Source organism: Lucilia sericata, unplaced genomic scaffold (genome assembly GCF_015586225.1).
Source record: "Lucilia sericata isolate MDLA Ls3-8-SP2 unplaced genomic scaffold, ASM1558622v1 Contig000270F_arrow, whole genome shotgun sequence".
Taxonomy (NCBI): domain Eukaryota; kingdom Metazoa; phylum Arthropoda; class Insecta; order Diptera; family Calliphoridae; genus Lucilia; species Lucilia sericata.
The window spans coordinates 13,728-152,500 of record NW_023994295.1 but is presented as its reverse complement, the minus strand read 5'-3'; the positions used below and the strand labels follow the sequence as shown (position 1 = coordinate 152,500).

The 138,773-nt window shown below is 31.9% G+C and overlaps 12 protein-coding genes and 1 long non-coding RNA gene across 17 annotated transcripts in view; 5 read left to right on the top strand and 8 right to left on the bottom strand.

The window, feature by feature from the left end:
- Nucleotides 1-6,785, bottom strand: part of LOC119603029 (alpha-tocopherol transfer protein-like) — a 20,198-nt gene extending 13,413 nt beyond the window's left edge. Inside the window, exon 1 of the mRNA XM_037954885.1 lies at nt 6,471-6,785. The gene's annotated coding sequence lies outside the window, so the exon portion shown is untranslated. The remainder of the gene's footprint in view (nt 1-6,470) is intronic.
- A 10,423-nt stretch (nt 6,786-17,208) lies between these two features.
- Nucleotides 17,209-22,813, top strand: LOC119603030 (retinaldehyde-binding protein 1). Its single transcript, XM_037954886.1, has 4 exons — nt 17,209-17,507; nt 17,754-17,995; nt 21,974-22,435; nt 22,509-22,813. The coding sequence occupies exons 2-4, from the start codon at nt 17,759-17,761 to the stop codon at nt 22,689-22,691; spliced, it is 882 nt and encodes a 293-aa protein (XP_037810814.1). The 5' UTR covers nt 17,209-17,507; nt 17,754-17,758; the 3' UTR covers nt 22,692-22,813.
- On the bottom strand, nt 22,812-30,331 carry LOC119603028 (dihydrolipoyllysine-residue acetyltransferase component of pyruvate dehydrogenase complex, mitochondrial). Of its 3 annotated transcripts, none has more exons than XM_037954883.1 (8): nt 29,935-30,331; nt 28,334-28,515; nt 27,853-28,263; nt 27,561-27,727; nt 27,338-27,486; nt 27,066-27,265; nt 23,587-23,689; nt 22,812-23,525 (listed from the first exon to the last, which is right to left on the bottom strand). In XM_037954883.1, the coding sequence occupies exons 1-8, from the start codon at nt 30,051-30,053 to the stop codon at nt 23,396-23,398; spliced, it is 1,461 nt and encodes a 486-aa protein (XP_037810811.1). In that variant the 5' UTR covers nt 30,054-30,331; the 3' UTR covers nt 22,812-23,395. The 3 variants fall into 3 exon arrangements, with proteins under 3 accessions (XP_037810811.1, XP_037810810.1, XP_037810812.1); XM_037954882.1 differs by having other exon boundaries at nt 27,561-27,775; nt 29,935-30,315; XM_037954884.1 differs by having other exon boundaries at nt 27,949-28,263; nt 29,935-30,315.
- A 16,279-nt stretch (nt 30,332-46,610) lies between these two features.
- Nucleotides 46,611-48,916, bottom strand: LOC119603019. Its single transcript, XR_005231386.1, has 2 exons — nt 48,412-48,916; nt 46,611-48,258 (listed from the first exon to the last, which is right to left on the bottom strand). It is a non-coding gene; the product is annotated as an uncharacterized LOC119603019 (long non-coding RNA).
- Nucleotides 48,917-53,338: 4,422 nt separating this feature from the next.
- Nucleotides 53,339-88,555, bottom strand: LOC119603015 (histone acetyltransferase KAT7). Its single transcript, XM_037954869.1, has 6 exons — nt 86,642-88,555; nt 86,206-86,578; nt 71,756-71,843; nt 54,344-54,501; nt 54,171-54,266; nt 53,339-54,097 (listed from the first exon to the last, which is right to left on the bottom strand). The coding sequence occupies exons 1-6, from the start codon at nt 88,390-88,392 to the stop codon at nt 53,981-53,983; spliced, it is 2,583 nt and encodes an 860-aa protein (XP_037810797.1). The 5' UTR covers nt 88,393-88,555; the 3' UTR covers nt 53,339-53,980.
- Nucleotides 88,556-89,908: 1,353 nt separating this feature from the next.
- On the top strand, nt 89,909-93,133 carry LOC119603008 (coiled-coil domain-containing protein 47). Of its 2 annotated transcripts, none has more exons than XM_037954861.1 (4): nt 89,909-90,608; nt 90,682-91,123; nt 92,306-92,653; nt 92,725-93,133. In XM_037954861.1, exons 1-4 carry the CDS (start codon nt 90,220-90,222, stop codon nt 92,962-92,964), a joined length of 1,419 nt encoding a protein of 472 aa, XP_037810789.1. In that variant the 5' UTR covers nt 89,909-90,219; the 3' UTR covers nt 92,965-93,133. The 2 variants fall into 2 exon arrangements, with proteins under 2 accessions (XP_037810789.1, XP_037810787.1); XM_037954859.1 differs by having other exon boundaries at nt 89,976-90,608; nt 90,682-91,150.
- Nucleotides 93,052-95,385, bottom strand: LOC119603007 (outer dense fiber protein 2). The gene is made up of 2 exons (XM_037954858.1): nt 94,289-95,385; nt 93,052-94,057 (listed from the first exon to the last, which is right to left on the bottom strand). The coding sequence occupies exons 1-2, from the start codon at nt 95,263-95,265 to the stop codon at nt 93,181-93,183; spliced, it is 1,854 nt and encodes a 617-aa protein (XP_037810786.1). The 5' UTR covers nt 95,266-95,385; the 3' UTR covers nt 93,052-93,180.
- Nucleotides 95,386-97,550: 2,165 nt separating this feature from the next.
- LOC119603034 (putative leucine-rich repeat-containing protein DDB_G0290503) lies at nt 97,551-99,362 on the top strand. Its single transcript, XM_037954892.1, has one exon. The coding sequence runs from the start codon at nt 97,666-97,668 to the stop codon at nt 99,262-99,264; it is 1,599 nt and encodes a 532-aa protein (XP_037810820.1). The 5' UTR covers nt 97,551-97,665; the 3' UTR covers nt 99,265-99,362.
- Nucleotides 99,363-105,190: 5,828 nt separating this feature from the next.
- LOC119603025 (toll-like receptor 10) lies at nt 105,191-107,545 on the bottom strand. 2 transcript variants are annotated; one of them, XM_037954878.1, is made up of 2 exons: nt 105,934-107,545; nt 105,191-105,858 (listed from the first exon to the last, which is right to left on the bottom strand). In XM_037954878.1, exons 1-2 carry the CDS (start codon nt 107,405-107,407, stop codon nt 105,566-105,568), a joined length of 1,767 nt encoding a protein of 588 aa, XP_037810806.1. In that variant the 5' UTR covers nt 107,408-107,545; the 3' UTR covers nt 105,191-105,565. The 2 variants fall into 2 exon arrangements, with proteins under 2 accessions (XP_037810806.1, XP_037810805.1); XM_037954877.1 differs by having other exon boundaries at nt 105,191-107,544.
- A 2,912-nt stretch (nt 107,546-110,457) lies between these two features.
- Nucleotides 110,458-113,954, bottom strand: LOC119603021 (protein Spindly). The gene is made up of 6 exons (XM_037954874.1): nt 113,345-113,954; nt 113,121-113,286; nt 112,250-112,465; nt 112,045-112,186; nt 111,560-111,658; nt 110,458-111,502 (listed from the first exon to the last, which is right to left on the bottom strand). Exons 1-6 carry the CDS (start codon nt 113,870-113,872, stop codon nt 110,617-110,619), a joined length of 2,037 nt encoding a protein of 678 aa, XP_037810802.1. The 5' UTR covers nt 113,873-113,954; the 3' UTR covers nt 110,458-110,616.
- A 1,700-nt stretch (nt 113,955-115,654) lies between these two features.
- LOC119603027 (ATP synthase subunit g, mitochondrial) lies at nt 115,655-116,560 on the top strand. The gene is made up of 3 exons (XM_037954881.1): nt 115,655-115,729; nt 115,796-115,860; nt 115,995-116,560. The coding sequence occupies exons 2-3, from the start codon at nt 115,821-115,823 to the stop codon at nt 116,252-116,254; spliced, it is 300 nt and encodes a 99-aa protein (XP_037810809.1). The 5' UTR covers nt 115,655-115,729; nt 115,796-115,820; the 3' UTR covers nt 116,255-116,560.
- An 844-nt stretch (nt 116,561-117,404) lies between these two features.
- LOC119603006 (protein piwi) lies at nt 117,405-124,581 on the bottom strand. Its single transcript, XM_037954857.1, has 8 exons — nt 124,441-124,581; nt 124,087-124,248; nt 120,226-120,972; nt 119,686-120,164; nt 119,420-119,623; nt 119,159-119,347; nt 118,893-119,003; nt 117,405-118,835 (listed from the first exon to the last, which is right to left on the bottom strand). Exons 2-8 carry the CDS (start codon nt 124,195-124,197, stop codon nt 117,947-117,949), a joined length of 2,730 nt encoding a protein of 909 aa, XP_037810785.1. The 5' UTR covers nt 124,198-124,248; nt 124,441-124,581; the 3' UTR covers nt 117,405-117,946.
- A 310-nt stretch (nt 124,582-124,891) lies between these two features.
- Nucleotides 124,892-126,495, top strand: LOC119603031. The gene is made up of 3 exons (XM_037954888.1): nt 124,892-125,379; nt 125,512-126,193; nt 126,257-126,495. Exons 1-3 carry the CDS (start codon nt 125,020-125,022, stop codon nt 126,373-126,375), a joined length of 1,161 nt encoding a protein of 386 aa, XP_037810816.1. The 5' UTR covers nt 124,892-125,019; the 3' UTR covers nt 126,376-126,495.
- The last annotated feature ends 12,278 nt before the right edge of the window (nt 126,496-138,773 follow it).

The following is a 138,773-nucleotide window of genomic DNA, read 5'->3' as shown; positions in this document are numbered from 1 at the left end:
TAGATAGATAAGATAGATAGATAGATAGATAGATAGATAGATAGATAGATAGATAGATAGATAGATAGATAGATAGATAGATAGATAGATAGATAGATAGATAGATAGATAGATAGATAGATAGATAGATAGATAGATAGATAGATAGATAGATAGATAGATAGAGTAGATAGATAGATAGATAGATAGATAGATAGATAGATAGATAGATAGATAGATAGATAGATAGATAGATAGATAGATAGATATAGATAGATAGATAGATAGATAGATAGATAGATAGATAGATAGATAGATAGATAGATAGATAGATAGATAGATAGATAGATAGATAGATAGATAGATAGATAGATAGATAGATAGATAGATAGATAGATAGATAGATAGATAGATAGATAGATAGATAGATAGATAGATAGATAGATAGATAGATAGATAGATAGATAGATAGATAGATAGATAGATAGATAGATAGATAGATAGATAGATAGATAGATAGATAGATAGATAGATAGATAGATAGATAGATAGATAGATAGTAGATAGTAGATAGATAGATAGATAGATAGATAGATAGATAGATAGATAGATAGATAGATAGATAGATAGATAGATAGATAGATAGATAGATAGAGATAGATAGATAGATAGATAGATAGATAGATAGATAGATAGATATAGATAGATAGATAGATAGATAGATAGATAGATAGATAGATAGATAGATGATATACTAATTTGTAAATAATACTAGAATGGTTTAAACTAAGAATGTCGTTTCATAGTATCTAATAACATACAACTGTTATTATCCAAATCGATAATAGTTTTTTTTACACCGGATTTTGCAAATATATCTATTAATGTTGCATAAGTAACTATTGTCGCTATATAACAAACAAGTTTCGATTATTTCTGAAATGTGCTGTTGTTGTTGTTAATTCCATATATATAATTAAATTTTTATATTATCGTTCATAGTACTAACACTCTTACAAAATATCAGTATAATTTATTGTTTTATCAAGAAAATTTAATGAATTATTCTTTAGAATTTATAAACATTTAAAACTGGTTAAACATGATAAATAAATTGTCTTTAGTTTTCATTACAGATAAATTTTCTATAGTATTTTGCATATTTTATTTGTTTATTCATTTATGCCGCAAAAAAATATGGAGTCTTCATACAATTTAAAAACAAAATAGTTTATAACACGATCTTTGATCTGAAGTAGTAAGTGTGTCGAACTGAAAAAAGACTACAGATTATTAGTACGAAGATCAAGGTAAACCATTAATGTAAATAGTTACTTGAAATGTGGTGGTTGGTCCACATAAGTGATAAAACATTTAATGTGTGGCCAAAAAAAAAACACCAGTTGGAAAATTCTAGATATTCGCATACGTGTTATCGAATAAATCTAATGATGCGAATATATTACCAATCTTTAGCAGATGTTCAATCATTAGCAGATCTTTAAAAATTAAGTATTTGGTTTTAACTACGTTATTACAATGAAAATATAAACCTTTGACCCCTAAACTTATTAAAATGTTTATTATTTAGTAATTATTATACTTTCATAATAGAGTCCATGAAATTATTAAGTCGATTACTTAATGGGATGAACTTTAAGCCTAAGACTTTCTGACACATTTAATATATAATATAATACCTATTTAATATTATATCAATTAAAATAATTATAATAAATAAAGCAATCTTAATTACCACTATTAAAAAAAATTATTATTACTCCAGTTTACTAATTAACGGAAAGCTATAAATAAAATAATAGCAAATTGAAAATGATGACCAATAAATTAAAAATATTTATAAGCAATAAGTAGGTTAAAATTACAATATAAATTGGACCATAAGTTTAAAGGTCTTGAAAATATACTAAAGTTATTTTTATCAAGATTATAATAATAAGAATCTTGCAGCTATTAATTTGCGGAAATGTTTTTAAATATTGATTTCTAATGATTGTATTAAAGAATTGTGATCGTATGATCGCGAAATTGTCAAATTCTCCGGCCAGATTTTAATTCAACTTAACTCAAAAACCTCAATTTTGAAAATATATTGTTTTGTGTAATAAAAAGATTTCCAAACACTAAAGTTTCCAGATATTGTGTTGAACCATTTTTTAATTTAAAAGTTTAAGTTAATGTTTTAAGAAATTCACTAATTATAATGTCAAAATATTTTCAAATCCGTATAATTACTCGAATTTTTGTTATTTGTGTATTATTAAAATAAAATTTCAGTTTTTTAAAAAAACTCTGTAATATACAAAGGAAATAATTAATTATTAAATGAGTGTTAAATTACTCAAATCCACTATGTGTTAAAAAGAGCTATAGCTACTCAAAATTACACACATTTCTTTGCTATATGGTATTAGTAATAGATACACTTTTATCCATTAGATAAAATTACTACCATTAGGTAGCGGAAGAAAAAAAGAAGAAAATTATTTACTAACACCAGGGATGGAAAATTTAATACTTAGTATTTCTTTCAGTATATTTTGATAACGAAAAATTGGCACTTTTCCCAACTTATAAACTATTGACAAGTAGTCTACATAATAGCCAATGAAACAGTCTGAAGTCTAGTCTATAGTTTAGTCCATAGTCTAGTCTAGTCTATATTATAATCTATAGTCTAGTCTATAATATAGTCTATAGTATAGTCTATAATATAGTCTACAGTCTACTCTACCGTCTAGTCAACAGTCTAGTCTACAGCCTAGTCTATAGTCTAGTCTATAGTCTAGTCTATAGTCTAGTCTATAGTCTAGTCTATAGTCTAGTCTATAGTCTAGTCTATAGTCTAGTCTAGTCTATAGTCTAGTCTATAGTCTATAGTCTAGTCTATAGTCTAGTCTATAGTCTAGTCTATAGTCTAGTCTATAGTTCCTAGTCTATAGTCTAGTCTAGATCTAGTCTATAGTCTAGTCTATAGTCTAGTCTATAGTCTAGTCTATAGTCTAGTCTATAGTCTAGTCTATATCTAGTCTATAGTCTAGTCTATAGTCTAGTCTATAGTCTAGTCTATAGTCTAGTCTATAGTCTAGTCTATAGTCTAGTCTATAGTCTAGTCTAAGTCTAGTCTATAGTCTAGTCTATAGTCTAGTCTATAGTCTCGTCTATAGTCTAGTCTATGTCTAGTCTATAGTCTAGTCTATAGTCTAGTCTATAGTCTAGTCTATAGTCCTAGTCTATAGTCTAGTCTATAGGTCTAGTCTATAGTCTAGTCTATAGTCCTAGTCTATAGTCTAGTCTATAGTCTAGTCTATAGTCTAGTCTATAGTCTAGTCTATAGTCCAGTCTATAGTCTAGTCTATAGTCCAGTCTATAGTCTAGTCTATAGTCCAGTCTATAGTCTAGTCTATAGTCTAGTCTATAGTCCAGTCTATAGTCTAGTCTATAGTCTAGTCTATAGTCTAGTCTATAGTCTAGTCTATAGTCTAGTCTATAGTCTAGTCTATAGTCTAGTCTATAGTCTAGTCTATAGTCTAGTCTATAGTCTAGTCTATAGTCTAGTCTATAGTCTAGTCTATAGTCTAGTCTATAGTCTAGTCTATAGTCTAGTCTATAGTCTAGTCTATAGTCTAGTCTATAGTCTAGTCTATAGTCTAGTCTATAGTCTAGTCTATAGTCTAGTCTATAGTCTAGTCTATAGTCTAGTCTATAGTCTAGTCTATAGTCTAGTCTATAGTCTAGTCTATAGTCTAGTCTATAGTCTAGTCTATAGTCTAGTCTATAGTCTAGTCTATAGTCTAGTCTATAGTCTAGTCTATAGTCTAGTCTATAGTCTAGTCTATAGTCTAGTCTATAGTCTAGTCTATAGTCTAGTCTATAGTCTAGTCTATAGTCTAGTCTATAGTCTAGTCTATAGTCTAGTCTATAGTCTAGTCTATAGTCTAGTCTATAGTCTAGTCTATAGTCTAGTCTATAGTCTAGTCTATAGTCTAGTCTATAGTCTAGTCTATAGTCTAGTCTATAGTCTAGTCTATAGTCTAGTCTATAGTCTAGTCTATAGTCTAGTCTATAGTCTAGTCTATAGTCTAGTCTATAGTCCAGTCTATAGTCTAGTCTATAGTCCAGTCTATAGTCTAGTCTATAGTCCAGTCTATAGTCTAGTCTATAGTCTAGTCTATAGTCTAGTCTATAGTCTAGTCTATAGTCTAGTCTATAGTCTAGTCTATAGTCTAGTCTATAGTCTAGTCTATAGTCTAGTCTATAGTCTAGTCTATAGTCTAGTCTATAGTCTAGTCTATAGTCTAGTCTATAGTCTAGTCTATAGTCTAGTCTATAGTCTAGTCTATAGTCTATCTATAGTCTAGTCTATAGTCTAGTCTATAGTCTAGTCTATAGTCTAGTCTATAGTCTAGTCTATAGTCTAGTCTATAGTCTAGTCTATAGTCTAGTCTATAGTCTAGTCTATAGTCTAGTCTATAGTCTAGTCTATAGTCTAGTCTATAGTCTAGTCTATAGTCTAGTCTATAGTCTAGTCTATAGTCTAGTCTATAGTCTAGTCTATAGTCTAGTCTATAGTCTAGTCTATAGTCTAGTCTATAGTCTAGTCTATAGTCTAGTCTATAGTCTAGTCTATAGTCTAGTCTATAGTCTAGTCTATAGTCTAGTCTATAGTCTAGTCTATAGTCTAGTCTATAGTCTAGTCTATAGTCTAGTCTATAGTCTAGTCTATAGTCTAGTCATAGTCTAGTCTATAGTCTAGTCTATAGTCTAGTCTATAGTCTAGTCTATAGTCTAGTCTATAGTCTAGTCTATAGTCTAGTCTATAGTCTAGTCTATAGTCTAGTCTATAGTCTAGTCTATAGTCTAGTCTATAGTCTAGTCTATAGTCTAGTCTATAGTCTAGTCTATAGTCTAGTCTATAGTCTAGTCTATCGTCTAGTCTATTTGCTAGTCTATCGTCTAGTCTATCGTCTAGTCTATAGTCTAGTCTATAGTCTAGTCTATAGTCTAGTCTATATTCTAGTCTATAGTCTAGTCTATAGTATAGGCTATAGTCTAGTCTATAGCCTAGTCTATAGCCTAGTCTATAATCTAGTATATTCCAAAGTCCAGCCTATTGTCTACTCTATAGTCTAGTATATAGTCTAATATGTAGTATAGACTATAGACTAGAATATAGACTATACTAGTCTATAGTCTATTCTATAGTCCAATGTATAATCTATTGTATGCTGTAGTATATAGTCGAGTCTATAGTCTAGTATATTCCAAAGTCTAGCCTATTGTCTACTCTATAGTCTGATCTGTAGTATAGACTATAGACTAGTATATAGACTACACTAGTCTATAGACATATCTATAATCTAGTCTATAGTCCAATCTATAATCTATTCTATGCTGTTGTCTATAGTCCAGTCTTATGTCTTGTCTATAGTCCAGTATGACCTAGTCTATAATCTATTTTATAGTCTAGTGTTTGCTCTCGTTTATAGTGTAGTCTATATTCCAATATTTAGACTAGTCTATAATCTTGTCTATAATCCTATTTGTAGTCTAGTCTACAGTCTATAGCAAAATCTGTATATTAGTCTAGTCTATAGTGTGGTCTAGTCTTTAGTTTAATCTATAGACCAGTCTATAGTCTAGTATATAGTTTAGTCTATAGTTTAGTATATAGTTTTGTATAAATACTATTTTATAGTCTTGTTATAGTCAATTCTAGTATGTAGTTTCGTTATTTCAATTATCCATGCCTGACTAACACCAACCAAAAAACGTGTCAGAGCAACAGGGTCAGTGAGATAGACCTGAGTAGATACCTGCTTACAAACATATTTATTTATTTTTTTCATTACAATGGTTCATATACTAATCTTATTCATTAAATGAACGTACATATGTGTTAAAGAAAGTTACTTTTTTTTTTGAAAACATTAACGTATAGTTAAAGTAATAAATATTACATAAAATTGTATTTCATGATTTCAAGCGTCCATAATAGTTTTTTTATTACAAATAACATTCATTCACTAGTTTCTTATAATTTAGCATAAAAAAACATATTTTTGTTACAAAAATCACAATGCCAGTTAAGTGTTTAAAGAAAATATTTAACCAAAGCCCCACTCTGACTATTAGGGGGCCAGTGTTGTGAGAGATTGCTGCAATATGCTCAAAAAACAACACTTTGTTATTTATTAAATTTTATTACATTACACTCTAAATTACACTATAGCTGACTGAGTGCGTGCTCAGTTCATTGGTAGTTTAACACATTTTGTTGCTGCTTTTTTTTTACTAGTATTCACAAACAAAAAACCATTTACAATTTATTTGTTAATAAAAAAAAAAAATTACAAAAGAAAAAAAGTTGTTTTGCGGAAGTTTCGTAAACAAATTTTGGATTTTTTAAAATAAAGCTAGTTTTTCAATTATACGAAATGTATGATCACTGTTGTTGCACTAAAACTTACCACTCTTTTTTGGAAAAGTTGTATTAATTTATTTTAACTACTAGTAGTTGCAGTAAAATTACTTCTAATACGATTAACAATATTAAGTTTTTGTTTAAATTCGAAAATAACTTTAGTTCGTAGTTTAAAAACACTTGATCAAGAAATTATTAAACTATTCAAGTCAAGTTGATCACACGTTGTAACAAAACGAAATCTTCGTTAGATTTTTATATATCTAGCACTATATGAATGAATGACCCGTATGCGAACGAACTAATACCATTTAAGGTGAAGAGGTAACTGACGTTCTACTCCGTTAAGCCGTCACTGATGTAGACTTGGTAAAATAACTAAATTTACAAAAATAATAAAGTCGTATTTTAGAGTCGTCGTTTGATTATTGTTGTTTTCGTGTATTTTCTGTTAAACCAACATTACCACTCAAAATAAGCGTGATTTTGAGTGTTTTAGTTTATTCAACAACTACAACAAATGTTGCTCTCAGAGTTGCCATTATATCTATGAGTTTTATCCTGTCTTGGTTTGAAAGTTTGAAAATTCTTTTGAAATTCTAAGGCATTAAGATCTTGAGGATCTTATTATGATGATATTTTCTACAAGATTCTCGGTTGATAAATAATTTGGTTACTAGTAAAACTTTTTTTAATAATGAGGAATATTATTCACCCCTATTCTTAATTTCAATTCGAGTCGAAATAATCTCCGTTTGTCATTTTTGTTTGTTCTGCATGTCGATTTGACTCTTCGTCACTAAAAAAATAACTTACGTAGCTACGATCGTAATGCTAAATGCATGCAATCGTAAAGCATTAGAAATGGAATTGCATCTTCTTTTTCTTCTGTTCCGTTTTTGTTGGAATATCGTTTTTCGTCAGTTGCATAAATCGGAGTCATAGATCGCTACTTACTTTACTTACTTACTTACTTACTTACTTACTACGTACTTACTTACTTACTTACTTACTTACTTACTTACTTACTTACTTACTTACTTACTTACTTACTTACTTACTTACTTACTTACTTACTTACTTACTTACTTACTACTTACTTACTTACTTACTTACTTACTTACTTACTTACTTACTTACTGACTTACTTACTTACTTACTTACTTACTTACTTACGTACTTACTTACTTACTTACTTACTTACTTACTTACTTACTTACTTACTTACTTACTTACTTACTTACTTACTTACTTACTTACTACTTACTTACTTACTTACTTACTTACTTACTTACTTACTTACTTACTTACTTACTTACTACTTACTTACTTACTTACTTCTTACTTACTACTTACTTACTTACTTACTTATTACTTACTTACTTACTACTTACTTACTTACGTACTTACTTACTTACTACTTACTTACTTACTTACTTACTTACTTACTTACTTACTTACTTACTTACTTACTTACTTACTTACTTACTTACTTACTTACTTACTTACTTACTTTACTTACTACTTACTTACTTACTTACTTACTTACTTACTTACTTACTTACTTACTTACTTACTTACTTACTTACTTACTTACTTACTTACTTACTTACTTACTTACTTACTTACTTACTTACTTACTTACTTACTTACTTACTTACTTACTTTACTTACTTACTATTACTTACTTACTTCTTACTTACTTACTTACTTACTTACTTACTTACTTACTTACTTACTTACTTACTACTTACTTACTTACTTACTTACTTACTTACTTACTTACTTACTTACTTACTTACTTACTTACTTACTTACTTACTTACTTACTTACTTACTTACTTACTTACTTACTTACTTACTACTTACTTACTTACTTACTTACTTACTTACTTACTTACTTACTTACTTACTTACTTACTTACTTCCTTACTTACTTACTTACTTACTTACTTACTTACTTACTTACTTACTTACTTACTTACTTACTGACTTACTTACTTATTACTTACTACTTATCTTACTTTACTTACGTACTTACTTACTTACTTACGTACTTACTTACTTACTTTACTTACTGACTTACTTACTTACTTACTACTTACTGGGAATAATTCCTATACAAATGTGTTCCCCTAAAACGTATTGGAAATGGCAAACTCTTACTTTTTGTTTACACCAACAATTGAGTTTTCACCTCACTTGAAAACCTTGGCTTGGATAAACAAGTCGCTCTTTTATCGTATGTACGACTTGAAGTACTCTTAATTGTAATTAAATTATCTCTTAATATTTTAATTCATAACATTTTAATCAAGTTGTCTATTATTCGTTTACACATTTAAATATGATATTCTTAACTTCAATGATTAAAAATGTGCATATATATTTATTATTTGCCAGAGTCTGCTTAAATAATTGGGTTAAGTTCGTTTCGATCGTTCTTTTATTTATAAAAACAAGAAGCAACAATTTCTTTTTGTCATTGGTTTTCTTTTCATCGAATGTCGAAATGTATTTTTGCGAAGGCCATCAACTACTAGGTAGTAGAATACAACACAACACCTTTGTCTTGTTAAGTTGCATAAATTAATTACTATATACCAAATTTTAATCAGAGTTTAAAAATACGATAAATTTGGTTCAGTGAATTGAAAAACAAGAAAGAACTTTGTCTCTAGCGGGACAGCCAAAGTTTTATTTTGAATTATTTTCATATATTTTTTTATTATTTAAGGTGTCGTAGATTGTATAGGTTAATCATCAAATGTGTATACAAAATTGTACTTGTTTGAAACTTTAGGTTTTTGAGAAAATTTCCAAATTGTAAACCTATTCTTTCGAAACAAGTATTTGAAATTAATTTGAAATGTTACTCAATGTATTAAGTCATTGACCTTTGATCTAAGAATGCTAACAATGTTGAATAACATACCACCTGTCACGAAATTCAATTCCGATCTAAAGTGAGAAATTATTTCCATTTTAGCTTATTCAGAAATAATAAAACGAACATATTTCGGAATGAAACCTCTTACAGTTTTTAAAGTGAAAATGAATTTCTTTTTAGTTTTAATTAAATCATTTACAAAATTGTAATTTTATTTAAATGAGCAATATAAGGTAAATCCAAATCGAAGCTAAATCAAACTGAATAGCCATAATAATTACAGAATTGAAACATTTGCATTCGGAATGTATGGCGGATACGTTCGTTTTGATAATAGAAGAAGTTTAATTAAAATATTATGAAATTTATTAAATTTAAAAAATTAATTTCAATCAGTTTTACATTCTAAGTAAAAAATTAAAGTGATTTCTATTTCAAAATCCTCATTTAACTTTCGAATGAAGAAAATTGATATGTATGTGTCGGGTTCGGAATGGTTTCCAGTTTGTACGATCGATTTTTAATAAATTTTAATGCCTAAGTCACAGAACTTCGATACGATCGAAAGAAATCTTATCTAAACTCTTGAGTTCTAGTTCAGTTTTAGTTCAGTTCTAGTTCAGTTCTAGTTCAGTTCTAGTTCAGTTTAGTTCAGTTCTAGTTCAGTTCTAGTTCAGTTCTAGTTCAGTTCTAGTTCAGTTCTAGTTCAGTTCTAGTTCAGTTCTAGTTCAGTTCTAGTTCAGTTCTAGTTCAGTTCTAGTTCAGTTCTAGTTCAGTTCTAGTTCAGTTCTAGTTCAGTTCTAGTTCAGTTCTAGTTCAGTTCTAGTTCAGTTCTAGTTCAGTTCTAGTTCAGTTCTAGTTCAGTTCTAGTTCGTCTAGTTCAGTTCTAGTTCAGTTTCTAGTTCAGTTTCTAGTTCAGTTCCTAGTTCAGTTTTCTCTAGTTCAGTTCTAGTTCAGTTCTAGTTCAGTTCTAGTTCAGTTCTAGTTCAGTTCTAGTTCAGTTCTAGTTCAGTTCTAGTTCAGTTCTAGTTCAGTTCTAGTTCAGTTCTAGTTCAGTTCTAGTTCAGTTCTAGTTCAGTTCTAGTTCAGTTCTAGTTCAGTTCTAGTTCAGTTCTAGTTCAGTTCTAGTTCAGTTCTAGTTCAGTTCTAGTTCAGTTCTAGTTTAGTTCTAGTTCAGTTCTAGTTCAGTTCTAGTTCAGTTCTAGTTCAGTTCTAGTTCAGTTCTAGTTTAGTTCTAGTTCAGTTCTAGTTCAGTTCTAGTTTAGTTCTAGTTCAGTTCTAGTTCAGTTCTAGTTCAGTTCTAGTTCAGTTCTAGTTCAGTTCTAGTTCAGTTTTAGTTCAGTTTTAGTTCAGTTTTAGTTCAGTTCTAGTTCAGTTCTAGTTCAGTTCTAGTTCAGTTCTAGTTCAGTTCTAGTTCAGTTCTAGTTCAGTTCTAGTTCAGTTCTGGTTCAGTTCTAGTTCAGTTCTAGTTCAGTTCTAGTTCAGTTCTAGTTCAGTTCTAGTTCAGTTCTAGTTCAGTTCTAGTTCAGTTCTAGTTCAGTTCTAGTTCAGTTCTAGTGCAGTTCTAGTTCAGTTCTAGTTCAGTTCTAGTTCAGTTCTAGTTCAGTTCTAGTTCAGTTCTAGTTCAGTTCTAGTTCAGTTCTAGTTCAGTTCTAGTTCAGTTCTAGTTCAGTTCTAGTTCAGTTCAAGTTCAGTTCTAGTTCAGTTCTAGTTCAGTTCTAGTTCAGTTTTAGTACAGTTCTAGTTCAGTTCTAGTTCAGTTCTAGTTCAGTTCTAGTTCAGTTCTAGTTCAGTTCTAGTTCAGTTCTAGTTCAGTTCTAGTTCAGTTCTAGTTCAGTTTCTAGTTCAGTTCTAGTTCAGTTCTAGTTCAGTTCTAGTTCAGTTCTAGTTCAGTTCTAGTTCAGTTCTAGTTCAGTTCTAGTTCAGTTCTAGTTCAGTTCTAGTTCAGTTCTAGTTCAGTTCTAGTTCAGTTCTAGTTCAGTTCTAGTTCAGTTCTAGTTCAGTTCTAGTTCAGTTCTAGTTCAGTTCTAGTTCAGTTTCTAGTTCAGTTCTAGTTCAGTTCTAGTTCAGTTCTAGTTCAGTTCTAGTTCAGTTCTAGTTCAGTTCTAGTTCAGTTCTAGTTCAGTTCTAGTTCAGTTCTAGTTCAGTTCTAGTTCAGTTCTAGTTCAGTTCTAGTTCAGTTCTAGTTCAGTTCTAGTTCAGTTCTAGTTCGGTTCTAGTTCAGTTCAGTTCTAGTCTAGTGAGATATTAGTACATACATACATTTAAAGAAAATATGTGCCCCATACATTTGGAAGTCCGGTTGTATGGACCAAGATAGAACAAAATCAATATCATCGGAATTTTTTACAAACTCTCAGGAATAATGACAATACAAATACAACTCAAAAAACCAAAAAAATAAAAGCAAATATATTCAAAGTAGAGAATTAATATTTTTAATTTTAAAACAGAAAAGTTGAAAATCATTTAAAATTCGATATCAGTTGTATTTCAAGCAAATAAAAATAATAATATTTGTTCTTTAATTTAAATGTATTTTCACTTATTTGCTAGTGGTCTGATGATTAAATTGTCCTTGTTTTTTTTTAGGTATTTTTATAAATATTATAATTTGTTGTTTATTTTTTACCCCCATTGAACACATAAAATACCCGCCTGTCATTATTTTGTAAATATATTTTAAATTATTTTTCAAAAACAACAAAACTGCCACCCTGAACAAATAAAATAAACGACAATATCTTTGTGAATTTTCCATTAAATTTTTGATAATTATTTCTTAAGCTATTTTTACTTACAGTACACACTAATAAAAACATAATTTGAAAACTTATCAACAATTTTAATTTTATTTAATACTACATGTGTGAATGTTTAAAATGTTTATGGTTCAAAGAGGAACTTTGCTTTGTTGTTATTATTTATTGTTTTCATTTCAATTTCTTGATAACTTAGTTGTGTGCTGTTGACAAATGTTAACAAGTTTTCATTCAGTAGGACTTTGCCCTATGAGTCTTTAAAAACCCTCTTCTAGTTTAAATGCCTAGGCGGGGAGCAATCAACTCGTAAATGTACACCACCCCCTTTCGTTGAAAATTTTAAAGGTTTAGTAATAGCGCCTCGATCAAGTGTGCATTAATTTCATTCGTATTTTGTTACGAAGCAATCAATATTTATTGAAACAAAGACATTTCAGAGAGAAACGTTTTTGAAAAAAAAAAAAACTTAAAAACAATAACAAACACTTAAATACGATCATCGGTTATAATTGAATGGAAATTTGAGTACAAAATACGATATGAATTGTATAAATTCTACAGTAGTAAGTATTTGGTAAAATAGTTGGTTTTTGTGGATTTTGAAAGTACCCTACAGGGTAAAAAAAATGAACGATCAAATTTCGAAAGATGTCAAAACAGTCGCTAATATTTTCAAAAATTATTTGAAATGAATCGAACGTCTACCGTAGCGTTCAGTTCTGTTTTATTCTAGTTCTTGACAGTTCTGTGTCAGTTCTAGTTCAGTTCTAGTTCAGTGTCTAGTTCAGTTCTAGTCAGTTCTAGTTCAGTTCTAGTTCAGTTCTACTTCAGTTCTAGTTCAGTTCTAGTTCAGTTCTAGTTCAGTTCTAGTTCTGTTCTAGTTCAGTTCTAGTTCAGTTCTAGTTCAGTTCTAGTTCAGTTCTAGTTCAGTTCTAGTTCAGTTCTAGTTCAGTTCTAGTTCAGTTCTAGTTCAGTTCTAGTCAGTTCTAGTCAGTTCTAGTTCAGTTCTAGTTCAGTTCTAGTCAGTTCTGTTCAGTTCTAGTTCAGTTTCTAGTTCAGTTCTAGTTCAGTTCTAGTTCAGTTCTAGTTCAGGTCTAGTTCAGTTTCTAGTTCAGTTCTAGTTCGTTCTAGTTCAGTTCTAGTTCTAGTCAGTTCTAGTTTCAAGTCTAGTTCAAGTTCTAGTCAGTTATAGTTCCGTAGTTCTAGTTCAGTTCTAGTTCATTCTAGTTCAGTTCTAGTTCAGTTCAGTTCAGTTCTAGTTCAGTTCTAGTTCAGTTCTAGTTCAGTTCTAGTTCAGTTCTAGTTCAGTTCTAGTTCAGTTCTAGTTCAGTTCTAGTTCAGTTCTAGTTCAGTTCTAGTTCAGTTCTACTTCTAGTTCAGTTCTACTTCTAGTTCAGTTCTACTTCTAGTTCAGTTCTACTTCTAGTTCAGTTCTAGTTCTAGTTCAGTTCTAGTTCTAGTTCAGTTCTAGTTCAGTTCTAGTTCAGTTCTAGTTCAGTTCTAGTTCAGTTCTAGTTCAGTTCTAGTTCTAGTTCAGTTCTAGTTCAGTTCTAGTTCAGTTCTAGTTCAGTTCTAGTTCAGTTCTAGTTCAGTTCTAGTTCAGTTCTAGTTCAGTTCTAGTTCAGTTCTAGTTCAGTTCTAGTTCAGTTCTAGTTCAGTTCTAGTTCAGTTCTAGTTCAGTTCTAGTTCAGTTCTAGTTCAGTTTCTAGTTCAGTTCTAGTTCAGTTCTAGTTCAGTTCTAGTTCAGTTCTAGTTCAGTTCTAGTTCAGTTCTAGTTCAGTTCTAGTTCAGTTCTAGTTCAGTTCTAGTTCAGTTCTAGTTCAGTTCTAGTTCAGTTCTAGTTCAGTTCTAGTTCAGTTCTAGTTCAGTTCTAGTTCAGTTCTAGTTCAGTTCTAGTTCAGTTCTAGTTCAGTTCTAGTTCAGTTCTAGTTCAGTTCTAGTTCTGTTCTAGTTCTGTTCTAGTTCAGTTCTAGTTCAGTTCTAGTTCAGATCTAGTTCAGATCTAGTTCAGTTCTAGTTCTGTTCTAGTTCTGTTCTAGTTCAGTTCTAGTTCAGTTCTAGTTCAGTTCTAGTTCAGTTCTAGTTCAGTTCTAGTTCAGTTCTAGTTCTCGTTATAATTCACATTTTTCAGAAATTAAAGCTTTAATGAAAACAATTTAAAAACTAAAACTAATTTCATTCTACAAAAATATGAAAATAATTTCCCTTTATTAATAATGGAATTCAATTAGAGAGAGAGACTGGTATATAGTAAATTTAACTAAATCGTTATCTACTTTTAATAATTCGCGAATACGACTGCTAGATTTTTAAACAGATGTTTAGATTTGAAATGAAGTACCATGACTACTTATCGATAACTAAACAATTAAAGACTTTCACTTAGACAATAGCAAAATAGTTTTAGATTTTCTATTAGTTATTGCAAAATACATACATACATTTTAGAAAAATTATTTACAAATTATGTATACCTCTTACCCATCGATAGGTGTTTTAAATTTCATAAAATTACTTAAAAAAAAACCTATTAAAAACATTTTCAAAGAAAATTGATCGAAGTTGGCAGAGGTAGGTAATCAATTTAATGATATATTATTTATTTATACTCCGATAGCGCGAACAAACAAAAATAATAAACGAATTTGTATTAAAAATGTTCCTGAATATGTTGTTGTTGTCAAATTTAAAAAAAAAAAAAAAAATTAATTACAAAACTGATAAGGACTGTCAAAAAATGTTGAACTCTTAATTACTCGAACACAACGTAAAATGGGAATAAAATTTTTAAAATTTAAAAGTAGTTGGAAAATGGAGAGTAGCAGCGAAACTTGGGTACCTTTTTAAGTTTTCAGAAATCGATGGTTCGAAAATTTTTCATACAAGTTGAGTTCTAGTTAAGTTCTATTTCAGTTCTAGTTAAGTTCTAGTTGAGTTCTAGTTCAGTTCTAGTTTAGTTCTAGTTCAGTTCTAGTTCAGTTCTAGTTCAGTTCTAGTTCAGTTCTAGTTCAGTTCTAGTTAAGTTCTAGTTCAGTTCTAGTTCAGTTCTAGTTCAGTTCTAGTTCAGTTCTACTTCAGTTCTAGTTCAGTTCTAGTTCAGTTCTAGTTCAGTTCTAGTTCAGTTCTAGTTCAGTTCTAGTTCAGTTCTAGTTCAGTTCTAGTTCAGTTCTAGTTCAGTTCTAGTTCAGTTCTAGTTCAGTTCAGTTCTAGTTCAGTTCTAGTTCAGTCTAGTTCAGTTCTAGTTCAGTTCTAGTTCAGTTCTAGTTCAGTTCTAGTTCAGTTCAGTTCAGTTCTAGTTCTCTAGTTCAGTTCTAGTTCAGTTCTAGTTCAGTTCAGTTCTAGTTCAGTTCTAGTTCAGTTCTAGTTCAGTTCAGTTCTAGTTCAGTTCTAGTTCAGTTCTAGTTCAGTTCTAGTTCAGTTCTAGTTCAGTTCTAGTTCAGTTCTAGTTCAGTTCTAGTTCAGTTCTAGTTCAGTTCTAGTTCAGTTCTAGTTCAGTTCTAGTTCAGTTCTAGTTCAGTTCTAGTTCAGTTCTAGTTCAGTTCTAGTTCAGTTCTAGTTCAGTTCTAGTTCAGTTCTAGTTCAGTTCTAGTTTAGTTCTAGTTCAGTTCTAGTTCAGTTCTAGTTCAGTTCTAGTTCAGTTCTAGTTCAGTTCTATTTCAGTTCTAGTTCAGTTCTAGTTCAGTTCTAGTTCAGTTCTAGTTCAGTTCTAGTTCAGTTCTAGTTCAGTTCTAGTTCAGTTCTAGTTCAGTTCTAGTTCAGTTCTAGTTCAGTTCTAGTTCAGTTCTAGTTCAGTTCTAGTTCAGTTCTAGTTCAGTTCTAGTTCTAGTTCAGTTCTAGTTCAGTTCTAGTTCGTTCAGTTCAGTTCTAGTTCAGTTCTAGTTCAGTTCTAGTTCTAATTCAGTTCTAGTTCAGTTCTAGTTCAGTTCTAGTTCAGTTCTAGTTCAGTTCTAGTTCAGTTCTAGTTCAGTTCTAGTTCAGTTCTAATTCAGTTCTAGTTCAGTTCTATTTCAGTTCTATTTCAGTTCTAGTTCACTTCTAGTTCAGTTCTAGTTCTAGTTCAGTTCTAGTTCAGTTCTAGTTCAGTTCTAGTTCAGTTCTAGTTCAGTTCTAGTTCAGTTCTAGTTCAGTTCTAGTTCAGTTCTAGTTCAGTTCTAGTTCAGTTCTAGTTCAGTTCTAGTTCTGTTCTAGTTCAGTTCTAGTTCAGTTCTAATTCAGTTCTAGTTCAGTTCTAGTTCAGTTCTAGTTCAGTTCTAGTTCAGTTCTAGTTCAGTTCTAGTTCAGTTCTAGTTCAGTTCTAGTTCAGTTCTAGTTCAGGTCTAGTTCAGTTCTAGTTCAGTTCTAGTTCAGTTCTAGTTCAGTTCTAGTTCAGTTCTAGTTCAGTTCTAGTTCAGTTCTAGTTCAGTTTTAGTTCAGTTCTAGTTCAAGTTCTAGTTCAGTTCTAGTTCAGTTCTAGTTCAGTTCTATTTCAGTTCTAGTTCAGTTCTAGTTCAGTTCTAGTTCAGTTCTAGTTCAGTTCTAGTTCTAGTTCAGTTCTACTTCAGTTCTAGTTCAGTTCTAGTTCCAGTTCAGTTTTAGTTCAGTTCTACTTCACTAGATCCGTTCTAATTCAGTTCTACTGATAATGCAACCTAAATGCATACGACTAAAATCGAAATTATTCGTGATTATTTTCACATAAATTAGTACATATTATGAAATCTTTTATTTTTATCACCTTCCAAGTTTTAGGTGACCCTTGCTACGTTTAGCCTTTGGACTTTTCGGTATCTTCATATACATATATCGCATATAGTGTACATTGCGATAGTATTCCATTTATTATTATGGTTATTATAAAATTAGTTTTTATTACTTTTAACGGCTCTTTTTAGCTAAAAATTATTTAATAAGTATTAATGATATTAAACGTGCCCTGCAAGTAAAACAAGAAATACTTATGAAAGCGAAAACTTTGACATCATTCTTAATGATAGAACGAACGGAAGCTTTTTTCCAATTCAGTTTTCGGTTAACATTCGCCTACGGAGAAAACTAAGATTGTGTTCTATATACAAAACCTCTGTACATATACGAATGTGTGTTGATAATTGTATTTATTTCCGAATGCAACGATAAGAATCCGTGAAATATACAAGTCGACTTCGTCCAATCTTTAAGACTGACGACGACAACGTCAACAGCTACTGGACAACACAACAACTAAACCATATCAATCACAATATCGAAGGTTTTGGTTTAGTTTCGCTTTTTGTTCTTTTTTTCGGGGTTTACAAGGGACCAGTTGTTATAGAGGAATATCAGTTGTATGGAATACCGTGAATGGTGAACAAGTTAATCGTGCTAAAAAAAATCCGTCCGTTATAATTATTTGAAATTATTTAAATCCTGTGATAAATACTTTATTAAAAAACAAACAAAGCAAACAAATTTTGTAAGTGTTTTCAAAAAAGAAATAAATAAAAAACGCAAATTACTTAAATGAAAACAATCACATTAAGAACGTTTATAATGTTAAACAAATAAAAATTTAATTTTTGTATTTAATCAACAATAATAACGCAACAATAATAGAGTAATTTCGTTATTAGTAAAAGTTTAGTAAATGTTTATGAAATTCTACTTTCATTTGTAACTGTTAATAGTTTTTTATTATTGTTATTTTTTTAAATCCATCTAGACAACATGTCGAACGATAACAGCGTAGAAGCGTTTAATATACGCATTGGTTATTATCGCCCTGAAACTATGGAAATTGCCAAAAATGAATTGCGTGAAACTCCCGAAGTTAAAGAGGCAGCCATTAAAGAATTGCGTGAATTATTACATTCCTGTCCCGATATTCACTACAGAGACGATGATGATTTCTTGGTTATTTTCCTGAGAGCCTGTCACTTCTATCCCCAAAGTGCATTTGAAAAGGTAAATATTGTTTTTATTGCTTTACAAAAGCTTAAAATTTATTTAAATATGTAAATCATTGTCAAGTTAGAATTATTAACTTATTGGGAATTAAGACAAAGAATTTAAAAGGAAATCGATAGGAATAGTAACTGTGAAATTGAAAGCATTGTGATAAGAATTGGGAAAGGAGAGGCTTTTATTCTAGAACTGAACTAGTTCAGTTCTAGTTCAGTTCAGTTCTAGTTCAGTTCTAGTTCAGTTCTAGTTCAGTTCTAGTTCAGTTCTAGTTCAGTTCTAGTTCAGTTCTAGTTCAGTTCTAGTTCAGTTCTAGGTCAGTTCTAGCTCAGTTCTAGTTCAGTTCTAGTTCAGTTCAGTTCTAGTTCAGTTCTAGTTCAGTTCTAGTTCAGTTCTAGTTCAGTTCTAGTTCAGTTCTAGTTCAGTTCTAGTTCAGTTCTAGTTCAGTTCTAGTTCAGTTCTAGTTCAGTTCTAGTTCAGTTCTACTTCAGTTCTACTTCAGTTTTTCTACGTTCAGTTCTAGTTCAGTTCTAGTTCTAGTTCAGTTCTAGTTCAGTTCTAGTTCAGTTCTAGTTCTAGTTCTAGTTCTAGTTCTAGTTCAGTTCTAGTTCAGTTCTAGTTCAGTTCTAGTTCAGTTCTAGTCAGTTCTAGTTCAGTTCTAGTTCAGTTCTAGTTCAGTTCTAGTTCAGTTCTAGTTTCAGTTCTAGTTTCAGTTCTAGTTCAGTTCTACTTTCAGTTCTACTTCAGTTCTACTTCAGTTCTAGTTCAGTTCTAGTTCAGTTCTAGTTCTAGTTCAGTTCTAGTTCAGTTCTAGTTCTAGTTCAGTTCTAGTTCTAGTTCAGTTCTAGTTCAGTTCTAGTTCAGTTCTAGTTCAGTTCTAGTTCAGTTCTAGTCAGTTCTAGTTCAGTTCTAGTTCAGTTCTAGTTCAGTTCTAGTTCAGTTCTAGTTCAGTTCTAGTTCAGTTCTAGTTCAGTTCTAGTTCAGTTCTAGTTCAGTTCTAGTTCAGTTCTAGTTCAGTTCTAGTTCAGTTCTAGTTCAGTTCTAGTTCAGTTCTAGTTCAGTTCTAGTTCAGTTCTAGTTCAGTTCTAGTTCAGTTCTAGTTCAGTTCTAGTTCAGTTCTAGTTCAGTTCTAGTTCAGTTAGTCAGTTCTAGTCAGTTCTAGTTCTAGTTCAGTTCTAGTTCAGTTCTAGTTCAGTTCTAGTTCAGTTCTAGTTCAGTTCTAGTTCAGTTCTAGTCAGTTCTAGTTCAGTTCTAGTTCAGTTCTAGTTCAGTTCTAGTTCAGTTCTAGTTCAGTTCTAGTTCAGTTCTAGTTCAGTTCTAGTTCAGTAGTTCAGTTCTAGTTCAGTTCTAGTTCAGTTCTAGTTCAGTTCTAGTTCAGTTCTAGTTCAGTTCTAGTTCAGTTCTAGTTCAGTTCTAGTTCAGTTCTAGTTCAGTTCTAGTTCAGTTCTAGTTCAGTTCTAGTTCAGTTTAGTTCAGTTCTAGTTCAGTTCTAGTTCAGTTCTAGTTCAGTTCTAGTTCAGTTCTAGTTCAGTTCTAGTTCAGTTCTAGTTCAGTTCTAGTTCAGTTTCTAGTTCAGTTCTAGTTCAGTTCTAGTTCAGTTCTAGTTCAGTTCTAGTTCAGTTCTAGTTCAGTTCTAGTTCAGTTCTAGTTCAGTTCTAGTTCAGTTCTAGTTCAGTTCTAGTTCAGTTCTAGTTCAGTTCTAGTTCAGTTCTAGTTCAGTTCTAGTTCTAGTTCAGTTCTAGTTCAGTTCTAGTTCAGTTCTAGTTCAGTTCTAGTTCAGTTCTAGTTCAGTTCTAGTTCAGTTCTAGTTCAGTTCTAGTTCAGTTCTAGTTCTAGTTCAGTCTAGTTCAGTTTCTAGTAGTTCTAGTTCAGTTCTAGTTCAGTTCTAGTTCAGTTCTAGTTCTAGTTTAGTTCGTTCTATTACAGTCCCCTATAGCAACAAATTGGCTTTCAGTCTTAAATCCTCCTATTCTTACCGACTAACCCCTAGAATCACTTAATCACTTTTAAAAAAAACTCTATCATTAATGTTTAATTTTTTGATTTTCCCCTGTAAATCCAAAAATGTTTTTGTGACATCATTATTTATATTTGTTTTAATTATTATATGCATAAATATAACTTTAATGTCTACAAAAATCTTTTTATTATTTAATAATTCAACTTATTTAATTAAAAAGTAGTGGCACCTTAATGTTTATATAGAATTTCGTACTATTTTAAAAATACAAATAAATTATAGCTGCGCTTTTGAACTTTTGTCTCAAAAAACAAAGTAAAAATGTGATAAGCTTTAAATTGGGTTACCAACCAACTGCTGATACACGTATTAAATACAGACAGAGTATATTCATATCAATGGAATTCAATTTTAAATATGAATTTAAAGACTTATTTAATCGAATTGCAACAAGTCAAAAACCTTATAAGAAATTGTTATGCAATCCTATAAAATAATATAAGAATGGAAAGAACGACTTTAAGGAAGACCCACTCGAAAGCCGGTGTTAAAATGTTTGACTTTTTAATTTTAATAAGAAATTTTGATTTATGTGAATGTATAATATAACCATTTTTGAATTTATCTTATTTCAATAAAGTTTTTAACCGTTTTAGTGTTAAGAATCTCAATGGAAAAGATGAGTGTTTATTGTATAAATCTTGTTCAGTTCTAGTTCCAGTTCAGTTCTAGTTCAGTTCTGGTTCAGTTCTAGTTCAGTTCTATTTCAGTTCTATTTCAGTTCTAGTTCAGTTCTAGTTCAGTTCTAGTTCAGTTCTAGTTCAGTTCTAGTTCAGTTCTAGTTCAGTTCTAGTTTAGTTCTAGTTCAGTTCTAGTTCAGTTCTAGTTCAGTTCTAGTTCTAGTTCTGTTCTAGTTCAGTTCTAGTTCTAGTTCAGTTCTAGTTCAGTTCTAGTTCTAGTTCAGTTCTAGTTCAGTTCTAGTTCAGTTCTAGTTCAGTTCTAGTTCAGTTCTAGTTCAGTTCTAGTTCAGTTCTAGTTCAGTTCTAGTTCAGTTCTAGTTCAGTTCTAGTTCAGTTCTAGTTCAGTTCTAGTTCAGTTCTAGTTCAGTTCTAGTTCAGTTCTAGTTCAGTTCTAGTTCAAGTTCAGTTCTAGTTCAGTTCTAGTTCAGTTCTAGTTCAGTTCTAGTTCAGTTCTAGTTCTGTTCTAGTTCAGTTCTAGTTCAGTTCTAGTTCAGTTCTAGTTCAGTTCTAGTTCAGTTCTAGTTCAGTTCTAGTTCAGTTCTATTTCAGTTCTAGTTCAGTTCTAGTTCAGTTCTAGTTCAGTTCTAGTTCAGTTCTAGTTCAGTTCTAGTTCAGTTCTAGTTCAGTTCTAGTTCAGTTCTAGTTCAGTTCTAGTTCAGTTCTAGTTCAGTTCTAGTTCAGTTCTAGTTCAGTTCTAGTTCAGTTCTAGTTCAGTTCTAGATCAATTCTAGTTCAATTTTAGTTCAGTTCTAGTTAAGTTGTAGTTCAGTTTCAGTACAGTTTTAAATCAGTGCAAAACCTTATCCAGCAGCAATGATAATTTTCATAAAATTTGGTAGCATGAATTCAAGTTTGATTCTAACAATTAAATCATGTTGTTATCTAGACAAAATTCTTCTAAAAAGCATTATAAAAACTAAATGGCATATTTTCCTTAATTGTCCAAAAAAAGCAATTGTAGTTCGATAGAAAAACCATAAAAACAATTACTGATAATTCGCACTTCAATTAAATTATGGAAGCAAACATTAAATGGAACACATTTACAACAATAAAATTAAATTACCAAATTTTTATAAAACATAAAAATATTAAGATAATGAGCAAAAACTATAACAAACACTACTTACCTTATCGTTTAGCATAGGGTCAGTTAAAATGTTGATAAAGTTTTACAATCCTCATTAGGCCAAATAAAGAATAACACCTACCGGCTAGCTTTTATGTTTTTGACTTCAACAAAAATGTAATTTTTATTTGTATGTTTTTCCACAATTTTAGATGAAAACCACCGCTGCTTTCCGTAAAGAGAATGCCGCTCTTTTGCATGGTTTAGTAATCGAACAAGTTAAAGACAAATTCGTTAATTTTGGTGTTATAAACGTTTTGAAAAATTGTGATCAATTGGGACGTCGTGTCTTAATTGTTAACTGTGGCCAATTGTGGGATCCCAATGATGTGCCCTCCGATGATGTTTTCCGTATGTTGTATATGGTACATATTGCTGCTCAATTGGAGGAGGAAACTCAGATCCGTGGTGTTGTTTGTATTATGGACTTTGATGGTCTTGCGATGAAACAAGTTAAAGCCTTGTCACCCAGCTTCTCGAAACGTTTATTGACTTTCATCCAAGATGCCATGCCCCTGCGTATGAAGGAAGTTCATTTTGTTAAGCAACCTTTTATCTTCAAAATGGTTTGGTCTCTCTTCAAACCATTCGTTCGTGAGAAATTGAACAAGAGAGTAAGTTTGTTGCTGTTGTAAAGTGTACTAAATGAAAGTATGTTTAATATACCTTTTTTATTTCCCTTTACAGATGCACTTCCATGGCAGTGATATGAAATCTTTGCACAAATTTTTGTCGCCCGAAGTTTTGCCTGAAAATTACAAGGGTAATTTGCCCAAAATTGATTATGGCGGCAAGGACTGGTTACCAGCTGTTGAAAAACATACAGACTTTGTTAAAGAATGGTCTGAATTTGGTCCCGCCAAGTGGTAAATTCCTTAAAGTAAATTTCTTAGTGTAAATGTAAGAACATTCCTTAGACATGTATAAACAAATTGTAGAATAAAGTTAAAACAAATTTAAAAAAGTAAATAAATACAAAGTGTTTATAAATATTTTATATTACAGAGTGATTTTTCTATGTTTATTCGTACATATTTCATAATTGAATGCAATACGATTAGCAACAACAATTTATAAATGATTTTTGTTTTATTTTTTACAAAATTTGATGTGATGCACGTATATTTCAAGAAATAAAATGTGTTAGTGTTGTTCTTTTCTATTTGGGACTAAAGCTTAAAATAATATTTAATTTTTAATTGAAATATCGTTGAAGCATCTTCTCTTTTATTATTAATATCTTTCCAATAGTAATGATCATTTTGTGTTTCTTTTTTCCTTTGAGGCATTTGTTTTTTTACAACAAAAAGTTTAATAAATACAATTTTTTCTTCAACATAAACAAAAATCCATCCATATTAAATAAATCCAATTAAATTTTCTAATGTTTTTTTAAAAATAACGCACAATTTACTAGAAATGTGTTGTATATATATATATATATATATGTAAGTAGGTATGATTTTATAATATTCCACTCCTTCGTTGAATGCCAACCATATATAGTTGTAAACTTATGGCAGGATATTAAGGTGACATGAAAATTTCAAATGTAATGTAGAGAAAGTAGATTCTTAGAGAATCATAGAAGCAGGATCTTCAATAAATTCTTGGAAGTGTTGCAACCATTTGGCAGCTACGGCACCATCGACAGTTCTATGATCGGCAGATAGGGTTACCTTCATTACATTGACTTCCTTGAAACTGTAATGAAAAGAAAAGTTTTATAAACTGTTTTGTTTTTGTCTGATCTTCAGTTAGTTACCCTTTAAGGCTATCGGGATCGGCAATGAGTTTCTTTTCAGTTGTGCCTACAGCTAAAATGCAAGACTGTGGTGGATTGATGACAGCACAAAATTGTGTAACTCCTGAAAGTATACATTAGAGTTTATGAAAATTAAAATTATGCATATAAAAATAACAAATGATTAATGTTAAAATTTCATATCGAAATTTTGCACAGAAAAAATGTGTAGTTCTAGTTTACTTCTATTTTAGTTCTAGTCTAGTTCTAGTTCAGTTCTAATTCAGTTCTAGTTCAGTTCTAGTTCAGTTCTAGTTCAGTTCTAGTTCAGTTCTAGTTCAGTTCTAGTTCAGTTCTAGTTCAGTTCTAGTTCAGTTCTAGTTCAGTTCTAGTTCAGTTCTAGTTCAGTTCTAGTTCAGTTCTAGTTCAGTTCTAGTTCAGTTCTAGTTCAGTTCTAGTTCAGTTCTAGTTCAGTTCTAGTTCAGTTCTAGTTCAGTTCTAGTTCAGTTCTAGTTCAGTTCTAGTTCAGTTCTAGTTCAGTTCTAGTTCAGTTCTAGTTCAGTTCTAGTTCAGTTCTAGTTCAGTTCTAGTTCAGTTCTAGTTCAGTTCTAGTTCAGTTCTAGTTCAGTTCTAGTTCAGTTCTAGTTCAGTTCTAGTTCAGTTCTAGTTCAGTTCTAGTTCAGTTCTAGTTCAGTTCTAGTTCAGTTCTAGTTCAGTTCTAGTTCAGTTCTAGTTCAGTTCTAGTTCAGTTCTAGTTCAGTTCTAGTTCAGTTCTAGTCAGTTCTAGTTCAGTTCTAGTTCAGTTCTAGTTCAGTTCTAGTTCAGTTCTAGTTCAGTTCTAGTTCAGTTCTAGTTCAGTTCTAGTTCAGTTCTAGTTCAGTTCTAGTTCAGTTCTAGTTCAGTTTCTAGTTCAGTTCTAGTTCAGTTCTAGTTCAGTTCTAGTTCAGTTCTAGTTCAGTTCTAGTTCAGTTCTAGTTCAGTTCTAGTTCAGTTCTAGTTCAGTTCTAGTTCAGTTCTAGTTCAGTTCTAGTTCAGTTCTAGTTCAGTTCTAGTTCAGTTCTAGTTCAGTTCTAGTTCAGTTCTAGTTCAGTTCTAGTTCAGTTCTAGTTCAGTTCTAGTTCAGTTCTAGTTCAGTTCTAGTTCAGTTCTAGTTCAGTTCTAGTTCAGTTCTAGTTCAGTTCTAGTTCAGTTCTAGTTCAGTTCTAGTTCAGTTCTAGTTCAGTTCTAGTTCAGTTAGTTCAGTTCTAGTTCAGTTCTAGTTCAGTTCTAGTTCAGTTCTAGTTCAGTTCTAGTTCAGTTCTAGTTCAGTTCTAGTTCAGTTCTAGTTCAGTTCTAGTTCAGTTCTAGTTCAGTTCTAGTTCAGTTCTAGTTCAGTTCTAGTTCAGTTCTAGTTCAGTTCTAGTTCAGTTCTAGTTCAGTTCTAGTTCAGTTCTAGTTCAGTTCTAGTTCAGTTCTAGTTCAGTTCTAGTTCAGTTCTAGTTCAGTTCTAGTTCAGTTCTAGTTCAGTTCTAGTTCAGTTCTAGTTCAGTTCTAGTTCAGTTCTAGTTCAGTTCTAGTTCAGTTCTAGTTCAGTTCTAGTTCAGTTCTAGTTCAGTTCTAGTTCAGTTCTAGTTCAGTTCTAGTTCAGTTCTAGTTCAGTTCTAGTTCAGTTCTAGTTCAGTTCTAGTTCAGTTCTAGTTCAGTTCTAGTTCAGTTCTAGTTCAGTTCTAGTTCAGTTCTAGTTCTAGTTCAGTTCTAGTTCAGTTCTAGTTCAGTTCTAGTTCAGTTCTAGTTCAGTTCTTTCTAGTTCAGTTCTAGTTCAGTTCTAGTTCAGTTCTAGTTCAGTTCTAGTTCAGTTCTAGTTCAGTTCTAGTTCAGTTTCTAGTTCAGTTCTAGTTCAGTTCTAGTTCAGTTCTAGTTCAGTTCTAGTTCAGTTCTAGTTCAGTTCTAGTTCAGTTCTAGTTCAGTTCTAGTTCAGTTCTAGTTCAGTTCTAGTTCAGTTCTAGTTCAGTTCTAGTTCAGTTCTAGTTCAGTTCTAGTTCAGTTCTAGTTCAGTTCTAGTTCAGTTCTAGTTCAGTTCTAGTTCAGTTCTAGTTCAGTTCTAGTTCAGTTCTAGTTCAGTTCTAGTTCAGTTCTAGTTCAGTTCTAGTTCAGTTCTAGTTCAGTTCTAGTTCAGTTCTAGTTCAGTTCTAGTTCAGTTCTAGTTCAGTTCTAGTTCAGTTCTAGTTCAGTTCTAGTTCAGTTCTAGTTCAGTCTAGTTCAGTTCTAGTTCAGTTCTAGTTCAGTTCTAGTTCAGTTATAGTTCAGTTCTAGTTCAGTTCTAGTTCAGTTCTAGTTCAGTTCTAGTTCAGTTCTAGTTCAGTTCTAGTTCAGTTCTAGTTCAGTTCTAGTTCAGTTCTAGTTCAGTTCTAGTTCAGTTCTAGTTCAGTTTCTAGTTCAGTTCTAGTTCAGTTCTAGTTCAGTTCTAGTTCAGTTCTAGTTCAGTTCTAGTTCAGTTCTAGTTCAGTTCTAGTTCAGTTCTAGTTCAGTTCTAGTTCAGTTCTAGTTCAGTTCTAGTTCAGTTCTAGTTCAGTTCTAGTTCAGTTCTAGTTCAGTTCTAGTTCAGTTCTAGTTCAGTTCTAGTTCAGTTCTAGTTCAGTTCTAGTTCAGTTCTAGTTCAGTTCTAGTTCAGTTCTAGTTTAGTTCTAGTTCAGTTCTAGTTCAGTTCTAGATCAGTTCTAGTTCAGCTCTAGTTCAGTTCTAGTTCAGTTCTAGTTTAGTTCAGTTCTAGTTCAGTTCTAGTTTAGTTCAGTTCGAGTTCAGTTCTAGTTCAGTTCTAGTTCAGTTCTAGTTCAGTTCTAGTTCTGTTCTAGTTCAGTTCTAGTTCAGTTCTAGTTCAGTTCTAGTTCAGTTCTAGTTCAGTTCTAGTTCAGTTCTAGTTCAGTTCTAGTTCAGTTCTAGTTCAGTTCTAGTAAAAAATTCGAATATTCATTAAATTTTGAAATATTCGAATATTCATCGATAATTAAAAATAAAATTCGAACACTCAGAGAATTCATCGAAAATTCTGTTTTTATAAAAATTTGAATTTTCACCAAGAACTCGAATATTCATTAAAAACCAGAATATTAACCGAAAATTCGAAAACTTAAATGTTCAAAAAAAAAAATTCAATATTTATGAAAAACTTGACTGTTTATAAAAAATTCGAGTTTTTATAAAAAATTTAATATTTATAAAAAATTCGAGTTTTTATAAAACATTCGAATATTTATGGAATTTTTTCAGAAAATTCGAGTTATCACACAAATTCGAATATTTGTCGAAAATTCGACTTTTTTCGAAAATGCTGTTTTTATAAAAAATGTAATTTTCAACAAAAACTCGATTTTTCATCAAACAAAATTTTAATATTTATCAAAAATTTGAATTTTTTATGAAAAATTCGAATATTCTTGTTTTCATTAAAAATCAACGAAATTTCTAATATTTACTTAAAAGTCGAATATTTAACACAAATTTTATTTCAATTAGTTACTTACCAAACATTCCCAAATTGGAAACGCTGACAGTGCCTCCTTGGAATTCATGAGGTTGAAGTTTATTGTCACGGGCTTTACCAGCTAATTCCTTAACATTTTTGGAAATTTCAACAACTCCTTTGCGATCAGCGCTGAAAACGATGGGGGTGATTAAACCTTTATCGGTTGAAACAGCAACAGAGACATCAACGTTGTCGAATCTGAAAGAAGAAATAATTAAAAAAATATAAATAAAATTTCATAATGAAATCTACTTATAATCAACCACTTACTGTCTGATAACATTGCCCATCCAATAGGAGTTTGATTCGGGTACTTTACGACAGGCGATGGCAGTAGCTTTGATAATGAAATCATTAACAGATACTTTAACTCCTTGTTTTTCGTATTTCTTATTAACTTTAGCACGCAGTTTCATGAGCTGTGAATAATTTTAATGTTTTCGAAATTAATAACAATTTAAAAATTAATAAATTACTTTAGTATAACACTTACATTATCCACTTGGCACTCTACGGTTACATAGTAATGAGGTATTTGTTGTTTCGATTCCAATAAACGCTTGGCAATAACACCTCTAACATTGCTGACAGGGATGTCAATGTAGCCGCCTTGGGGTGCGGTAACTGTTGCAGCGGCGGCTGGTGCAGCTGCGGACATGCCTGCAAGATCGGAGGATTTAATGGAACCATGAACACCACTGCCACGTCCTGCATGCAAAGGTAGGTAATTAGTGCAAAGCAAATAATGGTTAATAACACAAAAGGGAAATTTTTATTAAATAAACCTTCTAAACGTAATTGTTGGGCTTCAGCCAATTTTTTTGCCATCGGACTGGCGTAAACGCGTGGACCACGTTGTTCCACAGCGGTTAAACCCTTACCGCCAACAGGAGCGGGTGCTGCGGCTACTGGTGGTGGTGGAGCAGCAACAACGACTGGTGTTGGAGGTGGTGGTGGAGCAGCAGCGGCAGCCGGAGCTGGTGCAGGGGCAGCTGCGGGCTTAGCTGGACCGGCTGTGTCTTTGAAGTCCTTAAAAGCAGCAACATCAGATTCTTCCTGTACAATAATACACACCAATTTACCAATTGGCACGTCTTTAGTACCGGCGGGAATAACAATTTTAGCCAAGTAACCCTCTTCAGGTGTTTCGAAACCCATGGTAGCCTTGTCGGTCTCAATTTCAGCCAAAAGATCACCTGTAATATATCATTTATATAAATATTTATTTATGAAACTTAATACGTTTTCTTAGTTAGAGGTTCTTACCTTCATTCAATTTGTCACCTTCCTTCTTTTCCCAACTAACAATGGTACCCTGGTCCATAGTTGGCGATAAAGCTGGCAAAGCAACTTTAATATGATCGGGATAATCGGCATAAGCACGAACAAAATTTGTATTCCATACTCCCAAAGGTTTGGTTTGTTTGGTTAAAATTTTTCCAGAAGATCTTTAAAAAAGCAGATGTCAATTTTTACATTCAAAACAACTTAATAACAATAATTATTTTTGAAAAAAGTTACTAAAGACAAAATCTAATTACATATGTGATGATTCTATCGGACAGAGAACTAAGGGCGGGTTTCTTACTACTCAGTTAAACTAGGCTTAACTTGCTGTTAGATTAAACTCGGAACAAATTTAGGCGGACTTTAACCGATGATTGTGTTTTTCAGTTATGGATTTAAGTTCAGTAAACTTTGTTAGTATTGCCAACTTTTCACTCAAAAACATAAACAATAAACAGCTGTTTTTTGCAAATAATACTTTTGTAAAATGAAAAATTTTGGAAAAATGTTAAATAAACATTTAAAACAATAATAAATAAAACAAAACAAATCGGAAAATTGCAATTTACTTAAAATATTAAGTTTTTGTTCTTCCGAAATCATTGTTTTATTGTTTTTATTAATAGTGTCTTCTCACTTATAACTTAAGTTTAATTGGCCAATAACACTCAGTTAAACTAAGATAATAAGTAACGTTACTGTTTACTGAAAAACACAAAACATATATTAAACTAGGTTTAAACAAAGAATGTAGATTATCTTTATCTGAAAAACCCGCCCTAAGAATAATTAATGATTTTCAAGCCTTCAAATGATATCCACTGAAATCATAGATCCATTTGGTATAGTTATACTATCTGGTTTATTATGGTAAACGGCAAAATCTCTAAAACTCAAAATAAAAAAAATACCACCAGCTTAGAAATAAGTACCACCTTGTGATAATTGAACAATTATTTCGATATGATAATATTTAATTATACATAAATATACAAACTGAACACACACACACATATATAAACTATTGCAATAAACAAAAAATAACAATATGCTTGTAAACAAAAACAAACAAAACTTTTAGCAATAATTTTTTGTTGGTTTTTCCTTTCTTTATATTTTTTTCTACTATAAATCTTATGGTATTGTCTTATCAGTGGCGTCATGAGCTGATAGTGGTGGCATCATTCGACTGATGAATGTTAGTTAATTTTGTAATCATAGACCCCACCAACATTATTTCAAAACACACAAAAACCACCCACCCCTCTGCCTGTCAGGCTGAAATACCAAAAATCATCACAATTAGGGAAACAGTCCCTTTGCATAATTATTTTGTAATTTCTATTCATAACACTGGCGCTCATTTGTTACGTCTTCGTTTTAGTTTTCCATACTAATGTAACAAACCTGAGTTTTTTTTTTTCTATAATTTTTTGCCATAACGAACAACTGACATTGGGTTACACAACAATTTATAACCTTAAAAAACTGCATAAAATTTGCACTTGCATTCACTTTTCTTTATAGTAATTGTTGTTATTAGGGAATTATTAGGTTTTGTTATGTTTGGGTAGGCCCACCTGATTAATGGCAAATTCCTGGCCGCTTGTGAACTAAGAACACGGGCAGCTGAACGCGTTACATTGGTCGCTGTTCTACGGAAAATCCATTCATTACGGCTGGCAATTGTTCTCAACATTTTTCACGACAAGACTTGTTGTAGTTTGTCAAATACGATAGACTACAGTTGATTGCTTTGTTTGTTTAATTGGAGTATTTTGTCGTTACTTTATGATTAAAACAATTTAAAGTTTCGTTCGAATATTATTTGCTAATTATTATTATTAACCGATTTCCACCGACCTTTTTACACCTTCAGTAGGTCAAATCGTATCTCGAATCGAACTACAGATTTTTTCCAACTGTCAAAATCATTTGACAAATCAAATTTGCAAAGTCAATTTGCTGCTTCTTACTGTTACATTCATCTAGTAGTGATAGCTTACTGAAAAACAGTGTTGTAAATAAAGGTAGTAAAATTACCGGCATTGTGTACTTTTTATAGAAAATAAAATTAAATAATTAAAAATATTGAATATATAAATAATTTATTTACATTTTTGTTTCGTAATCTCTTTTTATTACTCTTTTAATTTGCAAATGAAAAAAATGTTTAACTCTCAGTTGTTTTAAAGTTGCCATATTTTTGATTTGTTATTCTTGTTATGTCCGTTATTTTCTTATATATGACTGGGGTTACCATTTTCTAGTGAATGTTACTAAATAATTATTTTGTTTGTGATTTTTGTGGAAATTTGTGCGCTTATTTTGTGTTTTAGTTTTTAGAATAAAAATTAATTAAATACTGTTTAAATAATCTCAGGTAAGTTGTAGAAATGATATTTTTAAGTTTTTACTTATATTCATGTACCAATATTACATAAATAGTATGATTTTTATTAAATTTTTGCTGCTCTTAGCGTCCATCTAAAAAGACCCTTTCCAAGTTTATTTGTGGTCTAAGTAAGTATTAGCCGGGGCGTTTTTCTGCAATTTGTATGTCAGATATTTTCATGTTAATGGTTTTTTTTGGTATGCAGTTAGAAACTTTCTCGTCAGAAATGTACCTTCATTGTTCATCATTTTTGAAACCCACAAAAGTACCTACTTATCCTTCGTGAACCTTACAATAGATATCTAAGTTTATTAACCATTTGCCCATCGGTCTGAGCGACTGCCAAGTTCAGGTAGTGCCTATGTCTCCAATATAATTTGGTAATTATTAAGGTTAGGTTAGATTCAAAGGACCAGAAGAAATGCACCTAGGCCACTATCGGGTCTATTGTGGGAAAAAATTTTAGTGTTTAGCTTTGAAAATCAAGGAGTTTAACTATCCCCATTATATCTGCAACGTCCGTCAGAATCCGCTAATCAAATTATATTTAGAGGTGCTCCCAATTCCTGTGCCCATTCAGAATACATACTATCATACTAAATTTCCAGCAAAAAATAATTGATGTCATACCTACTTTACAAACGACATCTTAATCACATCCAAATATGCGATTACATATTTTTCGCATTTATAAACCAAATATTTCCTTACAAATGAAAACCTAGCTAAAAGTGAGGAAAGAGATGTGGAAAAGACACTACAAATAACATATTCGATGTACATCAAACTTTGGCGAAAACCCAATGAAATTTATATACATAAACATGTCATTAGCTTTAGCTTCGTGCGAATATAATTTCAAAAATTAGTTTTTAGTACCTTGTGTATATTTTAAGTCCTTATTGATAGCGGAGTCGATTAAGCCATGACCGTCTGTCCATGTAGGTAAATTAAAAATTAAACATTCAGACTTCTGTGGAATGGATTTTTGGTCCTTATCCGTTCTTTAATTGGTACTTTGTGGTTTTTCTGTAATATTGAAACTAGAAACACATAATCAGACATATAGGATACTGATGGAATGAAAATCTACTAGTACTTTTTTTAATCTTTTATAATAAGGCAACAATGCTAAGAGCAAGATTATGTAAAATTAAAAAAGTAATAACAAATATTTTTAAAATTGGTCCAGCTCACGAACTCTTATCACGAAAAACTATATACTAAAAAATCTTTATTATTATATCAACACTTTATTATTATAATAGCAACGCTATATTAATTTTTTCAGCAAAAATTCCATCAAAAATATGATTTTAATAAGAAACAAGCAGAAAAGTATAGTCGGACATGGCCGACTACACAAAAATTTGAATTTTACCTAAATTCCGATGTATTTAAGCAATTTATTGATGGAAAACAAAATTTCTAAAATAGCCTTTATATGGGAGCTAGGGTCAAATATGGACCGATCCCGAAAAATTGGGAAGAGGGATGTAATTTTATATAAAGGTTAGTTATGCTGAATTTCATCGCGATACTAATGGTTATAAGTAAATTTTTGGACGTTTAAGATATTATTTAAAGGGGAAATGGACCGATTTCAACCATTTTTAATAGGTGCCGAAAAACTCGTATGGTCCAAATTTTTTCCAAATAGGTATCTTGAAAATTGTGGCGTGTAGCTTGCGGACAAGGTTTACATATCTTGGTCGAATCAGAAAGTGATTCTGAGTCGATCGGTATACTTTGAGGTGGGTGTAGGACCCACCTCCCCCATATATTGTGGTGTATCGTATAAAAACGAAAAGTGTATACTTGTTGTAATAATTACATATTACTCATACGATACGGTAGAATTGAGAATACATACTTTGTTCGAACAATCGACTTTTTGTCGAAAAAAGTCAAAAAGTCAAAGTCGACTATTTTGTTCCAAAAAAGTCGATGACTCGACTATCGTCTGTGAAAAAAGACGAAAAGTCGACTTTGTTAATAAAAGTCGATAAGTCGAAAAGTCGTAAAAAGTCGAAAAGTCGGAAATAGTCGAAAAAAGTCGGAAACTCAAAAATTGTAGAAAAAAGTCAAAAATAGTCGGAAATTTTAAAAAAGTGGAAAAAAGTCAAAAACTCTAAAATAGTCGGAAAAACTCGAAAAAAGTCAAAAAATAAGCGAAAAAAGTCGAAAATAGTCAAAAAGTTGAAAAAAATCGAAAAGTCGAAAAAAGTCGAAAAAAGTCGAAAAAAGTCGAAAAGTCGAAAAATCGGAAAAAGTCGAAAAGTCGACTATTTATAAAATACTTATAGTCGAAAAGTCTAAAAGTCGACTTTTAATTAAATGAAAAAAGTCGAAAAGTCGACTTTTAACTAAATGAAAAAAGTCGAAAAGTCGACTTTTCGTTTCAACTATAGAACCCTAATTGATACCCGTTAATAAAACAACCTTTTGATAAAACAGCAAACCCTAACAGCTGTTTTTGATTGTTGTGTGGTGAGTTTCTGTAAAAACGTAAACAAATGAAAAAAAAACAAATTACTAGACATATTTATTTTGTGCTAAGAAAAATTTATGTATTTTAATAATGTTTTATAGCCAGTGCAAGTGTTCTTGGTGTACACCATCTACCCCAATAATAATCCCGGTTTCATTAGAATCAAGTATTTTTAAAACGGCCATATATAATGTGCAATTCATTCTATATGCCATGACTGGTTGAAAGAGCCACGGAATCCATCGGAGATCAACCTAAAAAATGAAAAAGGGGTGGATTTAACTTCTTGTTCCGTTCATATGGGACAAGATTCGAGCCTCATCGTATCAGTTCGCCAGATACCTCATTTGTGTATATTGCAGGGTCCTGGTACCCAACACAGCCTTATTGTAAACGGTCTCATAATAATACTTCGATCTTTTCTTCATTCTACGACTATGCAAGAATACAGCTATGACATATTAATGCTTTAAATGCAGCATGACTATCAACCTAAAATCTTACCAGAGACCGGCGAACAATGTGATTCCCTACTAGTTCCGTCACTTTCAAGATCGCTAAATCACCACTTGGAAGACACAACCCATCTGGGTGTCAAGGAACATTTTACACCGTTTGTAACACATTGAAATATTGGTCTAATATCCATAAAAGTATATGCTGGGATCTTATTACAGTCTAAGATTGAGTTTGTTATTGAAAATGGACAATATCGGTATACGATAAACTCATCAAGGAGCCAAGGAACTTTTACACCGAAATATTGGTCTAAAATCCATAAAAGTATAGACTAGGATCTTAGCCAATATTTGCCAAAATATTTTTAGTTGATGGAGTTTATTATTGAGCTTCAATATTCCAGTATAGCGAAGAAGAACGACAAAAACAAGTTTTATAGGAACTAAAATCTTTTTGCCAAATTTTATGAGGATCAGGAAATTATTTTACAAGATTTATATGATCCAAAACCTTTCTGGGTTGGTTCAAAATTGACCCTACCCCCATATAAGTTCCCCTTCAGAAAAAGATATTAACTCCAATAATTGTAATAAAAATACCAATATAGCAAAGAAATTCCACATAAACAAGGAGTCAACATCGTTTTGTCAAATTTAAGGGGATCGGTCCATAATTTAACCTATTCCCGATATAAGGTCCACCTCGGGAAATTACTACCACTCATAACTGGCTTAAAAAAATAGCTATAAAATTCGACAACAACTTTTATATGAAACAAAATTTATCTGTTGAATTTTGTAAGGGTCGGTCCACAGTTGACCCTACCTAAAATCTCAAACAGATTATGCCATCCGATTTCTACACTTCCAACTTAAAGTTCTATATATGTTTTTATCGTGCACAAGATCTTCCGATAGCAGTTATGTATAATTTTCTATATACGGATATAGTCACATTTTTGTAAAAAAAGTTTGTTGCTGTAGTACACACCCTAGAACGATGAACTCCACAAAACAAATTATGCCATCCGATTTGTATATTTCCAACTTAAAGTTCTATATAGGTTTTTATCGTGCACAAGATCGTCCGATAGCAGTTATATATAATTTTCTATATACTTCCATAATAAAATTTTTTGTCAAAAAAAGTTTGTTGTTGTAGTACACACCCTAGCACGATGAAATCAGGAAAAAAATATATGCCATCCGATTTCTAAACTTCCAACTTAAAGTTATATATAATTTTCTATATATTTCCATAATAAAACTATGTAAAAAAAAGTTTGTTGTTGTAGTACACACCCTAGAACGATGAAATCCGAAAAAAATGTATGTCATCCGATTTCTACACTTCCAACTTAAAGTTCTATATAGGTTTTTATCGTGCACAAAATCGTCCGATAGCACTTATATATAAATTTATATATACTTCCATAACATTTTTTGTAAAAAAAAAGTTTGTTGTTGTAGTACACACCCTAGAACGATGAAATCCGGAAAAAATGTATGCCATCCGATTTCTACACTTCCAACTTAAAGTTCTATATAGGTTTTTATCGTGCACAAGATCGTCCGATAGCAGTTATATATCAATTTGTATATACTTCCATAATAACATTTTTTGTAAAAAAAAAGTTTGTTGTTGTAGTACATACCCTAGAACGATGAAATCCGGAAAAAAATGTATGTTGTCCGATTTCTACACTTCCAACTTAAAGTTCTATATAGGTTTTTATCGTGCACAAGATCGTCCGATAGCAGTTATATATCATTTAATATATACGGCCATAGTAACATTTTTTGTAAAAAAAAAGTTTGTTGTTGTAATACACACCCTAGAACGATGAAATCCGGAAAAAATGTATGCCATCCGATTTCTACACTTCCAACTTAAAGTTCTATATAGGCCTTTATCGTGCACAAGATCGCCCGATAGTAGTTCTATATCAATTTATATTTATTTCCATAATAACATTTTTTGTAAAAAAAAAGTTTGTTGTTGTAGTACACACCCTAGAACGATGAAATCCGGAAAAAATGTATGCCATCCGATTTCTACACTTCCAACTTAAAGTTCTATATAGGTCTTTATCGTGCACAAGATCGTCCGATAGCAGTTATATATCATTTAATATATACGGTCATAGTAAAATTTTTTGTAAAAAAAAAAGTTTGTTGTTGTAGTACACACCCTAGAACGATGAAATCCGGAAAAAATGTATGCCATCCGATTTCTACACTTCCAACTTAAAGTTCTATATAGGTCTTTATCGTGCACAAGATCGTCCGATAGCAGTTATATAACAATTTATATATACTTCCATAATAAAATTTTTTGTAAAAAAAAAGTTTGTTGTTGTAGTACACACCATAGAACGATGAAATCCGGAAAAAAATGTATGTCATCCGATTTCTACACTTCCAACTTAAAGTTCTATATAGGTTTTTATCGTGCACAAGATCGTCCGATAGCAGTTATATATCAATTTATATATACTTCCATAATAACATTTTTTGTAAAAAAAAAGTTTGTTGTTGTAGTACACACCCTAGAACGATGAAATCCGGAAAAAAATGTATGTCGTCCGATTTCTACACTTCCAACTTAAAGTTCTATATAGGTTTTTATCGTGCACAAGATCGTCCGATAGCAGTTATATATCATTTAATATATACGGTCATAGTAAAATTTTTTGTAAAAAAAAAGTTTGTTGTTGTAGTACACACCCTAGAACGATGAAATCCGGAAAAAAATGTATGCCATCCGATTTCTACACTTCCAACTTAAAGTTCTATATAGGTCTTTATCGTGCACAAGATCGTCCGATAGCAGTTATATAACAATTTATATATACTTCCATAATAACATTTTTTGTAAAAAAAAAGTTTGTTGTTGTAGTACACACCCTAGAACGATGAAATCCGGAAAAAAATGTATGCCATCCGATTTCTACGCTTTCAACTTAAAGTTCTATATAGGTTTTTATCGTGCACAAGATCGTCCGATAGCAGTTATATATCATTTAATATATACGGCCATAGTAACATTTTTTGTAAAAAAAAGTTTGTTGTTGTAATACACACCCTAGAACGATGAAATCCGGAAAAAAATGTATGCCATCCGATTTCTACACTTCCAACTTAAAGTTCTATATAGGTTTTTATCGTGCACAAGATCGTCCGATAGCAGTTATACATCAATTTATATATACTTCCATAATAACATTTTTTGTAAAAAAAAAGTTTGTTGTTGTAGTACACACCCTAGAACGATGAAATCCGGAAAAAAATGTATGTCATCCGATTTCTACACTTCCAACTTAAAGTTCTATATAGGTTTTTATCGTGCACAAGATCGTCCGATAGCAGTTATATATCAATTTATATATACTTCCATAATAACATTTTTTGTAAAAAAAAAGTTTGTTGTTGTAGTACACACCCTAGAACGATGAAATCCGGAAAAAAATGTATGTCGTCCGATTTCTACTCTTCCAACTTAAAGTTCTATATAGGTTTTTATCGTGCACAAGATCGTCCGATAGCAGTTATATATCATTTAATATATACGGCCATAGTAACATTTTTTGTAAAAAAAAAGTTTGTTGTTGTAGTACACACCCTAGAACGATGAAATCCGGAAAAAATGTATGCCATCCGATTTCTACACTTCCAACTTAAAGTTCTATATAGGTTTCTATCGTGCACAAGATCGTCCGATAGCACTTATATATCATTTTATATATACGGCTATAGTAACATTTTTTGTAAAAAAAAAGTTTGTTGTTGTAGTACACACCCTAGAACGATGAAATCCGGAAAAAAATGTATGCCATCCGATTTCTACACTTCCAACTTAAAGTTCTATATAGGTTTCTATCGTGCACAAGATCGTCCGATAGCACTTATATATCATTTTATATATACGGCTATAGTAACATTTTTTGTAAAAAAAAAGTTTGTTGTTGTAGTACACACCCTAGAACGATGAAATCCGGAAAAAAATGTATGCCATCCGATTTCTACACTTCCAACTTAAAGTTCTATATAGGTTTTTATCGTGCACAAGATCGTCCGATAGCACTTATATATCATTTTATATATACGGCCATAGTAACATTTTTTGTAAAAAAAAAAGTTTGTTGTTGTAGTACACACCCTAGAACGATGAAATCTGGAAAAAAATGTATGCCATCCGATTTCTACACTTCCAACTTAAAGTTCTATATAGGTTTTTATCGTGCACAAGATCGTCCGATAGCACTTATATATCATTTTATATATACGGCTATAGTAACATTTTTTGTAAAAAAAAAGTTTGTTGTTGTAGTACACGCCCTAGAACGATGAAATCCGGAAAAAAATGTATGCCATTTGATTTCTACACTTCCAACTTAAAGTTCTATATAGGTTTTTATCGTGCACAAGATCGTCCGATAGCACTTATATATCATTTTATATATACAACTATAATAACATTTTTTGTAAAAAAAAAGTTTGTTGTTGTAGTACACACCCTAGAACGATGAAATCTGGAAAAAAATGTATGTCATCCGATTTCTACACTTCCAACTTAAAGTTCTATATAGGTTTTTATCGTGCACAAGATCGTCCGATAGCACTTATATATCATTTTATATATACGGCTATAGTAAAATTTTTTGAATGTTTTTTTATTAAAAGGCATTCTGTAACGATATAATCCCAAATATATTTATATTTTATCAGATTTGTTCCTTTCCACATTTATATACATATTTTAATTGATCAAAAATATTTTTTTTAAAGTAAATCATGAAAATCAATTTTTTTGAATCTTTTCCACGTGCATAAACACATATTGAAAATGTAAATAATGAAAACGAGTTTTTGCGTCTTTTCCACGTGCAGAAACACATATTTGTAAACAAAAATAACTCACCACACCAAAAAAAATGTTTATTTTGATAAAACAGCTGTTACGGTTTGTTTTATTTTTCATCGGGTTGTTTTCTTTATGTGCGTCCCTAATTGTTATTATTGACATTAAAAAGAATGAGCAATTTTCTCAATTTTTCTTTAATTCAAAATTCCATTACAAATGTTAACGGAATTTTGAATCAGTTCGCGTAGCCTAAATAGACTGAAGTCCTTGAATACTCAGTACGACAATGATCGAAAATGTTCGACAATTTGAATTTATATTCAAAATTTTTACATTAAGTAGTCTCATAATAAAGAAATATCTTAATTTGAAGAACCCATCAAATCCAAAAGTGGATGAGAATAAGCGTAGAGAACAAGTTTGGAAAATTGAATACCTCAGTACTTTTTTTTATAGTCCACTTAGTCATAGACTACTATAATCTAGTCTATAGTCTAGTCTATCATCTATTCTACCTTTTTGTAACATATACAATTTAGACAAATAGTCCACATAGTAGTCAATAGACTACTACAGTCTATATTCTAGTATATAGTCTAGTCTATAGACTAGTCTATAGTCTAGTCTATAGTCTAGTCTATAGTCTAGTCTATAGTCTAGTCTATAGTCTAGTCTATAGTCTAGTCTATAGTCTAGTCTATAGTCTAGTCTATAGTCTAGTCTATAGTATAGTCTAGTCTATAGTCTAGTCTAGTATAGTCTATAGTCTAGTCTATAGTCTAGTCTATAGTCTAGTCTATAGTCTAGTCTATAGTCTAGTCTATAGTCTAGTCTATAGTCTAGTCTATAGTCTAGTCTATAGTATAGTCTAGTCTATAGTCTAGTCTATAGTCTAGTCTATAGTAGTCTATAGTCTAGTCTATAGTCTAGTCTATAGTCTAGTCTATAGTCTAGTCTATAGTCTAGTCTATAGTCTAGTCTATAGTCTAGTCTAGTCTATAGTCTAGTCTATAGTCTAGTCTATAGTCTAGTCTATAGTCTAGTCTATAGTCTAGTCTATAGTCTAGTCTATAGTCTAGTCTATAGTCTAGTCTATAGTCTAGTCTATAGTCTAGTCTATAGTCTAGTCTATAGTCTAGTCTATAGTCTAGTCTATAGTCTAGTCTATAGTCTAGTCTATAGTCTAGTCTATAGTCTAGTCTATAGTCTAGTCTATAGTCTAGTCTATAGTCTAGTGTATAGTCTAGTCTAAAAAGTATTTTAAGGTTAATGATCTGTAATTTATTTGTGCAAAAAAGTGCAGAAAGCCAACCATGACAGTCTAGTCTATAGTCTAGTCTATAGTCTAGTCTATAGTCTAGTCTAGTCTAGTCTATAGTCTAGTCTATAGTCTAGTCTATAGTCTAGTCTATAGTCTAGTCTATAGTCTAGTCTATAGTCTAGTCTATAGTCTAGTCTATAGTCTAGTCTATAGTCTAGTCTATAGTCTAGTCTAGTCTAGTCTATAGTCTAGTCTATAGTCTAGTCTATAGTCTAGTCTATAGTCTAGTCTATAGTCTAGTCTATAGTCTAGTCTATAGTCTAGTCTATAGTCTAGTCTATAGTCTAGTCTAGTCTATAGTCTAGTCTATAGTCTAGTCTATAGTCTAGTCTATAGTCTAGTCTATAGTCTAGTCTATAGTCTAGTCTATAGTCTAGTCTATAGTCTAGTCTATAGTCTAGTCTATAGTCTAGTCTATAGTCTAGTCTATAGTCTAGTCTATAGTCTAGTCTATAGTCTAGTCTATAGTCTAGTCTATAGTCTAGTCTATAGTCTAGTCTATAGTCTAGTCTATAGTCTAGTCTATAGTCTAGTCTATAGTTAGTCTATAGTCTAGTCTATAGTCTAGTCTATAGTCTAGTCTATAGTCTAGTCTATAGTCTAGTCTATAGTCTAGTCTATATAGTCTAGTCTAGTCTAGTCTAGTCTAGTCTAGTCTATAGTCTAGTCTATAGTCTAGTCTATAGTCTAGTCTATAGTCTAGTCTATAGTCTAGTCTATAGTCTAGTCTATAGTCTAGTCTATAGTCTAGTCTATAGTCTAGTCTATAGTCTAGTCTATAGTCTAGTCTATAGTCTAGTCTATAGTCTAGTCTATAGTCTAGTCTATAGTCGAGTCTATAGTCTAGTCTATAGTCTAGTCTATAGTCTAGTCTATAGTCTAGTCTATAGTCTAGTCTATAGTCTAGTCTATAGTCTAGTCTATAGTCTTAGTCTATAGTCTAGTCTATAGTCTAGTCTATAGTCTAGTCTATAGTCTAGTCTATAGTCTAGTCTATAGTCTAGTCTATAGTCTAGTCTATAGTCTAGTCTATAGTCTAGTCTATAGTCTAGTCTATAGTCTAGTCTATAGTCTAGTCTATAGTCTAGTCTATAGTCTAGTCTATAGTCTAGTCTATAGTCTAGTCTATAGTCTAGTCTATAGTCTAGTCTATAGTCTAGTCTATAGTCTAGTCTATAGTCTAGTCTATAGTCTAGTCTATAGTCTAGTCTATAGTCTAGTCTATAGTCTAGTCTATAGTCTAGTCTATAGTCTAGTCTATAGTCTAGTCTATAGTCTAGTCTATAGTCTAGTCTATAGTCTAGTCTATAGTCTAGTCTATAGTCTAGTCTATAGTCTAGTCTATAGTCTATAGTCTAGTCATAGTCTAGTCTATAGTCTAGTCTATAGTCTAGTCTATAGTCTAGTCTATAGTCTAGTCTATAGTCTAGTCTATAGTCTAGTCTATAGTCTAGTCTATAGTCTAGTCTATAGTCTAGTCTATAGTCTAGTCTATAGTCTAGTCTATAGTCTAGTCTATAGTCTAGTCTATAGTCTAGTCTATAGTCTAGTCTATAGTCTAGTCTATAGTCTAGTCTATAGTCTAGTCTATAGTCTAGTCTAGTCTATAGTCTAGTCTATAGTCTAGTCTATAGTCTAGTCTATAGTCTAGTCTATAGTCTAGTCTATAGTCTAGTCTATAGTCTAGTCTATAGTCTAGTCTATAGTCTAGTCTATAGTCTAGTCTATAGTCTAGTCTATAGTCTAGTCTATAGTCTAGTCTATAGTCTAGTCTATAGTCTAGTCTATAGTCTAGTCTATAGTCTAGTCTATAGTCTAGTCTATAGTCTAGTCTATAGTCTAGTCTATAGTCTAGTCTATAGTCTAGTCTATAGTCTAGTCTATAGTCTAGTCTATAGTCTAGTCTATAGTCTAGTCTATAGTCTAGTCTATAGTCTAGTCTATAGTCTAGTCTATAGTCTAGTCTATAGTCTAGTCTATAGTCTAGTCTATAGTCTAGTCTATAGTCTAGTCTATAGTCTAGTATAGTCTAGTCTATAGTCTAGTCTATAGTCTAGTCTATAGTCTAGTCTATAGTCTAGTCTATAGTCTAGTCTATAGTCTAGTCTATAGTCTAGTCTATAGTCTAGTCTATAGTCTAGTCTATAGTCTAGTCTATAGTCTAGTCTATAGTCTAGTCTATAGTCTAGTCTATAGTCTAGTCTATAGTCTAGTCTATAGTCTAGTCAATAGTCTAGTCTATAGTCTAGTCTATAGTCTAGTCTATAGTCTAGTCTATAGTCTAGTCTATAGTCTAGTCTATAGTCTAGTCTATAGTCTAGTCTATAGTCTAGTCTATAGTCTAGTCTATAGTCTAGTCTATAGTCTAGTCTATAGTCTAGTCTATAGTCTTGTCTATAGTCTAGTCTATAGTCTAGTCTATAGTCTAGTCTATAGTCTATAGACTATACGTTTTCCATTTGAAATAAAATTCAATTATATGTTTTATTTGTTTTTAAAATTGTTTTTATTATTTATTTTTATTTACTTTTTAAATTTACACTTAATATAATATGGTATTTAAATAAATTTCAAGGCTCCTCCATAGGCAAATTCCTGAAAACCTATAGAAATGGTTTTAAAAAATGAAATAACGTAATTAATAATTCAAAAAATTAGGGATTAAAATAAAACTGTTGACACTCGTCTCATATTGAATGTACTTCAACATGTGCCGGGTTTTCAAGGCACCAGAGCACCTGATGAAGTACAATAGACATGGGACATCATTTTAACTATATATATTTTTTTTTTTAATTTTTATGTTTGTTGTAACATTTTAACACATTTTAACACTGACCTAAACAAATTATTAGATTAAATTAATTTTTGTGTATAATTGTTATGATGACAACGATGGCGAAAGACGATGATTATTTGTATGATAAATGATGATTACTATGATGTCAGTGCCTAAAACTTCGCGCGCTACTTCAGGTACCTGACTGCAGTTTATTAAATATTCAGCCCCGGTCTCTGATTAGCGCGCAGAGTGCTAGACATACTATATATAATAATGTTAAATACATATAAATATATAAATATATTTTTTGTTTAAACAAAAAATAAATTAAAACAATAGCATTAATATGTAATGGCTGATAGATAGATGGATGTCTAGATGGATGGGTGGTTTAATGTTGTTGTTGTTGGATTTTTAACACTTTATACCAAAGAAAAAAAATATGTATTATTGTATAGGTATGTTATTGTGTAGGTATTTATGTATGTGAGGATTTCTTACATTCATTACATTGTATTATTGATGGCTGGCAAATGTCTTCGTCATGAATGCAGTTTTTTTTTTAACCAAATTTATTGTATTCGTTGCTGATTTTAACCGAAAGCATAAGAAGTATATAAGATAGAGTCCGTGAGAGAGGCAGTTAAATAGAGAGTGAGCAAGAGTACCTTAGTCTTTAGGTTTGCCTTGCAAGTTGCAACGTATGACCTTGTGTCCGTAGCATGTAAAAAAAAAGTATTTTAAGGTTAATGATCTGTAATTTATTTGTGCAAAAAAGTGCAGAGAGCCAACCATGACAGTCATTCCTTGTCGGTCGTGTAAGTGAGTGAGTGAGTGAGTGTGTGTATATGCATTTTACCAAAACCGTATGACTAAATTTATTTCTAGCTAAGCTGCTGCTGCTTACTCACCACACTAACTCATATACAGCAATCTAGTATACTAAGTTAGTTAGTATTTGTGTTGTTAAGTTAATGAGAGAGAGAGAGAGAGAGAGAGGAAGAGAGTTTGAGTAAATAAATGAAAGGCTTCAGTTTAATTAAGAGGGTTGCCAAACTCTGCTATATTAGTTTAAAACTTAAGCAGGAACTTGATAAAATTATTATTAAGCTTTTGCTTTAATGATCTTGGGCTATTCATGTGATCTTGTTTTTTTCTTTTCAAATGAGAGAGAAAAGTTTACAGTGTAATGGTGTTAGTAATGAAATAATTGTCAAGATATTATGTGCTCTTTTGCATTTCTTTTTGACTTCCTTTTTTTAAATGTTCCACACCATGGAGTGCTGGAGTATATAGCTAGTCATTGTGGTTGACAATAAATACTCTAACAATCAAGCTTAACATATGTATGTGTATGTGTGTGTGGGTATATATAAAATACACAACTACTACTGCAAAATTACATAAACTTAGTTATCTTTTGTGAATGGTGAGTAATTTTTTTTTAACAAACTCATTGCAAAAAACCAAGGATATGACGTCATTTTGCTAAAAAAATTTTGCAAACTTGCAAAAAAAAAGTTCAAGCAACACCTTTTTTTTGACTTGACGAAAAAAACCTGTATATATACCACTACTATTACCATAAACGTATACATAGATATTGTAAAAATGTAAATTTTTGTTCATGTGTGTATTTCATGTTATGCCAGACCCAGAAATGACCCTGGTTTTTTCTAAATTTGTATAGCTTTAAGTGATATTCATAGCTAATGTAAGGCAAAGGCAAAAAAATGGCAAGGCAGTGATCTTTTCTATATTGTAGCTCTTGCGATTTGTTGTTTGCTTTAGCGAGCTCCCAAAAACCATATGTTCGTTGAATGTATACGAATTTACGATTTTTTTTGTCGTACATTCCTCCTTGCTGCACTCTTGTCGTGCGAATGCTGTAAGATTTTTTTCTTTAAGTTTTTTTTTATTTTTTTGGTTTGGCTTTAAAGGCGAGGTGTGTGCTTTTTTAGCTGCTGTTACCAAGCAGCAGTATGTTTTTTTTTTTTCATTATTATATGTATTTTTTTTTTTTTTAATGAGCGCAGACGGCCTCAAATATTTTTTTTTTTGTATTTTTCTTGTTTTTACAGATAAAGATTCGCATTTGCTCACTCATACCATGAACAAAATACGATACACGTGCCCCACTACATTCAAAAAAAATAAAAAAAAAAATGGCAAACATTTGCACTAACTGCGGCTGTTTGTTAGATATCTTTTAAATGTCTTTGAACGAACGTTTCCATACACTAGTTGCTCTCCTAAACTATAAAAATTAGTCATTAGTTTTAAACAGCATTTTAGCTTTTTAGAAAGTAAACTAAATTAACGAAATTGTTTTTTTTTTTTTTTTTTTTTTTGCTTTACATGATCCAAAACCGCTCAACAACCACTTGTTTGTTATGCTTAGCTTAGAAATTGGCCGGCCATTCTATTACTTTTAGCTTTTATAAGCTTATTTTTTAAATTGCCTTTCAAAATTTCAAAAGAAAACTTGAAATGATCATTTTCAATCTATCTCTCTCTCTCTTTAAATAACAAAAAAAAAAAAAAATGAGAGTTTTTTTGTAATAAATTTTGCAAAAAACCAAAAAACTTATTTAAATCTTTTTTTCTATATAATTTTCTAAAAAAACTCAAGTGTTTTACTTTTTTTTTTGTATAAAAAAAAATCTAGTGAACATATGAATGTTGTATGTTTATATGTACATATGTTGATGTAGGAAAAAAAAAAGCAATGCGATGATTCTTCGTAGCTTGACTGGGTGGGGCACTCGGGACAAATATAACCTCACTTAACTGGTATCGAAAATAAGTTATGTTTTTTCTCATAACTTCTTATACTTAAAAATATATATATATTCAAAGTAGTTTAATAGTTTCGTTATTTTTCAATTTTCATTTAAATTTTTATTAATTTTTGCACAATTCTTTTTTTTTTTATTTGCAGGGTTGTATATGTGTATGAAAGAATGAATGATTGAGCGAATGAGTGTTGGTGTGAATAACAAACTTACCGGCAAAACCTTAAACGTTTAAGATCAGTCAGTACAAATACCAATAAAGTAATAAGAAATAAAAAGAAAAAAAAAAACTTAAAACACGCTCACATTGTCAACCAACCCAGACATTCAGCCATATGATTAGCTGTCTCTTGACTGGTACTGCGGTATTCGCGAGAATTCAAGCACAACCGCATGAAAAATTTTTTTTTTTTCGCTGAACATGATGATAAAAAGCAAAAAAAAAAGAAATACGAAAATGCCGGTCGTTTTTGTTTCAATTTATTCTTTACTTTGTTCAGTTTCGTGAGAAAACACGACAACGAACACAATAACGACAACGAATGTTGTACATATGTTTTCAGCGAATGCTTTAATTGTGGGGGAATTTGCACACCCCACAATTGGGCGAATTGTTATAAAGAATAAATATGCAATAGAGACCAACAAAGGTTTTTGCAAAATATTTGCAGAAATTGTTAATATAAAAACTTTATTACATGGCCTCCCTAATGATTTTTAGCCGTATTCCCCCACTTGCTCGCTCGCTCGTTCGCTCTCTCACACTCTCTAAAACAACATGCAATTCTTTTATTGTCTGTGTCTGTCTCCTCATATCTTCTTTGTATGAGTATTTGTAGCCGGCATTTTTGTGTGGTTTCTTTTCTTGCGTTTTTTTTTTTCCCTTAATATACTACAACGAAGGCGAATGTCTATAAAGTTTGTATAGGTCTATGAGTTGTATGCCGCGGTACGTTGGTATACGTGATTTGAAGATGACGTGTGTTATACGAACGAGTATGATCTAAACTTACAATTATTCAACAAGACTTTCAAGTTTTATATACTGCTTGGTTTTGTCGTTTCTCTCGTCCTCTGCTTCCTTCATCTCCTTCTTCTTGCTCTGTTTCCGTCGTAAAAGTCCCAAAAAATGTGCATTTTGTTTGCCAAATTTTTTTGGTTTTATACACATGTCTAGCAACTACATTGTATAGAAATTTCTTATATTTTATATTTATTTATTATTTAAATTTTTTTTTTTTCGTTTTTAATTTTGCCATGAGTTTAACGCATGATTTTTTTCTCCCCGAATTCTTTGTACAAAAAACATAACGCATATTTGCGTCATTTAAATAATTTATTTAAATTTTTTCAATACGCCAAACAAAAATTTAAAAAAAAAAAACGTTCAATTTCAATAGAATTGTAGCTGAGAAATTTTGAAAAGTTTTTTTTTCTTGTTTGTTAATATCGCTGGTGATGATGAGAGCATAAAATTAAGCTAAAAATAACTTGTTTGTATTGTTTTCTTGATATTTTTGATTATCGGGAAAATTCCATGGCATTCATTTATTTGTCTGGAGGAGTAGAGTAGAGTAGCAAGAAGAATAGCAATGTCATCATCATCATCACCATCATCGCCAACAACATGTCAAATATACTTTCTCAATTTACATAAAAATGAGGAATACTTTGGAAAAATTATATTTCGCATACATTTGCAATTAATTAATTTACATATGAGTTTTAATTTTATTAGTTTTTATTCGTATTTTGTCTATACTTTTCTCAATTCTCTCAGTTTTAGATTCGCTTAAATAAATGCCGGGCTTGAATTTCACAATTTATTGCGTTTTGGTTAACTAAACTAACAACAACAACAACAGCAGCAGCACACAACAACGTTTTTGTATTACAATTCTGTTTTTTTCTTAGCAAAAGTTTGCCTCACCATGCGTCACCTCCATCTGTCCGTCCGCATACAACTTTGAAAAAAAAAAAGTTCGCACTCACAGTTACACAAACACACTCTCAAGCACTATGGTTTGGTGACGGTAACAGTCAGTTGTAGTAGTTATACATGTGTTTTTTTTTTAATATTTATTTCTCTCTTTGTTCTGTTTCTTTTTATTTTTTCCCGTTTTTTTGTCAGTTTATTTTATTAACAAATGTTCTTTTTTATTCTTTAATTTCAGAAATTTCACTTGGGTTATAAATTTTTGTTCTCAATAAAAGGTTTTCTTAAGTTAATTCTTCGTTTTTTTTTTGTTCTTTGTTAATTATTTAAACAACGACACAACACACAAATGTTATTTGTATTTATAAAGTATTAAGTGTAAGAAAATAATTTTTATATTTTTCAATTTATTTGACTTAAGCACGGAAAGAGTTTCTTTTTAGCAAACCGTTCGGACCGGCTGTTGGCGATCAAATGAGTGGTATTCAATGTCGTCGTTCAATCAAAAGCCAAAAGTTTGCAAAACACATTTTGCTTTTGCTGCTGATTGCTGACTGCCTTGCTGGCTGCCTGCCTGGTGGCTCGTTAGCTTCTGGCTGGTCGACTGACTGCTTTCTTGCTGGTTTGATTCGTATATAAAATTTGTTCGTTGATTTCGGTTTATTCCATGTGTGTCTCTATGTTCTATCTGGTGGCGGTGCTGTTGTCGTAGTCGTTGTTGCTGTTGTTTTTGTTCTGCACTGCTGCTGCTGTTTGTTTGAGATGTTGTTGTTGTCGTTGCTGTGTTTGTTGGCTCATTGCTGTTGTTGTTGCTCTTGTTGCTGTGTCTGTGCGAGAAGATGGAGACCAGACCAGACATTGCCTATAGTGAAATACAAAGGCGAACATGTACTACTTCTCGCATACACCAAAAAAAAAAAACGAAAACAAAAACAAAAAAAGCAAAATCATACAACAAACATTTGTTGGTGGGATTTTTGTTGGTGTTGCTGCTGTTGTTGTTTGCTGTACTCACCCGTAGTCGCGACGAGACTATAACCGAGTGTGTGAGTTTATTATTTCTTTGTTAGGAACAATCTTTCATACATATGTACCTACACAATGCATACTCATGTGTATCTATGAATATAGCAAAGTGCAAGGTATCCATCCATCCAACCAACCAACCGAACAATCATTCGTCCATCTATCTATACAGTTCATAAGGTTATATTCACATGCTCCTTGTTACCTTCATTCATTAACCGATTTTAAAATTATTTATAATTTGTATTTCAAAAATTCGTTAATCGTATAAATTATCTTGAATATAAAAGGTGTGTATACGTTACGATCCATTATTGAAGAGTATATAGTTTCTTGATACAAGAAAAAAAAATTCCCATTTCTTGACTGGTGTAGTTCAAGAGTGACTAAAATTTATGCAACACACCAGCTCAAACCCAGACCTACAACTACGACAGAAAGCTTACCGTATGATTTTTTTTCTGCAACCGCTTGTCCTTTCAACCCCCTCTTTCCATGATACACACAATATACAAACGCCGGTTATCAACATATTTATGTTACTCTACATACAGATAGATAGACAGACGTTTGTACATACGATTGTATGTCTGGCTGACTGACTGTTAAAACCAATTCTCTCTCATTTTCTTTTTATTTCTATGTGTTTTTGCCGAAAATGCAGACATTCAAGTTTCCAAGTTTTTCAAACATTTTCCCTAAACTCAGTTAGCAAGTTCTCCCTGTAAGTACTAGATATTAAATTTGTTGCAATTCAGTGTTGCTATGTTGGCAATATTTTATATCAGGGGGGCGTTAAACTTGGGAAAAGTAAAATAAAAACATTAATTCTACTTAAATGGTATTGTTCCAATGTTATAATGATAATCTCAGTCACATTTATTCTTAAACTAGTTGGTTCGATTCCATTCTGAGGCTGTGAATCCATGAAGAATCGGAGTAAAGTTGGCCCGACAATTAAGTGTATTTTAAAAAGGATATCCAGGAATATCTTTAACTTTAGCAAACTGATAAAACTCATAATATATATCAAGAACTTTCCGGACGATGCTCGGGAGATATTCCAATCTCAGTCAAGAGACCAAACTTTCAGTCGCAATATTCCGAAGTTATTTTCAGACACCTTTTAAATTTCTTATCTCAAGAATAGCTGACCAAACATCTTCTGTGTCGGAACAATGGTCGGGAAAGAATCCAACTTTAGTCAACTGACCAAACGTTCGGTTTCAGTATTCCGAAGATATTTTCAGAAACAAGAAACATAACTTGCCTATCTAACGATCAAACGTTCGGTCACAGTATTTTGAAGATATTTTCAGACACCTTGTGACAATCTTATCTCAAAGCAGCAAAGCCGACCAATCCTCTTCTATATCGAAACAAGGCCTCTTTGGTGATGTCCCTAGAACTACCGGCTTGAGTTTTTACTATCCTGTTTCTTTTTAATTTTCCATTTATCGCTACCTCTTAACGAATAGAATCACAATGGAATAGCAGACCAATTCATTTCTAGAATAAGAACAAAGATTTTTTTGTCCAGGTTCCAATATCGTGAAAACTTGTTCACGAAATTCTTTAACTCAACTAAAAACGAACTGATAAAGCTCATCACATATTTGAAGAATTTGCCGAACAATGCTCGGGAGAGACTTCTTAGTCAACAGACCAAACTTCCGATCTCAATATTCCCTTATTTTCATGAACCTTGTAACGACGTTATCTCGATCTTCTCCTCTTCTATGTTAGAATAATGCTCGGGAGAGGCTCCAACTTTAGTCAACTGACCAAAATTTCGTCAACAGACCAAACTTCCGATCTCAATATTTCCTTAGTTTTATAAACCTTGTAACGACGTTATCTCGAACTTCTCCTCTTCTATGTTAGAACAATGCTCGGGATAGGCTCCAACTTTAGTCAACTGACCAAAATTTCGGTCTCAGTATTCCGAAGATATTTTCAGAAACCTTGTGACGATATTATCTTAGCGAAGGGAAACATTATAGACCATTATATCCATTATCATGTGTGCACAAGGCTTCTTTGTTAGTGTCTGCAAAACTATCGGCTTGAGCTTTGACGATCTTTTTTCTATTTCTCTATTTGTCCCAGATTCTTAACGAAAAGAATGACGATCATGTTTCTACTTCTCCATTTATCCCTGTCTTTTAACGAACACAATCATACTGGAATAGCAGATCAATCCTTTTCTAGATTAAATAGGAATAAGGTTTCTTTATTGATGCCCCGAAATTGTGAAACCTTGACAAAGAATTTCTTTAATCTTACCGATTAAAACAGCTAACAATGTTCTACTAGACATCTAGTTTTAAATAAAGATCAAAACCAGATCCATTAAAACTATTAACCCTAAGAAATAACTCTGAATCGATTTTTTTCCGCAAAAAGAAAACGTTTGGCAAGAATGGAACAACTACATATAGATTATATTCTTCTGCCAATTGCATATATTCTCCGGAAGCAGAGTAGTAGCCACTTAGGTCCATTAGTTGTTAAATATGCAATATAATATAGATTATAAATTACATATAACCGGAAATGACTGTAGATGACTTCACTAAAAGCAAATGATTTAAATTATGACAAATATTCCTGGTTAAAATGTTATCAAAGTCCAAATTTCCAAAATGATATACAAATTCGTATAGTTGTATGCGTTTCCGCATTTAATTTTCTATACAAAATTCCTTATCGTTGAACCTTTTCTTAATAAATTTTATTATCATATATGGTAACTCTCCAAATTTTTATTGTTATTGTTGTTCATAACCCTCTCTCTTGAACTATGTTGGTATAAATGTATACATGTATGTGCATAATTCAACTGTCGGCAATGATATATAGAAATGGCGCAGTAAAGAGATAAAGCTTCTTGCATATGGTTTTTGGCAACAACAACAGCAATAACAACAAGAACAATAGGAAAAACTTGCGATTGACAAAAAGTTCGAAAGAAGGAGTTTGAAGTTAGTAGTTTTCACTGTCTAGTAGGTAGTAGAGAATGACTGACTGATATCATATATGTATATGGTTCCTAGTACTTTATATTATGGATTCGTGTGTCATCGTTCAAGTATTAAGATGGACGGACAAACGAACAGAGACAGGCATTTATACGTAGTACGTGTATGCATTTTGGGATTTATTATGGCAAAATGGAGAGAGTGAGAGAGTATAAACGTAGAGAGCCAGTATATAACAGCCTTAACAAAGTGATGACTCCAATATAATTTCGCGATTGTCGGCAGAATAAACGTTTATGTACTTACATACAGTTGCTAAGATAAGTATGCGAACAGTTTTATGTTTTTTAAGCTATGGAATGAATTAATGAATAAGATTCCTGAAAACTAAGGTCAAAATAGTTTTTGATATACATATGTAGGTACAACTCAACAACTGGACCGTAGGCATTGGCCTAGTTGTGAATTCAAACAAGACAGAACTAGTGCTATTCACAACTACAGGACTAAAAATCCAAGTTTCAAGACCCTGAACTGCCAACACAGGGTTAAGAAAGCTTACTATACCTGTCGTAAGATAATCAGGATCATTTGGCAACTTAATACTGACGTACATAGTTAAATGGATATACACAGAAATTCATTCCAACTATATTACCGAAAACATGGACTTTGATAGTGTTCTGAGTTGGAGAACCATCCACGATTAATATAAAATCCGAAATTATACAAATGTGGGATATGTTCACCAATCGGTGTTCTGGATGGGATCTGTTTTGGATATCATCAACGTTCTTTGAGTTTTTATCTTCTGGTTGGACAGTTCATGAATGATCTATCAAGGCTATGTCGTCTGTCTAACATCATCCTAGTTTAGGTCTCTACCCATAAAGGCCTACTATGGTAATGAATAGGACAAGTTATCGAGAATGGGATTTGTTTTGCATATCTCCAATTCTCTTTCTGCCGCAATTCTGTTGTGGTGGTATCTTCAGATTCTTCCTTGAAAGTGCGGAACATTGAGGTTATTGGCAGCAATAACTGAGGATTGCCTCAATAACATATCATTCTTCATAGTTCTATATCGTTTTCCAATCGGAGTGCCAAATGGAATTTGTTTTGGATATCTCCGATGCTCTTTCAGTCTTTATCTCCTGGTTGGGCAGTGCATGAATGATCTATCAAGGTTGTCTTGTCTGACTAATATCATCCTAGTTTAGGTTCCTGCTCATAAAGACTACTATGGTAATGAACAGGCAGACGATATATCGAGAACGGGATCTGTTTTGGATAATGCTTAGCCGCTTCGTTAAGGTATATTAAAAGTGGTCTTCAGGTTCTTTCTTTAAAATACGGGTCATTGAGGTTATTGGTGTTATAACTGGACACTAAACATTGCCTCAATAACTTATCATTTCTCATATCGTTCACTAATCGGAGTTCCGAATGGGAACGCTCTTTCGGTCGCAACTCTTTCATCAAAAGGCGGGCATATTGAGTTTATTGGCAGTAATAATTGGACACTGGACATTGCCTCAATAATTTATCATTATTCATGAAATGCGCTGAATCCGAGCTTAAGAACACGATATCTTAAAAACTTCGGTCAGATTCGGCGCAATTTAATACTTTAGAAAAGTATTAACATGGATGAACATGACTTAGGCTATTGCGCAGCATTCATGAGATTATCGCTCGATGGAATTTAAAAACGTTGGTGTCCTCTTGTACACTTCTGGAATTTTACTTAAGTAGCCAACTGTAAATTTCACAGGCGGCGGCAGTAAAAGCAAGCATAAGAAAATGACGTGCCTGACTGGGCTGATGAATAGCAGTAGTAGAAAAAAAAACATTATTTTAGGTATATTAAATATTATGTATCGTTTGACAACTATAATAGGACCCCCCTGGTAAAAAAAAAAAACTACATATAAATTGCATTCATACACAAGTGTATATTTATGATATAAAACACTTTGTAGGGTAAATAAAGAGTTTATTTATTGCTTATGGGAGTAACTTCTAATATTGTATTTCTCTGCTTAACAATACATTAATTGCATTTACAAATAATTGTTTTTTTCTTTCATATTTAAAGTATTTAAAACTAATACATTAAACATATATATATATTTACACATATAAATAATTAATAATTATATACTTATTGTGCAGCAGCTGAATCGTTGAGAAAAAAAAAACCCATATAAAATAAGAGTTATATACATGTAATACATTGTATATTCGAAATAAAAGACAACAACAAAAACTCCTTGTGAAGTGTGAAGCGAAAAACAAAAAACCTGTAGATGCGCATGTGTGACTAATAATTGCCAAAAAATAAAATTGTCTGTTGTAAAATTTTAACTCAATGACTCAGACTCGTACAGATTTATGGGAAAACAAAGAATGTGTATATATTTTCTTAATTTAATAACGTATTAATGATGAGATTTTCTTTGTTCCATAAATTCCGTATTAAAAAAAGGTTTTATTTAAATTACACAAAAAAAAAATCTGTAACTCTTTGTAATGACGGCATTATTTTGTTTAATCATAATTGTGTATGACCCTTTTTCAGGGAGAGTCATTATTCTGTTGCGGTACAAATGGATTCCAACGCAAACAAGCTTCATCAATTTTAGGAAATGTTCCACGTCTTTTAATGCGCTCCTCATAATCATCCAAAACATCCTGTTAATAAAGTATAAAACAACAATTTTATAGAATGATTTTTACTTTCTCATCAAATCAATTAGAAAATTACCTGTTTTTTAAGTACTATATGTTTGCCTTTCCAGTATTTCATCATACCCAATGCCTGTAGAGTGCTTACAATGTCATAAGAATAAATGGCCATTTCCTAAATTGTATTTTATTAAATTTATTATATTTTTGTATTTGAATTGCATTTAATCTGTATGAAATGCTTATACTTACTTGTGAAACATCTTTTATGCTTAAAGTATTTCCAGTTCGATTACATAGATATTCTAGTAGGACATCTTTCCAATAAGAACGATATGATATTAAGCCTAAATCAGATAATGGTTTTTCTGGCGAACCAATTTTACGTTCCACCCTGGTCAACAGGTAACCTAAAGAAGAAAATGTAAAAATAAACGAATATATTTAATAGTTTAATAGTTTTAATACAAATAACTTTCGGCTTATTGAAGGTAGAACCGAAAGTATTTATATCCTACACAACTATAGTGCGAGAGGATATTTTGCATTTGTGCTGATGTTGGTCATACACCCACCTTAAAGTATATCAATCGGCTCAGAATCACTTTCTAAGTCGATTAAGCTCTGTCAGCCTGTTTATGGTTCATATAAACCTTGTGAGCACAGCACAGGACTCAACTTTCAATTGATGAAATTTAGTGAAATTTGACATATAATTTCTTAAAGACGAATCCTATTCAAATCGGTCTATTATTATTTTCCTTGGCTCCATATAACCATACCGTAAACGGTGTACAAAAATCGGCACAACTAAGTTTTGTACAGTAGATAGACTAGTCTATAGGTAACTATAGTCTAGTTTATATTCTAGTCTACAGTATAGTGAAGTCTACTATATAGTCCTACCTATAGTCTACTCTATAGTCCTACCTATAGTCTATAGTCTAGTCTATAGTCTAGTCTATAGTCTAGTCTATAGTCTAGTCTATAGTCTAGTCTATAGTCTAGTCTATAGTCTATAGTCTACTATATAGTCTACTCTATAGTCTACTCTATAGTCTATTCTATAGTCTAGTCTATAGTCTAGTCTATAGTCTAGTCTATAGTCTAGTATAGTCTACTCTCGAGTCTAATCTATAGTCTATTCTATAGTCTAGTCTATAGTCTAGTCTATAGTTGAGTCTATAGTCGAGTCTATAGTCGAGTCTATAGTCTAGTCTATATTCACGTCTACTATATAATCCTACCTATGTATAGTCTAGTCTGTAGTTTATTTTCTTTAGTCTAGTCTATAGTCTGGTCCATAGTTAGTCTATAATGTAGTCTTTAAACTAGTCTATAGTATAGTCTTTAGTCTAGTCTATAATCTATTCTAGTCTATAGTCTAATCTATAGTCTAGTCTATAGTCTAATTTAGTCTATAGTCTAGTCTATAGTCTAGTCTATAGTCTAGTCTATAGTCTAGTCTATAGTCTAGTCTATAGTCTAGTCTAGTCTAGTCTATAGTCTAGTCTATAGTCTAGTCTATAGTCTAGTCTATAGTCTAGTCTATAGTCTAGTCTATAGTCTAGTCTATAGTCTAGTCTATAGTCTAGTCTATAGTCTAGTCTATAGTCTAGTCTATAGACTAGACTATAGACTAGACTATAGACTAGACTATAGACTAGACTATAGGACTAGTCTATAGTCTAGTCTATAGTCTAGTCTATAGTCTAGTCTATAGTCTAGTCTATAGTCTAGTCTATAGTCTAGTCTATAGTCTAGTCTATAGTCTAGTCTATAGTCTAGTCTATAGTCTAGTCTATAGTCTAGTCTATAGTCTAGTCTATAGTCTAGTCTATAGTCTAGTCTATAGTCTAGTCTATAGTCTAGTATAGTCTAAAGTCTAGTCTATAGTCTAGTATAGTCTAAAGTCTAGTCTATAGTCTAGTCTATAATCTAGTCTATAGTCTAGTCTATAGTCTAGTCTATAGTCTAGTCTATAGTCTAGTTTATAGTCGAGTCTATAGTCTAGTCTATAGTCATGTCTACTATATAATACAACTTATGTATAGTATAGTCTATAGTTTATTTTCTATAGTCTAGTCTATAGTTAGTCTATAATCTAGTCTTTAAACTAGTCTATAGTCTAGTCCATTGTCTAGTTTATAGTATTGTCTAGAGTGATGTCTGCTATATAATCCAGTCTATAGTTTGCTATTTTCTTTAGTCTAGTCTATAGTCTAGTCTCTACCCAGGTCTATAGTCTAGTTTGTAGTCCAGTCTAGTATATAGTCTAGTCTATAGTCTTGTCTATAGTCTAGTCTATAGTCATGTCTACTATATAATCCATCTTATGTATAGTATAGTCTATAGTTTATTTTCTTTAATCTAGTCTATAGTTAGTCTATAATCAAGTCTTTAAACTAGTCTATAGTCTAGTCCATTGTCTAGTTTATAGTATTGTCTAGAGTGATGTCTACTATATAGTCCAGTCTATAGTTTGCTATTTTCTTTAGTCTAGTCTATAGTCTAGTCTCTACCCAAGTCTATATTCTAGTTTGTAGTCCAGTCTATAGTATAGTCTATACTGTAATCTATAGTATAGTATATAGACTAGTCTATAATCTAGTATATAGCCTAATCTATAGTCTAGTCTATTATCTAGTCTATAGTCTAGTCTATAGTCTAGTCTATTATCTAGTCTATAGTCTAGTCTATCAGACTAGACTATATAGTCTATTTGTCATATGCTTAAACCTTCCCCAATGTAAAAGTAGGAACTCTCTTATGCTTACCACATATGTATGATATAGAAAATGAACTATCGAAGTTTTCAGAAATACAATACAATTAAATGAAAAGCTCTTTATCAGTAACAATAAAGTTTTTTTTAATTACAAATTTTTGCAATTGAATATTTAACCTTGAAAATAAATGTTATTTTAATTTTTCTCAATTAAATTGCTTTCTTTACACCATATAAAAAAAACAAGATAATCACGCTCTCTCCCTCACTCTACTTTTGTTTTATAATAAAAGATGAATATTAAATTAATTTAAAATTTAACAATTTTTTATACTCTGATTAAATCAAACAATCACGTACTCCAAAAAAAAAAACGAAATAGAATAGAATAAATAAAATAAAAAAAAGTGCATTGTTATCCGTTGGTTGGAAAAAAAAAATTGTTCACTAGTCTAGACAGTAACGAAGCCGCCATCCTTTGCTCATTGTTAAATCCTAAAGTATGAGAAGCAAACAGCAAATGACCTCTTCTCTGTTACCACGACTCTTTGACTATCTCCTTATGTACTCGCATGATAATAATGATGATTACTCATTCTGACTCAATGTGACTAAGACTACGACAACAACAATCATAATGACAACAATAATAAAAATAACAACAACATCAGCAGCAGCAATATAGAAAAAAAAACTCAGTTTAACTTTAGTCGTCCATTCAACCCAATGTTCTTGCACGCTACTTCTTTCCGTGTGCAAAATATTTGAGAGTTACACAGAGTGTTATACTTTAATTTTTTTCCCATTTTTTTCTTCTATTTTTTTTTTGCTCAATAAACAACACTAATGGTAGTAGTATGGCTGGCCACAGCCAGTCAGTCAGCCAGCCAGCCCTACTTCTACTACTACTGCCATTCATTCATTTCATCTACAACATACTTCTATAGAAACAACAAACACATGGACTCCTTAAAAACGTTGCAACATTGGCGACGTGGGTACAATGATTTTTTTTCCCGACATTTGGAGGGTTGTTCTCTCTGCTTTCGTTTTGCACAGACATAGACACTTGCATCTGTATTAGGGTTTTTGTGGGAAAGAAATTTTTATAGAAATTATCGGAAAAATCTTTGTGTTATTTCTTAAATATTTATATTACTGCTGATGATCTGATGATCTTTCTAATGTATGGAAATATAGGTTCTGCATTATCTTTTGAAATAGGTGTTCCATGGTCTCTTTTTTCCTTTTTGTGTTCTTGCTTATATCTCTATTACTTTTGGACCGATTTTGCTAATTTAAAATAACGATTTTCTCGTAAGCATGTCTGACAGAGTTATAGAAGATTTGGAACCCGGAGATATCTGGGGTAGGGTTTTTGTGGGAAAGAAATTTTTATAGAAATTATCGGAAAAATCTTTGTGTTATTTCTTAAATATTTATATTGCTGCTGATGATCTGATGATCTTTCTAATGTATGGAAATATAGGTTCTACATTTTCTTTTAAAATAGGTGTTCCATGGTCTCTTTTTTTCCTTTTTGTGTTCTTGCTTATATCTCTATTAATTTTGGACCGATTTTGCTAATTTAAAATAACGATTTTCTCGTAAGCATGTCTGACAGAGTTATAGAAGATTTGGAACCCGGAGATATCTGGGGTCTTCAGAAAATTGATTTCGACAAACATACAGACGGACGAGAAGATAGGCAGACCGACATAGTTTAATCCACTCCCCTATATACAAGGATCCATAATATAAATACTTTATAGAGTCCGAAAATCATATTCTCTTGAAGTTAAAGGGTATAAAAAGTATATTCGTCACCCCTGATTCTTTCGGGTTAGATCTAGCAATTCATTTTCATCTAAACGATCGCGTAATTTTATGTCGCTTAAAGTAAGTGATCTTAGGATGATATTAAAAAAACAATTTTATCTTTTTAAAATCCCCAGTGCAGGAAATTTGATAACAACATTATCGCCCTTTTTTCGGTATCCCTATTCCTATAGTATATGTATTATATTGTTTAAAGCTTATGATTTTATTTGTTTATTGCTTTAAATTTTTTGTTGGCGTCTAAATATCTACGTAGCCCCCACAATACTCACATTTTACATCAATGAATTTACTGTTACATGCTTTGGGGTTGAATGGAATTTATAACGTCGCTTGCTTCGCAATCACCCCTTTCGAATGGGAATGACTGTGTGATTGAAGCGACGTAAAAGTTCTTGTGCGTTACTATACAAATAGCAAAAGCAAACAAAACACAAGCGCCCACTCCCCCACAAAACGTAGAGTAACGTCAACGTCACCATCATTTTTCTGGTTGCAATTTTGTTTGTACATTATTCATACATACATATTTGTATGTATTTGTACATATGTATGTATATATATAGAAACATAGATATGTATTTATACATAAATGTATATGAATGTTTGTGTGTGTGTGTGTGTAAAATATTTTTTTTGCCATTCTGATTCCTATACAATGCATAAGAATGGGGAAAAAGCGTCGAGACGACTTTATCGATCCATGTTTAAGTGTTGACATTAAGAAACCAACAAAGTTTATTTTATTAAAGTAATCGGTTTTTGAAGTATTTGGTTTTGTTAAGTTTTAATACAAAAAACAAAGACGAGTTTGACGCCAATTAAACTTTATAAAACGTCAAGCTAAGTTTGTTTGATTTCTTAGTAAAGGATTCGTTTAAGTAGATCTATGATTCAATGTTATATTGATCATACGCCTAAGTATACCTAAATGTCAACGTAAGATACTTGTCAATGTTGCAAAAGAACATTTATGGTTTCGTTGCCGAACAACGAATTACAAAGGCCATCGTATTCATTTTATCATTAATTTAGGGAATTGTGATCATAATCATACTCATAACGATCATACGCCTAAGTATACCTCTATTTCAAACTAAGAAGTAAGGAAAAATATGTCAAGGTTTCGTGGTACCCCGACGTCAATTTCGGTAACTTATAACATTTTTGATAATTACCTAGTCCATATAGTAGTCAATTGACCTGTCGGTAGTATAGTCGATAGTATAGTCTACAGTCTAGTCTTAAGTTTATAGTAAGAAGTCTAAAGTATAGTCTAGTCTATAGTCTAGTCTATAGTCTATAGTCTAGTCTATAGTCTAGTCTATAGTCTAGTAGTCTAGTCTAGTCTATAGTCTAGTCTATAGTCTAGTCTATAGTCTAGTCTATAGTCTAGTCTATAGTCTAGTCTATAGTCTAGTCTATAGTCTAGTCTATAGTCTAGTCTATAGTCTAGTCTATAGTCTAGTCTATAGTCTAGTCTATAGTCTAGTCTATAGTCTAGTCTATAGTCTAGTCTAAAGTTTATAGTAAGAAGTCTAAAGTATAGTCTAGTCTAGTCTATAGTCTAGTCTATAGTCTAGTCTATAGTCTAGTCTATAGTCTAGTCTATAGTCTAGTCTATAGTCTAGTCTATAGTCTAGTCTATAGTCTAGTCTAGTCTAGTCTATAGTCTAGTCTATAGTCTAGTCTATAGTCTAGTCTATAGTCTAGTCTATAGTCTAGTCTATAGTCTAGTCTATAGTCTAGTCTATAGTCTAGTCTATAGTCTAGTCTATAGTCTAGTCTATAGTCTAGTCTATAGTCTAGTCTATAGTCTAGTCTATAGTCTAGTCTATAGTCTAGTCTATAGTCTAGTCTATAGTCTAGTCTATAGTTAGTCTATAGTCTAGTCTATAGTCTAGTCTATAGTCTAGTCTATAGTCTAGTCTATAGTCTAGTCTATAGTCTAGTCTATGGTCTAGTCTTTAGTCTAGTCTATAGTCTAGTCTATAGTCTAGTCTATAATCTAGTCTATAGTTTATTCTATAGTATAGTCTAGTCTATAGTCTAATTTATAGTCTAGTCTATAGTCTAGTCTATAGTCTAGTCTATAGTCTAGTCTATAGTCTAGTCTATAGTCTAGTCTATAGTCTAGTCTATAGTCTAGTCTATAGTCTAGTCTATAGTCTAGTCTATAGTCTAGTCTATAGTCTAGTCTATAGTCTAGTCTATAGTCTAGTCTATAGTCTAGTCTATAGTCTAGTCTATAGTCTAGTCTATAGTCTAGTCTATAGTCTAGTCTATAGTCTAGTCTATAGTCTAGTCTATAGTCTAGTCTATAGTCTAGTCTATAGTCTAGTCTATAGTCCAGTCTATAGTCTAGTCTATAGTCTAGTCTATAGTCTAGTCTATAGTCTAGTCTATAGTCCAGTCTATAGTCTAGTCTATAGTCCAGTCTATAGTCTAGTCTATAGTCTAGTCTATAGTCTAGTCTATAGTCTAGTCTATAGTCTAGTCTATAGTCTAGTCTATAGTCTAGTCTATAGTCTATAGTCTAGTCTATGGTCTAGTCTATAGTCTAGTCTATAGTCTAGTCTATAGTCTAGTCTATAGTCTAGTCTATAGTCTAGTCTATAGTCTAGTCTATAGTCTAGTCTATAGTCTAGTCTATAGTCTAGTCTATAGTCTAGTCTATAGTCTAGTCTATAGTCTAGTCTATAGTCTAGTCTATAGTCTATAGTCTAGTCTATGGTCTAGTCTATAGTCTAGTCTATAGTCTAGTCTATAGTCTAGTCTATAGTCTAGTCTATAGTCTAGTCTATAGTCTAGTCTATAGTCTAGTCTATAGTCTAGTCTATAGTCTAGTCTATAGTCTAGTCTATAGTCTAGTCTATAGTCTAGTCTATAGTCTAGTCTATAGTCTAGTCTATAGTCTAGTCTAGTCTATAGTCTAGTCTAGTCTATAGTCTAGTCTAGTCTATAGTCTAGTCTATAGTCTAGTCTTTAGTCTAGTCTATAGTCTAGTCTATAGTCTAGTCTATAATCTAGTCTATAGTATAGTCTAGTCTAGTCTAGTCTAATTTATAGTCTAGTCTATAGTCTAGTCTATAGTCTAGTCTATAGTCTAGTCTATAGTCTAGTCTATAGTCTAGTCTATAGTCTAGTCTATAGTCTAGTCTATAGTCTATAGTCTAGTCTATAGTCTAGTCTATAGTCTAGTCTATAGTCTAGTCTATAGTCTAGTCTATAGTCTGGTCTATAGTCTAGTCTATAGTCTAGTCTATAGTCTAGTCTATAGTCTAGTCTATAGTCTAGTCTATAGTCTAGTCTATAGTCTAGTCTATAGTCTAGTCTATAGTCTAGTCTATAGTCTAGTCTATAGTCTAGTCTATATAGTCTAGTCTATAGTCTAGTCTATAGTCTAGTCTATAGTCTAGTCTATAGTCTAGTCTATAGTCTAGTCTATAGTCTAGTCTATAGTCTAGTCTAGTCTAGTCTATAGTCTAGTCTATAGTCTAGTCTAGTCTATAGTCTAGTCTATAGTCTAGTCTATAGTCTAGTCTATAGTCTAGTCTAGTCTATAGTCTAGTCTATAGTCTAGTCTAAAGTCTAGTCAAAAATTTCTAATTATATTTCCGAAATTTCTAATTGTATTTCGAAATTTCCATTTGAATTTCAGTAAATGTAATTTTAACTTAAATGATAATTCCATTAGTATTTCAGAAATTTCCAATTATATTTCAGAAATTTCCATTAAAATTTCTATAGTCTAGTTACCTAAATTGGATTTTTATCGTGTTAGAGACATCATAACATTGTAACCGATTAATATGCGAATCGTTTATTGTATAGACACTAATAAATGTGGACGACGCCTTTTTGCTGTGACCTATCCTGACCTTTGTTGCCTGTGTAACACATACATACATGTGTAAATTGGCAAAACAAAACCGAACAAACAATACAAAATATAAATTCACAAACATACACGTATTTACTTACTTATACATACATACATATACATATATATATAAACATTCGAACACAACATTCCCTGTAACAATGACAAAAAAGTGCGAGTTTAATTTATTTTGGCCAAAATGAAAATTAACATTTAATAAACAATCACACACGATAACACATACAACTATAGGGAGCAGACTATTTAAAATCATACATTTAAATTAATTAAATCAATGTTGAAATTTTATAAGAGACTTTCTGATATCTTGGAAAAGGTATAATGCAGGTAAAAGTGTGAGAGATTGAAATGCTAAAGTGTGTATACTATGGGATATATGAACAGAAATATTATTGGGTTCTAACATTTTCAGAATTAACATTTTACACTAATTGCAGCAGTAAGTTTTGAATAAAAACAAACAAACCGTTTAATTTTATCCGCAACGATATGATTATTTTTAATCTCTGTTGTAAGGCGGCTAATTGTATTTACATTCATAATATTTTCTCGCCAAGACCAACGTATGTATTGTATAGATATGTTTATAGTTTTCCATTGAAATAATAGGAGTGTCCTTTAGATTTTAAGAATTTTGTTATTTCTAATATTCCCCCAACTGTGTTTATATGTATTTTTTTAAGATTCAAGATCAGTTAAAGGAACTCTTGACTTCTAGATATAATTGAATCGAAACAAATTCTTTAAAACCCATACGAAACAAGTAAATTTTATAGGTAGGTAGGTTGATAGGAGGATGTATACTACATCAAATCCGAAGAAATACACCTAGGCCACTATCGGGCCTGTTGTGCGCTCCTTATCATGAAAAAAAGGAACTGAAAGAATTATTTTTCACTGTTCAGAAACTCAGTTTCCTGAATGTAATTCCTAAGAATCTTCCAATCAGTGTTAGTCAGGAATGTTATTTCCGGAATAACATCACTTCCAAGATACTTGGATCTAACTTCGACGAATGCCTGGCAGTGGCAAAGAAAGTGCTCCAGAGTTTCACTGTCCTCTCCATGTGCTCTACATTCGTCTGAATCCGCAAGTCCAATTTTGCAGAGATGTGCTCGTAGTCCTGTGTGTCCACTCAGAATACGTACCATCATGCTAACTTCAGACTTGCTCATTTTGAGGAGATTTTTCGTCTTGCTCTCATCAGGGTCACCCCATAGAATCTTCGTGGTTCTAACCACTGTTTCATTATTCCAAGAGGCCTTATGGGATTCTCTCACCCATATTTTTAGTTCAGCTTTTGTTGCGTCGAATGGTTTTGCGTTTGTCGGGTTAACTGTCTCGAGCTCCCTTCCCTTTAAAGCTATTACATTGGCCCTTTCGTTACCGACTACTCCCGAGTGGGCTGGTACCCATATGATGTGAACCTTACCTCTGGGAGAATATTCAGTTAAAGTTTTCTTACAATCCAATACGATTTTAGATTTAGTTATATCGCCCTAATTGCCTTCTGGCTGTCGGTAAATATATTAAGCGCTGTGGGCGCCATATTTATTCTAATCCAATTTACGCATTCCGTTATTGCTCGTACTTCTGCCTGGAAGCTTGTGTTATGATTTGGTAAACGGTGGTATATTTCTGTTTTTGGGTCTTCAATATAGAAACCCAGCCCCACTTTGTCCCCCAGTTTAGAGCCATCCGTGTAACAACGGATTCCTAATGGTATTTGCTCTAATGTTCCGCTAATCCAATTTACGCATTCCGTTATTGCTCGTACTTCTGCCTGGAAGCTTGTGTTATGATTTGGTAAACGGTGGTATATTTCTGTTTTGGGTCTTCAATATAGAAACCCAGCCCCATTTTGTCCCCCAGTTTAGAGCCATCCGTGTAACAACGGATTCCTAATGGTATTTGCTCTAATGTTCCGCTTGACCAAGACATTCTATCTATACTTTTAAACCCAAAAAGTACTATTATTGGTAAAAATTAGTACTATTTCGAAATTTAAATTTTCCATGTCTGCTCTAAACCCAAATTAATCACACGATAAATAGAACTTTAAAACTATTTCCAAATTTAAACTTTCCATGCCTGCACTAAACCCAAAATTAATCAGACAACAAAGCCAATAATAGAACTTTAAAACAGAGCATATATTTTTTTTTTTTTTTTTTTTGTTTTTTTTTGGCGTTTACTTGTGAAATGTAATAAACTTCATTTTGAATAGAGTCGTGTTAGATTCTTTTCTCTTTTCCTTTCATTTTCCTAGTAACTATGCTAAGATAATTGATGGATGACTAGTTGGGTAGGTGCTCGCAATTATAGTCGTATGAATGGTTTTTTTTTTGGCCAATGCATTCATTGTTCCGTCATGTATGTATGTGTGTGTGTATTTATAAGTGTATATGTTTCGTTGATTGTTTGGCCGGTTAGCAACACTTACTTAAAACAAACGGCCACCAACAGACCGACCACCACATTTTGTCATATTTTTTTTACCACGCTTTATAATGGTTAAAGAAGTTTTCACAGGGAGTCACTAACCAGTAAAGAAGGAAAAAAAACAAAAGAAAACAACGTGCTTACACACCTGCTTAATTGAATAAGTACATACATACATAGTGTGTGCATAAAATTCCAGTATATAGGTAATAGTTCCTAGGGAACAAAGGAGAAGAATAAGTTCTATGCCATGTAATGGTCCGAACCATTATAAGTATCTCCGCCCGTTTCCGCTCGGTTATCGCAGAGAACTGCAGAGAACAAGAAAAATCCTACACTATCTAACAGTCCGAATATCCTGCCCTCTACGAGTATACCCCATTATACATATATCCGCCCAGTTTCTCGCGCGTGCATCAAATTAGTTTTTCTTGCCAAAAGTATTTTGAGCAGAATTTATAAAAAAAGTTTTTAAATGTGTGCCGATGGACAGATTTTCTTAAAATTTTCGGTAGTAGGCTAGGTGCCACGCCCACATACAGAATACGTATTGAAAGTCGTATCCACAAAATTTGCACAGATATTTTTGGGGGCAAAAAAAATGGTGAATTAGTAATAGTGGGCGTGGTACCTCCCATATGAAGTAAATACTAAAATGCGTATTTCTGGGTAATTATTAAAGCCTAGAGTTGCCAAATTTTAAAGATTAACTTTAATACCAATATAAACATTTAGTTAAAAAATGTCCGTACAAGGAATACTAGGCGTGGCATCTTGAAAGTGATGTTATTCCGGAAATAACATTTCTGACTAACGCTTATTGGAAGATTCTTAATAATTATGTCCAGGAAACTGAGTTTCTAAACATTGAAAAATAATACATTCAGTGAACAATAAAAAGGAAGGCACAACAGGTCCGATAGTGGCCTAGGCCCTAGGTGTATTTCTTCGGATTTGATGTAGTTTACAACATCCTTCTAGCAACCTAACCTAACAACAAATTTTGCACAATCTTCTTTGACATCTCTAGGGAAAAGATAGACTAGCAATATGGGGAAAGGCACCTCCCGTATGAAATTGATATTAAAATAAAAATATCTCGAAAACTAGAACAACGGCAGTTTTAAAATTTGTTAAGAATAATCACGTTTTCAGTATGAATATTAAGAAAAAAAAGTAGACCAGCAATAGTGGGCGGGACACTCCCCATTAAATACTTAATTTCGTATGTCTAGGAAACTATAAGAACTAGAAACCTCAAATTTTGTCCGAAAACGGGTGGACTAGCAGTAGTACTTGAAATTTGTTTATCTAGGAAATTATAACGGCTAGAGTTCCAACATTTTACATGGAAAACTATCAATAGTGAGCATAACTATTTTGTCACTATTTTAGCAATAGTTCAACTTAAAATTTTTATAGCAACAACTAAAGCTCAAAGTCTCATCTGTCAAACAAAAAAATTTCAAAATTCCAATCCTGTCAAAAGTTATGGATTCCTACTTTCTATTAGAATGGTCCACTGTACGTAGTCTTTTCGACTTTTTTTCAGACGCCTTTATACACTCATGAAATTGTCGGCTTTTCGAACCTTTTTCTTTGCTACCTTTTTTGATTTTTATCTACAAAATCAATTTCCTAACCTCTAACAAATTTGCAATCAAGTCATTTATTTGTTATTGCTTTTAAAAGTTCAAAAAATGTATTATTAAATAATATAATATTTGCAGCTCATAACATTTAAACAAGTTGCAACTAATTAATGCATGTTAATATTAATTTTTCGTAGTTGTTAACAGTAGGAGAAAGAAAAAAAAAAACGAAAAGGCAATGTCATCTAAGGTCAATGTCATTTTAAAACTTCCCTGGCGTCTGCATTTTCTTCTTATGTTTGGCTTAAAGTTCTAACACATTGCTTGAAAAATATATATTTTCTGCCTTTTAGTTGTTTCGTCTAGTTGCTTTCTATTGTTCGTTTCTTCTTTCTTTATTATTTTTTTTTTGTTTAGATTTTTATTGGCTGCCTGACTAACTCTTTTTAAATTGTCTGGTGTTGTTTGCAGAGTTTAATAGGAAAGGTAAATTCTTTTGTGCGAGGGTCAACATAAAAGTTTAACTAAAAAAAGATTACTTAAATTTATCAATAAATTTATACTTTATGTCAATTGAGTTATTGATTTCTGCTTATTATTATTTTTGGTCTCTTAAAAAAAAACAAATTTTCATACCTATAATTACATCTTGACCCTCGTATCCTCATTATATTAACTAAATTTCAGTTTAGCTGAATAGACTCACGAAACTAGTTAAATACAGAAAACAGAAGCTAAAGAAAATTATTTAACTATAGTACAAAATCTTTTCTTTAATTTATTTTAATAATTTTCTGTCTGTAAACCTCAACATTCCGACATGAAAGTTATAAAATTTTTAATCAAAAACTATTTTTTTTAATGAATCACACATCACATCACCATCAACTGCAATTGTCTTTATCTCGGCTTAATTGTATAACATTTCTTTGGAATAATATGCGAAACATTTTAATTAATTGGCCATTTAGATCAAACAAAATTAAGTAATTTCTTGAAATTATATAATTTTCCATAAAATTTTATAATTTGCTTATTTTTATTGAAATTAACCTTAAATCACAATGGATATCATCCCATTCTAAAGGTGAGTTCACACCTGGCAAATATTTGAGGAAAAAGGTGTAATCACAATTTTTTATATAATCTAATCTGTAGTTTAGTATATAGTGTAGTCTATAATCTAGTATATAGTCTAGTCTGCACTCTAGTCTATAGTCTAGTCTGTACTCTAGTCTAGTCTATAGGCTAGTCTATAGTCTAGTCTATAGTCTAGTCTATAGTCTATAGTCTAGTCTATAGTCTAGTCTATAGTCTAGTCTATAGTCTAGTCTATAGTCAAGTCTATAGTCTAGTCTATAGTCTAGTCTATAGTCAAGTCTATAGTCTAGTCTATAGTCTAGTCTATAGTCTAGTCTATAGTCTAGTCTATAGTCTAGTCTATGGTCTAGTCTATAGTCTAGTCTATAGTCAAGTCTATAGTCAAGTCTATAGTCAAGTCTATAGTCTAGTCTATAGTCTAGTCTATAGTCAAGTCTATAGTCTAGCCTATAGTCTAGTCTATAGTCTTGTCTATAGTCTAGTCTATAGTCTAGTCTATAGTCTAGTCTATAGTCTAGTCTATAGTCTAGTCTATAGTCTAGTCTATAGTCTAGTCTATAGTGTAGTCTATAGTCTAGTCTATAGTCTAGTCTATAGTCTAGTCTATAGTCTAGTCTATAGTCTAGTCTATAGTCTAGTCTATAGTCTAGTCTATAGTCTAGTCTATAGTCTAGTCTATAGTCTAGTCTATAGTCTAGTCTAGTCTAGTCTATAGTCTAGTCTATAGTCTAGTCTATAGTCTAGTCTATAGTCTAGTCTATAGTCTAGTCTATAGTCTAGTCTATAGTCTAGTCTATAGTCTAGTCTATAGTCTAGTCTATAGTCTAGTCTATAGTCTAGTCTATAGTCTAGTCTATAGTCTAGTCTATAGTCTAGTCTATAGTCTAGTCTATAGTCTAGTCTATAGTCTAGTCTATAGTCTAGTCTATAGTCTAGTCTATAGTCTAGTCTAGTCTAGTCTAGTCTAGTCTAGTCTAGTTTATAGTCAAGTCTGTAGTCTAGTCTATAGACCAGTCTAGTCTAGTCTAGTCAATAGTCTAGTCCATAGTCTAGTCTATAGTCTAGTCTATAGACTACTCTATAGTGTAGTCTATGGTCTAGTTATAGTCCACTCTATAGTCTAGTCTATAGTCTAGTCTATAGTCTAGTCTATAGTCTAGTCTATAGTCTAGTCTATAGTCTAGTCTATAGTCTAGTCTATAGACTAGTCTATAGTCTAGTCTATAGTCTAGTCTATAGTCTAGTCAACAGTCTAGTCTATAGTCTAGTCTATAGTTTAGTCTATAGTCTAGTCCAGCGGTTCCCACCGTTTTTTACTTCGCGGACCCCTTGAGGAATTTATTTAATTTCACGGACCCCCATACATATTTTGATATCTTATTGTTATAAATAATTGTTCATCCGAAAATTGTTTTAGTCCTGGTCCATAAACCCTATAAAATATTCCCGTTCATTGAGAATATTTAGTATTTCGGAAATGTTTTCAATTGCATGGTTTTAAATATAGAATGACTTCTAACACGATGTTTAATTTTATGATCGTGAGAGCTTTCATGTTCATTTCTCGTCAAGGTAGCGAAAAGGTTTCTTTATCAAGTATTGCCGACATGTGCTTAAAGAGTCATGTTTCCAAATTTTTTTGCGATTGCATAGGAGTGAGTTGAGTATGTAAGCTAAGTTTTCGGGAAAATATGTGAAAGTTAGACTTCTTCGATGTTGTTGCGGAATGCGTTACCCACATAAAATATGACCTGAACTCTTTGCGAATGTACTGTGAATTTGGATCTTAAATTTGAATTTTAAAATACCTACGAATTATTTCACTGCGTTGTTTTGACTATTTACGCAAAACGCAATGAATTTTCTGATGTTGATTTAATAATATTGGACAACAAAATGAAGTTAAAATCTGTGTATCACGTCGGAATGGAATATTTATATTTAAAATTAACTAGATTAACACTTTTGCTTACAATTTAAAAAAAATATTATGAAAAGGTCACATTTCTTCATATTCCGGGATACCAGTATCTGTATTTAATTCTAAGGCAAATCATTATCCGTCTGATATAAAAACCAGAGACAGTAATTGTTATTATTTTTATTTAAAAAAATTAAAATTACAAATTTTATTTGGTTTGTATTTCATTTCTCAGAAAATACAAATTGCTTTTGATTTGAATTTCTTATATTTTCCGTAAAAATTACTGAGAACTTTTTCAAATAAAAATCAATAATAAAAAACACAAATAATTTTTAAACCATAAGGCACAAATAAAAATCAGGCAATGATTTTTATTTTTTGAAATTAATTATAAAACTCATTATGCGATATTTACCTTTAAAAACACATTAAAAATGATCGGGTTTAAACAGAGATTAATAGAAAATTGGTAAAATTTCTTTACCGCTGATATCATCAACCAAATTTGCAGAAATTAGATTCGAAAATTGGAAAATTAATATTTTTTAGGTGATTTTTATTCTTTGCTTTGAAAAATAAAAATCATTGATTGATTTCTATTTTTTGTTTGAATAAATAAAAATTACTGAATGAGTATTATTAAAAACAACATAAATAATTTTTTATTGAAACAAATAGAATAAAAATCAAAAATAATTTTTATTTTCAATTTTTATTATAAAAATCAAGAAAAAAAGTTTATTGAAGAAATCGATTAAAAAAGGTCTGGGAAATATTTTGGTACATTCAAAACATTTCTAGGACGATTCTTTCATACTGATTTTTTTAAGCAAAAATTTCATAGATAATAATTATTTTCTGTCTCTGATAAAAACATTTATTTCGATACATATACATTTATAAAAAAAATTACAAATCACGTACTACTTTACTTTATAAAAGTAAAACAATAAATTTGTAGGGCCTAGCTTCATCCTGATAAACGACCGAAACAATAAAATTCAAAAAGTCACCAACAAATCTGGGATTATTGAATAAAAATTGTGTATTTTAGTATTTACGAAAAAATTGGAGATATTTTTAATATTTTCTAACATATAGAGAATATTTTTTATTCATGATTTTTTTCGTTCGTCTTCGCGGACCCCCTAGGATTTTGCTACGGACCACTAGGGGTCCGCGGACCCCCTTTTGGGAACCGTTGGTCTAGTCTATAGTCTAGTCTATTGTCTAGTCTATAGTCTGGTCTATAGTCTAGTCTATAGTCTAGTCTATAGTCTATCTATAATCTAGTCTAGTCTATAGTCTAATCTATATTCTTGTCTAGTCTATAGTCTAGTGTCATTACCATATTGGCATTTTTAAGTCTGTTACATAATATTGTGAACGTTAGTCTATAGTCTAATCTATAGTCTGATCTATAGTCTAGTGTCATTACCATATTGGCATTTTTAAGTCAGTTACATAATATTGTGAACGTTAGGCATTTTCTGAAGTTGACCTTATTGGGGAGGGGGGTCAATTATGGACCTATCCTCAGAAAATTTGCAGAGAGAATATAAAACTTGTTTGTGTAAAATTTCGTCGAAATAAGCCAGCTATGAGCTTTAAAGTCATTTTCTGAAGGTGGCCTTATATGGAAAGTAGGGTTAGTTATATACCGTTCCTCATAAAACTTTATAGGGAGATTGTGGTACCTACATTACCATAAAACTTAGTGGAGAGATTTCGGTACTTATAAAACTTGCTTATGGCGAATTTCATCGCCGTACTGGTATTTTTAAGCTAGTGATGAGTGTTTAAAATGTATGCTGGGATTTAGGTGAATTCGTGGCCCGATGTTGCTAATTTTCAATAGCAAACAAACCTTAGAATAAAGAATAGAGGATATTTGTGGAAAATGTTTATCTTCCTTTCTTAGCCTATTGTGGTTTTACGACCAATATTTTCATGTGTTTCAAATGTCACGAAAATATCAATATACGCCACATGTTTCTCTTGATGGTGGGTTTAATAAACTTATTCAATTAGTTATGTTATTATCTTATTTCGTCCATTCAACTCTGACTTGCAATTCAATGAATTTCTTAAAATTAAATTGAAAATAATGTGTAATTTAATCAATTATACTTACTAAAATCAATCAGCAATCTTCCGTAGCCCTTTCTTTGATATGGAGGCAGTGTTAGAATACATGAAACATTATAAAAAGAATTCTTTTCCTGAAATAGTAAAAATAAAAAAGTTTTTTTTTTAACATACTAAAAATCAGCTGTTTTTAATTGCATATGTAAACAAACAAAACGATTAAAGAAATTAGTAAAACAAGTAAGAGTTCTGTACGAATCTTATATACCCTGCACCATGGCGCTTAAAAAACTTTGTTACGAAAAAAATTTAAGAAATATGAGTTGGAAAATGATAAAGTAGAAGATTTTCATTCAATCAGGGCACTGTCTGTTTAATTCTCTATTTCTAGGTTTAATATTAAAAAAGATTCTAAAAGTACAAGTTGAAGAACGAAAAAGAAGCTCCAAATCTTTATCTACAGCTTTTCATTTAATCAGAACTCTAAAATTTTCATTTTCCGAAAAGTACCTTTTGAAAAACGAAAAAGGACCAAAAAGTCCCTTTCTTACTCTGTTTTCTTTTTAAAAATAAGCAAACAAAGTACAATAACAAAATTTACAATATGAAGTTGTATGTTGTTTTTCTTTTTGTCAAAGCATGCACAAATTTTTAATGAAATTTTCAGAGGTTGTCTCGGATTTTTGTTGATATTTCCTTTATTAATGGTCTGATTTTGCTGATTTCAAGTAGCATTCGCCTAGAGGGCATGTCTGATATAATGATGAAGATTCGGATCTCTAAGGTAGATGAGATCTTCTGATAACAGATTTTAACAAAAAGACGGACATCTTGCCTTTTTGTTAAGAAGCGATCGCCTCGAAGGCATGTCTGATATAATTATTGAAGATTCGGATCTCCTAGAATATGAGACCTTCTGAAGACTGAAGATTATCCCACCTGATGATCTTCCCCATCTTGGTGTTATTGCAATCCGCGTGAAAAGAGATGCCTACCAATACCTCTGGTCTTTGAATGATTTGGCCTGCGAAGCAGGAATCATTATAATTTGGTACCACGGAAACTAGCAGAGTTTCCAACTTTGTTTTGCATTGCAAAGGTCCCTTTGGAGTGCACGTGGTAACTGTGGTTTAAACCCAAACTCGCGGGAAGAGAATGTTAGTTAAAATATTGATGCACAGTGATGTCTACGATTTGGGATAAGTTCGATGCTGTTGCCGAGACTACATACACCCCGCAAAGGAGTGACTATGGAACTAAGCGTTGGTGTCAATTGCATTGATATGGGATGGATGTAGGAGTATGTAGGAGCCTCACAAATGCGTATACCTAGAGTGAGTTTGTCGGATAAATGAGAATTGTGCTGGGATGAATGGTAATGGATTACAAGTGATAATATTGAATTTTACTTCCTTGTCCGGGTATGTTCGGGGTTTACACTGTTCATACCAGACTTAACACAGTGTGGTGTCTGTGGGCAAGAACAAGTTTTCGGCTTATTTGATAGATTCGTATTTCGGCCTGACGATAAGGTTTCTAGATTATATTGCCGAAGAAACCGTTTACAACTAGGCAGGTGGTGATGCTTTTGCATTTCAGAAGTTAAGCAACGTGTCAGCCATTTTCAGAGATTAGATAGCACGAATACTTGTATATGGACCGGCAGTAACATGTACAAAAGTTGCCTCCGGTGTGCAAGAAGTACAAAGGGCGGTGAGTCGTCCAACAAGCTCTCCATGTGGTTGTGCAAGTACCACCTTGAAATAAGGCCAACAAGTCAGGTGTTCACGTAAAGCACTTTGACTTATTCGAACAGACGGACATGGCTAAATCGATTCCGCTATATATAAGGACTCATAAACTATATATATTTTATAGGGTCGAAAATTGTAGAAATTACAAACGAAATTTATATTAGAATCGCGTTTTGCTTAAAGGAAATATCCAGGGAATTTTTAGGAATTAATACTGAAAAAGACAAGTGATGGACAGATTTTTTTCACAAATCTAGTAAATTTATAAATAGCTTTTTAACAAAAAAGTCTAGATAAATGTGATTTAGTATAAAAAATTTTGAAAAAAAAATAATTTAGACAAATTTGTTCAATTGCTAAATTTAGAAACAAAAAAAAAAGTACAAAAAAACGCCTTTGATGCGATGGGATGCAATCACACTCTTCAACTATGTATGATGTATTTTTTGGGAGTTCAATGACCATAGATTAATATCTATCTCGTTGGCAATAATGTCTGGGTGTACCTAACATAGTATAGACGCAGAGAAACTTTTGTAATTGTGCGCAGAATAATATACATAAGTTGTACATAGTAAACAAGGATGCAGACACATAAAGGGACAGACAGACAGACAGACACACTCAGACACAAACTTTAAAGGACAACAGCCAGCATCTTTGTATAGTTTTATCCATTACAACAACAACAACAACAACAAATTAGCAAAGGGAGTTTGAGGAAAGGGACGAGAACGATAAGCGGGAGCGGGAGCAGGAGAAAGGGGAGTTATAAGGCAATAATAGAGAAAAGTTTGTAAAACGTTTAAAGAGGGGAAAATTTACAATGAGCGGTAACTGCATTCTAAAGAACAACAATAGTAACAAATAATATAATAGTAATAGTAGTAGACGCAGAACTATATAATAAACGTAGTAGTGATACATTATATAAAATAGTTCATACTCTACATTTATTGTTATTGCTAGACAAATGTTCATCATGTTCATACATACATACATACATACATATATTGTATGAATGTATGAATATCAGTTGTGTTCATATGTAAAAGAAAATTTCATACAAAAAACAATAGTAAAAATATATACAATATAAATAATATACTTATGTATAATACATACATATAAACATATATAGACAATATATGCAGTTTTATGTGCATGTAGTAAAAAAAATACGGTACTACCACCCCCCCCCCCCCCCCCCCATACATTGCTACTACTGCATTACTACTCCCTGCTACAACAAAGGCTATGTTTCCTATTTTTGGGGTTTAAAAACGGTACGTTAGATAATGTGCTATACGATATGTTTGGTAAACTCCCTAATGTTTAAATACAGAGGGTAGACATTTTTTTCAATATTAAGTCTACTATAGAAATTTCATGATATTTTCTTAATTAGAAAAAAGCAACCTTTACAAAAAGATTTGTCTAGTAATTCATAATTATTATGATTTTGGAGTAGCTCGACGAATCGACAGATTATGTATAGCACTCCTTCCTATCCCAACACAATCGCTGATATGTTTACTATAGAAACATATCAGCAGTCGAGTTTGATCTATCGAAAATCTGATTTAAGAGTATTTGAGTCTCAGCAACCCTATCACTCAGCAACCTTATCATTAACTCAGGTATAAAATTTTGAGGTCCACTTTGAAATTAAAAAATTTTCTTTAAAAAAAATTCATCAATGAGTTTGTTTAAAAACTGAATTTTCCGTTTTCTTCTGTACGAAGTATGTAGGTCTACTTGATTAGGGTAATTTCCCTCGCGGAATTACAGATTATGATATTACGACTCTAGACTTCGGGGAGACCCTCATAGAATTTCCAACTAGGAATGATTGGCTTTTATCCGATAGACTGTTTGGTGGGTGTGCAAAGTCTAAGATGGATAACTGCACGGAGGCCAATCTCTATATCGCTGATATTAACATAAAACGGTCCTTCAGATTCCAAGCAGAGTTCCTAGCGATCTGGAAAGCGATGGAACTGATACACATGTTCACCCCCTAAACGTACGAATTTCGAAAAAGTAATTTTTAGGTGTCTATATCACTGATATTAACATAAAAAGTTTCTTCAGACTCTTGGACGATTGTAGCGTATTTCAAGCAGAGATCCTGATACGGAATCATATCGATCCGGAATCAGTAATGACAATTTACATATGTTGTAGTCAATCTGCTCTCAGAGCATTGACTTGTCACATGGTACATTCGCGCCCCTGGTTGTACATTGAAGAAATGGCCTTAGGGACATTATGACTTTGTTTGCCATTAGACTTTGTTGGATGCCGAGGGACTGCAATGTGCATGGTAATAAGCACCCATTTATCACTATTATAGCTTGATATTAGAAATAATCCGTGACATCATAAACCAGTCCTGGAATAGTAGACTTATAGGACTGGATAAACGCAGTGTAAGGATTCTAAAAGGGATGCTAATGGGGCATTGCCCAATTAGGGCCTTTGTTAGAAAGTGGGGCAGTATACCGGATGAAAGAGACGATCGAGCATATAATTTGCCACTGTCCTAGGATATGAAATCTCAGGCAGAAATGGCTAGGGAATAGGTTCCATTAGGAAAGGGGGAAATTTCGGGGTTTAACCCTCGCAGTATACTAGGATTTTTTAAGGGAATTAGTCACTTCTTTGACTGTGCTTTATATGGGACATGGATTTTCTCTCTCATCTCATTATTCTTTAGGTTACTGATTTGGTAAATCTTCTGGGTTATAATCCCTTGGAATAGACCTGTTTCCATTCATCTATCCTTTTTAGCTATTCTTTCTTTCTTGTTTTCTTATAGTGTTTTTGTTTCTCTGTCTTTGAATCTTCACTCTTTGAAGAAAAATCACAATGGCCTTATGGTCTCCGAGTGGATATGTTGAAAATATCCCAGATTTACTTCATATGGAAGATGCCACGATAACCATTACAAGTTCGCCAATTTGTTCCAAACGTTAATTTGGATTATAAAGTAACCTATTGAATATTTAAAGATCCTAGATCTAATAGTTTTCCTGATATACGATTTTTTGTATTTTGCGGTTCCAATGAAAGTCCGAACATTTTTCCCCCAAATGTTCAAATTAATGTTAAAGTTCTTAATTTAAAATTTAAAGTTTCTAACTTTAATAGTATCCCAGATAAACGAATACTAGCTGTTACATATTCTCAGGTATAAAATTTAAAATTTTCTTTATATGGGAGGTGTCATGCCCACTATAGCTAGACCGCCCATATATACAAACATGTCAAAGTTGTTTCTAAAAAAAATGGAGGACTCAAGCTGTTGCAGTTTCGGAGACATGCAACTTTTAATACTTATTTTGTATGTGGGCGTGGCATCTCTTTACACTAGTGACAACTACAGTCCAAAGTATAGTGAGTCCAAATTTTAACTCAACATTTTAATATTTATTAAATTTTCAAAAATGTACATGATAAATTATATGAAGCAGATAAAAAAGCACAAACTTGTAATTTAGAGTAGAGAGTTACCTAACCTAACAAAAAAAAAATTAAAAATTTAGCTCAGATTTTTTCTTTAAAAAAGAGGCACATTTTAATTAAATAATATCACGTGTAAGCCCAAAAAAAATTAACCAATAAAATGTATAGATCTTTACAAAAAAAGAAGAAAATACATACTTATAATAGTCATTATTGTTTGCATACCCCAAAATATCATCATAACCAGGTTCATGACCTCATTACGTTGCAGTTATAAAGAGCAAACGACGACTACGCACAATCATCTAACGTCAAACTACTATTACAACAATTTTGCACCAGACATAAAATCTACTGCCATTGCTTTCCAACTTTTATGTGTCTGCCAAAATTTTTTTTTTTACTTATTAGTGAAATAAATTTAAAAAAAGAACTAAAATGAAACAATTGATAAATATTGTAATATGTACTTTAAATACATATAAACATACAAACATTTATGAACATACAAAAAAAAAACTATAAGGATCATATAATTTGTATGTAATTGCCGTATTCAAGCCTATTTGTAACAACATACACAAAGGATAAGTTAAAAATTTCGTGTTACTTATTTAAGGTAACACTATTAAAACACAAGTAGGAAAGTATAGTCGGGCATGGCCGACCATATAACACCCTACACCATGAGTATATTTTAAAAATTTTTATTTTTCACAAAGAAACTTTTATGTTGAATTTTACCTTAATTCCAAAGTATTTAAGCAATTTATTGATAAAAACCAAATTTTATAAATGAGGCTTTATATAGGAGTATAGGTCAAACATGAGCCGATCCTCATTAAATTTTGGAAAAGGATATATTTTTAAATAATAGTTAATTATGTTGAGTTTCATTGCGATACAAATGGTTACAAGTCAATTTTAGACGTTTAAGACATTTTTTGAAGGGTGGTTTGTATGGGGGCTAGGGTCAAATAAGGGGCGATCATTACGAAAATCTGCAGTGTCATTTATACTTATATAAAACTTATTTGTGCCAATTTTTAGAGAGATATTAGTATATTTGACGTAATTATGGCATAAAAAGCCCAAATCGGGAGGTACGGTTGTATGGGGGCTAGGTGAAATAATGGACCAATTTCAATAGGCTTCGTCCTTGTGCCAAAAAACATGCTTGGTCCAAATTTCATCAAATTATCTTGAAAATTGCGGCCTGTACCTTGCGCACAAGGTTTACATGGACAGCCAGCCAGCCAGCCGGACAGACGGACGGACGGACGGACGGACATGTCTTAATCGACTCAAAATGTGATTCTGAGTCGATCGGTATACTTAAAGGTGGGTATAGGACCAATATTTTTGTGTGTTACAAACATCAGCACAAACGTATAATACCCTCCCCTCTATAGTGGTGTAGGGTATAAAAACAAGTAAGAGTTCTACATTCGGCTGTGACGAATCTTATATACCCTTCACCATTAAAAAAAAACACAAAAGTACCATTTCAATGACAACAGAGCAACAACAACATATGAAACTGTATTGTTTCAAACTAAGTACAAGTATGTTGTTGTTTTTTCTTTATGACATATTCAGATTTTCAGATTCTTTTCTAACAAACGATCTTCTCGAAAGCAAGTATAACATAATTATAGAAGATTCGGATCTTGCAAATATATAGGATCATCTGAAAACTGATTTCAAAACAAACAGACATGACAAAATCAACTGTGTCCCAGCAGAGGCAGCGAGACTAGCAGACGAGCGCGATGACATCCGAAGTACCCACCCCAACGACCCACGTATTGTCAATGATGAATGATGACACCAGTAGGTTGGAAAATGAGGAATAAATGGTTCGATCATTTGAAGAACTGCAACTTAAGCTCAGGTGTTAGTATATTGTGGTCTACAGTTCGTTTTCTCTCCAATCCGACAAAGAAGGATAACAGGGTAGCGATTAAGTTTGCATACACCACTATTTCCGACCCTGAACAGTGCTCGCGTGCATTTTTATTGAGCACCCAGAGATCGATAAGGCGAAACGAAATGTTGTTCTCTAACTGCACAACCTTCCAGTGGCGGATATTCCACAACCCTACATTCCTTCCGAAGTTGAAGAGGCCATCAACGCTACCAAAACATCTAAGGTTATTAGCCCCGACGGCATTTCCATGCTAATGCTGAAACACCTTGGCGACAGCCTGATCATCCCGATACTAAAAGTAGGGAAAAACGCGACAAAGGGTCTTGAGGTGCTCTTCCTCCACTAGCTGTCCAGCCATCAGCAGCTGGCCGCCAGCATGGATTCCGTGAGATGCACAGCACCATCTCAGCATTAACCGCCATAACCACTCAGATCTCATAGGGCTTAAACCAGCAGAGGCCTTGTGAAAGAACACTCGTAATGGCGCTGGACTTATCGAAGACCTTCGATGCAGTCTGTCATACCACACTAATACTCAGGACATCTTGAAGTCCACCATGCGCATCAACTTCTGTCGATCCTTAAGTTTGGATACAAGCGTTCAAAAACCCGTAGAGTTAAACAAGGAGAGCCACAGGGCAGTGTCCATTGTGGTCTCCCCTACTGTTTAACTTCTACCTCTCTAAACTCCCCACACCTCCACCATTATGACGACGGGCCAAAACGTTGATGAGCTGTGCAATCGAGTGAATAGTTATCACGGAGAAATATATAGTTTGTTCACTGGACGTAACCTGAAACTATCACCAGCGAAGTCTTTAGCAACACGCTTCACCATGTGGTGACGAAGGTGGTGAACATGAATTTAGGCGTCGTTGTCGATGGAACCCAAATACCCATATGCTACTGTAATGGGCTGCATGCAAATAACCTCGGAGCACAACCTACACGAGGAAACGAAGGTCCTCCCAGTCAAAGAACATTATATCATGCTGACTAAACAGTTCCTCCTGGGATGTCACCGAACTTTAACATCACACGGCTGGATACTCCCCCGAGGCATGTCGGGAATTACCTTCGTGTATACGAAGGGAGCATACGATCCTGCATGTGCAGGATCCCTTGAATTGTAGTTCGTATACAGCCGCTTTGAACGACATTCATAGAGACGCCATCAATACCGCAGGTATTCAGGTTACCGCATGAATGTCGTTCTTGTAGGCCGCCCACCCCCTATAGCAGAAATAGAAAAGAACTTGATCGGGATGGAGCATCAAGCTCAACTACTGGTCCCGCATAGACCGTGCCCTTCCCAATATATGCCCTGCATGTGGACAGGGTCCCCATGATACCCACCACATATCGAACGGTCCAGACCCCTCCCCCTACTTTACTTAGCCCAATGGATTTATGGACTAACCCTGTAGAAGTTACACCGATTTCTTGGATTGGATCTAAATACAGAACCCCCGAATGAAACATTTTATAGTTTAAGCTGTTACAACAACAAAATTACAAACGAAATGACAAACTAATATATACCCTACTCGCAAAGGTGAAGGGTATAAAAAGAATCCTAGACAGTTTAAAACAGCTTATATTGCATTTTGTTAGGGGGGAAGAGAGAGTGTAGAATTGTAAGAGTCAACGGCACGACATGCGCAATTTGTAACACAAACCCAGTCTGTTCTATATCGTTTATTCTTTCATTGTTTTTGACGGCATCGTCCCTTTGAGGGCCGCATTACATTACACTACATTGCCCTGCCCTACCTTATTTTTTCGTCTGCATACTTTTCTGTTTTTTTTTTTTTCATATAATTTTTATTTTTTTATATATTTTTGGCAAAACGAAGGAAAAAAATATACATATATCCAGTTTGCTGTATCCGCAAGTCCTACAGCAAGTTTATATATATTGTATAGTATGCAGCTGTTGGCAGTTAGGTTAAAGTACTTGAAACAAAAGATTTTTGTTGTATTTTTGGGAAGTGTAAGCTATATACTACAAATACATATGTACATGAATATATATGTAGATATATATGTATACTTTTTGTATTCTTCATACATTTATACATACTTTAATATGTATGTATATAGAAAGCAGACAGTTTAACAAACAACAACAGCAGCAACAACAACAACAAAAAATCAACAACAGGAGCAGCAGCAAGAAAAATATTAATAAAACACGCAGACAAAACAAAAGTACTCAGTCTACACTTCAGACTATACTACTTAACTCTTACTTTGTATGTTAATCGAATATTTTGGGTATGGTCAAGAACATAAAATCAAAAATATAAAAAAAAATTAAAAAAAAAATATTCGTATTATTTTAATAAATGAGTACGTGGGAACATTAGATGTTTTGAATGAAAGCAAATTTGTAACCTTTAATAAAAAACATTTAGAATACATTAGAAATTATTCTAACCGGGAGTTGGTGTTAAATTAAAATACAATAGATAGAAACAAGTCTTGAAATTATTAAGAAATTTATTTATTTGTTTGCTGCAGGTTAACGACATTTTAAGCTTATTGTATTGCAGGACACTACTGCCCGATTCTTGGCCAATAATTCATTCAAAATTTTATTTTTCATCAAAAGTTCACTTTTCCATCCAAAATACTTGCCTTTTCAATGAAAAATGTTTTTTTCTTAAAATGCGAACATCTTTATTTAAGTATGTATGTTGAAACCCCTCCTTCTGAAGGCCCTGATATTTCGGGGTTCAAAAGAAAATTCTGGGAAAATCACTGATTTTTCTAGAACTTTTGATAATCTCACGTTTCAACCAAAATTCAGTACCTTATAGAAAAATCTTATTTTATTGGAAAATTTATTTTTTGCAGAAAAGACCCTTTTAAACAAAAACTCAATATTTCACCAATTCACTTCGCTGAAAAAATCGAAAAATCACTTTTTTTTATCCAAAGCACACTTTTTTAGCAAAGGATCAATGTTTTCATAAAAAATACTATTTCACAAACAATTCACTTTTTTACCAAAAAAAATTATTTAAAAAAAAAAATCAAGTTTTCATCTAAACAGAACTAGAACTGAACTAGAACTGAACTAGAACTGAACTAGAACTGAACTAGAACTGAACTAGAACTGAACTAGAACTGAACTAGAACTGAACTAGAACTGAACTAGAACTGAACTAGAACTGAACTAGAACTGAACTAGAACTGAACTAGAACTGAACTAGAACTGAACTAGAACTGAACTAGAACTGAACTAGAACTGAACTGAACTAGAACTGAACTAGAACTGAACTAGAACTGAACTAGAACTGAACTAGAACTGAACTAGAACTGAACTAGAACTGAACTAGAACTGAACTGAACTGAACTAGAACTGAACTAGAACTGAACTGAACTAGAACTGAACTGAACTGAACTAGAACTGAACTAGAACTGAACTAGAACTGAACTAGAACTGAACTAGAACTGAACTAGAACTGAACTAGAACTGAACTAGAACTGAACTAGAACTGAACTAGAACTGAACTAGAACTGAACTAGAACTGAACTAGAACTGAACTAGAACTAGAACTGAACTAGAACTGAACTAGAACTGAACTAGAACTGAACTAGAACTGAACTAGAACTGAACTAGAACTGAACTAGAACTGAACTAGAACTGAACTAGAACTGAACTAGAACTGAACTAGAACTGAACTAGAACTGAACTAGAACTGAACTAGAACTGAACTAGAACTGAACTAGAACTGAACTAGAACTGAACTAGAACTGAACTAGAACTAAACTGGAACTAAACTAGATCTGAACTAGAACTGAACTTGAACTGAACTAGAACTGAACTAGAACTGAACTAGAACTGAACTAGAACTGAACTAGAACTGAAGTAGAAGTAGAACTGAACTAGAACTGAACTAGAACTGAACTAGAACTGAACTAGAACTGAACTAGAACTGAACTAGAACTGAACTAGAACTGAACTAGAACTGAACTAGAACTGAACTAGAACTGAACTAGAACTGAACTAGAACTGAACTAGAACTGAACTAGAACTGAACTAGAACTGAACTAGAACTGAACTAGAACTGAACTAGAACTAAACTGGAACTAAACTAGATCTGAACTAGAACTGAACTTGAACTGAACTAGAACTGAACTAGAACTGAACTAGAACTGAACTAGAACTGAACTAGAACTGAACTAGAACTGAACTAGAACTGAACTAGAACTGAACTAGAACTGAACTAGAACTGAACTAGAACTGAACTAGAACTGAACTAGAACTGAACTAGAACTGAACTAGAACTGAACTAGAACTGAACTAGAACTGAACTAGAACTGAACGAACTAGAACTGAACTAGAACTGAACTAGAACTGAACTAGAACTGAACTAGAACTGAACTAGAACTGAACTAGAACTGAACTAGAACTGAAAGAACTGAACTAGAACTGAACTAGAACTGAACTAGAACTGAACTGAACTAGAACTGAACTAGAACTGAACTAGAACTGAACTAGAACTGAACTAGAACTGAACTAGAACTGAACTAGAACTGAACTAGAACTGAACTGAACTGAACTAGAACTGAACTAGAACTGAACTAGAACTGAACTAGAACTGAACTAGAACTGAACTAGAACTGACTAGAACTGAACTAGAACTGAACTAGAAATAACTGAACTAGAACTGAACTAGAACTGAACTAGAACTGAACTAGAACTGAACTAGAACTGAACTAGAACTGAACTAGAACTGACTAGAACTGAACTAGAACTGAACTAGACTGACGAGAACTGAACTAGAACTGAACTAGAACTGAAACTAGAACTGAACTAGAACTGAACTAGAACTGAACTAGAACTGAACTAACTGAACTAGAACTGAACTAGAAATGAACTAGAACGGAACTAGACTGAACTAGAACTGAACTAGAACTGAACTAGAACTGAACTAGACTGAACTAGAACTGAACTAGAACTGAACTAGAACTGAACTAGAACTGAACTAGAACTGAACAGAACTGAACTAGAACTGAACTAGAACTGAACTAGACTGAACTAGAACTGAACTAGAACTGACTAGACTGAACTAGAAATGACTAGAACTGAACTAGAACGACTAGAACTGAACTAGAACTGAACTAGAACTGAACTAGAAACTGAACTAGAACTGAACTAAGACTAGAACTGAACAGAACTGAACTAGAACTGAACTAGAACTGAACTAGAACTGAACTAGAACTGAACTAGAAACTGAACTAGAACTGAACTAAGAACTGAACTAGAACTGAACTAGAACTAACTAGACTGAACTAGAACTAGAACTAGATACTGAACTAGAACTGAACTAGACTGAAAACTGACTAGAACTGAACTAGAACTGAACTAGAACTGAAGAACTGAACTAGAACTGAACTAGAACTGAACTAGAACTGAACTAGAACTGAACTAGAACTGAACTAGAACTGAACTAGAACTGAACTAGAACTGAACTAGAACTGAACTAGAACTGAACTAGAACTGAACTAGAACTGAACTAGAACTGAACTAGAACTGAACTAGAACTGAACTAGAACTGAACTAGAACTGAACTAGAACTGAACTAGAACTGAACTAGAACTGAACTAGAACTGAACTAGAACTGAACTAGAACTGAACTAGAACTGACTAGAACTGAACTAGAACTGAACTAGAACTGAACTAGAACTGAACTAGAACTGAACTAGAACTGAACTAGAACTGAACTAGAACTGAACTAGAACTGAAACTAGAACTGAACTAGAACTGAACTAGAACTGAACTAGAAACTGAACTAGAACTGAACTAGAACTGAACTAGAACTGAACTAGAACTGAACTAGAACTGAACTAGAACTGAACTAGAACTGAACTAGAACTGATCTAGAACTGAACTAGAACTGAACTAGAACTGAACAAGAACTGAACTAGAACTGAACTAGAACTGAACTAGAACTGAACTAGAACCGAACTAGAACTGAACTAGAACTGAACTAGAACTGAATTAGAATTGAACTAGAACTGAACTAGAACTGAACTAGAACTGAACTAGAACTGAACTAGAACTGAACTAGAACTGATCTAGAACTGAACTAGAACTGAACTAGAACTGAACTAGAACTGAACTAGAACTAAACTAGAACTGAACTAGAACTGAACTAGAACTGAACTAGAACTGAACTAGAACTGAACTAGAACTGAACTAGAACTGAACTAAAACTGAACTAGAACTGAACTAGAACTGAACTAGAACTGAACTAGAACTGAACTAGAACTAAACTAGAACTGAACTAGAACTGAACTAGAACTGAACTAGAACTGATCTAGAACTGATCTAGAACTGAACTAGAACTGAACTAGAACTGAACTAGAACTGAACAAGAACTGAACTAGAACTGAACTAGAACTGAACTAGAACTGAACTAGAACCGAACTAGAACTGAACTAGAACTGAACTAGAACTGAATTAGAATTGAACTAGAACTGAACTAGAACTGAACTAGAACTGAACTAGAACTGAACTAGAACTGATCTAGAACTGAACTAGAACTAAACTAGAACTGAACTAGAACTGAACTAGAACTGAACTAGAACTGAACTAGAACTGAACTAGAACTGAACTAGAACTGAACTAAAACTGAACTAGAACTGAACTAGAACTGAACTAAAACTGAACTAGAACTGAACTAGAAATGAACTAGAAGTGAACAAGAACTGAATAAAATAGAACTAGAACTGTACTCGACCTAGACCTGAAGTAGAATTGTGATATAACTGAACTAGAACAGATCCAAACTAGAACTGAACTAGAACAGAACTAAGCTAGATCTGAAACTATACTTGAACTGGAGTAGAACTGAACTAGATTTTAATTAGAGCTGTACTAGAACAGAACTATAACTGGAATTAAACTAGAACAAGAACAGAAATAGAACAGAACTAGAACTGAACTAGCACTGAACTAGAACTAACTAGAACTGTAGGTTATCTAAATTCATATCTCTTGAAATATTTTCAAATAAATTGGTAACATTATATCATAACATTATCCTGTTCAAAATTTAACTGGTGTCTACAAAAAATGATATGATATCATCTCTTGCCTCTTTCTCTTGGTATAGTTCAATGGGTCCATTGTGAATTATTTAAATGGTAATATAGAAACACAACAGTCTCTTACTGTTGTCATGCTGACATTTGATGAAATGTTCAACTGTTAAAGTAAAATATTCAACAGAAACTTAAAATTTTAACAAAACCACAAATTTTTCCACACCTACTTAGTGCATCAACAAACTAACTAACATTTAATGAAGATTTTATTTGCATATTTACCTTGCTAAAATAGCCCACTGTATGACAACCATCAACATCTGCCAAGGTCATGATATAAAAGAGAAATGGTTCGACATCATAGTACAAAGTCTTGTGATCCAGGAAAAATTTCGCCAATAAACACAAATGCTGGCAATATTGCTTATGACGTTTACCATCTACTTGCCACACTTGTAATTTACCTTTGCGATAGATTTCATCACCGGGCGGATGTCGCCAAACACATTTGTGAGCATGACGCTTAATGCCGGTTTCTGATTTTTGATAACGTAAACAAAACTCACAAATGTACATTTGCGGCAGCCTCGAAACGTCTTCGGGATAAGGAGACTGATACCATACTTTCATTTTATATTTACCCATTGTGATATATCTGCAATGTAAATTTAATTTGTTAATTTGTTTTATATTTTATACACAAAAATAACAGACTTACTTGATGCCTTTACCAATCGGCAAATCTTTAACTTCATCTTCAATTTTTTCACTAGCTAAAGCCTGGGCATCTCTAAACAACTGTAAATCATAATCGGGTACTAAACCTATCAAACTGGGCTCACGATCTTCATCGTTACAATCCTTTTCCAGTTTAACTTTATCGCAGTTTACCACCTCTGCTATGGGTTTAAAACGGGCTCTGGATTCTTTAATTTTACTATAAAATTCTTTTTGTTCAATAGTTTGTAGGTGCTTTGTTGATGATTGTGGACCAGATTTATGGCCATCCAAATGGTTCGAGGCTGTAGAAGGTTTACTGCTGAGACTCTCTGCCCGTAGCTTGCGTTCATTAGCTCTTTCTTTACATTCGGATACAGACATGTTGTGATATATTGGACAGGCCTCGGGTAAAAAGTGGCGATCTAAATTTCCGCTTAGGTGACCCGAGGAGTCACAACCATCAACTGGGCATCGCTTTTCCAATTGTGGTGGCGTGGGTGCTCTAGACATGCTGGGAAAACCATTGTTACTGATTTCCTTCTTTACGCTACATTTACTAAGCGTTGTGGCGCCAAGACCAATGTAGGATTTTTTGGCCGGACTCTTGCAGAGTGAGCGTTTCATATCGCCCACGGTGCCATTAATAGCTTCTGAATCGGAATCTGAGCCGACATCCTGTTGACTGGCTCCAGCTGAAGTTTTAACTAATGGTTTACTGTTTCGTCTGGTACTTAGAGAACGTGTAAGTTTTCTATTTCTGGTATTCTTGGGCGGACTCTCTCCTCTATCTGAATCGGAAAATTCATTTTTATTTTTAGCACCTATTTCGGTATGTCTATTCTTCGGACGTCGTTTGCCGCCTATACCTTCACCACCACCCTTTCCGACCTTGGAATTATATGAACTATTGTCACTACTTTCAGTTTCGCTACTGCTACTTGAAGATTCATCTTCTGAGCCGGAAACACTATCATACTCAGATTCATCAGAACATTTTTTTCTTGACGATGCAGCAGCAGCTGCTCTTATGGATTGAGAAGGACCATTATTTCGTTTATTTGGAATTTGTTTTGCTTTAGCTGTTGTCTGTTCCGTGTTATCATTAACTGGATTTGTATTCTTGCCTATGACCTTGGTTTGTGGTTCTTGTTTTACCTTTTTTATGGGTGTTGTCGTACTGGTTTTTGCCATAACTTCTGGATCTACAGCTATTGGCAAAATCGTTGATTTTTCTTTTTCATTATCATTTGTCTTGGCCGGTTTAGTGTCACTTGTTACCTCTACGCCAGAAGTTGTGTTCTCTGATTGTGCCTTTTGTAACTTGGAGGCTGTCAAGGCAAAACCTCCAGAGGATCTTCGCCTTTGACTGGGCTGAGTTGTAGATGTAGTCGACAGTCTTTTAAGTGGTTTTTTAGCAGGTGGTGTATCATCGTCACTGGAATAAGCTACATTTTTATTAGGTTGCTTGGCTACCGCCGAGCTATTGCTCGTATTAAGTTTTGTTGTTTTTTCTGCCTCTGCCGTTGTTTTTTGTTGGTTTGTCTTACTTTCCGAGCTCTTTCTTCTGGTTGTTACTTGTGGCTTGTTTTTGTTATTATCGTTTCCTCTTGACGCATTTAAAGGTTTGGCATCGCTGGATGTAGTACTCTCGGAATCTGTTGAAGATGAACCACTATCTGTGCAGCTTGTACTTCCGCTGCTTGTTGAACTTCCAGACGACGAAGTAGACGTAGAACGGCTAGAATTCATTTTGTTTTTAATTAAGATTTATGCCTTATAAATTATTTTAGCATAAATTATACACAAAATCCAAGATTTAGTTATTTTTTTCAATTATTTTCTTTTTTTGGTTGATTGTTGATAGAAAATTTTCAGTTTTTTTCTAATCTGTTTTGTTTTTCTTTTTGTATCCTTTTCTAAACAATCTGTTATAGTTGTAAAAATTGGTACTATTTTAAAAGCAACACTGTGTTGAATAAAAAAAGCAAAAAATAATACATTCCAAAAATACACTTAGAGAAAAAAGTAGAGATGTTTGACTTAACTTGATTACTCTAAAGGCTGAAACACGTCCAACTGCGACTGACAGCTACGCAACGTAGAAAAAGTGATGCCCAATCGTTACGTTACCGACATACAAAAACAATTAAATATGTTTTAATACAAAAAATATTAAAAATAGCATATATACTAGGGTGATCGCCTCGGTTTTTCAACCGGTTTTAAAACCGGTTTTTTCTGCTTTACCAGTGTCGGTTTTTTCTAAATGTTGATTTTTCGAATATCGAATAACCCGGTTTTTTTACTTTTTTAAAAACCGGTTTCGAATACTTTTATTTGCTTTGTATTCAAAGATTACTTAAATTAATTTTTGAAGTAGATAATAATACAGCCCGTCTAAATTTTAAAAATATTGGGGTACAGGAACTAGAGTATATTTTTCTAAAGCACCTTTGGTTAAACTTTTTTGATTTTATTAATTAATTAACAAATTTTATTTGTAAAATTGATTGGAATAACTGCTTGATAAAATTTTACCAATCTTAAGATTATATTCCTATAACAATAATTAATTTGCGGCTGAAAAATTATGGAAGTGTTGGAATGCCTATGAAAATTGCCCAAGCAGGTATTTTAGAATAAGCTAGGATTAAAAAGTTCCTTATGTTTAACACTTTTTTCCTAATTTTTTTATATTAAAGAAATAATGTAAATCAGACGACTAGATCTAAAGTTATAATCTTTTAAACTGTTAAAAATCAGTTCGGGCCATGTTTTATTAATCAAATTTAAACATAAACGTTAATTTTTTCAAATTAAAAAAGATTTTTTATTTATAATGAAAAACCGGTTAACCGGTTTTTTCTGAATTTGAAAAATATCAACCGGTTTTTTTCAAATGTCAACTATTCGAACTATTCGAAAACCGGTTTTTGAAAAATGTCGGATAATCGATCACCCTAATACATACATACATCGTAATTAAACAAATCATATATTTTCATGGATTATTTCGGGCCAATATTGCTCAATATAAATAACGGGCCAGTTCGCTACTTATATTGAAAGAATGTTCTAATGAATATTTGAAGATTCAGATCTCGCAGATATGAAGGGTCGTCTGAAAATGTTAATGTTATATAAGGCCGTTTGCTTTTTATGTGACGATATTTTATTAATTGAACATATGCTCAACGACAACACTGTTTATATGTATTTTTTCTGAATTTATCGTACAAATTTTTCCTAGTGTATTTATTTTGACATTTGACTCGCACTAGATATACACTCTGTCAAAAAAAAAAAAAAAAAAAACAATAAAAAGTAATCGGTTTCAATTTAATTTTTTTTATTTAATTAAAATAGTGTGACGTGCTCGTTCGGTGGATTAGTTGGTGGAAAAAAAAAAATAAGATAAATTAAAAAATTAGTGATAAGATTAAGTCAAGTTACCACTAAACGGTAACAAATATTAATGACTATTTGTTAATAACCATTTGACCTAAATTTTATTTAGTTTGAGGTTATGATAAGTTAAATATTAAAGGAAAATTAATTTAATTTATTCAATTGAAAATGAAGCTAATCAAAGCTTTATTGATTGCACTTGTTTGCTGTGCTTTTATCAGCTTTGATTTGACGCCCGTATCAGCATTTGAAGACAATGACTTTGCGGAATTTGAGGATTTCGATAGTGATGATGAATTTGTAGAGGCACCTGTCACGGTTAAAGGCGAAGGTGTCCCAGCAACAAATGAAGTACCAGTTGTAAAGGAAAAGGAACCCGTAAATACGGTTAATGTACAAGATGATGAAGAAGATGGTATTGTTGAGGATGAAGATGAATTTTTCAAAGATGATGAAGAATTTGAGGGTTTCGATGGTGGCGATGTTAAGGAAGATGTAGTCGATAAAAGAGCCCCCGAACCAAAACTCACCGTTGCCAAGATACCCATGCATTTTAGGTAAATTTGTTAGATTTTATGGGTGGTAAATAAATAATAAGTTATTGTGATGGATTTTACTTTTAAATTACAGAACACATTGGGATTCCTATTGGATGGAAATGTTAATGTTGGCAGGTCTTATGGTATATTTCACCAACTTTTTCGCCGGCAAAGCTAAAAATGCCAAATTAGCTCATTTGTGGTATAGCACACACAAGGGTCTGCTCGACGACAATTTTGTTTTGGTGGGAGATGATGGCAAACAGGAAAATGAAAATCCTGGTTTAATGAAAGAAAGTGAAAGTTTGTACACACTTTGGTGTTCCGGACGTACCTGCTGCGAAGGCATGTTGGTCGAGTTAAAAATGATTAAACGCCAAGATTTGGTATCATTAGTAGCTGGATTAATGCGCCCACAACAAGATCAACTACACATTAAAGTTGATCTTACACGTGGTGTAATGGATCCATTTGTATTCTGTGTTGGTACCAAAAAGACTATAACGAAGGCTTTTAAGGAATACTCCGATTTGGTAGGTGTCTACAGTGGACGTCCAATAGTACGTATACTCTTTATTACGAATATCCAATAATACGAATGGCAAAATTGTTGCATTGTCTACTCTATAGTACGAATAAAGTCACAATTTTTCTGTTCGATAGTACGAATAACGCTTTTTTTATGGGAATTTTGGTTTTATTTACGTATGAATGAAGTTTTTATTATGTTTTTATTTTATTATTTCGGTATCATTCACCTTAAGCTCAGTAATTTTGAAGTTGTTTTGTATTTATTACAAGTGTTTTGTATTTTTAAAAATCCTATACACACAATTTACTGCATGTATATTTACAAATCAACAATTATTTAGTATTATTAATTTATTTTAATGGAATTTTGATAACCCAAGAGAAGAAATTAAATTGGATGATAACGCCAATGAAGAAAGTATTTTATTAGTTCCCGACAATAACTCTGCTGAGAACAATATTGAAGCCTCAAAAGCGCTGTTATTGAAAAAGCCGTAAGAATCATTTTACAATGTAATAAACATCGATGTTAAATGATGGATTTTTTAATAAGTAAAATGATATTTATATACATATGTATGTATGTATGAACTGTTAATTTTGAAAGTAGTGTGACTCCACATTCCAAACAATGGGTTTAAGGATAACTATTCTAATTTTTAAGAGAAAATTATAAATTAGAGAATTGTGGTATATTCCATTCAAGTTTCTAATAAAAGTTTTATGTAATCTGAACATTTTAATACATACATTTTAGAACACATATGTAAATTACAAATTGTCTTTGGCACACATCTTTTTGAAAACATTAAAATTTAAAACCTTCTACATATATCTCATTTCAACCATTGGACTCACGATACTTTCAAAATTAACAATTCATATACGTAAATATGTCCCTTTTATGCCTGTTTATGTACAAGAAATTTATTTAAAATAATACACATTTATTATATTTTGTTCCGTTATGTAATTTTTCATGAAAAATAAAACAAAAATAAATAAAATCCAATATTTTATGTGTATTATTTGAATTTAAACATACAAAATGTGTTGTTCAATAATACGAATTTTTCGGTATTACGAAAGGGCCTGACACTATATAATTCGTACTAGTGGACGTCCACTGTATATATAAAATGAAAATGTGTTTTTTTTTAATAAGGTAATTTTCTTTATTACAGAGCAAATATTGTACTCTAGTCAGTAAACCAGAGACACGTTATAATGTGCCTACTGGTTTCAGTGTACTCTCTGAAATCCCAGAAGCCACATCTGCCATACTCGAGAACCGTGTTATAACGGCTCTTAGCAAATATCAACAATTTATTGATTATATTCATATTTCTGACCAATTTTGCGGTCCCATACAACAAGACGAAACGAATGTTTTAAAACAACCTGAAACTAAACCAGTACTTATGGCCGGTTTTAATTTACCCAAGGATGGTGATATGGAATCTGTAAAACCATTGCTTATTTTGATTTTCTATTTAATGGAGCGCCTTAAAGTTCAACGTATATCCAAGGAGGTAAGATATTTAGTATCTACATAATTAGCATAACTCAAACTAAACTGACAATTTATTTTTCAAATTTCAAGGGTATCCAAAAAGCCGAGAAGAATAGAGCTCGTGTCGAGGAAGAATTTTTGAAAAGTACTCATGCTGCCCGTGCTGAAGCAGCAGCTCAACGTCGCGAAGAGAAACGCAAAGCCGAAAAAGAGCGTATCATGGCTGAAGATGATCCCGAAAAGCAACGTCGTTGGGAAGCCAAGGAACAGAAACGTCAGGCTAAAAAGAAAACACCTAAAATGAAACGTTTAGCCGTTAAATCGCTTTAAATGAGTATTCTCAAACGCATTAATAAGTTCTCATATGTCTCAGTCCACAAAAGCGTAACGTAATTGGTTTAAATATTATAATTTAATATTCAAGTATGTATTTATTTAAAAACAAATTTAAATTAACATTAATTTGAATAATAGAAAATTTAAGAAAAACCAACGTAAACCAAACAGAAATTTATTTTTTTTAACTTTTATCGTTTAGCAGATACTTTAACATTTGGCGGGAAAACTATTTTCATTAGACATAAAAGCTATATGATTCCTAAGAGTTTTGATTTGTTTCTGCGCAGCATCGAAACTGTAGGACAAAGTATTCAATTGTCCTTGCATTTCTCGTATAACCGATTCACGATCGCTTACAGACAAACAGGCAGTGGCACGACACTGAGCCAATTGTTTTTCTAAACGATCAATTTGATCTTGTTGTTGCTGCTTAATAAGTTCTGCACGCTCTTTTGTTCTGGCTATTATTTTAGCTGATTCAGAACGTAATGTATTCAAATCGTCCATGGTAGTTCTCAACTGTTCACAGAACATATCTCTTTGTTTTTGTATATCCTCTAGATTTTTCTTGACATGACCCAATTCCTGTTGGCATCTTTGCAGCTGAGGTTTACAGTCTTCTACATTGTTATCTTGCGTTTTAGTTTTAAGCTGCTTAAGTTCTTTGCACACTATTACCAGCTTAGTTTCAAGCTCTTCCTTTTCCTTACACATCTGAGCCAACTTAATCTGTTCGTTTTCCAAAAGTCTAGGAAAATGTAAAAGTTCAGCTAGTTTTTCTTGAAATTTGCCACGAATTTCTTTAACTTCTTGATTTATTTGTTTTTCAATGCGTTTATTATTCATATTGAGCTTTTCGAGGAGAGCAGTTTGTTCTTCGACTTTTTGTTGAGCCGTTAGATATTTATTACGATAATCATCTAACTGCATTGATTGTTCTCTCATTAGACATTTAAATTCGACTTGTTCTTCATTCATTTCATTGATGCGATTGCGTAAAAGAATTAATTCCGATTCATCGGCATTTCCTTGAATGTTAGAGTCACCGTTGTTGCTACAGCAATTTGCACAGGACGATTTTAGTCTGAAAATTTTAAAGTTTTTGGTGATTTGAACAAGAATTATCGTTTTTTCTTCTTATTTTCAAAGAAAAAGTATATTTTTAAAGAAAAATCTTTTTTACAATGAAAAATTAGATCGATTTTCCAATAAAAAAGTTATTTTTTTAAGAAATTTTCATAAAAAAATAAATTTTTATATTCGAAATGAAATTTTTCTTTGAGAAAAATCAAAATTTGAAACAATATCTATTTACTTTTTTGTTAAATCCTTAAGTTGTTCATCCTTCTTGCTAAATTCCGTCAGCAGATACAAATAGTTTTCCTTTAATTGTTCAAAATTTTCCGTTTTTTCACTTTTTTTGCCAAGACACATTAAAGGATCTAAGCTTGGACTTGGAGGCATAGCTAAAGATTTTTTATTTGTATCATTTTTATTGCAAGAATGACAACATTTTTCCTTTGCATCACGTTTATTTAATTCTTCCTTTAGCTTGCATATAGTTTGTTGCATACAATTAATTTTGTTGTTAATCTTTTCCATAGAATCATGCTTTTCCCTGCAAGCAGGCGGTTGTTTTTTCTTAGAAGCACGACATTCCTTAAGATTATTACACTCTTTAAGAGCGGCACAAATTTCTTTCATTAGCTTTCTCTCTTCCGCCACACTCATTTGACTTTCTCTATACGAACAGGATTTATCCATTTCACTAGACTCTCCACCGGATGCTCTTCTATTTTGGAATTTTGTTTGTGTTTGTAACGTTTCACAGGTGCGCATGATAAGATTTAAATTATCTTCATCGAATGTGGTTATAAGTGGGAATTCGCGATAACGTCTTTTCGAGCCAAAATTCTGTAAACGTATAGCTTTCTCTATAAGACAACGTAGCTTTTGCAATTCCTGTTCCCAATTATCTTTTAAGTTTTTCAAATCGTTACGTTCGCTGCGCGTAAGACAAGGCTTATCGGACATTTTTTGTATTTGTAACTTTAGATTTTCCAACATTTCATTTTGATATTTTATATCTCTTTCCAGACGTCTATATTCTTTATATTGTCGTTGTTTTTCTGGGTCTTCATTGGAACTTAGCGGTGTATAATCTTCGCCATAATCATCTGTTTCATGCTGTTCAATTTCAATTTCTTCTGCATATTCTTCGTTTGCGGTAAGTTCGGTGCCAGCTTCTTCCCGTTCTGATAGCGCCGAAACTGGATCTGTTTCACTAGCCATTTTTATTTATTTTTATTTTTAACTTAAAATTTTGTTCAATACAATTATTTTATCTTTTAATTTTTATAAATTTTTGAGAATTTTTTTTCAATTTGTTTAATTAATTTGTCAATGGCAATTGAAAAATTTTACCAAGGTATTCAGATTTTATATAGTTTTTCTTTTAAATTTCAGTTTTTTATATAATTTTGTGGTTGATCTTTTTATAACCTTCACCTTCGTGAGAAGGGTAATATAAGTTTGTTTTTATACCCTACACCACTTTAGTGGGGAGGGTATATTGGATTTGTGCTGATGTTTGTAACATACAAAAATATTCGTCCTAGACCCACCTTAAAGTATACCAATCGGCTTAGAATCGTTTTCTGAGTCGATTAAGCTATGTCCGTCCGTCCGTCCGTCTGGCTGGCTGTCCATTTAAACCTTGTGCGCAAGGTACAGATCGCAATTTTCAAGATAATTGGATGAAATTTTAATTGACCCAAGAACAAAGCCTATTGAAAATGGTTAAAATCGGTTCATTATTTCACCTAGCCCCCATACAACAGAACCCCCCGAAAAGGGCTTCTGAGCTCATAATTATGTTAAATATACAGATATATCGATAAAATACGGCACAACTAAGTTTTATAGAAGTCTTGATGACCCTGCCAAATTTCATAAAGATCGGGCCCCATTTGACCCTAGCTCCCATACAAAGTCCCCTTCAGAAAATTACTTGAATGTCCCAAATTAACTTATAAACACAAATATCGCGATGAAATTCAGCACAATAAAATATTATGTCAATATAAATATATTCACAAAATTTTATCGGGCTTGATCCATATTTGCCCCTAGCCCCCATATAAAGCCTCTTTCAGAAAATTGCTTAAATGTATCGGAACAAGGGAATATTGAAGATAAATGCTTTATTATGAAAAATAAATCACATTTAATATTCACAGCTAGTGTAGGGTATCATATGGTCGGCCACGCCCGACTATACTTTCTTACTTGTTCAATTTGTAATCTCTAAGATTCCTTATAGTTAGCGGAGTCGATTAACTTATGTCCGTCTATATGTTTGTTGAAATCAATTTTCTAAAGTCCCCACCCATCTTCGGCATCCAAATATTCAATAATTCTGTTAGACATGTTCTCGTGAAAATCGCTATTTAATATCAGCAAAATCGGTCTATAAATAATGAAGATATGATCAAAAATCTGAGACAACCTCTGGGAATTTTATTAATAAATTAGAAATTTTGTGCATGTTTAGACAAAATGAAACAACATACAATTTCATATGGTAAGTGTTGTTCTTGTTTTGTTACTGCCAAAATCATAGATGGAAAATTGTGAGTACATAATTAAACAGGGATGGAAAAAATATTTTTTTTTTAGCTTTTTCGTTCTTTAACTGCCGGCCCACATTAGGAAACTATTTTTGGGAAACTATTGATTTTACGTGAGAGAGAAAGAGAACGAAATATTCATCTCTCTCGCGGTACGGAGTTTCTCGTACTCTGAAAGACCTGGTTCACACTGGGAAACTTTTGGTTTTTTGTGTGTGAGAGAAATAGAAAGAAATATCAACCATTTCTTTCTCTCACACACAAAATCAAAAGTTTCTAAACAAAAGTTTTCCAGTGTGATCCAGGTGAAACTCGTTTTGTTTTGTTAGACCTGGTCCACACTATAGGAAACTTTTGTTGAGAAACTTTTTCTTAATTCTCTTTTGAATTAATTGCATTGATTTGTTGTTGTACGAATGAGAAGAATAACAAAACAAAACAAGTTTCCGAGTACGAGAAACTCCGTACCGCGAGAGAGAGATGAATGACATTCTTTCTCTTTCTCTCTCACGCAAAATCAAAAGTTTCCCAAAAAAAGTTTTCTAGTGTGGACCGGCAGTTATTCTTCTCATTCGTACAAAAACAAATCAATGCCATTAACACGTAGTTTCTGAAACAAAAATTTCTATATGTAGACATTAAGGAAACTTTAAAAGAGAATTAAGAAAAAGTTTCTCAACTAAAGTTTCTGTGTGTGGACTGGCACCAACAGGTACTTTTTAAGTTTTCTATAATATTAGAATTTGGCGTAAATGAGAACCTACAAGAGGGGACTTCTTGGCACTTTTTGCTCTTCAACTTTACTTTTTCGTCATTGAAAATGTGAATTTCTGATACTTTTTCGATTTCCAACTCGTATTTTTTATAAAATAAGTATTAACAGTTTTATTAAAAAACACTATGATGAAGGGTATATAAGATTCGGCTCAGTCGAATATAGAACTTTTACATGTTTTGTGTTGGAAAAAAATTTTGTGTCTTTTTTTTTTATTTTGAAATAAAATTACAAATTCACGAAAAGACTTTTTTGTAAATTGTTGAACAAAATTTTTAACAACAATTTATGGCGCATCCAAATCCAAATTCAAAGTTTCTAACTAAATTAAGTGCAAAACATAAACCACCACCTCCTCAACCAAACATAGACAAAAAACAAACTTTTTTCACATACTGCAGTTCGAAAAAGGAAAGTACGGCTGAAATGACGTCTTCGCATAAGAACAGTTATGAACAGTTTAAAAAATACAACAGTCCTAATGAGGATTACGAAGATTTTGGGGCTGATGGACAAGGGCAGCTTTTGTCTAGCGATAATTTTGGTAAAACTAAGAGAAATTTTAAAAAGCAGGAAATAAGTGAAAAATTGAAAGATGAATTACAAAAATATCGGAATGAACTTAAAGAATATACCAATAGTACAAAAGATTTGCAAGAAAAGTACCTAAAGATAAATTCAGAATTGAATGAAATGAAACAGAAACATATAAGACTTATTAACAAGCGAAATTTACCTTGTGGAGATTTCGAGACCTATTCAGATAGCAGCAGTTCTACGGGTACCGTTTACTCTTTACGCCGGAAATGTACTCAAATATTTAAACGCAGTAAAAGTTTTATATTATTAAATGAACAACCACTTAAACAAATGCTGTACAATTCCCACAAAGAGGATGCGAAAATAACTGAAACTATGGAGCAAAAAGTTCAACAGATATTGGCAAATAAAGAGAATATAAAACCAGTTTACGATAATGATTTGCAAAATGTTTATATGGCGCTCAAAACCGTTATGGATGATCAGTCTAAAGCACAGCAAAGCTCTACTGAAATCTTTTCGCTTAAAAATACTATAACCAAGCTACAAGATGATAGCGAACGTTTCTGTTCTATTATAGAAGAACAAAAAAATACCTTAAGCGATTATCGCTCACGTTTCGCTCAAGCCCAACAGTTAGTACAACAGCAGCAGATAGAAATTGAGAAATTAAATTCCAATAACCAGCAATTAGAAGCGGATGCTTCCATAATCATAGATCAGCTAAGAAATAGAATTGAAACCAAACTTCGGGATGTGGAATTTCTAACAGATGTTATGCGTGAGGAACAACTAAAAAAAGAACGTGCTATCAAGGAAAATTTGAAACTAAATGAACGCTTAGAAGCCATGCAGGCCGAAGCAAATCAGCTAAAAATTAAACTGGAAGAAATGAGTCGACGTAAAATGTCGACTATAACACGTTTAAAAGTGGCCGAAAGAGATTTAAAAATATTCAAAGACTACAATACGGCCTTAAAGCAAGAAAAACGTAAACTTAACGAAAAAATGAAAATCATGAGCGGACAATTGGAGTCGTTACAGAATGCCAGTAAGCGTACAATGAATCGTCAACGTGAACATAATGAAAAACAACGACGAGAATTACAAAAGAGAATTTACGATCTTGAAATGAAACTTAATCGTAGTCAAAATTCTACCTCAAGTTTAATTCAAGAACGTGATAGTCTTATAGCAGAGCTACAGAGTCAACTCAATAGTTTAGTGCATAATTTTGAGGTTTCCCAAAAGCATATACGGGTTTTGAGAAGACATATTTATACAATGTGTGGCAGCAATTGTCGTCAGTCGATCGTACGTAATCGTGCTATGGGAGAATTGATTTAATAGTTTTATTTTCTATTTTCTTTACATAAATTTGTTGTATAAAATGTAAGGATTCCTTTTTTTTTTTTTTTGTAAAGTTTTATTTGCATTTTATTCAACAAAATTTATATAAAACAAATCGATATTTATAGAAAATAAAATGTGTTTTTGTTGAAATGTTTAAATTATTGTTGTAATAAATCGTCCAATATTAGTCTACATACAAAAAAAATTACTTTATCTTAAATTAAACATAAAATTTTAAAAATGTCGGAACCTAGAGATCTAAGTACATCAAAATTTCTCCTTTACATTAGGTTTTTGAGATATCGTCTCCGAAATTTTGAAAAATAAACCTTTTTTGGCCATATTTGAGACGTTATAACAGTGTGTTATATCATCTGAAAGTCCAATATTTAGATTTTAGAATAAAAATTATATTATCTTTGGAGCTTTAGGCTAAGATTCCCAAGGAAGAATCATAGATTATAGATTGAACTTTTGGATGACATAAAAAATGTTGTGCAGAAATAACAGAAATACACCTAGTCCACTATCGGGCCTGTTCTGTGCTCTTATTTACAAGGAAAATATTTGTTAGTAAAATATAACAAGTAAGAAAGTATAGTCGGGCGTGGCCGACCATATGATACCCTACACCAGTTATGAATATTAAATGTGATTTATTTTTCATAATAAAGCATTTAGCTTCAATATTCCCTTGTTCCGATACATTTACGCAATTTATGGATGAAAAACTAATTTTCTGAAAGAGGCTTTATATGGGGGCTAGGGGCAAATATGGACCAAGCCCGATAACATTTTGTGAATATATTTATATTTACATAATATTTTATTGTGCTGAATTTCATCGCGTTATTTGTGTTTATAAGTTAATTTCGGACATTCAAGTAATTTTCTGAAGGGGACTTTGTATGGGAGCTAGGGTCAAATGGAGCCCGATCTTTATGAAATTTGGCAGGGTCATCAAGACTTCTATAAAACTTAGCTGTGCCGTATTTTATCGATATATCTGCATATTTAACATAATTATGAGCTCAGAAGACCTTTTCGGCGGGTTCTGTTCTATGGGGGCTAGGTGAAATAATGGACCGATTTTAACAATTTTCAATAGGCTTCGTCCTTGGGTCAAATAAAACGTGCGTGCCAAATTTCATCCAATTATCTTGAAAATTGCGACCTGTAGCTTGCGCACAAGGTTTACATGGACAGCCAGCCAGCCAGACGGACGGACGGACATAGCTTAATCGACTCAGAAAAGCCGATCTAAGCCGATTGGTATACTTTAAGGTGGGTCTAGGACGAATATTTTTGTATGTTACAAACATCAGCACAAATCCAATATACCCTCCCCACTAAAGTGGTGTAGGGTATAAAAAGCCTTATAAAGTAATTATCGTCCAATATTCAGAAACAAAGTCTTCTGTACGTAATTCCTAAGAATTTTTCAATCAGTGTGCGTGAGGGATGCTATATCCGGAATAATATTATTCCAAAATGTAGATCCAAACATTCGTCGAAAGCCTGACAACGGCAAAGATAGTGCTACAGAGTTTCACTGTCCTCTCTATATGTTCTTCATTCGTCTGAACCCGCACCACGTACCATACGCATACGTACCATTATATTATTATACTCTCGTTAGTCCCACCTCATAGGATATTTGGGGTGAAAACCACCGTCTCATTATGGGAAATACTTTATCTTAAACTAAACATAAAATTTTAAAAATGTCGTAACCTAGAGATAAATGTACATCAAAATTTCTCCTTTACATTAGGTTTTTGAGATATCGTCTCCTAAATTTTGAAAAATAAACCTTTTTTGGTCATATTTGAGACGTTATAACAATGCGTTATATCTTCTGAAAGTCTAATATTTAGATTTTAAAATAAAAGTTATATTATCTTTGGAGCTTTAGACTAAGTTCCCCAAGGAAGAAGATTAATCTTAGATTATAGATTGAACTTTTGGATGACATAAAAAATGTTGTGCAGAAATAACAGAAATACACCTAGTCCACTATCGGGCCTGTTCTGTGCTCTTATTTACAAGGAAAATATTTGTTAGTAAAATATAACAAGTAAGAAAGTATAGTCGGGCGTGGCCGACCATATGATACCCTACACCAGTTATGAATATTAAATGTGATTTATTTTTCATAATAAAGCATTTATCTTCAATATTCCCTTGTTCCGATACATTTACGCAATTTATGGATGAAAAACTAATTTTCTGAAAGAGGCTTTATATGGGGGCTAGGGGCAAATATGGACCATGCCCGATAACATTTTGTGAATATATTTATATTTACATAATATTTTATTGTGCTGAATTTCATCGCGTTATTTGTGTTTATAAGTTAATTTCGGACATTCAAGTAATTTTCTGAAGGGGACTTTGTATGGGAGCTAGGGTCAAATGGGGTCTGATCTTTATGAAATTTGGCAGGGTCATCAAGACTTCTATAAAACTTAGCTGTGCCGTATTTTATCGATATATCTGCATATTTAACATAATTATGAGCTCAGAAGACCTTTTCGGCGGGTTCTGTTCTATGGGGGCTAGGGGAAATAATGGACCGATTTTAACAATTTTCAATAGGCTTCGTTCTTGGGTCAACTAAAACGTGCGTGCCAAATTTCATCCAATTATCTTGAAAATTGCGATCTGTACCTTGCGCACAAGGTTTACATGGACAGCCAGCCAGACGGACGGACGGACATAGCTTAATCGACTCAGAAAACGATTCTAAGCCGATTGGTATACTTTAAGGTGGGTCTAGGACGAATATTTTTGTATGTTACAAACATCAGCACAAATCCAATATACCCTCCCCACTAAAGTGGTGTAGGGTATAAAAAGCCTTATAAAGTATTTATCGTCCGATATTCAGAAACAAAGTCTTCTGTACGTAATTCCTAAGAATTTTTCAATCAGTGTACGTGAGGGATGTTATATCCGGAATAATATTATTTCAAAATGTAGATCCAAACATTCGTCGAAAGCCTGACAACGGCAAAAAGAGAGTGCTACAGAGTTTCACTGTCCTCTCTATATGTTCTTCATTCGTCTGAACCCGCACCACGTACCATACGCATACGTACCATTATATTATTATACTCTCGTTAGTCCCACCTCATAGGATATTTGGGGTGAAAACCACCGTCTCATTATGGGAAATACTTTATCTTAAACTAAACATAAAATTTTAAAAATGTCGGAACCTAGAGATCTAGGTACATCAAAATTTCTCCTTTACATTAGGTTTTTGAGATATCGTCTCCTAAATTTTGAAAAGTAAACCTTTTTTGGCCATATTTGAGACGTTATAACAGTGCGTTATATCTTCTGAAAGTCCAATATTTAGATTTTAAAATTAAAGTTATATTATCTTTGGAGGTTTAGGCTAAGATTCACAAGATTATAGACTGGACTTTTGGATGACATAAAAAATGTTGTGCAGAAATAACAGAAATACACCTAGTCCACTATCGGGCCTGTTGTGCGCTTCTTTTCAAAGAAAATATTTGTTAGTAAAATAAAAAAAAGCCTTATAAAGTAATTATCGTCCTATATTCAGAAACAAAGTCTTCTGTACGTAATTCCTAAGAATTTTTCAATTAGTAAGCGTGAGGGATGTTATATCCGGAATAATATTATTCCAAAATGTAGATCCAAACATTCGTCGAAAGCCTGACAACGGCAAAACGAGAGTGCTACAGAGTTTCACTGTCCTCTCTACATGTTCTACATTCGTCTGAACCCGCATGTCCACTCAGAATACGTACCATTATAATATTATACTCTCGTTAGTCCCACCCCATAGGATCTTTAAGGATCTCATTATGGGTTTCTCTTACCCATATTTTTAAGTCTGCCCTCGTTGCGGCAAATGGTTTCGCGTTCGTCAGGTTAACTGCCTCGAGCTCCCTTTAAATCTATTACATTCGCTCTTCTGTTGCCGACTACTCCCGATTGGCTTGGTACCCATATGATGTAAACCTTAAATCGGGTAGAGTATTCGGTTACAGCTTTCTTACAATCAAATACGGTGTTAGACTTAACTTTATCATCTGATTTCGCCCTAACTGCCTTCTGGTTATCGGTTAATATGTGAAGACCTGTGGGCGCCATATTTGTTCTAATCCAATTTACGCATTCAGTTATTGCTCGGACTACTTTTGTTTATAATAATAAGTAGGATCATTATATGACATTACGATAAGAGTAGCGAAATACTATGGGCATATTTTGTTTAAAATATAAAACTAATTAAGGAGCGGTTATACATAGAAATGTTGAAATGAATGTTTAGGGTTCAACATTACCTTTATTTAAATTAAATACAGATAAGAATATTTCCTTAAATACAAAATACAGTGAATCAATTAAGTAATTTGCCTATGTAAAATTTTATAAATTTTAAGAAAAAACTTTATCTGAACAATTATTTTTAGCAAAATAAAGCAATTTGTTTGCTGTACTTTTTAAAGAATATCTTATATTTTAATTTTCTACCATAAAAAGTAAAATCGTGATATTAATTAACGAGATTTTTGATAAAATGTGAACGTATTGTTAATTTTTAAGGTCAATAAAGTATTTTGCTTTTTTAGGTTTTTTGTTCATTTTTTTAATATTGCTGCATTATTTTATAAAATTTAATATTTTTATTACTCCTATGTATTAGAATAGCATTTTTTAGATATTTTAGTAGTGGAACGTCTAAGTTTGGACATTTCTTAACCGATTTATTATCCTATATACCTATAAGAATTTTTCAATATTTGACTTAACATGAAATCTATCGTTTCTTTGATTTAATTTCGAAAATAATAAGTAATTTTGAATTGGATACATGATATATTAGGAAATCAATGGATTTGGACCTAGAAAATAATCTGGGGTTTTGGTCATTTTGTATTGATAAACAAAAACTACATTACGGAGACCCCATCTATTTGGGGAGTACTGTGTGAATTTCATTTAGAATTGTATAATATTGATTCTTATCCAATAAAGCTAACAGTAAGTACCATCCTAGTCACTCTAAGTATGGGGATATCACCGTATACCACTATAGAACTATTACATGCTAGAATCTTGATATTCTACCTCATATTTTGAATGCATTATTTTATGAATAAAATACAGTAGGCGTAGCTGGATTTGGATAGTTATTCTTGATTTGGGTTCTAACTATATATAAGTGTATGTATTAGCTGAAAAATATTGCTTTTGTGGATCTTAGGTGATGAGAACCGCCTCTATTTGTAAATATCTAAATTAAGTATTTTTCCCGTCCCACACGATAATTCACTTTATATTGTTTCCAAGCAACCTAAGGTCTGTTTAGGGGTCTAAATTTAAACATAGTGTTCTTTTAATTTCGTATATGGACTTTGGAGAAGATAAATGAGGACTTCAATGGTTTTTGCTTGGATACAAGTCGCTCTCCTTTGGCAGTTAAAGATTTTTAAAGACAACTCAGTGCTTTTTTTTTAATAATTCTTTGTGTTATTTCATCAATTTCTATATTTTATATTTTTTAATGATTGATTAAACATCTCATAATTGAATTTCATTGATTTTTACTTGTTCTAAAAATCTAAACTAATTTTTTATATTGGAATTGTCCTTTAAAACATTTTTAGCGCAAATAACTACACAGTTTCACACAATAAGGATATGATTTTTTAAAATTACAATTGAAAAATACTTAACACGTGTCCTTTTAACAATAAAACAATAAATTCCAAAAGCAATTAAAAAATAATTTGAAAAACCCAACGAAATTAACTGGAAATTTCAATATGCAAAATACTTTATTGACGTGCAAATTCTGATGAAAAATAATAAAATGCAACAACAAATGCACTAAAATTTTTATTTTAATAATTTTTTCTTGGTTTTCCCATTATACACAATCTTTATTTTCAATTGGAATGAATTTACTTTTTACCTGTTTTTTTGAATTTTATTTATGAACAAAAAACAAAATTCTCTTAAAAAAAGGTAGGCAAAAAACTTAGTTGATTCACTGTACATAAGTACATAGGTATGTAGTTAATAACATTAACATCAAATACTTTGAACAAATTTACAGTTCTGCTAGAGGATTATTCCGTGGTTTGATTCAAAATGAGAAAAATTTGAATATTTTTGCTTGCAAATCGAGTTACAGAGTAACCCCTCCAGCTGGTTATAATATACATAACAATAATACAAAATTTATAGCAAACTATTTAAAAGAAATATGATCATAATTGGTTTTATTATGGCCGGCAACAGCAACAACTTATATTATCTCTTCATAAATCTGACTGGGAGGTTCTTCGGTTGGTAACTGTTCATAGGTAATATGAACAGATTTTTCACATTTAGCAGTCGGTGTATCATCACTATGTAGTGCTATACAATTGCATTCGGAAACAATACCATTAATAGGCACTTCATAAGCCATTTCCGTTCCATCGACTATTTGTGTTAAAGGTCTGCGAGTTTCAGTTTGTAGAGTAGGTAAGGGCAATTGTCTAACGACATCAAAACGTTGACTTGGATGATTTGCTGGTGTTTGCATGCAAGAGAAGCCTTTATAGTAGGATAAATGAAACATTTTCTGACAATAAATCCACATATAGAGAAGCAGGAAAAGAAATGCTATACCTAAGGGCAACATGAAAACGATAATTAAAGCTTCGGCTCTTTGATTTCTTTTGAATTCCCAAGGACTGCCATAAACTAAAGTATACGTGGAAACATTCAAAAAGTGATCGGGAGTTATGGCCGTGTTTTCCCTTTGAGTAGCATTATTTGTGGTGATAGCAGGAGTGGTTGGTATTTTTTCTGATGGTATGCATTGTAGTCCATTAACATTTATTTTCGATATAAACTTTTCATATTGTAATATGCGAAATTTCTCTGGTTGATAATGGGCAAATTCATGTAACCACAAACAATCCCAGGGATTTTGATCACATTTTATGCGTACTTGTGATAGTACAACATCAGGTATAACATTATCATAACCCTGTAAAGATTGTAGCTGATTTTGGCTAAGATCGAATAAGGAAACATTTGGTAGGGATTTCAATAAATTATCTAAATGCAAAAATTTTATATGATTTCCTGTAAGTATAAGACACTCCAAGTTGCTAAGATTCGCCAACCATTCAAATGGTAGCCATTGCAATTGATTATTACTTAAATTCAATTCGTTTAATTTGTTCTCATACGCTGTAAATGTTTTCATGACATTGCCACTTAAATCAATGCGTTTAACGGTTGAATGAACATCGTGTAGCGTAAATTTTTCTAGAGCACAATGTTTTATGGTGAGATTTCTTAAAACGAGAGAATTTCTCAGCAGCAGCGCAACGTTATCGAATGGTGTATTGGCAACATAGAGATTTTGCAAAGTTTCAGGTAAATGTTTAAAAATGCCTGACGTCATTTGTTTTAGCGCCTCCAAATGTACACTGGCGACACTAGTGTATTCAAATAAATCAGGAAATTTCAACATCAGCACCGGTTCATTGACAATATATAAATTCTCTAATGATCTAATAGCTTTGAAGGCATCTTTGTGTATAAGTTTGAGTGAATTTTTCTCGATGAGCACATCCCTTAATTGTGGAGTGTTAGCAACAAAGGAATCAGCTTCAATGGCAGCTATTTCATTAAATTGTATATTCAAATATTCTAATTGTAGTTGTTGTGAATTTTCTGCCTGACAATGCAGAGGCCTTAGTATGTCCATGTGAAAATGCCTAATGGAAACTTTTGTAATATATTTACATATTGGCAAAAATTCCAAACCATAAGTTAGAGCATTTAAAGGCGTTTGGCAACCGTCCAGCATTACAGTTTGTATGCCCATGAAACGATTTTTTGTTGATGTTTGAAAATCATTTTCTTCTTCTGTTTGTTGGAGGTGATCTTGTGCATTGTTTTCTTTCAAATTGAAATGACAATCGATTTGCATAGTTATGCCATGTGAAAGTTCTAAATTTTTAAATAATTCCGTTTTAATAGTACACTCTTCATCATTGTTCCAGCACAATTCATTGCATTGTATTTGTTTTATATAAAACGTATATATCACCAGTAAAATTTTAAGTATTAGGTAGTTATAAGGCATATTTTGTTGTTATTGTTAAGTTTTTTTTTTTTTTAATTTTCCGTTTTATTTTTTTGCTTAACAATTTAATTAAATAATTCGCATTTCGATTTTCATCTAAACTCTCGGCGATCGTTTTGAATACTGAAATTTTGTATTCTCAAAAATAAACTAAATATTTTAATAAAAAATCGCTCATGATTCACCTTGTTGTAGCTGGTGGTGTGTATTAGGTTTGGTTTTTCTCTGTGTTCTTTTAATTTTTTATTTTTTATTTTTTTTTTTGGGTGTTGATGATTCCAAAATAAATGTTTGTTTTTTCATTAACCAATTTTCTCAGATTTTTCCTTATCCCATCAGATTTTTAATGTGTGAATTTATTTGTGTTTATAAATACACATTGTTTTGTTCGCACTCTACTACCCAGCGTTTGTATGTTTTGTTATGCAAATTTACTTTATGTACAATGTTCTTAGTTTGTGATATTATTTAATTATTCTGAGAGCCCAGCATAGTTAACATACACATTTAGTACACACTTATTAGTGTAAGTATAAAAAGTTTAGTAGCAGTGTTTTTTTATTAGTTTTCTCACAGCTTCTGTTTGCAATTAATTTATCTTTGTTGGATATATTTCAAATTGTGTTTCTATTATCTGCTAAGAATATTAAAAACTGGACAAATTTACTTCATTGTAAAAATTGCCAAGTTGCTGACAAGAAGTGGCGAAATTTTAATTTTATTGCTAAAACTGAGTGACAAAATAGCAACGTTATAAAAATTTTTAAATTTTAATTTAAAAAATGTTTGTTTAATTAAAAGTTAAGTTTAATTTTATTTCCACTGAATTTTCTTTATTCATATTATTCAATCAGATCCGTGTTTGTATCCTCAATTTTATGTTTATGTTTTCGATATCTAGTCTATAGTCTAGTCTATAGTCTAGTCTATAGTCTAGTCTATAGTCTAGTCTATAGTCTAGTCTAGTCTATAGTCTAGTCTAGTCTATAGTCTAGTCTAGTCTATCTAGTCTAGTCTATAGTCTAGTCTAGTCTATAGTCTAGTCTATAGTCTAGTCTATAGTCTAGTCTATAGTCTAGTCTATAGTCTAGTCTATAGTCTAGTCTATAGTCTAGTCTATAGTCTAGTCTATAGTCTAGTCTATAGTCTAGTCTATAGTCTAGTCTATAGTCTAGTCTATAGTCTAGTCTATAGTCTAGTCTATAGTCTAGTCTATAGTCTAGTCAATAGTCTAGTCAATAGTCTAGTCTATAGTCTAGTCTATAGTCTAGTCTATAGTCTAGTCTATAGTATAGTCTATAGTCTAGTCTATAGTCTAGTCTATAGTCTAGTCTATAGTCTAGTCTATAGTCTAGACTACAGTCTAGTCTATAGTCTAGTCTAGAGTCTATAGTCTAGTCTATAGTCTAGTCTATAGTCTAGTCTATAGTCTAGTCTATAGTCTAGTCTATAGTCTAGTCTATAGTCTAGTCTATAGTCTAGTCTATAGTCTAGTCTATAGTCTAGTCTATAGTCTAGTCTATAGTCTAGTCTATAGTCTAGTCTATAGTCTAGTCTATAGTCTAGTCTATAGTTTAGTCTATAGTCTAGTCTATAGTCTAGTCTATAGTCTAGTCTATAGTCTAGTCTATAGTCTAGTCTATAGTCTAGTCTATAGTCTAGTCTATAGTCTAGTCTATAGTCAGTCTATAGTCTAGTCTATAGTCTAGTCTATAGTCTAGTCTCTATCAGTCTAGTCCTATAAGTATAGTCTACCTAGTCTAGTCTATAGTCATAAGTCTATAGTCACTATAGTCTAGTCTATAGTCTATCTAGTCTATAGTCTAGTCTATAGTCTAGTCTATAGTCTAGTCTATAGTCTAGTCTATAGTCTAGTCTATAGCTCTATAGTCTAGTCTATAGCCTGGTCTATAGTCTAGTCTATAGTCTAGTCTAGTCTATAGTCTAGTCTATAGTCTAGTCTATAGTCTAGTCTATAGTCTAGTCTATAGTCTAGTCTATAGTCTAGTCTATAGTCTAGTCTACAGTCTAGTCTACAGTCTAGTCTATAGTCTAGTCTATAGTCTAGTCTATAGTCTAGTCTATAGTCTAGTCTATAGTCTAGTCTATAGTCTAGTCTATAGTCTAGTCTATAGTCTAGTCTATAGTCTAGTCTATAGTCTAGTCTATAGTCTAGTCTATAGTCTAGTCTATAGTCTAGTCTATAGTCTAGTCTATAGTCTAGTCTATAGTCTAGTCTATAGTCTAGTCTAGTCTATAGTCTAGTCTATAGTCTAGTCTATAGTCTAGTCTATAGTCTAGTCTATAGCCTGGTCTATAGTCTAGTCTATAGCCTGGTCTATAGTCTAATCTAATCTATAGTCTAGTCTATAGTCTAGTCTATAGTCTAGTCTATAGTCTAGTCTAGTCTAGTCTAGTCTATAGTCTAGTCTATAGTCTAGTCTATAGTCTAGTCTATAGTCTAGTCTATAGTCTAGTCTATAGTCTAGTCTATAGTCTAGTCTATAGTCTAGTCTATAGTCTAGTCTATAGTCTAGTCTAGTCTATAGTCTAGTCTATAGTCTAGTCTATAGTCTAGTCTATAGTCTAGTCTATAGTCTAGTCTATATTCTATAGTCTAGTCTATATTCTGGTCTATAGTCTAGTCTATATTCTATAGTCTAGTCTATATTCTGGTCTATAGTCTAGTCTATATTCTAGTCTATAGTCTAGTCTATAGTCAACTCTATAATCTAGTCTCTAGCCTAATTTATAGTCTAATCGCTAGTCTATAGTATAGTATATAGTCTAGTCTACATTATAATCTATAGTGTAGTCTATAGTCCAGTCTGTAGTCTAGTATATAGTCTTGTCTATAGTGTAGCATTTAATCTAGTCTATAGTACCAAGTTTATGAATATTTTAAGATTTAAGATTTACAAAGATTTACAAAGAATTGGAGAAGAAGCTTGATTTTGATGTTGCTCAAATATAAATGTGTTTAGTGTTTAAACTCTATAGAGTCTAGCGCATTAAGCGTCTTTAAGATTTTTTTAATTTTATTGAACTGAGATTTTCTCTTATTGCAGTTATTAAGTTTATTTATTAGTTTCATTAAAAAAAGTTAAATTAGTTTGTTTCGAAAAAAAAAATATAAAATAAAGTCATTATTAGATTGCAAGACATAAAATAAAATAGAAAATTTTCTTAAGTTTTAAAACATTTAAAAATCAATCATGTTTAGAACTTACGACAACACGACGTACAACAATATTGGACTTAGTACGAGATTGTTTAACAGTACTTTTGCTGTTTACTTTATTTGTAGCAGTAGTAGTAGTGGTAGATTTAGCCTCCGTTTTTAGATTTGATGTATTGGTTGTAGCTTTAGTAGGTGATGGAGTGCCAGGACTTAGATTGTGTACAGTATCGGCATTTGAGGAAAATTTAACATTTTTGCCAGAATCCTTAAAAAGCAAATCATTCTGTTTACTTAGTATGGAACGTGCTGGTGGAGCAATTGATTTTATTGTTGGCTTTTCCAATGATCTTTGTGAGGGACGCATAGGCGAAGGAGGTTTCGCTGTTAGTTTAGAAAAATTATCTAATGAGGGGCTATCATCTAATTTATTAATATTATTGTTGTTGTTGTTTTCTTTATCTTCATTATTATTGAGATTCTCTTCTTGTTTCTTAACAATTATTGCTGGTTTTTCCTCTTTGATGCTAATATCTTTTATTTCTTTGCACAATAGCTCCTGTTCTAGTGTTTCCTCATTATGTTCTTTTGCTATAGGAGTAACTGCTTCAATATTATTGTTATTTAACTTATCTTCTGTTTTGATCTTGGGAGTAGTTGTTATTGAGTTTGGTAGAGGACTAGACATTTCTTGTCTGGTTGGCCCCTTTGAGGGTGTCATTGATCTACGTTCGACAATATTATCAAAAGTACTACTTCTACGATTACTAACTATACGTGGCTTAGCCTCCGCTTGTTCTTTTTCGCTGATGTTGTATTCTATAGCGTGTACGGGTTTAAAGTTTATTTTATTTTCCGTTAAAAGATGTTCACGATCTATAAGAATACAGCGTGACTTAAGAGATTCAAAGCGCCATCTGAAGAAAATAAACCAAATAAATTTAAGATTATAAAACAAAATAACATTAAATTACCTGGCCATATCTTGTTGGGCATTGCGTAACTGTTCCTCCAAACTGGCCTTTTGTATGCGTACACTATGCAACTGACTCTTGAGATCCTCCGTTTCTTTTCTACACACAAAGATAGCAATTTGTTATCGTGACAGTAAAACAGCTTTTGTAGTACATAATTTTATAAATATTTACAACTAAACTACATGCTTTTTTAATACATATGATGAATGTATGTGAAACTTTAGAACTTTTTGGTTTATATAGAAAAAGTTAGACCATGATAAAAAAAGGAACTTAGTACTTAAAATTAAAGGAAATACATTTTAAAATGTAATTCTGACTATTTTTTGTTTATGGTTTTAGGTTGTTTAGGACATGCTTGTAATAGGAAATTAATAGTTTAAAGCAAAAAGCGCACGAATGGTAGGGTAATAAAGCTCGACTTTTTGATAAAGTTTCCTATATACTCTACACAACTTGCAACGCGTTTTGTTAGCTCATACTTGCAGAAACTAAGCATAGAATCAAGAAATAATACGCCTTTATCGTTGGCCATATCCTTTAGGCGATCTTGAGTCCATTTCAGTTGACGTTCGAGGTCTTCATTTTGATTCAACAAATGACGGACACGTTCATTAAGTTTTTCTGAAAAAATGAAGAAGTTCTATTTATGTAATACGTTACATTTTCAAGTACTGTTTTATATACCTTGATATATCTTATCTGCATTACAAAATATGGAACTACAAGCTTCTAGTTCTGTATGCATGGAAATATTCTCACGTTTAAGACGTCGTATTTCATGTTCACTTTCATTGTAGATTTTCTTCATTTGCACATAACTTTTCTTTTGAGCTGTAAGCAGTTGCTTCATGGCTTGGCGTTGATCATCTACTTCGGCAAATAATGAATTTCCTTTGCGTTCTAAAGTAACGTTAATGCATAAATTATATTAATCAAGTTTAAATTATAAACCAAAATCGTATGAAATTAGAATCCGCCTTTATTTATAACAATATCTATCTATCTATCTATCTATCTATCTATCTATCTATCTATCTATCTATCTATCTATCTATCTATATATCTATCTATCTATCTATCTATCTATCTATCTATCTATCTATCTATCTATCTATCTATCTATCTATTATCTATCTATCTATCTATCTATCTATCTATCTATCTATCTATCTATCTATCTATCTATCTATCCTATCTATCTATCTATCTATCTATCTATCTATCTATCTATCTATCTATCTATCTATCTATCTATCTATCTATCTATCTATCTATCTATCTATCTATCTATCTATCTATCTATCTATCTATCTATCTATCTATCTATCTATCTATCTATCTATCTATCTATCTATCTATCTATCTATCTATCTATCTATCTATCTATCTATCTATCTATCTATCTATCTATCTATCTATCTATCTATCTATCTATCTATCTATCTATCTATCTATCTATCTATCTATCTATCTATCTATCTATCTATCTATCTATCTATCTATCTATCTATCTATCTATCTATCTATCTATCTATCTATCTATCTTTTCCCTTACCATCATTATCTGGAGCAGCAGACATCATAGCTATTTGAGCATTAGCCTCAGCCAGTTGTTCTTGTGTACTTTCCAGGATTTGTATTTTTTCCTCTAAATCTACACGTTTTGATTGAAGATTTTCTTCCAGACACATAATTTGATCACGCAATATCTCCATATTTTTCTATAACAAAAACAATTTACAATACTGAAAGGAAACCCAATATAAATCTATCTATTACCTCACACTCCGCTATGGTTAAAGTATAACGCACGGAACGTTCTTCGAAATCCTCTATCTTTTGCAACAAGTCCATATTTTCATTTTCCAAGGCTTGTATACGCATCAGATAATCATCGGTTATTTGTGTATCAATTTCCTTGGGTACATGTTCCTTACGCTTAAGAGACTCTTCCAAATCATGCGCAATCTTAGCATTCTCCTCCAGCAATGCATTGTAGTCCTGCTGCAGTGTAGTAAACGATCCCTCCAGTTTACCATATTTCTTCTTCATATCCAATAATTCAGCTTGAGTTTTATGTAAATCATGTTCAATTTCATTGCTATCAGAATTTGTGTATTGCTCGAGTTCTTGCGTTAGGTACGCTTGGGCAGCGGTGGCTGTATCTAGAGAACGCTTTAATTCGTGAATTTTTTGTGTGTCTGCTTCATTTGATTCACGTAAATCTTGGAAACGATCGAATAGTTTACAATACTCTTCGAGCAGTTCATCTCGTGAGAAATTAATTATATCGGGATAGTCAACCATTTTTAAAAATAATTTCAATTCGTTTTTAAATTTTTATTCGCGCATTTATATCATAGCCCTGCGCCGACAAATATTAACGGCGGCGGCGACTGACACCAAAATTGTCGGCGGCGGCTTAAAATTGACTGTAAGCCGGCTAAGTTTTCAACTACGTTTAGTTTTTAATTTTTCTACGATTTTAAATAAAAACGGAATCCGAGAGATCAGAAAGTGGGATTTTGGAAACAAATATATTGTTTATAACAACAAAACAGAGCAAGCTCAAAAGTTGTGTGAGGAATTATGCAGGGATGAATAAAAAATTCTTAAAAATTAAAAACAAATCCTTTCTCCATATAAAAAATTTTGATCAATAACGTAAAAACAAAGAATTTTTATTTGTTTATTTACTAGCTATACCCAATGTACTGTGCTACCCTAAAAGCAATATAAATAAGAAACCCACTTAACGATTTTGATGATTCTAAATACAATGGTTTTCCAGATATACAATTTGTTACATATGGGAGATTCCACGCAAATTATTGGAATTTCGCCAATTATTCCGAACGTTAATTAAGATTTTAATTTAATCTATGAAAAATTTGAATAATCTAATCGCTTCCCAGATATACAAAATTTTGTATTAAATTCATATGGGAAGTACCCCCAGATGAAAGTCCGCCCTTTTTTCTCCAAAATGTTATATTCGGTAAATCATATGTCGTAAAAAAGCAAATTTTGGAAGTGGTCATATACATATATATATGGACTTTGATCATTAGATTAATAAGAACGTCACCGTGATTTTCGGATTAGGGGCTTAAATGTGGAATTGGATCAATTATGGACAAAGTTCTCTATAATTTAAAGTATTGTTATTAATTCTACCATAATTCTATCATAATGATAACTTTTGGAATGATGTATTAGCTATAAACTGATTTTCTGTAAGAGGGTTATATTGGCGGACCGATCCTCATAATTTTATTTTTCATAAATGTAGGTTTCGGTTCCTAAAAATGTTTTTTTCGTAGACATCGACATTTGAAAGTCATTTATGTGCGTTTAAGTTAAAAACGGAGTCAGCCTAAAATCGGCTGTATGCCAGCAAAGTTTCAACAATGTTTTTCAAATTTTCAACAATATGATATTTTAAAGCAAAGAATAATTTTCAAAAAAGTTGTACGTTCCACCCCCATTTTCAATTAAAGTTAAATTATTGTTGTTGTTGTGTGACTGGGTTGACAATCCTTGGTCGTTGTTCGTTGAACTCCGAGTCGTTCCGCTGCGAAGAACCGATTGTCATGGGAACGAAAGTTAAATTATAACTGTTAGTGAAAATGGGGGACTAATTTTATATATATAACTTTTAAGTTTATTTGAGTCTTTTAAATATTCATACATATAGAAGGTACAACAGATCTGTTATAAAAAACTGAAAATTATAATGTTTTGTTTTAATACAAAATATTGTTTACAGTAAAAGGCTTGTCAATTTATGCAAATAAGAAAATGTAAGACATCGACCTTAAATAGAACAACATTTTTTAAATATTAATTAACTCTCATGATTTAGAGATTATAAAAAAATCCATTTTTTTTTCAAATATTAATTAGAATTTTAAAATTTTTGAGTTACGGAAGCATAGGAAACAATTGTATATACATTTTATACAAATTTATGAAATCGTAATTTCAAGAATTATATGCATCTTTAATGGTGCTGGTTATTCTATTTGAAGAAATACAACTCTGTGGAAATGTTCAAAACATTACGTCAAGGTGAATTTTATATACATCTTACGTCATTTTACACAATTTAACAACCCTGTTCTACTATTGTGAATGCTTTTATATTGTGTATTTCGACGACAGGTAATCAGAAAAGTTGCAGAAATTTTTTCGTCTCCTATAATTTTAAAAATATTTTTTATCTTATAGAAAATTTGCCAACAAAACACACAAAATGGCCAGCATCGCTACTAAATCTTCTGGTTTAATCAACAGTAAGTCAAATATTCTATGTAAAAAAATCTAATTTGCAAACTTAAAACTAACCTTACATTTTTATTATGTAATTTTTTGTTCGCCATTTTTCTAGCGGAAAAATTTCATTTCTAAATAATTTTCTTAATTCCAGGACTTATGGTCCAGGCTAGACCACAATTGGACACCTTCTTGAAATACGCCAAGGTCGAGTTGACCCCACCAACTCCCGCCGACATTCCCGCCATCCGTCAAGGCATTAGCCGTTTGGTGACCGGTGCCCGTACTGGTGCCTACAAGAACGTTTCCGTACGCGAAGCTTGGCTCAACACCTTGGTAACCATGGAAGTTGTTTTCTGGTTCTACATTGGTGAATGCATTGGCAAACGTCACATTGTTGGTTATGATGTTTAAATTGTAAAATCATTGTAATCGAACGAACTAAGTTCAACCCAACATCTTCTGTTAAGTCAGCGTGTTTTTTTTTTTGGAAAGGAGATAAAACAGAAGTTGTATTCTAGTTATATTTTTTTCCAATAATAAAGAATTCTATGTTTAGATTTAAAAACAACAACAACAACAAATTTAAATGCTAAATGAAAATGGCTTTTCGTTATTTCTCGTTGGAGCATTGAATTTTTCAAAATGAATTTTGTGTGTTAATTTTCATTGTGAATCTAATTCCGATAAAATAAAGCATTACACAAAAATAAAATGTAATTGGAGTGATGGAATTATTTTGCTGATGGGACAATCTTTGTTTTACACAGTTTTTTTTTTGGGAATTATGGGGCACACATTACAATTTTGAGCCTTAAATTGTTTACAATACGATAATTGCTAATTTTCCTAATTTGAAGCTTATTAAAGAAACTTGAGCAGATTATTTTGATTAACATTTTTTAAATTGGACTCCAATATCAGGAACTATATCGGCTAATAGATTGTTTATATTAATTTTTATTTAAAAAAGCTTTTTGGGGGAAAAGTTTAATTGGCTTATTAGGGCTTTTATTTGGATAAATGCTCAAATAAGAGTTTGTTGACGAACGAAAGCTTTTTGATGAAAATGCGCTTTTCATAAAAGATGGCTTTTTGAGGAATGCTTTTAAATAAGTTTTTTGGACAATACACTTTTTTAAAAATAGAGCTTTTTGAAAAAATTTCAGTAATAAGATTATTTATTTAAAATGTTGGCCAAAAGAGCTTTTTGATTGGAAAAGGATACTTTTCAGGGAAAAGTGAACGAGAGTTAGCTTTTTGGAAAAACAAAGCTTATTAATAAAATGTAGCTTTTTGCTGGTAAATAGATTTTTTCTTGTTAACACAAATACTTCTGAAGTAAAAAAGAGCTTTTTCATTAAAAAATAGCTTTTTCATTAAAAAATAGCTTTTTCATTAAAAAATAGCTTTTTCATTAAAAAATAGCTTTTAGAGAAAATAGATGCATTTTATGGAATATAGTGGCGTAAAATAGGCTTTTTTGTAGAAAAAAAGCTTTTTTGGTGGAAGAGAGCTTTTTGATGAAAAGTATTTTTTTTTTGAAGAAAAGTTCGCTTTTTCGATAAAAATCGATTTTTACACAAAAATATATATTGTTTTTTATTTCATAAATTCATTAAGACAAAAAAACAGTTTTTTAATAAAGTAAAAATATTGAAAATGAAAAGTTAGCTTTTTTTAAGATATAAAAATTTAAATTCAAAATATTAGTATTATTATTGTTATGTTAAAAAATAACACAAATATTAAATCTAAATAACTAACTAGTGAAATTATTAATATGTGTAATTAGAAATTTGAAGAAATTAATGTAATTTCGAGCGATTTTTAAGCTAAATTACTTGTAAATTAAAAAACAAAGAATTGCTTATAGTGTTTCTTTTTTCTACAAATATTGTTGAAAAACTTAATAAGTAAATGAAAAAAAGTATAAATGCTTTTTAAATTAAAGCATTAAAATTTCTTTTAAATTAAACGCGCAGACAAAAAAAAAACTGTTTTAAACACAGTTAAATTAAAAAATAATAAAATATAGGAAACTTAACTTATTTTTAATAAAAACTAAAGGCAAATAAACGACAAAAAAAAAAAGAAAATAATTTCTTACAAATAATAAAGTTTCTTTTCTAAAGCATTCTGTGGTGGTTGGAAGAGACTGGAACCCACTAATGTGGCCAATTTTTTGGCATATTGACACACAGCCGGTACTCGTGTAGTGCCCGACCAATTATAATACAAATGTGTCATTTTATAGGTTAACAATTGCATTTGATCTGGTGTCAAACGTATGGTACTATAGACTACATTATAACTAGTGGGTGAGACAGTGCCCTGACGTACTGATTGTGATACCAAATAGAAATCATAACGCTCAGGTAGAGTAACAACATCATCGACTACAGTACCGGGTGGAGGATTGTGACCACGAGCAAATAGGCGGGTGTTTATAGATTTCGTTACTACAACATAGGCAAACATGGGCGGTTTTTCAGCTTTAGCTCTTTTGTACTCTTGTTCCAATTTCTCCACAATATCTTTAACTTCATGTTCATACAATTGTTTCAAAGAACCCTCACTCACGCCATCACGATAGAAAAGTATACGATTGGGTAAAGCATCATGTTCCTTTTTATATTGGCGCAGAGCTTTTGTCATCATGGGCCACAAACTATTGGCTAAAACATCATGTGAACTACACTCGGCTACTGTACTATAAAATGTGGCATTTGATTTTAAATCCATGGTGGCTACTAAAGCACCAAATGCTTTAGAACGATCTCTTGAACTTTTCGCCACATCATAACCGATGGTCATTAAACCTTTCAGCGGTATATCAATCATCCAGGGTGTGTAGCCTAATTTACAATTGATTTGTATGGCAACTTTGGTGGCAATGCTCATTAGACCTTTAGGATTACTGGCAGACTTTTGTGTTATAACCTGAGTGGGTACGCTGCGTTCTAGGCAACTTTTCTTTTTGATGGAGGCATATCTAGAGAAAGATTTCAAGTTAGTGTAGATACAATTTTAATGTTAGATTTTGTTTTACCTTTCAGCCATATTGTTTGGCACCAGGCACATTATTAATTGGGGATCTTGACGGCAACAATCTTCCATGGCTTGTATATAACTGTGGGTGCGATCATCGTATATAATAACTCTGGAATTGAAGAAGTTAATTTTGGTTAAAGAAAAGCTTTAAATAGCTTTTTATGTAAACTAACTATTTCATGAAGCGATTTTTGAAAAAAGCTTATTTGTGAAAAGCTTTCTCACAAGAGGACTTTGAAAGTTTTTACATCCACCAATACTTACTCTCTTGGTCTATCCATTTGCATTTGCATGCCATTCGCGGCACGCAGTAAAGATTCAACAAAATTACGCAATTCGCGAGCATTGCGTGAGGTAGCAATAACACACCAGCGATTTAAACCGCGCGAAGGTGTAGTAAACATGCCTATGCGGCAATGTCTAGTCCAGTCGGCTTGTTCACCAGAAGGTTCCCTAGAAAAAAATTAAGAATGAAAATAAGCCTAACATTTCAAAAGCATTAAAATAAATGCGTTCTTCAATTACTTTCTATGATCACGGAAAACGATTTTTTGTTGATCTAATATACGACCCTCTACCTCAACTAAACGATCATCCAGTTGCATATTCCATTCATTAAGAATTTTAACACTATCCTCGGTTTGTTGCAAACGTCTATTGAATATTTTCAAACGATCAATACGACGATCTGGATTCATGCGCGTATGATCGGCTAAGGCACGCATGAGACTGGAAAACAAAAAATGTATTATCAATACATGTAAAGGAATTGTTTTAAGCTTCCAACTTACCGGAAATTATTGCGCATACTATCATCTAAACCAGTGGCACGACACAATTCTGGTATTAAAATAACCACCTCTTTTTCACCACCACGCACTGAACGTTCTTTTGATTTGGACAGCAGTAAAGGTTGTCCTGGATCCTTAATGCGTAAATTATATCTTTTGTAATAATAATCGAGGAAGGAGACACTTTCACCTTTCATACTAAATGTTTCTTTGGGTGTCTTTTGGAAATCAATATCATTAATACGATATGTTTTATTATTGTAATCGGTTAAAACAGTTAAACCAATAACATGACGTTTAAAGTCTTCACGAAAGTCACCCGAACTGCGATCGAAACAACGTTTGAAAATGTCGTAAACAGTTTCAGTACGCATTACCTTGTGGGCAATTTCAGCACATAATAGTATATCCTTTTCATGCTGACGTATAGAGGTTTGATAGCCCGGCCAGAGCTGCATATGATGCTCACGTATGTCAATCTAAATAATCGAAAATTGTTTTAATTTATCTTTATATTTTTAGCATTTTATTTCCCCTTACCTTGGCTATGGGATCATAAAAATTACGTCCCACCAATTGCAGTTTTAAACCCTCCATAGAACGTCTTAGAATTAAATTTAAAATTTGTAACGATTGCCATTCTGTCATGGAAATGAGACCTACATATTTGATCGTTATAACATAATTTTCTCCCTGCCGGGACTTAGTGTGTAAGATAGTTTGTTCTTCTCGTAGTTTAATGGTAGTGAATAGTTTTGTGCCATCATATAAATAGCCACCCAATTTGGAACGATGCTCTGATAGAATGCCACTCTTTAAACGTTTCAATTCGATGGTGGGTGAAAAACTCACATGATATTGATATAATCTCCAGGTGGGTGTGGTTTTCAAACGGAAATAATTTGTTTGTAGTACAACTCTTGTGCCCTGAACACCAACTTTACTGGTAACATCTGATGGTTTTGTATGAACTAATGCAACTTCATAGCGATTATTGCGATCTCTACGTTGGTCGGCTCCTCCGCGCTGATCGCCTCCTCCACGTTGATCGGCTCCCCCACGTTGTTCACCGCCTGCTCTACTAGCTACGGGCGGAGCAGCTTCTCTAAAGGCTGCCTGTGAGGTACTTGGTCGTTCATCTCGTCGATCTCGTCTTTCATCATATTCACGTTTCTGTGACGATGATCGTGAATGACCTTCGGGTGAATCACGTGTTTCACGTTTAACGGAACTTAATCTGGAGCGATCTTCTGTGGAATCTCTTTCTCTTTTGTAAATTTTTGGTCTCTAATGAAACAATTATATAAGAGAAAAATTGTTTTTGTATTGCTGTGTAGGAAAGTTTGATTTCCGGTAGATAAAAAGGCCAAAAAATAGAAATGGAACTAAACTTATTTTAAAAATTTTCAAATACCTATAAATTTAGCATATGAAAGTACGTGATCTTCAATCAAGATCTAATAGTTCTTTCCAACGTAAAATGAAACATGGCATCCAATCAAGATCGGGAAGATCTACTGTTGACAATTGATCGTAGTCAGATTGTGTTATATCTTGGATGTTTCAATTATAACATTTTTAAGGGTGACCAGATGTGTCGAGGGAAAGTAACTTTTATGAAAGGGCAATGGTAATACTGCCTTGATCTACAGTCGTAAATATTGTGCTACTTCAAAGAGATGCGTCCATTAATCCATTGCACAAAATAGTAAATCGATTAGTTGAATATATGACTACAAGCTGGCTATTCGTGAATGAACCGCATGGCCTAAGCGGGAATATTAGAAATCAAAACTGTTTTCCCATTTCGATTTTACTTGGCGACTTTCCTCGAAGTCTGCTATAGGTGTCTGCTATGACCGTGATATTAATGGCGTTTTTATGAATAACGTTCAATGCGGTCGTATATAAAGATCAATCCAAGGAATCATGCATATAACTACATATACACGAAGGTTCTTCCTGATATGCCGCGCTGGAGCATGAAACTATTTGATGTTAAAGTTGGGATGACTGCTCCTGTGACATCTCTTTGGAAATTGTTTAGTAAACATTATATTATTTTCCTTGAATAGTATAACCTTGCACGTGTAGGTGATGGTCTAAGATAATTTGTAAGCAAACTGTTACAGTCTTTAGGCCAGTATTTTGGCAGTTTTGAATGTTTCTCTATTCGGTGTTGAGATTGTGCAAAAGTTAATTAATTGTCTATCGTTGATTAATAGATTTTGAAATAATATCTGCAGAATGGTGAGAGGAAGGAAAGGAAAAATCAAGTACCAATAGAAAATCAAATTATGGCTGCCATACGTTATTGGGGTGGGACTGAGGTAAGGTAGTGCAAGCAAAAATGGGGGACAAATTAAGTTTCAGGGAAAAAACGTTTCTAATTCAAATTATATCTTAATTTAAACGAATTTTTGCATACTTATTTACAGCATCCCGAAATTACCGCTCGCGTACATGGTGTTTCATTTCGAACTCTATTAAAGATAAGTAAACGAGTAGCAGAAGCTTTATCCTTTAAAGCATCGCGTTATATACGCATGCCTTGCCTACTGCTGGAAAAGGAAAAAGTTACCAAATCATTTTACGACTTGGCCCATATGCCACAAGTTATTGGTGCTGTAACTCATACAAAAGTCAAATGTAAACGTTCTAACGCTGACAATGAAACATCGACAAAATCCGATGATATTCTACACATACAAATTGTAACCGATGCGGATCTAAAGATACGTGATCTAGATTGTCGTTTTCAAATGTCAGGACAGTATTTTGGCAGCTTTGAATGTTTCTCTATTCGGTGTTGAGATTGTGCAAAAGTTAATTAATTGTCTATCGTTGATTAATAGATTTTGAAATAATATCTGCACACGATTTCAATGGTCTGTTATGGCATATTATTTAAGAGCAGAAATTGAAAGATTTCGTAGATAAAATAAAAGGAATTGTTATTGCATGAAATCTAGTTTTCTTATATACATGTGGTATTAAGGATACCAGATAACAAAGGCATATAAAATTAAGAAAATAGTTGTGTTTGGCAGACGAGATACATCTCAAGTTAATATAGTTCGTATGTAAGGAAAAGTCCAGGAGTTATAGGATTAAGAATGTATTGATATATTGCTAGCTTTGTGGCTAACAAAAATTTCTACTTTGGCGTGTCCCAGAAGCCGTCAGCAAATGTTAAAAGTTGGGTTTTTGGTATTGAAACTGAAAACTGTTCGATCAACAATGGTGGTTAAGTGGTTAAGCAGAATGGTGGTAAAATATTGGGATATTTTTGCACTTATGTTATCGATATTCATTCAAGGAGTTGCAGAAAAGATCACTCCAATTGTAGCATCACACGGTAGGAGAAGATATCTCAGGAATGACTTTCAAACTGATCATGATGATCCATTATATCCTATGTAACACTTCTTACTCGTCTAATCGGAATTTCTCAGCTACTATTGTTATATTTTACACTCTTATCTTGTTTTTAAGTTTTTTTTTCTATATTATATATTTAAAAACCACATCATTTATCAAGTATTTATGCTTCACATGATTTCTTTTCATGGCAGTTTGTTTTGTGGTCAACTCATATCAGGATAATTCAATAGTATTAAAAATGTATTAGTTTTATTTAATAAATACTGCATGAAAATTCTGCTCTTTCATGTGACTATATTTTTAGAAATTGAAATTTTCCATTCCTGTCTTAAATATTTCACAAAAGTACAGTTACATGTTGTTTTAAAGGGATTTGCTGCTGCAAAGTGTTTATTCAGTATATTTTGAAATAGGAATATTTGTTATTTTTAAACATAAACAAAACACAAGAAAGTATAGTCGGTCGTGGTCGACCATGATATGTTTATGTTTATATTCAAATTATTTATGCTGAATTTTATTAGTTTTTTTTCTGTAGTATGGGTGTAAGGTGAAATAATGGATTGATTACAATCATTTGTTTTCATCCTTGGCCCAAAAAAGGGTACTTGCCAAATTTCATCAAAATTGTTATATTTTTGTGCGTTACAAATCAGCAGAAACTACAATACCCTCACTTAGTGGTGTAGCGTATAAAAAGTGTCAAGTGTTAGAAATAAAATACACTGGTTTCTTTTGATACTTGAATTGAAAAGTAAATTACAACTGAAATAGAAATGAACTAAACTAGCATTAATATCTAGATCTAAACTGGATATAATTCTAAAATTGTGCAGAGTTCGTTCTTAATTTTTAGCGTTTTTTGTTTTTCTTTAAACGTTAAATATTCCTCAATATTCCACTCTCAATTGACAATATTGTTGAATAAAACTTGGTTAAAATAACGGGACTCTTTGTCAAATTTGCTATTATTTTTTTTTGTATGGGAAAATATTTGTAATAAGAATGAACACTTACCGGCTCTTCTGTGTATGACGGTTCGCGAGGACGACGCGAAGAACTGCTAGCCTCCGATGAATGATACTCACGGGAAGGACGACGACGACCACGATTTTGATCGTCTGACATGTTGATTCAATTACGTTCGAAAAGCTTTTGATGCAATCAGAATTATTAAAGCTGAAATGCAAAACATTTATAAAAACACAAGAGCAAATTTTTTATCGCTTGTGAAGTCTTTGCGTGCACAACAACAGTCCACTACACTTGCAAAGACCACAACAAAAAAGCACGCTGCTTGTTGAATGTTTAGCCTAATCCAACAAAACATTAGCACTTCTGAATTAACATAATAGAAAACATTTTAATTACCTCGAATATTTATTCCATATGGCAATTGTTTTGATTTAAATTTAATATTTTATTAATAAAAATTCGAAATTGTTTGTCAATTTATTCGCCACTACGTTAACTTGGTTTTCCAACAACTTTAGCGTTTGCTTCTTCTTCGGCGAATAAGAAATGAAAAGAAAAAATGGCAATAATAATGCTAATAACAAAAAAACTATACCCAGGGTTGTTGACATTAGTATTAAAATGCTATTAATATTAAAAAATTCAAATAAAAAACCAGGATATTTTTTTTTTAATTTTTATTAATTAAATAAAAAAAATTGCAATATATTCTGTAAAATTTTTGTAAAATGAATCATTTTTATAATACCACTTATATACTACCTTTTAATCTTACGCTTCATGTTTTGCTATTTATCTCAATTCTTCTTTTTCCGGTTTATTATTGTGAATGATTTTTTTTGTAAACAAACAAAACAATACAACTTCACAGAATAGAAAAAAAAAAAACTAAACCTTCAATGAAAAATTAAAAAAAAATCCTTTTATACGCAATCTATTTAAATGTTTTTAATTCCTTAACATAACTAACAAATCATGGAATTACAATTATATGAAAATTTTCAATATGATCTACACGAATTGAATACATTTCAAGAATTCCTCAACATGGAGAGTATCATCAAACGTATCGAAACTAGCAGACAATTTAATAGATTGTGTGTATCCAAGAAAATGAAAAAGCGCGAAAGACGCTTTAATCCTTTAATGGATTTAACAGAATCTCATTTTCGTCGCTGCTATAGATTTAGCAAGGAGAATATGAGGCGTTTGTTGGAAATGTTAAAGGATGATTTGGAAGTAGAGCAGCAGAATGGTGAGAGGAAGGAAAGGAAAAATCAAGTACCAATAGAAAATCAAATTATGGCTGCCATACGTTATTGGGGTGGGACTGAGGTAAGGTAGTGTAAGCAAAAATGGGGGACAAATTAAGTTTCAGCGGAAAAACGTTTCTAATTCAAACTATAACTTAATTGCTTGAATTAAATTAAAATAAATTTAAACAAATTTTTGCATACTTATTTACAGCATCCGGAAATTACCGCTCGTGTACATGGTGTTTCATTTCGAACTCTATTAAAGATAAGTAAACGAGTAGCAGAAGCTTTATCCTTTAAAGCATCGCGTTATATACGCATGCCTTGCCTACTGCTGGAAAAGGAAAAAGTTACCAAATCATTTTACGACTTGGCCCATATGCCACAAGTTATTGGTGCTGTAACTCATACAAAAGTCAAATGTAAACGTTCTAACGCTGACAATGAAACATCGACAAAATCCGATGATATTCTACACATACAAATTGTAACCGATGCAGATCTAAAGATACGTGATCTAGATTGTCGTTTTCAAATGTCAACTACGGCCTGCAATAAGTTTACAGCGGCAGATATTTTCGCTCAGACACGCATTAAGGAGCGTTTCGAACAGAATGAATTTCGTGGTCGTCTTTTGTTGGGAGATGATTCATTGAAGTGCACTTCCTATCTCTATACACCGGTAACATGTGCCATATCATTGGCTGAACAGGCTTTTAATAATGCCCAGCGTTTGACTTATGAACCGGCTAGATTTTGCCTTAATCTCTGGCGTCAACGTTTTGCTATATTGGACAATGAATTATATGGTTCATCTTCTACAAATCGTCATGTTATTGTGGCTTTGGTCTTGTTGCATAACATGGCTATTGAATGGAGTGATTCTTCGTTGGGTGAGGAAATATTTGCTAATACAAATATTTAATAGTTTTAATTTTATTGTTTTTTTTTGTTAGATGAATTTAACAAATTAACACCTTATAGCTGCTCTTCCTTTATGGATACTTCAAAGAGTCCGGATGATCGTGGCCGTACGGAATTTATTAAAAATCATTTTTACCCTTCACTACATTGAAGGGTGTAAATTAGAAATAAAAGGAAAAATATCAAGATCTTAATAATTAATGGTATTTATATTTCAATGGGTAAGCTGAATATTGTGATCATTCTACTTTAAAATAGCTGCCTCCACATAAAATGTTTATCCCTATTTTAAATCAAAAACTCCTGTTTTTTATTTCAGAAACAAGATTTTTACATTCATTTGCTTAAAAACAAGCACAAAGAATTCTTTAAAAGTTGTATCGGTCTTATTCCAACTAAACTGGAGTTTAGTATAAATATTTCCTGTATATTTCCCCATGAATTTCTATAACAAAGGTAAACAATATTGGTAGTTAATTAAGTCCATATTAAAGTGTCTTGTTTAAGTAATAATTATAGGCAAGTCTAATAGAGTCATAAAAATATGAACGATTCAAGAATTAGCTCGTTTTTTATATTAAACGAAGTTATAAACAATTTAAGGTTTTTGACTAAAAAACACGATTTTTGAGGGAAAATATGAGTGATCACAAATGAAGCTTCTTTTTCAATTTAAACGTGTTTTAACGAAGTTATAAGCGATTTTAAGTTTTCTAAGGGTTTCGATCTAAAAATCGATTTCTGAGGGAAAATATGAGTGATCACAAATGAAGCTTCTTTTTCAATTTAAACGTGTTTTAACGAAGTTATAAGCGATTTTAAGTTTTCTAAGGTTTTCGATCTAAAAATCGATTTTTGAGGGAATTTATGAGTGATCACAAATGAAGCTTCTTTTTCAATTTAAACGTGTTTTAACGAAGTTATAAGGGATTTTAAGTTTTCTAATGATTTCGACCTAAAAATCGATTTCTGAGGGAATTTATGAGTGATCACAAATGAAGCTTCTTTTTCAATTTAAACGTGTTTTAAGTTTTCGACCTAAAAATCGATTTCTGAGGGAATTTATGAGTGATCACAAATGAAGCTTCTTTTTCAATTTAAACGTGTTTTAACGAAGTTATTAGCGATTTTAAGTTTTCTAATGATTTCGACCTAAAAATCGGTTTTTAAGGAAAATATGACTGATCACAAATGAAGCTTCTTTTTCAATTTAACGAAGTTTTAAGCGATTTTAAGTTTTCTATGGTTTTCGATCTAAAAATCGATTTTTGAGGGAATTTATGAGTGATCACAAATGAAGCTTCTTTTTCAATTTAAACGTGTTTTAACGAAGTTATAAGCGATTTTAAGTTTACTAAAGTTTTCGATCTAAAAATCGATTTCTGAGGGAATTTATGAGTGATCACAAATGAAGCTTCTTTTTCAATTTAAACGTGATTTAACGAAGTTATAAGCGATTTTAAGTTTTCTAAGGTTTTCGATCTAAAAATCGATTTCTGAGGGAATTTATGAGTGATCACAAATGAAGCTTCTTTTTCAATTTAAACGTGTTTTAATGAAGTTATAAGCGATTTTAAGTTTTCTAAGGTTTTCGACCTAAAAATCGATTTTTTAGGGAATTTATGAGTGATCACAAATGAAGCTTCTTTTTCAATTTAAACACGTTTTAACGAAGTTATAAGCGATTTTAAGTTTTCTAAGGTTTTCGACCTAAAAATCGATTTTTGAGGGAAAATATAAGTGATCACAAATGAAGCTTCTTTTTCAATTTAAACGCGTTTTAACGAAGTTATAAGCGATTTTAAGTTTTATATTTTTTTTCGACCTAAAAATCGTTTTTTGAGGGAATTTATGAGTGATCACAAATGAAGCTTCTTTTTCAATTTAAACGTGTTTTAACGAAGTTATAAGCAATTTTAAGTTTTTTAAAGATTTCGATCTAAAAACCGATTTTTGAGGGAAAATATTAATGATCACAAATGAAGTTTCTTTTTTAATTTAAACGTGTTTTAACGAAGTTATAAGCGATTTTAAGTTTTCTATGGTTTTCTATCTAAAAATCGATTTCTGAGGGAAATTATGAGTGATCACAAATGAAGCTTCTTTTTCAATTTAAACGTGTTTTAACGAAGTTTTAAGCGATTTGAAGTTTTCTAATGATTTCGACCTAAAAATCGATTTCTGAGGGAATTTATGAGTGATCACAAATGAAGCTTCTTTTTCAATTTAAACGTGTTTTAACGAAGTTTTAAGCGATTTGAAGTTTTCTAATGATTTCGACCTAAAAATCGATTTTTGAGGGAATTTATGAGTGATCACAAATGAAGCTTCATTTTCAATTTAGACGTGTTTTAACGAAGTTATAAGCGATTTTAAGTTTTCTAATGATTTCGACCTAAAAATCGATTTCTGAGGGAATTTATGAGTGATCACAAATGAAGCTTCTTTTTCAATTTAAACGTGTTTTAACGAAGTTATAAGCGATTTTAAGTTTTCTATGGTTTTTGATCTAAAAATCGATTTCTGAGGGAAATTATGAGTGATCACAAATGAAGCTTCTTTTTCAATTTAAACGTGTTTTAACGAAGTTTTAAGCGATTTGAAGTTTTCTAATGATTTCGACCTAAAAATCGATTTTTGAGGGAATTTATGAGTGATCACAAATGAAGCTTCTTTTTCAATTTAAACGTGTTTTAACGAAGTTATAAGCGATTTTAAGTTTTCTAATGATTTCGACCTAAAAATCGATTTTTGAGGGAATTTATGAGTGATCACAAATGAAGCTTCTTTTTCAATTTAAACGTGTTTTAACGAAGTTATAAGCGATTTTAAGTTTTCTAATGATTTCGACCTAAAAATCGATTTCTGAGGGAATTTATGAGTGATCACAAATGAAGCTTCTTTTTCAATTTAAACGTGTTTTAACGAAGTTATAAGCGATTTTAAGTTTTCTATGGTTTTTGATCTAAAAATCGATTTCTGAGAGATTTTATGAGTGATCACAAAAGAAACTTCTTTTTCAATTTAAACGTGTTTTAACGAAGTTTTAAGCAATTTTAAGTTTTCTAATGATTTCGACCTAAAAATCGATTTTTGAGGGAAATTATGAGTGATCACAAATGAAGCTTCTTTTTCAATTTAAACGTGTTTTAACGAAGTTATAAGCGATTTTAAGTTTACTAAAGTTTTCGACTTAAAAATCTATTTTTGAGGGAATTTATGGGAGATCACAAATGAAGCTTCTTTTTCAATTTAAACGTGTTTTAACGAAGTTATAAGCGATTTTAAGTTTACTAAGGTTTTCGATCTAAATATCTATTTCTGAGGGTATTTATGAGTGATCACAAATGAAGCTTCTTTTTCAATTTAAACGTGTTTTAACGAAGTTTTAAGCAATTTTAAGTTTTCTAATGATTTCGACCTAAAAATCGATTTTTGAGGGAATTTATGAGTGATCCCAAACGAAGCTTCTTTTTCAATTTAAACGTGTTTTAACGAAGTTATAAGCGATTTTAAGTTTTCTATGGTTTTCGATCTAAAAATCGATTTCTGAGAGATTTTATGAGTGATCACAAAAGAAGCTTCTTTTTCAATTTAAACGTGTTTTAACGAAGTTATAAGCGATTTTAAGTTTTCTATGGTTTTTGATCTAAAAATCGATTTCTGAGGGAATTTATGAGTGATCACAAATGAAGCTTCTTTTTCAATTTAGACGTGTTTTAACGAAGTTATAAGCGATTTTAAGTTTTCTATGGTTTTCGATCTAAAAATCGATTTCTGAGAGATTTTATGAGTGATCACAAATGAAGCTTCTTTTTCAATTTAAACGTGTTTTAACGAAGTTATAAGCGATTTTAAGTTTACTAAAGTTTTCGACTTAAAAATCTATTTTTGCGGGAATTTATGGGAGATCACAAATGAAGCTTCTTTTTCAATTTAAACGTGTTTTAACGAAGTTATAAGCAATTTTAAGTTTTCTAAGGTTTTCGACCTAAAAATCGATTTTTGAGGGAATTTATGAGTGATCACAAATGAAGCTTCTTTTTCAATTTAAACGTGTTTTAACGAAGTTATAAGCGATTTTAAGTTTACTAAGGTTTTCGATCTAAAACTCGATTTCTGAGGGAATTTATGAGTGATCACAAATGAAGCTTCTTTTTCAATTTAAACGTGTTTTAACGAAGTTTTAAGCAATTTTAAGTTTTCTAATGATTTCGACCTAAAAATCGATTTTTGAGGGAAATTATGAGTGATCACAAATGAAGCTTCTTTTTCAATTTAAACGTGTTTTAACGAAGTTATAAGCGATTTTAAGTTTTCTAATGATTTCGACCTAAAAATCGATTTCTGACGGAATTTATGAGTGATCACAAATGAAGCTTCTTTTTCAATTTAAACGTGTTTTAACGAAGTTTTAAGCGATTTGAAGTTTTCTAATGATTTCGACCTAAAAATCGATTTTTGAGGGAATTTATGAGTGATCACAAATGAAGCTTCTTTTTCAATTTAAACGTGTTTTAACGAAGTTATAAGCGATTTTAAGTTTTCTATGGTTTTTGATCTAAAAATCGATTTCTGAGAGATTTTATGAGTGATCACAAATGAAGCTTCTTTTTCAATTTAAACGTGTTTTAACGAAGTTATAAGCGATTTTAAGTTTACTAAAGTTTTCGACTTAAAAATCGATTTTTGAGGGAATTTATGAGTGATCACAAATGAAGCTTCTTTTTCAATTTAAACGTGTTTTAACGAAGTTTTAAGCAATTTTAAGTTTTCTAATGATTTCGACCTAAAAATCGATTTTTGAGGGAATTTATGAGTGATCACAAATGAAGCTTCTTTTTCAATTTAAACGTGTTTTAACGAAGTTATAAGCGATTTTAAGTTTACTAAAGTTTTCGACTTAAAAATCTATTTTTGAGGGAATTTATGGGAGATCACAAATGAAGCTTCATTTTCAATTTAAACGTGTTTTAACGAAGTTATAAGCAATTTTAAGTTTACTAAAGTTTTCGACCTAAAAATCGATTTTTGAGGGAATTTATGAGTGATCACAAGTAAAGCTTCTTTTTCAATTTAAACGTGTTTTAACGAAGTTATAAGCGATTTTAAGTTTTCTAAGGTTTTCGACCTTTGAGGGAACTTATGAGTGATCACAAATGAAGCTTCTTTTTCAATTTAAACGTGTTTTAACGAAGTTATAAGCGGTTTAAAGTTTTCTAAGGGTTTCGACCTAAAAATCGATTTCTGAGGGAATTTATGAGTGATCACAAATGAAGCTTCTTTTTCAATTTAAACGTGTTTTAACGAAGTTATAAGCAATTTTAAGTTTTCTAATGATTTCGTCCTAAAAATCGACTTTTGAGGGAATTTATGAGTGATCACAAATGAAGCTTCTTTTTCAATTTAAACGTGTTTTAACGAAGTTATAAGCGATTTTAAGTTTTCTAAGGTTTTCGACCTTTGAGGGAACTTATGAGTGATCACAAATGAAGCTTCATTTTCAATTTAAACGTGTTTTAACGAAGTTATAAGCGATTTTAAGTTTACTAAAGTTTTCGACCTAAAAATCGATTTTTGAGGGAATTTATGAGTGATCACAAGTAAAGCTTCTTTTTCAATTTAAACGTGTTTTAACGAAGTTATAAGCGATTTTAAGTTTTCTAAGGTTTTCGACCTTTGAGGGAACTTATGAGTGATCACAAATGAAGCTTCTTTTTCAATTTAAACGTGTTTTAACGAAGTTATAAGCGGTTTAAAGTTTTCTAAGGGTTTCGACCTAAAAATCGATTTTTAAGGGAAAATATGAGTGATCACAAGTAAAGCTTCTTTTTCAATTTAAACGTGTTTTAACGAAGTTATAAGCGATTTTAAGTTTTCTAAGGTTTTCGATCTAAAAATCTATTTCTGAGGGAATTTATGAGTGATCACAACTGAAGCTTCTTTTTCAATTTAAACGTGTTTTAACGAAGTTATAAGCGATTTTAAGTTTACTAAAGTTTTCGACCTAAAAATCGATTTTTGAGGGAAAATATGAGTGATCACAAATGAAGCTTCTTTTTCAATTTAAACGTGTTTTAACGCAGTTATAAGCGTTTTTAAGTTTTCTATGGTTTTCGACCTAAAAATCGATTTCTGATGGAATTTGTGAGTGATCACAAATTTTTCAATTTAAACGTGTTTTAACGAAGTTATAAGTGATTTTATGTTTACTAAAGTTTTCGACCTAAAAATCGATTTTTGAGGGAAAATATGAGTGATCACAAGTAAAGCTTCTTTTTCAATTTAAACGTGTTTTAACGAAGTTATAAGCGATTTTAAGTTTTCGACCTAAAAATCGATTTCAGAGGGAATTTATGAGTGGTCACAAATGAAGCTTCTTTTTCAATTTAAACGTGTTTTAACGAATTTATAAGCGGTTTAAAGTTTTCTAAGGGTTTCGACCTAAAAATCGATTTTTAAGGGAAAATATGAGTGATCACAAGTAAAGCTTCTTTTTCAATTTAAACGTGTTTTAACGAAGTTATAAGCGATTTTAAGTTTTCTAAGGTTTTCGACCTAAAAATCGATTTTTGAGGGAATTTATGAGTGATCACAAATGAAGCTTCTTTTTCAATTTAAACGTGTTTTAACGAAGTTATAAGCGATTTTAAGTTTTCTAAGGTGTTCGACCTAAAAATCGACTTTTGAGGGAATTTATGAGTGATCACAAATGAAGCTTCTTTTTCAATTTAAACGTGTTTTAACGAAGTTATAAGCGATTTTAAGTTTTCTAAGGTTTTCGACCTAAAAATCGACTTTTGAGGGAATTTATGAGTGATCACAAATGAAGCTTCTTTTTCAATTTAAACGTGTTTTAACGAAGTTATAAGCGATTTTAAGTTTTCTAAGGTTTTCGACCTAAAAATCGATTTCTGAGGGAATTTATGAGTGATCACAAATGAAGCTTCTTTTTCAATTTAAACGTGTTTTAACGAAGTTATAAGCGATTTTAAGTTTTCTAAGGTTTTCGACTTAAAAATCGATTTTTAAGGGAAAATATGAGTGATCACAAATGAAGCTTCTTTTTCAATTTAAACGTGTTTTAACGAAGTTATAAGCGATTTTAAGTTTTCTAAGGTTTTCGACCTAAAAATCGATTTCTGAGGGAATTTATGAGTGATCACAAATGAAGCTTCTTTTTCAATTTAAACGTGTTTTAACGAAGTTATAAGCGGTTTAAAGTTTTCTAAGGGTTTCGACCTAAAAATCGATTTTTAAGGGAAAATATGAGTGATCACAAGTAAAGCTTCTTTTTCAATTTAAACGTGTTTTAACGAAGTTATAAGCGATTTTAAGTTTTCTAAGGTTTTCGACCTAAAAATCGATTTCTGAGGGAATTTATGAGTGATCACAAATGAAGCTTCTTTTTCAATTTAAACGTGTTTTAACGAAGTTATAAGCGGTTTAAAGTTTTCTAAGGGTTTCGACCTAAAAATCGATTTTTAAGGGAAAATATGAGTGATCACAAGTAAAGCTTCTTTTTCAATTTAAACGTGTTTTAACGAAGTTATAAGCGATTTTAAGTTTTCTAAGGTTTTCGATTTAAAAATCGATTTTATATTTCGCGATTTTAAGTTTTCTAAGGTTTTCGACCTAAAAATCGATTTCTGAGGGAATTTATGAGTGATCACAAATGAAGCTTCTTTTTCAATTTAAACGTGTTTTAACGAAGTTATAAGCGATTTTAAGTTTTCTAATGATTTCGAACTAAAAATCGATTTTTAAGGGAAAATATGAGTGATCACAAGTAAAGCTTCTTTTTCAATTTAAACGTGTTTTAACGAAGTTATAAGCGATTTTAAGTTTTCTAAGGTTTTCGATTTAAAAATCGATTTTATATTTCGCGATTTTAAGTTTTCTAAGGTTTTCGACCTAAAAATCGATTTCTGAGGGAATTTATGAGTGATCACAAATGAAGCTTCTTTTTCAATTTAAACGTGTTTTAACGAAGTTATAAGCGATTTTAAGTTTTCTAAGGTTTTCGACCTAAAAATCGATTTCTGAGGGAATTTATGAGTGATCACAAATGAAGCTTCTTTTTCAATTTAAACGTGTTTTAACGAAGTTATAAGCGGTTTAAAGTTTTCTAAGGGTTTCGACCTAAAAATCGATTTTTAAGGGAAAATATGAGTGATCACAAGTAAAGCTTCTTTTTCAATTTAAACGTGTTTTAACGAAGTTATAAGCGATTTTAAGTTTTCTAAGGTTTTCGACCTAAAAATCGATTTCTGAGGGAATTTATGAGTGATCACAAATGAAGCTTCTTTTTCAATTTAAACGTGTTTTAACGAAGTTATAAGCGGTTTAAAGTTTTCTAAGGGTTTCGACCTAAAAATCGATTTTTAAGGGAAAATATGAGTGATCACAAGTAAAGCTTCTTTTTCAATTTAAACGTGTTTTAACGAAGTTATAAGCGATTTTAAGTTTTCTAAGGTTTTCGACCTAAAAATCGATTTCTGAGGGAATTTATGAGTGATCACAAATGAAGCTTCTTTTTCAATTTAAACGTGTTTTAACGAAGTTATAAGCGGTTTAAAGTTTTCTAAGGGTTTCGACCTAAAAATCGATTTTTAAGGGAAAATATGAGTGATCACAAGTAAAGCTTCTTTTTCAATTTAAACGCGTTTTAACGAAGTTATAAGCGATTTTAAGTTTTCTAAGGTGTTCGACCTAAAAATCGACTTTTGAGGGAATTTATGAGTGATCACAAATGAAGCTTCTTTTTCAATTTAAACGTGTTTTAACGAAGTTATAAGCGATTTTAAGTTTTCTAAGGTGTTCGACCTAAAAATCGACTTTTGAGGGAATTTATGAGTGATCACAAATGAAGCTTCTTTTTCAATTTAAACGTGTTTTAACGAAGTTATAAGCGATTTTAAGTTTTCTATGGTTTTCGACCTAAAAATCGATTTTTGAGGGAATTTATGAGTGATCACAAATGAAGCTTCTTTTTCAATTTAAACGTGTTTTAACGAAGTTATAAGCGATTTTAAGTTTTCTAAGGTGTTCGACCTAAAAATCGACTTTTGAGGGAATTTATGAGTGATCACAAATGAAGCTTCTTTTTCAATTTAAACGTGTTTTAACGAAGTTATAAGCGATTTTAAGTTTTCTATGGTTTTCGACCTAAAAATCGATTTTTGATGAAGTTTTCTAAGGTTTTCGATCTAAAAATCGATATCTGAGGGTATTTATGAATGATCACAAATGAAGCTTCTTTTTCAATTAAAACGTGTTTTAACGAAGTTATAATCGATTTTAAGTTTTCTATGGTTTTCGACCTAAAAATCGATTTTTGAGGGAATTTATGAGTGATCACAAATTAAGCTTCTTTTTCAATTTCAACGTGTTTTAACGAAGTTATAATCGATTTTAAGTTTTCTATGGTTTTCGACCTAAAAATCTATTTTTGATGAAATTTGTGAATGATCACAAATGAAGCTTCTTTTTCAATTTAAACGTGTTTTAACGAAGTTATAAGCGATTTTAAGTTTTCTAAGGTTTTCGATCTAAAAATCGATTTCTGAGGGTATTTATGAATGATCACAAATGAAGCTTCTTTTTCAATTTAAACGCGTTTTAACGAAGTTATAAGCAATTTTAAGTTTTCTAAGGTTTTCGATCTAAAAATCGATTTCTGAAGGAATTTATGAGTGATCACAAATGAAGTTTCTTTTTCAATTTAAACGTGTTTTAACGAAGTTATAAGCGATTTTAAGTTTATTTTAAGTTTCTAAGGTTTTCGACCTAAAAACCGATTTTTGAGGGAAAATATGAATGATCACAAATGAAGCTTCTTTTTCAATTTAAACGTGTTTTAAGGAAGTTATAAGCGATTTTAAGTGTTCTATGGTTTTCTACCTAAAAGTCGATTTTTTAGAGAATTTATGAGTGATCACAAATGAAGTTTTTTTTTTCAATTTAAACGTGTTTTAACGAAGTTATAAGCGATTTAAAGTTTTCTATGGTTTTCGATCTAAAAATCGATTTTTGAGGGAAAATATGAGTGATCACAAATGAAGCTTCTTTTTCAATTTAAACGTATTTTAACGAAGTTATAAGCGATTTTAAGTTTTCTATGGTTTTCTACCTAAAAGTCGATTTTTGAGAGAATTTATGAGTGATCACAAATGAAGTTTTTTTTTCAATTTAAACGTGTTTTAACGAAGTTATAAGCGATTTAAAGTTTTCTATGGTTTTCGATCTAAAAATCGATTTTTGAGGGAAAATATGAGTGATCACAAATGAAGCTTCTTTTTCAATTTAAACGTATTTTAACGAAGTTATAAGCGATTTGAAGTTTTCTATGGTTTTCTACCTAAAAGTCGATTTTTGAGAGAATTTATGAGTGATCACAAATGAAGTTTTTTTTTCAATTTAAACGTGTTTTAACGAAGTTATAAGCGATTTAAAGTTTTCTAAGGTTTTTGACCTAAAAATCGATTTTTGAGGGAATTTATGAGTGATCACAAATGAAGCTTCTTTTTCAATTTAAACGTGTTTTAACGAATTAATAAGCGATTTTAAGTTTTCTATGGTTTTCGACCTAAAAATCGACTTTTGAGGGAATTTATGAGTGATCACAAATGAAGCTTCTTTTTCAATTTAAACGTGTTTTAACGAAGTTATAAGCGGTTTTAAGTTTTCTATGGTTTTCGACCTAAAAATCGATTTTTGAGGGAAAATATGAGTGATCACAAATGAAGCTTCTTTTTCAATTTAAACGTGTTTTAACGAAGTTATAAGCGATTTTAAGTTTACTAAAGTTTTCGACCTAAAAATCGATTTTTGATGGAGTTTATGAGTGATCACAAATGAAGCTTCTTTTTCAATTTAAACGTGTTTTAACGAAGTTATAAGCAATTTTAAGTTTTCTAAGGTTTTCGACGTAAAAATCGATTTTTGAGGGAAAATATGAGTGATCACAAATGAAGCTTCTTTTTCAATTTAAACGTGTTTTAAGTTATAAGCGATTTTAAGTTTTCTAAGGTTTTCGACCTAAAAATCGATTTTTGAGGGAAAATATGAGTGATCACAAATGAAGCTTCTTTTTCAATTTAAACGTGTTTTAACGAAGTTATAAGCAATTTTAAGTTTACTAAAGTTTTCGACCTAAAAATCGATTTTTGAGAAAATTTGTGAGTGATCACAAATGAAGCTTCTTTTTCAATTTAAACGTGTTTTAACGAAGTTATAAGCGATTTTAAGTTTTCTATGGTTTTCGACGTAAAAATCGATTTTTGAGGGAAAATATGAGTGATCACAAATGAAGCTTCTTTTTCAATTTAAACGTGTTTTAAGTTATAAGCGATTTTAAGTTTTCTATGGTTTTCGACTTAAAAATCAATTTTTGAGGGAAAATATGAGTGATCACAAATGAAGCTTCTTTTTCAATTTAAACGTGTTTTAACGAAGTTATAAGCAATTTTAAGTTTACTAAAGTTTTCGACCTAAAAATCGATTTTGAGAAAATTTGTGAGTGATCACAAATGAAGCTTCTTTTTCAATTTAAACGTGTTTTAACGAAGTTATAAGCGATTTTAAGTTTTCTATGGTTTTCGACGTAAAAATCGATTTTTGAGGGAAAATATGAGTGATCACAAATGAAGCTTCTTTTTCAATTTAAACGTGTTTTAACGAAGTTATAAGCGATTTTAAGTTTTCTAAGGTTTTCGATCTAAAAATCGATTTTTGATGGAAAATATGAGTGATCACAAATGAAGCTTCTTTTTCAATTTAAACGTGTTTTAACGAAGTTGTAAGCGATTTTAAATTTTAAGCTTCTTTTTAATTTTAACGTGTTTTAACGGAGTTATAAGGGATTTTAGTTTTCTATGGTTTTCGACCTAAAAATCTATTTCTGAGGGAATTTATGAGTGATCACAAATGAAGCTTCTTTTTCAATTTAAACGTGTTTTAACGAAGTTATAAGCGATTTTAGGTTTTCTAAGGTTTTCGACCTAAAAATCGATTTTTAGGGGAAAATATGAGTGATCACAAATGAAGCTTCTTTTTCAATTTAAACGTGTTTTAACGAAGTTATAAGCGGTTTTAAGTTTTCTATGGTTTTCGACCTAAAAATCGATTTTTGAGGGAAAATATGAGTGATCACAAATGAAGCTTCTTTTTCAATTTAAACGTGTTTTAACGAAGTTATAAGCGATTTTAAGTTTTCTAAAGTTTTCGACCTAAAAATCAATTTTTGAGGAAATTAATGAGTGATCACAAATGAAGTTTCTTTTTCAATTTAAACGTGTTTTAACGAAGTTATAAGCGATTTTAAGTTTATTTTAAGTTTCTAAGGTTTTCGACCTAAAAACCGATTTTTGAGGGAAAATATGAATGATCACAAATGAAGCTTCTTTTTCAATTTAAACGTGTTTTAAGGAAGTTATAAGCAATTTTAAGTTTTTTAAAGATTTCGATCTAAAAACCGATTTTTGAGGGAAAATATTAATGATCACAAATGAAGTTTCTTTTTCAATTTAAACGTGTTTTAACGAAGTT

What these genes read in the sequence shown, in the direction of transcription:
- LOC119603030 (XM_037954886.1), top strand. Translation starts at nt 17,759, where the DNA reads ATGTCGAACGATAACAGCGTAGAAGCGTTTAATATACGCATTGGTTAT. An exon ending in CCCAAAGTGCATTTGAAAAG is followed by an intron (nt 17,996 to 21,973) that starts GTAAATATTGTT and finishes CCACAATTTTAG; the next exon opens with ATGAAAACCACCGCTGCTTT. An exon ending in GTGAGAAATTGAACAAGAGA is followed by an intron (nt 22,436 to 22,508) that starts GTAAGTTTGTTG and finishes TTCCCTTTACAG; the next exon opens with ATGCACTTCCATGGCAGTGA.
- LOC119603031 (XM_037954888.1), top strand. Translation starts at nt 125,020, where the DNA reads ATGGAATTACAATTATATGAAAATTTTCAATATGATCTACACGAATTG. An exon ending in GTTATTGGGGTGGGACTGAG is followed by an intron (nt 125,380 to 125,511) that starts GTAAGGTAGTGT and finishes ACTTATTTACAG; the next exon opens with CATCCGGAAATTACCGCTCG. An exon ending in ATGGAGTGATTCTTCGTTGG is followed by an intron (nt 126,194 to 126,256) that starts GTGAGGAAATAT and finishes TTTTTTTGTTAG; the next exon opens with ATGAATTTAACAAATTAACA.
- LOC119603021 (XM_037954874.1), bottom strand. Translation starts at nt 113,872, where the DNA reads ATGGTTGACTATCCCGATATAATTAATTTCTCACGAGATGAACTGCTC. An exon ending in TAACCATAGCGGAGTGTGAG is followed by an intron (nt 113,287 to 113,344) that starts GTAATAGATAGA and finishes TTTTTGTTATAG; the next exon opens with AAAAATATGGAGATATTGCG. An exon ending in GCCCAACAAGATATGGCCAG is followed by an intron (nt 111,503 to 111,559) that starts GTAATTTAATGT and finishes TATTTTCTTCAG; the next exon opens with ATGGCGCTTTGAATCTCTTA.
- LOC119603027 (XM_037954881.1), top strand. Translation starts at nt 115,821, where the DNA reads ATGGCCAGCATCGCTACTAAATCTTCTGGTTTAATCAACA. An exon ending in ATCTTCTGGTTTAATCAACA is followed by an intron (nt 115,861 to 115,994) that starts GTAAGTCAAATA and finishes TCTTAATTCCAG; the next exon opens with GACTTATGGTCCAGGCTAGA.
- LOC119603015 (XM_037954869.1), bottom strand. Translation starts at nt 88,392, where the DNA reads ATGAATTCTAGCCGTTCTACGTCTACTTCGTCGTCTGGAAGTTCAACA. An exon ending in CCGATTGGTAAAGGCATCAA is followed by an intron (nt 86,579 to 86,641) that starts GTAAGTCTGTTA and finishes TTTACATTGCAG; the next exon opens with ATATATCACAATGGGTAAAT. An exon ending in CAGTGGGCTATTTTAGCAAG is followed by an intron (nt 71,844 to 86,205) that starts GTAAATATGCAA and finishes TTACTATTTCAG; the next exon opens with GAAAAGAATTCTTTTTATAA.
- LOC119603006 (XM_037954857.1), bottom strand. Translation starts at nt 124,197, where the DNA reads ATGTCAGACGATCAAAATCGTGGTCGTCGTCGTCCTTCCCGTGAGTAT. An exon ending in TTTATGATCCCATAGCCAAG is followed by an intron (nt 120,165 to 120,225) that starts GTAAGGGGAAAT and finishes TCGATTATTTAG; the next exon opens with ATTGACATACGTGAGCATCA. An exon ending in GTTTTCCGTGATCATAGAAA is followed by an intron (nt 119,348 to 119,419) that starts GTAATTGAAGAA and finishes ATTTTTTTCTAG; the next exon opens with GGAACCTTCTGGTGAACAAG.
- LOC119603028 (XM_037954882.1), bottom strand. Translation starts at nt 30,053, where the DNA reads ATGTTGAGAACAATTGCCAGCCGTAATGAATGGATTTTCCGTAGAACA. An exon ending in AGGAATTTGCCATTAATCAG is followed by an intron (nt 28,516 to 29,934) that starts GTGGGCCTACCC and finishes GCTTTTTTAAAG; the next exon opens with ATCTTCTGGAAAAATTTTAA. An exon ending in ATGGGCAATGTTATCAGACA is followed by an intron (nt 27,266 to 27,337) that starts GTAAGTGGTTGA and finishes TTCTTCTTTCAG; the next exon opens with ATTCGACAACGTTGATGTCT.
- LOC119603008 (XM_037954859.1), top strand. Translation starts at nt 90,220, where the DNA reads ATGAAGCTAATCAAAGCTTTATTGATTGCACTTGTTTGCTGTGCTTTT. An exon ending in TCTACAGTGGACGTCCAATA is followed by an intron (nt 91,151 to 92,305) that starts GTACGTATACTC and finishes TCTTTATTACAG; the next exon opens with AGCAAATATTGTACTCTAGT. An exon ending in TTCAACGTATATCCAAGGAG is followed by an intron (nt 92,654 to 92,724) that starts GTAAGATATTTA and finishes TCAAATTTCAAG; the next exon opens with GGTATCCAAAAAGCCGAGAA.
- LOC119603034 (XM_037954892.1), top strand. Translation starts at nt 97,666, where the DNA reads ATGGCGCATCCAAATCCAAATTCAAAGTTTCTAACTAAATTAAGTGCA.
- LOC119603025 (XM_037954877.1), bottom strand. Translation starts at nt 107,407, where the DNA reads ATGCCTTATAACTACCTAATACTTAAAATTTTACTGGTGATATATACG.
- LOC119603007 (XM_037954858.1), bottom strand. Translation starts at nt 95,265, where the DNA reads ATGGCTAGTGAAACAGATCCAGTTTCGGCGCTATCAGAACGGGAAGAA. An exon ending in CTTAAGGATTTAACAAAAAA is followed by an intron (nt 94,058 to 94,288) that starts GTAAATAGATAT and finishes TAAAATTTTCAG; the next exon opens with ACTAAAATCGTCCTGTGCAA.